Below are 101,018 nucleotides of genomic sequence, written 5' to 3' on the forward strand. Positions count from 1 at the left end.
ATTGAATAAAGCTTTGTTGCAGCAATTCTTCTGTTTTATTGTGCGTTCTTGAAATTGATTTAAGGAGATTTGATTGATCTTAAGCTTTCCAAAAAATTGATTTTGTCAAATAATGAAACAACCACTGGATGTAAAATGAAGGAATACGTTATTAAGAACAGAGTAACATCAGAAAATAAATTTTCTTCCCTGGTACTTGTGAACAATATTTACATACAAATAGACAGGGAGAGAGGGGGAGATGGAGAAAGAATGAAAGACAGAGAGAAGGGAGACAAATAGAGGTGAAGAAAGGGTAGAATTAGAGAGACAGACAGAAAGAGGGGGGGGGGGGACAGAGACAAAAAGGGGACAAGTGGAGACAGACATGTAAATATAAGTTATTATATATGCATAAATCAACATTTTAAGTATATACCAGTCACAAATTTCATGGAATTCAGTTCAAAACTAATGCCCTACTTAAAAGTGGAGAATATATATGCAGAGTAATTAGCCCTTTTTGACAGCTATTCCATGAGATATGGTTGAATCTGCTTTTCCTGCATATAATTCACACATAATGGTGCATGAATTAGCATTTTAATAGAATCTTAGTCAAGCAATTTATGGAATCATTTAAATTTGAAGCCAAAATGACGTTTATACATTATTTCACTGCAGTGAGATAATGAATTTGGTTATCTATGTAAAATTTGTATAAATTAGCTTTAGGGTGCCAGCCATTAATTTCTACGCACCCTATCTAAAAATGATACTCTTGATTCATGTAAGAAAAATTGCGCTATTGTAAATTCAGTCCCCCAAATTTTGTGAAGATGCCTGACTAATCCCAAGTGCTGATGATCAAATGCCCCTATGCATTCTAAAAGAAAAAATATTCTAAAACGGAAGAGGGAGATATTTTGAGTTATCTACATTAAAAAATTGATAAAAAATAGTCTATATATCTACATGCTTTCAAACAAACCTCATTAAATTGATTGTTTTCCCTCATAGTTCAGCTATATATACAACACACATCTTTGGTTAGATACTTAAAAAACTAGTTTAAATGACAACTTATTCCTTCAAAATAAAATTTTAAATAGAATATACGCTTCTTTCTAGGAATGAATGATTCCCAAACATGGCAAGATGGAATAACAATATTTGTTTTCACTCGCAGCGTACATAGACATCCTCCTCATGACCACAATTGTGGTTTCCCAGACCCGAGTGTTGGCAGTCGTAGAGGGCGCTCTCCCCGCCGGCGCAATTGACATTGTTGAACCAGATAGGTACAGAATCTGAGAAGTAGTTGATAGACGACGGTCCGAGGAGAGGATTGTTGTTGATGATGGCCTTGCCGCTGTCGTAACCCAGCTGCTGGCAGACCACGGTGGCGTCGGTGTTGTCCCAGTTATCGTCACAGACAGTACCCCAACGGCCGTTCAGGAATATTCGTACGAACCCTTCTGCGATGCTCCTGCCACCAACGAGACTCACTGTGGGAATAATTGATCATGAATTGAGAAACTACTACAATGAGTCTACTGAGTTTCCTGCATAATGGTCTGAGAGCCAACAGATGTGAACCTATGAAATTCCGCAATAGTTTGTTGCACTACAATTGACGACAAATTCAAAATATTCTTAAATGCCAGATTTGACAGGCAGGTTTGAGGCATTCATGATTATATTCATGACATACACTTTTCACATCTTAGCTCATAGGGATATAGTCTGCAAGCTCAGACTGATATTTGACACTTTAATAACCAATATACCAAGTCGTATAGTAAATACTACATGCCAAACTCTCAGTCTGCAGTAGAGCCAGCCACAGTACATAGTGAATCTAGTCACGCCATTTCAGACTCTGCATTATGCACTATGCAAATTGTATAAAAACCAAGGGTCTACCCCTGCAGACTAATAGGGATATGATTGATAGAAAGGGGTACCTTACCTGCAGCATTACAGACGGCAGCGGCGTCTGAGAAGTGCGAACAGCTTAGGGAGCTTCCACTGCCTTCCGGGCAGTCAGCAAGCGATTGCTCCGTGCCAACACATCTCATGTGATGCCAGTGGATAGGACCGACCCCGGCACCAAAGCTCCGATATAAGGAGGACGGCAACGCATCCAGGAAGCCCAGCTGGCGACAGAGAACATCGGCATCCACAAGATCCCATCCTTCCTTACATACAGTACCCCACTGGTTGTTGGCGAGGACTTCCACGCGTCCTTGACGAGGGTTCGGCCCGCCAGCCAGCCGCACTGAATCTGAAACATTGATTGGAGAAGGAATGTGTTTGAAACAATTGTCTCCAAGGTTAATACAAGTGGAATGCCTCTGGCCGTCTCACCTGCATCACGCGGTTCAATATAGCAGCGGTGCTGACTTTGAATACTACTCTAACTCGCACAAGATGTTCAGTGATACATGGTTACTCTTATGTCCACTTTTTATGAACTAGACCAATAAACTTACAGAGATATGATGGTTATTCAACAAAAAACCCAACATGGCAAAAGTTCATTGACCTTACATGACCTTTGACCTTGATCATGTGACCTGAAACTCGAACAGGATGTTCAGTGATACTTGATTACTCTTATGTACAAGTTTCATGAATCAGATCCATAAACTTTCAAAGTTATGATGGTAATTCAACATATACACCCCTTTTCAGCCAAAGATCATTGACCTTTGACCTTGGTCATGTGACCTGAAACGCGCACAGGATGTTCAGTGATACTTGATTACTCTAATGTCCAAGTTTAATGAACTAGACCAATAAACTTTCAAAGTTATGATGGTAATTCAACAGATACCCCCGATTCGGCCAAAGTTCATTGACCCTAAATGACCTTTGACCTTAATCATGAGACCTGAAACTTGCACAAAATGTTCAGTGATGCTTGATTACTATTATGTCCAAGTTTCATGAATCAGATCCATAAACTTTCAAATTTATGATGGGAATTCAACAGATATCCACAATATATGGCCAAAGTTCATTGACCCTAACTGACCTTTGACCTTGGTCATGTGACGTGAAACTCATTTCAGGATGTTCAGTGATACTTGATTAACCTTATGGCCCAGTTTCAAGAACTAGATCCATATATTTTCTAAGTTATGATGACATTTCAAAAACTTAACCTCAGGTTAAGATTTCGATGTTGATTCCTCCAACATGGTCTAAGTTCATTGACCCTAAATGACCTTTGACCTTGGTCATGTGACATGAAACTCTAATAGGATGTTCAGTAATACTTAATTAACCTTATGGCCAAGTTTTATTAACTAGGTCCATATGCTTTCTAAGTTATGACATCATTTCAAAAACTTAACCTCAGGTTAAGATTTGATGTTGATGCCGCCGCTGCCGCCGCCGTCGGAAAAGCGGCGCCTAAAGTCTCACTCTGCTTTGCAGGTGAGACAAAAACTGTAAAATGTTGTAACACTTTAGTTGCCAGAATTTGGTTATTCTGTGAATACTACACAAACCATATTTTATTTATGGCCCAGATTTACTGGTTGAAAGTTCTAGCCTGTTTTTGTTTTATTTTTAGCGAGATATATTCACATTTAATTGGGCTTCGCTGATGTGGTTTACGGTAGACCATGTGGAGTGTTATAGAAACAGTGGATAGAAGAAAAAGGAATGAATAGGCGAGAAAGTGGAGATTGAGAGTAGAGTATTCTTTCTTGGATGTAGTCCAGAAAAGGACTATAAACCAGAAAAGATTGATGAGTTGAAAACAGCTTGAGTAGTAGTGTGGATGAGGAGATGCTGACTTGAGTCGGCGAGTAGAGATGATGAGTAGAAGCAGTACAGAGACTCAACGTTTCGGGCAGGTTGACTGTCCCGTCTTCAGAATGGGCTTGCATTCTTAACTTCCCCTAAATCTCCTGTAATGGTTGTTGTACAATCAAATTCACCACCTCCACCCATAGTGAGAAACTTGCCGTTTTATAGCCTCATCTCTCCTTTTTGTAGCTATTTTGTAGCCCTTTAGAAAAACAGCTAGAAAACAGCAAATTTTGTCCATTTTCTTTTTTCCATTTTCTTTTTTCCATGGGCTTTGGTACATGAAACAGCTACAACATGGCAACAAAATGATGAATTTGTCAATTTTGCTCATTGTGACCATCATTACCATAATAAGTATCCCGTTGCCACCAACATCACCATCCATTAACTTAGGGGTGGATCCAGGATTATTTTTAAAGGGGAGCATTCTTTCCCAAGGAAAAATTTGACAAGCCCCCCCCAAAAAAAAAGAGGATTTTAATAAAAAATTGAGGGGATTTTGTCCGCGAAAAAATTTGACAAGCAAAAAAAAGGTCTTCACTTTCAAAGGGGGGGGGGGCACACTTCTGTTTTAACTGCATTTTTTAAGCAATTTGACGGCATTACAAATTTTAATTGTGCTTCTAAAGGGGGGGGGGGGGGTACGGGCCTGCTATGCCCCCCCCCGGATCCGCCAGTGCATTAACTTTGAATTCCTGATATATGAAAAACAGAGTTTGATCACTGATAAAAGTATAAATTTGCTGACAATATATGCTTACATGAAGAGCTGCAGACGACTCCAGCGTCTTCATGATGCCCGCAATTATGGAAGCCGATTCCTGCATGCTGGCACATGGTAAGGTCCACTTCATCACCATCACAAGACACCCCATCCATGAAGATAGGTCCTTCACCTCCTCCAAAGAATGCATCCGTAGTCGCCTGACAGACAGACACACACACAGACAATCAGAGCAGGATACATCAAGTGGTTTATCAATGAAAGACATCACTAGTCCAATTGATTTGAAATTAAAAATGATACAAATTGTTCCTCTCATGTCAAATATGGTTTTCTAGTTCATGGTACATTTGTAAATTTTTTATAGAAAATGTCATGTTTTGTTTTTGAACTGTCACTAATAATTGAAGAACAGGACAAGAAAGTTTGGGGGTCATTTACAGGTCAAAACAGCTAATGAATATCTTTGACAACTCAATATTCTGGGTTCTGAGTAATTTCTCAATTTAACATTCAATGGCTTACCCTTGAGGCAGATTGGTAGCCTAAGTGACGACAGACAACGGACGCATCATTGATATCCCAACCATCATCACAGATCGTACCCCAAGTACCAGCCAAGAACACCTCTACTCTTCCTTCATTATGATTGTTTCCTCCAGACAGGCGAACTGAATCACAAAATAAAATAAGATAAAATAGAAAGCTTCATGTGACAAGCAGTCCATGATAAAGGGGTTCCTGATGAATCACTGTTTAAGTGATGGAGTTCAAAATGACAAAGAACATTGTAGCAGCAGACTCTCTATCATTGTGAATTTTTTAAAGAATTATTTGGCCCTGTTGCCATAAGTGTTAAAAGCCAACATCCTCATTGGATCACGGAATATTAACTATTATAAACATCCCACAGGAATGTTCATATTTATACATGTAAATATATAAGATAATTTTAGGAGTTTTGGGGAGTTGAAAACAAATGACCCACTGAGATATTGATACTATCAACCAGGGACTATTAATCATGTTAAAAGCAGTCTGTAGGATGGAACAAACCTAGGAAGTATGACAATAAATGATAATGATAATAAAGTAGATTCTTTGATGTATATGCCTGGTATCACAGATGAATGTTATCGTCATATATTGGCCAAACTAAGATCATCAGGAAAAATACATCTTCATGACAGATGAAGCATTCTGTATGAATTAAATTAACAATTATCCTATAGGTCACCCATATATTAAAACATACAAATTATGATGGGCCCATCTCCCTTGTCAGCCAATGAAATAAAAACTTCAAAATAATTATAAAATTAGGGTGTGTAGGTTAACAGTACACCATGTATTCTTTTGGGGGCATATGTAGGACCCGAGCAGGACCATCGAAAGTTTAGACACATGCCCATAAAAGAATACATGATGTACCAAACCTGTGGGCCGTTTCATAAAGATGTTCATAAGTTAAGATCAACTTTAAGAACGGCTGGTGAGCCTTTCTTATGATAAATGAAGTTCACCATTATGTTCATTGGTGATTATTTAGCACATAAGAAAGGTTCACCAGTCATTCTTAAAGTCGCTCTTTACTTAAGAACAGCTTTATGAAACACCCACCAGTACACTCTTTCTTCTTTGCCATGGAAACCTTCGAAAATTACAAATCATAAGTCATTCAAACCTGGTGATTGGCAGATCACACCTACATCATCGCTGTGTGAGCAGTTACCAAGAGATTCCTGACTAGACATTCTGCAGTCAGTGATGGCGCTCTCATCACCGGTACACTCCAGGTAGCTGGCGTGGATCTCACCCATTCCTTCCCCAAATCCAGCCTAGTTAAAATCAAAATCATGATATTGGTTTTATGGAGATAACATCTCACTGCTGCCACCATAAGTAGATTGATGAAATGGAATGTTGAAAACATACCAAAATGTTGGGGTAAAATATACTACTATGCTAATGATAGTAATAATTGTCATTGTTGTTATTATTATTCAGTAATAGTAGTAAGTGGTGGTGGTGGTGGTGGTGGTAGTAGTAGTATTTATTTACTAATACATGGTCCATCAATGATATTAATATTTCAATTATTTTCTTTTCACTTTCATTTTTATTCATTTATATCTGTCAATTTTCAGGGATAATGATGATGACGTTTAATTAACACACTGAAGTTTCTCTGGTGTGTATTGTAAAACAGACCGGCTTCCTTCAAAAGTTGTAATCATAAAGCAAGGACTGTACCAGTTCTTATAAAAATGAAGGGATGTTCATGCTTGGTGTTTTGTTTTTAGTAATGAAAGTTGTTAAAAGATATTCATAGATATTAATCTCTGCCATGGATATTGCAAATGTTGTGTTTCAATTATATCAATTTGGAGACAGCCTTCAGTTACAATACTGTATCAACTCCTCACAACATAATAGTTGTTTCCATCCTATTGACAACTGTTGATTTATTCATAAGAATTAAGCACAAATTTCTCCTCTGATAATGGTTTCAAATAACGTATCAACCAAATCCTTAAGTCAAAACCCACCATTAATACCAACTTTTGGTAATGGTTGAGTATGAAGCTCTAAATAATTTTGAATTGAATTTATTACCAAATATCACTGTCAGGTACAATTACAAGGAATAGTACATCACATATAAAAAAAAACATTTGGTAATTGGAGCTAACATAATAGCAAGATGCTAATCGAGGTTAGCCTTTGTTAGAGTCCAGCTCCTCGTTGTTGAAAAGGCGAATAGATTCTGCGAAAAAATACCATGCAATTCGTACTAACTTATTCATAATCAAAGGTTTGATGTGATTTCATGATGCAAGTATTTACAAGAATATAATCAAGTTGAGACCCTGAATATTTTGAGGGAGTGTTTTACCTTTGGAACAACTTCAACTGCACCGGGATAACCGACTTGCCTGCATACCACTGAAGCATCGTCGATATCAAATGATTTATCACAGACAGTACCCCACTCGTTATCAATCATGATCTCTACACGACCTTGATAGTGGTGCTGACCGTCTTCTAACCTGACAGCACCTAAACATGAAGGAAACAGCAACTTGTCAATATTCATTTCTACTACTTTTCATTGAAACATATTGAAATGTGACTAACAGACTATATTGAGTTAAATATTTGTAGGTGAGGCTGATCATGCATAAAATCATAATTTGATCGTACTTTTGCACTTTTTTTAACCGAAAAAGCCGGGGCTGAAGCAACCCATCCCAACAGTTTCCGCAGCCCCATTAGAGGATATGTGAGTTCCTCCAATGTTTGAATATTTTCCAACTTATACGTCTTTAGTGTTTATTTATATACCTACTTTATATTATTATTGTGTGTACTGCCAGCGGAGCACAAATTTGTTTTTTTTTTTAATATGGACCAATAAATGAATCTGAATGTAGGTTTTGATCTGAAAAATCCAAACACTAATCTCCATATGCGCCAATAATTTTGTAGTTGTTAATGATACATATAAGATGCATTATTAGACTATATATACATCAGCCAGAATTCTCACCAAGTTAGTTCTAACTTTAGTATTTGTGCCTCCTGTGCACTTCATGTGCAAATTGCGTGATGTCTTTCAAAGTCATGATGTTGCTTTTTCAAGAACACAACCTAGTAAAGTACTTTAAAGTAACTTTTTTCAAAGGTTTTATGATTTATATTTAGAGTCTTTTACGTGCCTACCTTCAACGTGATTACTATCATTTTTCTGTGGATGTTCTAAAGAGACATTTATAAATATTCTACTGATATTGAAGGGTTAAATGAAAAAAAAAACTTGTGAGATGACACTTACTTCCAGCATAGCAGACGATACCAACATCCTCAGAGTGACTGCAGTCATGTCCAGGTCCAGAGTTGCCCCGTGGACACTCCATAAGGTTTTCCTCAGTTCCAGTACATCGCATGTTATCAAGGTGGATAGGACCTGAACCATCCCCGTAATAGGCTGAAGGTACCACTGATAGCGCCATCAGGAAGCCCAACTGACGACAAGCGACGATCGCGTCAAACATGTCAAAGTCATCGTCACAGACGGTACCCCAGCTACCAGCGTGGAAGATCTCAAGTCGACCTTTGTTAGAGTCCAGCTCCTCGTTGTTGACAAGGCGAATAGACTCTGCAAAAACGGAATACCATGCAATCGTACTACTAGTAACTTATTCATATTCAACAAACTTGCTCTCTAATTCACGAGGACCTATATTCCAGGCAGTTATTATCCTGTTTTTCTGTAGCTATATGTTAACATGCTTTTTGTGCAGAGAATTAGCGCCAGGGGTTGTGCCCTGGGTGAATTCATTATTCCTATGAATTCTTTCTTTTCAGAATTATATATGGTCAGCTGTTCTATGTATTTCATAATTAAAAAATAATTACCAAAAATTATTCTTATTGAGCTAAAATAACACTCAGATGGACGAAATACATTGCGTCCCAGAAAAAACGAAACCGAGATTTAGCAATTATTTATCATTACTTAATCATAAATAAAATAGACAAATGACCTACTAATTTAAAGCTTAGAATCTCTTCTTTCATCTGATATTACTTAGATTATTTCTCATTCACGCATGAGTGAGCAAATGCAATTTGAAGAAAGGATATCAAAAACTCATTTGGCGGGGGGTATCTGGGTTTCAAAAAGAAAACCACATTTTTGAAAAGTTCAATATCTGCTCTTTAATTTGATACCTAAATTACAGAAAATGGTCACGAAATAACAAAGTTCTGGTCATTTGAAATAAGGCTTGAATTTCAATAATTTCATAAAATGAAGAGGTTCTCCAGGATGGCTTTCAAACTCTCTCGACACTCTGTTTTGTTGACGATCAGCCATGCATTAAATCTTTTGTTCACCATGCGAAAGCTTCTGTGGGAAACTGGTGAAAACACGTTTATCTCATGAAATTATGGAAATACAAGCCTTATTTCAAATGACCAGAACTTTTTTATTCCTTGACCATTTTTTGTAATTTTGGTACCAAATTAAAGAGCAGATATTGAACTTTCCAGAAATGTGGTTTTCTTTTTGAAACCCAGATAACCCCCGCCAAATGAGGTTTTGGTATCCTTTCTTCAAATTGTTTTTGCTCACTCATGCGTGAATAAGAAATAACCTAAGTAATATCATATGAAAGAGGAGATTCTAAGCTTTAAATTGGTAGGTCATTTGTCTATTCTATTTATGATTAAGTTATGATAAATGATCGCTAAATCTCGGTTTCGTTTATTCTGGGACGCACTGTATATCACATATGAGTATTCAATCAGAACAAATTCTTAAATCTTTAATTCCTTAAAAAATATTGAAGCAGTTTCTTTATCTGAATTATGCATAGTCATTTTTTTCTTGTAAGTTGTGATTTTTTGTTCTTACCTCTCTGTTTATATTCTTAGTTTTAAATATTTTATCTTGTCCTTTCTCCTCTTCATTTGTACAAGGCCTCTTGGGTTTTATTTTTTCTTCTGCTTGTTAAGTTAATACTTTTTTTATATTTTGTATTATGTATATTTTTAAGTGAGAATTAAATAGAAATTGGAGTGAATTGAAAAAAAACATGAAGAAAAGAAATGTATGAATGGTATGTCATACTGACCTGGTCCTCTGCATATAACACCAGCATCTAAACCATGATTACAGTTGTGTACTCCAAATTGATCATGTTCACAATCAATTAGCTTGTCCTCGGATTCTAGGAGAAAAAGCAAAGGAAACAAAGTCATATTGGTTGTTTTCTGAAATAACAAAAATACTGGAAATGTTGAAGCAAGTGAACAATTTCATTGCATTTTCTGAGGTTTTTGATATCAAATAGGGGAAATAAGACGATTGGAAAAGTTATACCTTTGAGTATCATTCTGACGACACATTATGCTATTACTGTGGTGCAAATTGGCTTACAATTATTGTTTTCAGGTATTTAGCAAGATTTTATAGTACGTTATATGGAAGGAAAAAAAGGAATTTTTAACAGTTATTAATAATATCAATAAAAAAATGAATAAAAAAAAGGAATATATAAACAAATCAATTTGTAGATACATACAAAAATGAATTGATATATGAATAATTGATAAATAATTGATCTTTGAAACGAAACAATTTTTTGAATCATGAATGGAACAATGCCAGCTTGTTGAATTGAAGATTCAATTTCTGTGTGGGTGTGTTTAGGGTGTGTGTTGGAGGTGTGGGTGTTTGAAAGAGAGTGCATATATTATACACACATACCTTTTAAGAATAAGTCATTTTTAATCTTTATTATGATAAAAGCTATCTTTAGTAAATCTGAACTCAATCACGCAAAATTATAAAGTTATTTTTGAAACTAATGTATCAGTCAATAAAAAAAAAGAAGAATTGTCAGATAGTATTCATAATTATCAATTGAAATACTACATTTTTTTGGGGTAGGCACGTATTTACTGCTACATTATTGACTTAAATCAATTTCTGTGAAAGATTGTACTGCATCTCACTTCTATAGAGATGAATACAGAACAGCACTTGCTGTCTATCATTTTTATCATTAAAACATGTTATATAGATGGTATTCATGTTATAAAGTATTACCTTCTTACAACGAAATAGATAGAATTTGCAACATTTATTTTTCAACATAACATACTTGACACCAATGATTAATTATCCGCCAATATTTACACCACATTAACAGAAATTAGTAGGCCTACACTAAATTCAACTTTGTAACTTCTAGGTAGTCATGATACACGAAGACTGATCAAAGACATACCATCACACTGAACATTGCTGAGTGTGATAGCGCCAGTTCCTGGTCCAAATCGTGCCCCAGCCGTGGCCTCAACCGCAGGCCCAAAGCCGAGTTCCCGGCATACCACGGTGGCGTCTTTGATATCCCATTCTCTATCGCAGACTGTACCCCAGAAACCATTGGCGAATATTTCCACGCGACCTTCATTTGGCATCGTACCGTCAACAAGGCGAACTGGAGAAGACAAAAGTTGTAAAATTCGCTCAGGGAAATCTTGTCTATCACCATGTATTTATCGCATCCTCTGTCCCATAGGACACATAAGAAAAAAAGTGTGTTCACAATATACCAGGATAAAAGCAATCAAGGGCCCGGTAACACAAAGCTTTGCGATTGATCATGGGTCTGATTTTTATGATTGATCATACACAATAATCAATGTAATCAATTGTAGATATCAGCTCCATGATCAATTGCTAAGCTTTATGATACAGGCCCCTGATGTAAGTTTCTCCATTAAGACAGGGTCATGTATCTTCAACGCTGGACCCAGTAACATATAGCTTTGTAATTGACCATAAGTCTGATATCTATGATTGATCATACACAATTATCAATGCAATCAATCATAGAAATCAGCACTGTGATCAAATGCTAAGCTTTTATTACAGGGCCCAGATCTAGATGGAATTTATGGTGGCAGCGGTGGGATGAAACCTGTACTACTGAATACATGGATTTGGTAAACCTAACACGAAAAATATACCTTGAGCCATTGGTTCAGGTTATGAGTAGATAAACTTCTTAAAGCACCAATGACGTGATACAGATTGCTACAACTGAATTATGAATGCCTTCAAGCTAAGACCGGTAACGTTAAGCCAAGTGAAGGACTGGAAATTACATTTAGTGAACAATTTCGCAGTGCCTGTAGGCTTTATTCATGTAAACCAAACACACTATGATGACACTCTCATCATCATCAGAGCATCTTACATTAAACATGTGATGAAACTGTCCAAAATGTGTATTTTATTGGTGAAAACTCCAGAAGCAATGCAACATTTTTATAAGAACTCGGAAACAGAGATGAATGGTCTCAGGAATGTCTCTCATACATGTGGGTTGGACGTACAAATTTTATGAAATTATCCAAAATATATATTTTATGCGAAAATTCTATAGTTCTACTCACCTGGAACTGAGCAAACTACACCTGCGTCATTGTGATGACCACAAGAATGTTGACCAAGTACGCTATGATAACACTCTGACAATTCACTCTCATCACCAGAGCATCTTACATTAGACATGTGAATAGGACCAAAACCTGCTGAAAAACGATCCTGATAAAGAAAGGAGGGTTTACTCCATAGCCATACAACTTGACATGAGAAGACAGAAAGGCAGTTATACTCCACATCATTCAAATATCAAATATTGACAAGATATAAACAATTGAATAGTAAAATATTAACTTTAAAAGGTCAATCATTACAATTTATTACATGAGAATGTGAAGTATTTACACGAGTTGACTTTAAAGAAACGATATAATGGTGGATAATCTCAATTTTTTAAATGCATCTATTCCTCAGACAAAATCTATCATTTACTTCACAACTTATGTGATATTCAAATCAATTCAATTCATTCATTCAATCATCAAATATGTAAACAAAACAAGATAACAGATTCATGAAATACTAGTATTCACACAAAAAAACCAGAGCAAATAGTAGATAGATGATTAGGAGACACGAGACATGCAATGCTTATAAGAGGGTACCATATGACATAAAAACATTACAAATGGCTTACTCAAAGAGAATAGAAATCACATTATTTATAATAAAATTACAAAATTAACAGAAGTGAAAATCTTACATTAAAGTTTAATCAAACTGAACACTCTTTATGAGTTTGACATTATTCGTTGTATCATTTTCTTATGTTAGTTTATACTGTACATTGAATATTTAAAACTTAAGAATTTCAAATCGTATTGATGTACAACGATGTTGATAACAAGGTTTAATCATCAGTTAACAATGTAATGATAAGTGCTAAATACACTTACTATCATCTGTTAAAGGACATTATTTCCAAACTGTAGAATTGTCCGTCCTCATTATTTTCTCACCTTTGTAAGAGCCTCTCCGACAGCTCCTTCAAAACCAAGTTGTCTGCAGACTACTTCAGCATCGTAGATATCCCAAGCATCGTCACACACTGTACCCCATAGGCCATTCATAAAGACCTCTACTCTTCCTTCATTAGAGTTGGTACCACCACTTAAACGAACTTCAGAAAGACAAAAACATATTCAATGACATTTTTGAAGGGTTCTTCAAGAGCTAGAAAATTAACAGAGACAACACTATAAAGGTACTGTAAACATTTATTTTCAAGCATATAAGTATTTTCTTGAATAGGCGCTATATAAATCAAGCTATTGATCTTATTCTTTTTGTTATTATTGTTATTATCATTATCATCATTATTATTATTATCATTATATTATCATTATTATTATCATTATACCTCAAATGTCATATCTAATGATTGAAATCATTAGATATGATGAGTAGTAATTTTATTCTAAATTATATTATGCCATTTCATAAAGGATGTTGTAAAGTAATCTATTAAGAAAATGGAAATAGTCACAAACCTCTCTTGCCATCTTGTCCTGACTGAGTTAGCTTGATGAGACTTATATGCATCTTCTCAACTCATTTAATATCTCATTACCTCAATATGCTTGAAATCTTCAGTTAGTTCAATGTGATTGCACATTCAGATTGAGGATATATCGAACTCACTTTTTGGCATACACACGACCCCCGCATCTTCTCCATGGCTACAGCTGTTCAGACCAACACCGGAGTTAGGGCAACTGAAAATGGTCGATTCTTGTCCTCCGCACGAAATGTCTGATAGGAAGACAGTACCGATGCCTTGCCCAAACGATGCTTGATGGTTCGCCGAGATGGCCCGCGGGAAGCCGAGTTCACGGCATACGACAGCAGCATCAGTCACATCCCAACCATCATCACAAATAGTTCCCCATTGACCTTGGTACCTTAGCTCCACTCTACCAGTGTTTGGGGTTCGGCCATTCACAAGACGAAGCTCAACTGTCCAACGATAACAATGACAAAAACAAAGCAATAACAAAAACACATACATTTTTCTGTTGTTCGTCGGTAAATATTAAGAAAAGCAACGAAAAGAAATAGTTTTTATGATTCTTTAAAGAGGGATGCCAATATAATCCTATCACAAAAAGAGGAAGCCTGTACTAATGGTATATTCTCTGAGCCAGAAACAATGTTTCCAGTAGATATTTTTTTACTTTCTGTTCTTTACTGATAGTTTGGAAGATGCGCCTACAGCAGAAAATCAAAGGAAGCTCAAGTAGAATATGAAGATAATCGGAGCTGTATTTTCTCAAATGCCATTGATCTCAAGAAGATAAGAACAGGGTAATGAGGGCAAGCGGGCTCACCAATATCTTGACAAACCACTCCAGCATCTTCAAGATGTTGACAGTTATGCTGACCCAGTCCGTTATGCGGGCAATCAACGAGTCGAATCTCCCTCCCGCTGCATCGCACATCATCAAGAAGAATCAAACCAGTGCCTTGCCCGAAACTCGCCCGTGACCTAGCCTCCAGTGCTGTGGCATATCCGAGTTCTCGGCACACCACGGCAGCATCGTGCATGTCCCATAGATCATCACAGACCGTACCCCAAGCACCATTCTGCAGTATTTCAACCCGTCCTTCGTATTTAGAGGAACCACCGACCAAACGGATTGTATCTGTTATCAAAATCAAAATTTATATTTTGATTGAAATGCTGCAAATGTTTTATTGAAAAGTAAAATAGGAACTTGATGGTTTTATTAAGAACAGCATGCAGGCCCCCCTTTTTCTTGCAAATGATAGTTGAATAGGCCTGCAGTAATTGAAATGGCTATGGAAAAAAAAGATTATGAAATATTTGATCAGCTGGAAAATGGTAATTAAAAAAGGGGTGCATGCTATAACCCACCAAAAGGTATATAGAAAGAAGTAGCATAAGAAAAGGATTAATATTGCTTGATATCTTACACTAAAGTAAGAATTTTTATTTTACACTCACGTCTTGACCCCATTCCTACATGGATTTTGAAAGAAAACATCGTTCATTTATTACCATTGCTCACAAATTTAATCAATCAATCTCTTTCCACAGGTATTTTCCCTGATCAAGCACATTCAGCAATCATCAAACCTTTTTTGAAGAAATCAGGGTTGGACGTAAATGATATCAGTAATTATAGACCGGTCTCAAACTTATCATTTCTAGGTAAACTCATCGAGAAGGCGGCATGTACTCAACTAGCTGATCATATTGAATCTAATAATATTCTTGATCCTCTCCAATCTGCCTATAGGCCAGGTCATAGCACCGAGTCTGCTCTGATCAAAGTAAAAAATGATATCATGTTTTCTCTCGACTCTAATAATGTAGTTTTCATGGTGCTGTTAGATTTATCTGCCGCGTTTGATACAATAGATCATAACATTTTCATATCCCGGTTATTCAATAGAATAGGCATTAGGTCCACAGTCTTATCCTGGTTTCAATCATACCTGTCTGGATGGACTTCGCAAGTTGATATTGACGGCACATTGTCAAATCCCATAACTCTAGAATTTGGACTCCCTCAGGGGTCAATAGTCGGACCCATAGGCTACTCAATATATACTCTTCCAGTTGGTGATATCATCCGAAATCACTGTATCAATTATCATTTTTACGCTGATGACATACAATTATATGTTTCTTTTGATCCGAAGACTCCTGGAGCTCTCAATAATGCACTGGTTAAACTCCAGAATTGTATATCAGATATAAGACAGTGGATGATAGTGAATAAACTAAAACTTAATGATAATAAAACTGAATTTTTTGTTGTTGCCTCTACTTATAACTTGCGCAATCTTCCAAATGTTCAACTTGATGTTGATGGTACACTCATTAGACCATCAGAAAAAATACGAAACCTTGGTGTCATATTTGATTCCCGCATGTCAATGTCGTACCATATCTCTCATATCTGTAGCACAGTCACTTTTTATTTAAGGAACATTTCTAGAATCAGAAGGTTTATTGACCAGTCTGCCTGTCACAATGCTGTTCGTTCATTGGTTCTGTCTCGTATTGATTATTGCAATGGGCTCCTTTCTACAATTCCCTCTAATCAATTAGCCCGTGTTCAACGACTACAAAATTGGGCAGCACGATTAATTTTACAGGTTTCCCGGGATCATCCTTCCCAACCACTCTTTAACTCTCTTCACTGGCTTCCTTTCAAACAGAGAATTACGTTCAAATTACTCGTGACTGTCTACAAAACACTGAATAAACAGGCTCCACAGTATTTAAGTAACTGCTTGAATCTGTATACACCAACTAGAGCTCTTAGATCGGCCAGTGATCACCTTCGCCTCACATATTCAATAACTCGTACATTAGCTGGTGACAGAACTTTTACAGTGTCGGCTTCAAAATCCTGGAACAACCTGCCACTAATAATTAGACAGTCTCCATCATTAGCAATCTTCAAAAAGTCATTAAAAACTTATCTGTTTAATACTTTGTAGTTTTTTAAATATTACATTGTAAGCGCTTTGGGCCTAATGGGAAAAGCGCAGTACAAATGATAAGTAATAATAATAATAATAATACACTAAAGTAGTTAGTCTTGTACTTTGTCCTAAAACAAATGAGTAACCTGGATTTATTTTAATTGTTTGTAACTTCCCTTTGTTTTATTTTGAATAAAGGTGATATTAAATATATATATATTGAAAGAAAGGGAAAAAAGAAAAATAACAAGTTAAAGATGTGTTTTCTTGAGAAATTCATTCACTAAATCAACAAATGCTGTTTACATATTTTTCTATCAGGTTTATGTTCTGCGAGCAATACATTAATTGACTCGCTTTTGATTCTTGTTCTTTTACAGTTACACAATCATATGATTCTAATTATTGTTTTTGTTATGTTACAAAATAAATGAAACTCAATTTAAAAAAATAATAAAACAGAAAGAAAATGACCTGGCTGGGAACACACAACGCCGGCATCTTCCGAATGATCACAATCATGAGTACCAAGACCAGAATGAGAACAGTTCAATAGACTTGTCTCTGATCCTATACAGTTAATGTTGTCTAGGTAAATCGGTCCTTGACCATGCCCAAACCTGTAAAACATCAATAGAGAAAATCGACATCATTGATGATTGATAGAAAATGTGTTCAAAGTCTTCTCATAATGGATACAGAATGCAGAAGGCATTAAATATTTAGTACCCAATATGAAAAAGAGTACAGATGTTATCATTATTAGTATTACCAACTTCTTTCACAAGGTGGAAAGACTATACAAAATATATGATGGGTCAGGGCAGGGCTAATAACGATGAACTGATGAGCACTTGAAACATATAAATTTTCATTCTAGTCTTTCTAGGACAGGGGAAAAACAATACTAAATCTGGAAGTGATTTTCAGAATCAACACAGAATTCCTTCCTAAATTTTCTTTTTAGTTCTCCATAGAAAAAAGAATATAAACAGTCTACCTACCTTAGCGGGCGTATTAATTTTATTTCCATGAAAAAGAGCTTGGATAGATTAAATAACATGGCAACATAACAATTCACAGCAAAATGATGGTGGTAGATTACCTTCCTCTTTCGGTCACGGCAACGGCGTCACCGAAACTCAGAGATCGACAGACCACGTGACCATTCTGAATCGTCCAATCATCATCACAGACAGTACCCCACTGACCGTCATAGTAGAGCTCGACTCTTCCCTCTGAAGGGGTGTTACCATCGCTGAGACGAACTACATGAAGAAGACAGAAAGTATCGTTTCATGTAACGTGGTAACCCAGTATAAAGACATCTGAAAATCCAAATATAATTACTTATTTTCTACTGCAGTTTTCTTCCATTACATAGCAGATTCATTTCACGAATGTTCTAATAGGTAACAAACAAACAAAAAGTGTGATTATGGGGCACTTTATTCTATAAACTGAGTCTTAAATTGCATAAATGAAATTGATTACTCTACTGACCGATGATTCTTCTTTTCCTTAATGAAAATCCTAGTTAAAACATACCATTGACGGAGCATATGACTCCAGCATCCTCACTGTGACCGCAATTATGGGTACCAAGTCCAGCGTGCTGACATTCTACCAAAGAAGCTTCATCTCCAGTACAAGCCACATTATCTAGAGCGATTTCACCCGACCCTGGACCGTAGAATGCTTGTGTCACGGCATGGTTAGCTGAAGGGAAGCCGAGTTGTCGGCAGACTACCGTTGCATCATCGATGTCCCAGTCATCGTCGCAGACTGTTGCCCAAGAACCCTCGTAGAGGATCTCGACTCTTCCTTCGTTTGAGCGTGATCCGTTCACGAGGCGAACTGTTGATCAAACAATAAATATGCAAGTATAAGTGAATAGACAGTATCTGAATTCTGACAGAACAGAAATAATACGAGTATTATCACTTCATAAATTCCAACGATATCAATATTATTCACAAGGACTCCTGACCCGAGATATATATATTTGCGATGGTCAGAGTTCTTGTTTAGTGTCAAGCATTTATTATTATTTTAGTGAAACATATTCTTCATCATTGGCACATGCAACAGGGCCCCTGCCCCTCTGTGATCCGCCAATGTTCTCTAAAAATAATCATCAAAGCAGAGGACCACTCTCTAACTTGATCCCTGGGGCCTATACGGAGGACTTGGCAGTTTTGCAAAATGCATAGTTTTTGTATAGGTCAGTCTTTCATGATCTAATCAAAGGAAAAATTTATGTGACAGATGTCTCAAAAATTGTCTGAAAACCTGCAGCCTTTATAAATTCTTGTTCTAATATTCTTACAATTAACATGATTAAGTTCCTGTTTTAAGTACTTTGTTGCTGCTTGGGGGCATCGTGGTCTCGTGGCTAAGACGGTCATCTTTAAATTCGAGGGACGTGGTTTCAATTCCAAGCCATGTCGTGTTTTCCGTCAGCAAGAAATTTACCCACATTGTGCTGTACTCAACCCAGGTGAGGTGAATGGGTAACCGGTAGGAAGAAATTCCTCTAATGCTCGAACACCCGATCAAGGTAGCCGGGGCAATAATAACAATCATGTAACGCAGGCCTAAGGGCCCACTGGGAGAACAGTATCCAGAACCAAAGTGGCTACCCTGAGTAAAATTTGACATTATTATAATTGTTGTTGTTTTTGTTTATAAGTTATATGGATTAGAAAGGGAGTATTCAGTTTTATCCTTTCCGGCATCCTTTAGACTCTCTTTATCCTATTGCTTGTATTCGTTCTGTTTATTGGTGCCAAAAAATAATGAATAATAGCATACCATTGAGACCACAGACCACACCAGCATCTTCATTATGGCCGCAGTTATTGGTTCCTATCCCTGCATGGGAGCAGTCAAGAATATCACCTTCAGATCCTGTACAGCTGACGTCATCGAGAAGAATGTCTCCACGTCCAGCTCCAAAGAAAGCAGACTGTGGAGCTGAGATAGCATCTCCATATCTGAGATGAAGATGGATAAAGACATTTCAAAAGTTTATCAACAGAAGGCGCTAAATTCACTTTTGATACAATTTAACGTCCTGATATTGATATAGTTATCTTGATACTTTATTGCAAAACAAAAATTGGCACATGAATATTCTAAGAAAGAGGGAATATGATATAAATTTCTCACAGATGTGTCTACAAACTCTTAATAAATAACAAATAAATTGGGTCGTTCTATGAAATGAATTCTTCATTTCAATATTTCCTCCATCAAAACATTTTTTGTGGGGTGAATTGGAGTATCTTGGATGTGAAATTGTCAATAGCTCTTTATAGGCAAAGATCAGATAAGAATTTGACCCAGAAATATAGAAAATCTTGAGATAAAGTTCCGCTAAGATCAGAAAGACATTCGGATTGTCAGTGGTATTGGTAAGGATAATAGTTTTAAAGGTAATTTTTCTTTTCACTTGAAGCACTTGATATGTGAGACGTTTAGGTAAATTTCATGCATGCAGTAAAAGTCACACAAAAAGACGTTATTTCTGTTAACATTCTATCTAACAACCCTCACCGACACTCTAAGGTATCTCATCACATTAACATCTCCAAACAGTCTGGTATATCATAATCATATAAGTTTACCCTCACTCACACTCTTAGTGTTAACCCCTCACCCACACTCTAAGGTATCTCATCACATTAACATCTCCAAACAGTCTGGTATATCATAATCATATAAGTTTACCCCTCACCCACACTCTTAGTGTTAACCCTCACCCACACTCTTAGTGTTAACCCCTCACCCACACTCTAAGGTATCTCATCACATTAACATCTCCAAACAGTCTGGTATATCATAATCATATAAGTTTACCCCTCACCCACACTCTTAGTGTTAACCCTCACCCACACTCTTATTGTTAACCCCTCACCCACACTCTTAGTGTTAACCCCTCACCCACACTCTTAGTGTTAACCCCTCACCCACACTCTAAGGTATCACATCACATTAACATCTCCAAACAGTCTGGTATATCATAATCATATAAGTTTACCCCTCACCCACACTCTTAGTGTTAACCCCACACCCACACTCTTAGAGTTAACCCCTCACCCACACTCTTAGTGTTAACCCCTCACCCACACTCTAAGGTATCACATCACATTAACATCTCCAAACAGTCTGGTATATCATATAGGTTTACCCCTCACCCACACTCTAAGGTATCTCATCACATTGTCAGCTCCAAACAGTCAGGTATATCACAACCATCATATCGGTTTACCCCTCACCCACACTCTAAGGTATATCATCACATTATCATCTCCAAACAGTCTGGTATATCATAACCATCATAAAGGTTTACCCCTCACCCACACTCTAGGGTATATCATCACATTATCATCTCCAAACAGTCTGGTATATCACAACCATCATATAGGTTTACCCCTCACCCACACTCTAAGGTATATCATCACACTAACATCTCCGAACAGTCTGGTATATCACAACCATCATATAGGTTTACCCCTCACCCACACTCTAAGGTATATCTCTCATCCACACTCTTCGATTTACCCCTCACCAACACTCCGATGTATCTTATCACATCTTATCTCCAAACAGTTTAGTGTAACCCAAACAAAACTGCATCATCTTCACCCACATCTCATTATTTTGGCATCTTAACATACACTCTTACATCTCTAAAACCCATATTTTCTTAAATCCTCACACACACACACACACACACACACATTGAACACATATCATTTCTTCACAAACAGTCCACAGACTACCCAACAATACTTAAGCATTTTCATGTACATACATATTCCTTGTATAACATAATTCTTGTCAACATACCCAAGTTGTCTGCAGATAACGTTGGCATCTCGTAAATCCCATAAATCATCACAAACGGTTCCCCATCTTCCATTGACGAGGATTTCAACCCTTCCTTCATTTTGTCGAGAGCTTCCAACGAGACGGACCTCACCCGTTGCTTTTGGAGAAACAGAAAACAAAAGTTCAAGAGTCAATCAACTTTAAAATATATACATTACAGAAAGCATTAAAAAGCCTACTCAGCTTTCTGATATCTAAAACACCCCTTAAAATGAAATAAACGTACTCAGTATTTGAATTTTGGTGAAAAGGGGTACCAAAATGCTGATGTGACTTATTTGAGTTACAGGGGACATTGTGCAACATTTGCAAGTTCTTTTAATAGTTAAATTCTCTTTCACACTATGAGATCTACTACTATAAAGCCGATGGTACAAATCATCCCTTTAATGAAGAAAGGACTGATATATGTCTTGATTCTTATTATGAAAAGATTGGTGAAAAGAAATTGACGGCCTAAAACAATTTGTGCTAGATTCATCTTGCTTTGATGTCTACCAACTACTGAACAAGGGAAAGAAAGATAAACTGTGACGAACCTCGAGAGCAAACAACGCCTGCATCCTCCTGATGACCGCAATTATGGACACCTACCCCATTATGAGGACAGTCAGCGATACTGGCTTCATCCCCGTCACATTCAACATTGTCCAACAAAATCCTCCCTGAGCCCTGTCCAAACGATGCTGAAGTAGTGGCTGATAACGCAGGACCGAAGCCGAGTTGACGGCACACCACGTGAGCGTCCTGTATGCCCCAGGAGTCATCGCAAACCGTTCCCCATTCTCCTCCCATGGATATCTCGACCCGACCCTCCATCCCACTGCTGCCACCGGCCAGGCGGACATTGAGAGGGCCATCACCTGTAACAAAAAGAATCAATTAATATCAATTCTGAAGACAGAGAGAATGATCAACAACTTAAATGAGTGTGTGAGAGAGAGAGAGGGGGGGTGTGATTTTGTGTGAGAGAGGGGTGGGGTGGGTAATGAGCATCTTTTGAATAAGGATGAATAAATACATTTCCAGTTCTACTTGGATATCAGTTATAAGAATGTGTATTCGTTGTATTAGGCTTAAAATAGAATAAAGGATATTGTATAGTTAAAAGGAAGTAATATCTTATATCAAGAAATAAGAGCATCTTTCTTGTCTTTCATCATCTTATGTTTTGCCATTAGATTGATAACTTACTTGCACTGCAGACTACTCCTGCATCTTCCGAGTGCCTGCAGTTGTGAACTCCAATTCCTCTATGTCCACAGTCCATCAAGGAATTCTCATTTCCCACACAATTAACGTCATCTAGCCATATTGTCCCTGATCCCTGTCCGAAGTGAGCCGAAGTCGGGGCGGAGATTGCAGACGGGAAGCCAAGCTGGTGGCATACAACTATGGCATCATTGATTCCCCAAGAATCATCACAGACTGTCCCCCACTGGTTGTTGATGTTGATCTCGAGTCGACCTTGATGGGAGTTTAGTCCACCTACAAGCCTCATGTATGTTCCCACGTCAGGACCTTCATTAATTAGAAACAAATTGATCTACAGGTTACCTCTTTGATTCCTTTTTTTACAGAATAATATATTGAGAGATTACTAACTTAGTAACTTAGCTGTATTATATAGTTGTATGCCAAAACAACTCCTGCAGTTCTATTCTCCAAGAACAAATTTGTCTTAGATTTCTCTATATAAATATATCAATATATCGAAAAGAATAGATATATATACCTGCTAATGTTTCACATATAACTCCAGCATCTTCACTATGAGCACAGTTATGAGAACCAACCCCACGGTGTTGACAGTCAAGGAGGCTTGTCTCAGTACCCGAGCAACTGACGTCATCTAACAGAATATCCCCCGACCCTGGACCGAAGGAAGCAGACATGGTTGCGGATGTTGCACCGGAGAAACCTAGCTGTCGACACACCACATTGGCATCATTGATATCCCACAGGTCATCACATACCGTGCCCCAACGGTGACCGACCAATACCTCAACACGTCCTTCAGATCGACTGGCGCCACCAACAATGCGAACATTCATCCCTGGCATTGTCGTCACTGAAATAGAATGAAACAGAAATGTTCGTAGTATATATTTTCAAAGAATTTTTATTTTTATTTGCTATAATCTATGATTAAAAATAAAATTTACAATATGAGGATTAACCTATGTAACATAAAAGGGTAAATTAATTTACTACCCCATCTACTATGCTAGATCCAATTGTTTAAATAATCCATCAGAATAAAAGTTCAACAGATAACCGTCAGCCAGTCTTTTTTTGTATACAATATGCATGAAAGGTATTATCACATTTTGTTCAAAGAAATCAACATTTATAGGACATGGATATCTCCCCTTGGTATTACCATCTCCAGGATTCATACAATGACGACATCATGAAGTTGTATTTATAAATGCAGGTCAAATATTTCACAGACCCAGTATATCAGGATGCAAATTTAATGTGGATTAATTTTTCAAAACCTTTTGCGTTTTTCATCACCTCTAATGGAATATCATTCATGTGCATCAATCTGGGAAGAATTAGGTCCACAACACCTGTATTATCAAAACCAGCAAAGTATTAGCTGGCATACTGAATTCTTACTTCATTCTCCTGAAGATGACAAGAACACACTTGTCGAAACGCTGTGTTTGGGTAGTCCTTTTCAGGACCAACATATGCATGACCACAAAAGAATACATGATGTACCGTGAAACCTCTACAATCATACTTTCTTCGCCACGGAAACTCAGAAGTTACAAAAATCTTATGAAATTTACAGGATCACCAAATAAAAACTAAAACTTAATGAATTCCTAATAACGTACCTCCAGTGCAGACCACGCCTGCATCCTCTTGATGTCCGCAGTTATGTACCCCTACGCCATTATGAGGGCACGATGCCAACGACCTCTCATTTCCTGTGCACTCTACATTGTCAAGGAGAATTCGACCAGAGCCTCGTCCAAAGTGAGCTGAAGATCTTGCACTACCACCTGAATCATATCCAAGCTGGCGGCAGACCACATTAGCATCAGGTGTGCCCCAGGCATCGTCACAAACGGTACCCCATTCGTTATCGAGGAAGATCTCGACTCGACCCTCTCGGCTGTTCCGGCCACCAACCAAACGGATTCGGGAATCTGCACACAATTACACATAAGTTATATTATGTATATTTAGAGATAAGTGAAGTCAAAGTCATCATAAAGAACCTTTTCAGATTACAATGACGTCTAATCTGAACGAAAAAAGTGGTTTGTACTACTCCATCCGCCTCTCCTCTCGAGTGTTGAGTTGTAACCATTCATATGCAAAAGTGGGATCAAATGATATTAGACGCAAAATGGTCATTGGCCCGGCTGGTTATTTGATGAAATTCAATTTAAACTTGGAATTAGATTAAATAATCTAGGGATATCGAATCGCATGTTACCGATCGGTAGTAAACCGCAAAATTCTGCATTAGATCGAATTATGAGAGTTTTCTCAGCTATATCGGAATTGAAGGCGTTATGAAGAGAAATTCATCAGTTTTTAACGTAAATGAGTATTAGAAAAACCCTGTTACTTTCATATCTTCATTAGATCTTGAATAGCATTAAGTAACTTTACAAACCTTGTGTATTTGCTGTACAGCTTACTCCAGCATCTTCAGAGTGGCCGCAATTATGGCTTCCTACTCCGTTGTGAGGACAGTTCAGGAGGGAAGTTTCTGCACCAGTGCATCCTAGGTTGTCAAGTAGAATCCTACCACTTCCTTGGCCGTAGCGGGCGTTGCTGAAAGCAGAAATGGCTGGACCGAACCCTAGCTGTCTACAGGCAACGTTGGCATCATCCATACCCCAGAGATCATCACAGACCGTTCCCCAAGCGTTGTTGACGAAGACTTCGACCCTTCCCTCCGTTTGGCTACTGCCACCAACTAGGCGTATATCTAGACAGGTAATAGAGAGTTAGAAGAACAAAAACTACATGGAATAAAAAGTGATTATATATTTTTGGAACCAGTCACAACTCCGGTCAGAACTAATAAACAAGGTGTCTCATCTATTAATGGACCATCATCAAGGTATCATATCTTGAGAGAAAAAAAAGCCATGGGGCCCATTATGACTAATTATGGATTGCATTTAATGAAATAACATATTCCATTGTCAATTGTTTTGCACTCTTTGACTTATGTATTCAGAAAAACAGAATGTTGAAGCATATATATTCATAATATAGGCCTATTCATCATCATTATTGTCATACACTGGCACATTAGACTTCATAGTCCAATGGCTCAACGTCTAAATGATATAATTCCTACCTCCAGACCTTCCTCCACATTATGTAGCCTACCTCCTGCTCTTCCTATTGCGAGCAAGAACTTGGTAGGTTGAACTCACCTGCTGAAAGGCTGCTACTACAAACGACCCCTGCATCCTCTCCATGGCCACAGTTATGACTTCCAACTCCGTTATGAGAACAGGAGAAGAGAGAACTTTCTCCACCAGTGCAGCCAAGATTATCAAGGAAGATATTCCCGCTTCCTTGGCCGTAGCGGGCATTTCCTGGAGCCGAGGTGGCTCGACCGTATCCGAGCTGTCTACAGGCAACGTTGGCGTCGTTCATGTCCCAGAGATCATCACAAACCGTTCCCCATGCGTTGTTGACTAAGACTTCGACCCTTCCCTCTGTGGGGCTGCTGCCACCAACTAAGCGTATATCTAATCAAGTAAAGATGGAAGTAAATATTATGTTCCTGACGATCAGTAGTTAAATTTAAATAGTTATAATTCAGTTAGGCAGTTGGTGAGTAGGCTATCATTCAATAATATAGTCTCAGGCTGAAAAGGCATGACCTATCCAAGGGTTTTTATATTGTTGGTGAATTGAACAGTGCTGTACCATGACATCATCTTCTATCATGTCCATAGACAGGAATGATCGTCTTTTCTGGGGAAGCATTGTCATTTATGATATTTAAGTACCATGTAGACAATAAGCAAGACATACTTCCGCTGACAGCCGATGGTACAGAAACTGAAGCTTCTGGTCTACGTCTTCTACCACTTGTACCTCAGTTAATTTTATTGAGATTCTCTTGGGAAATACTCGAAGAGTCTCTACGTGGATGATGGTTTATCAACTAGGAGTTTGTGCCCTCAAACCTTCCTGCAAATGATCAACTCACTTATGTTGCCCGACCCAAAGGAATACAAGTTAGACATAAATAACAGCCGTTTCTGGGGATTCATTTCATATTTTTTGACAGTTCACTTCCCTCCCCACACACTGAGTGTAGCCAATGTAGTTCTGTTGAATAACCAATCATGGCCGGTACTACCGAGACTATGGCTTTTGTTTTGGTCTCCACAGAAATTTATTACAACCGACAGAACAAAAAACTGAAACTTTTGGTTTGATTACAATATGATTGATTAGACCAAAAGCTTCAGAGTTCAGTCCCCGTTTCGGCAGTTAATCCCATAACTATGTCATGGTTCGCTACACTTTGTATGAGAGGAAACCAGAAATCCAAGACTCCTCTAAACAGATAACGATTTCAGTTATCTTAGATTATGGGTTACCTGATCCAGTGCGGCCACTACAGATGACACCAGCATCTTCCGAATGGCCACAGTTGTGGGAACCTATGCCTTCGTGGTTGCAGGATAAAATTGATGCCTCACTTCCGGTACATCCGACGTTATCCAGCAAGATGTCGCCTGATCCCTGGCCGAATCGAGCATTGGTGGTAGCAGACACAGCAGATCCGAGGCCGAGCTGACGGCAAGCAACCTGGGCATCATTGATGTCCCACAGGTCATCACAGACTGTCCCCCACTGGTTATTGACGAACAGTTCAACCCTACCCTCGTTGGAAGAACTTCCGCCGACAAGACGAATGTTACCAGTACCTTGATATTTTCAAGAGTCATATGGAAGGTGAATATAGTGAGGAAATAATATGCAAGCACTGATGAGTACTTTAGTTAAAATTGTAATTGACTCTGAGGTGAATTTTTAAAGTTTGATATCCTATTATCGATTTGAACAACTTTCCTAGTTATTAATATGATTGCTTAAATCCAATGATAAAACATAAATGATGAAAACTTAAAATAATCAAGAACCATCAAAAACTGGAAAATTAGAACTCGCAACAAATTCTATGTTTCAGTTATTTTATTGAACATTATTCACCAAGCACATTCGGAAGTTTATGTACTACTTGTCACATTTCATAAAAGATGTATCCAACTTCTAATTAGACAATCAGAAACTTAATCAGATAATAATTCAAGTATATAGATTTCGCAAAATATGTTTATGGGGAAAATGGCTTAATACGGGGGGGGGATACTCCTGAGACCTGTAAAATAAAGTTTATAGCGATTGATTTAGCTGATCTTTAAGATTTATCATGCACAATTATGTCATTTATCGTAAATAAAAAAGGCCTTTAGAGGTGTGTACAGAAATACTCCAATTATTGTATGTAAAGGAGAATTGTCTTATGCAAGTAAAAGCAAGCAAATCAGGATTGTTGATCTGCAACTATGTCTCTTATCTCATGTCTCCGTAATAGAGAATGGGGACTGCAAGTATGTCTATGATATTAGGTCTGAGTAAAAAGCAGTGAAAATCTTAGTCATTTGACGAAATATTTTCAGCAAGATATTAAAGCTTGTGTATAGTTTTGGTAAATCCACCAAAAAGCACCTATCACTATTCCAATTCATTGCTAGCTAATATGAATGGATATGCCCTATAACAGTTATGATGTGGAGGATATGAAATGAAAATATGTTTTACAGGATAAATTTTGCGATTTTACATGGAAATTTAACTTGATCGGGTCACCCGATCAAATTAAAATATCTGTGTGTTTTTGTCTTTCATTTAAATCCTATTCCAAATCATGGAATGGGCTGAAACTTTCAAGATATGTTCTTTGTCTGTAACTTTTGGATATCTAATCACTAAATTTATAAGATAAGTGCTTAAATGCCCATTTTTAAAATTTAAAACAAGCATCGCCGAGAGAGGGCGCTATATATCCAAGATTTGAATATTTGAAATTTTCTCAGAGAAGTGCAGTTGGAAATATATCTAACGGTCTCTACGCTTCAGTAAGACTGTCATATTAGATGATATTCGATTATCAATCACATTATTGACCCTTTACCAAAGCTATACACAGGCTTTAAGAATCAAAACTTTCAGACCAATCATAGAAGATAATGTATAAATTACTAACGACTTCATAGTGGTCTTGAACCCACACAACACACCAGAGTATTGGCCCCTTGCCCTAAAAGTTTAAGTGAATGATGGAAGGATTCACTCTGCGGGATATGGCCAACCATGCAAGCGGTACAAATAATCATCTGTCCATCACAGACGATTGATGTCGAGCTTGGCTTTCCATAGCGGGCAACCATCAGTAGACGGTGACACGACATTCGCCCTTGCGACAATTGCTCCAGGTGGGTGCTTCATAAAGCTGTTCGTAAGTTAAGAGTGACATTGAGAACGACTGGTAATTCTTTCTTGTGGAAAATGGTACATGTATATCCATTGATGGTTAAGTGCATAAGGTTCACCAGTCAATCTTAAAGTCGTTCTTTAAGATGTAGGGTTATAGGTTTGCATTATGGTTTTATGTTGGGTTTCAGGGCCAGGTTTATATTAGGATATAGTGATAATTTATTTGGTTTAAAACCAAATAATTATACTTACTTATATAACGCTTAATACTTAAAGTCTCTAAGTGCTCTACAGTATATGCAGCCTAATTACCTTGACTTTTATAGTTTAGTAGTGGAACTGTTACCAAAGGTTGAAGTTGGTTATTTGAGTGTGGAATTTAGAGCGGAGCTACTGTCGCCGGAGCAAATGTCATGGAACCCAGTAGACGGAAGAAAAGGATCGAGGTTTGGGGAAAATTTTTAAAAGAAATAAAACTTTACCTGATCCTCCGCACACCACTCCTGCGTCTTCGGAATGCGCGCAATTGTGGGACGATGTATAGGAGCAACTAGAAAGCGACCGCTCATCTCCAGAACAACCAACATCATCCATCAGTATAGGCCCCGATCCTTGGCCAAAGTAGGCAGAAGATCTGGCAGCCAGGGCCGATCCAAAGCCGAGTTGGCGACACACTACACCAGCATCGCTTGTTCCCCAGAGATCGTCACAGACGGTACCCCATTGGCCATTGAGGTATACTTCCACACGACCTTCACGTGAGTTGGATCCACCAACGAGTCGAACTGAAAGCGGAAGTGATCAGATGGAAGATTTCATTAGATATCATATAACAATACTGATTGGTATGGAAGCTTAAAAGTGCCACCGAGATGTTGAGATAATTATCTCGGGAAGTCGACATCTTGATAGCAAACGATAAGATGACGAGATCCCCGATCTCATCATGTCGACATCTTTCAGAAGAGATGATGAGATGACAAGATCCCGGATCTCATCATGTTGACATCTTGTAGAAGAGATGATGAGATGACAAGATCCCGGATCTCATCATGTTGACATCTTGTAGATGAGATGATGAGATGACAAGATCCCGGATCTCATCATGTTGACATCTTGTAGAAGAGATGATGAGATGACAAGATCCCGGATCTCATCATGTCAACATCTTTAAGAAGAGATGATGAGATGACAAGATCCTGGATCTCATCATGTTGACATCTTGTAGAAGAGATGATGAGATGACAAGATCCCGGATCTCATCATGTTGACATCTTGTAGAAGAGATGATGAGATGACAAGATCTTGGATCTCGTCATGTCGTCATCTTTTAGTAGAGATGATGAGATGACAAGATATCGGATCTCGTCATGTCGACATCTTTTAGAAGAAATGGTCAGATGACAAGATCTTCGATCCATGATCATGTCATCTAATCATCTCTTCTACAAGATGTCGACATGACGAGATCCGAGATCTTGTCATCTCATCATCTCTATTAAAAGATGACGACATGACGAGATCCCGGGATCTTGTCATCTCAACATCTCTTCTTAAAGATGTAGACATGACGAGATCCAAGATCTTGTCATCTCATCATCTCTTCTAAAAGATGTTGACATGATGAGTTCCGGGATCTTGTCATCTCATCATCTCTTCTTAAAGATGTAGACATGACGAGATCCAAGATCTTGTCATCTCATCATCTCTTCTAAAAGATGTTGACATGACGAGATCCGGGATCTTGTCATCTCATCATCTCTTCTAAAAGATGTTGACATGATGAGATCCGGGATCTTGTCATCTCATCATCTCTTCTAAAAGATGTTGACATGATGAGATCCAGGATCTTGTCATCTCATCATCTCTTCTAAAAGATGTTGACATGACGAGATACGGGATCTTGTCATCTCATCATCTCTTCTAAAAGATGTTGACATGATGAGATCCGGGATCTTGTCATCTCATCATCTCTTCTAAAAGATGTTGACATGATGAGATCCGGGATCTTGTCATCTCATCATCTCTTCTAAAAGATGTCGACATGATGAGATCCAAGATCTCGTCATCTTATCTTTTGCTATCAAGATGTCGACTTCCCGAGATAATTATCTCAACATCTCGGTGGCACTTTTAAGCTTCCATAGCATACAGTTTTGCCAACTTGCATTCGGTTATTAGCGGTGACTCTTGACAATCTCGGTGTCATTCGGTGACTTTCGGCAACTCTCGGCGTCAACGGCAATAAGTCTTCAAGGATACATACGTCCACCCCCAGTACTATCATGGGGGTACCACTCACACTATTAGTACCAGGTTAGTGTGGGGGTGCATGGTACCATCGATGACTTTCAGCATGGAGGGTCTACACAGACTCAGAAAAAGTTTCAATGCTGCTTTCTTACCTCATGCAGTAAAAAACTGGCAACTCAATAAATATGGATAAAGGAGCTGCTCTTCTGGAAAGTGACCGAGAGATAGGCTTCCAAAATGATAATAAAAACATGGCGATTTCTCTTCTCGCCCCCAAACTTGACATGTACAGGATGTGTGCTCACCAAAGTCAAGTCTGAAAATGGTGTGTCAAGATAGAATTAATGGAAAACTACTTTAATAGCACATGTACCCATATAGGCCTTGCCCTGAAACATCCCACGCAGCTGATGGTTAAAAGGATTGGAATCCCCGCCTGGACTAAAAGGGGAACAAAGGGGACCTATTCAAGCAAGGCAGGGTAAAATTACTGCCCGGCCATGTGAAAAAAAAAACTATTAGCAACTATTTCAAATAGCTTGATGCCATGGTCACATTTGCTCTACGGCGGCCGTACGGCGAGTCGAAAACAGCCGTTTTATTCATTTTCATTCAAACCACCCATATTTATCTGGCAGAAAAATGTTAAAACGACTGTTTTTGACTCGCCGTACGGCCGCCGTAGAACAAATGTGACCATGGTATTAGTCATTGATGGTAACCTGGGCCCCGTCTCACAAAGAGTTACGACTGATCCAATCAATCGTAACTCTATGGAAATCCATTAGTGTCATAATTTTTTTTCTGCAGGAATTTACCAAAATGTCCTTGGTGAACAAAGGAGAACACATCAAATTGTCAAGAAATCAATTGATTTATGGATATACATTCATATCTAGACTTTTTTATTTGGAACAAACGTGCATTTTATATGTTGACTTTGCTGGCTTTCCATAGTTGCGATTGATAGGATCAATCGCAAATCTTTGTAAGACTGGCCCCTGAATTAAAGAAGCAATGCTCATTAGATAATAAGATCCTGTATCTCTTCATCCGAGCTAGAAAACAGGATAAAGTTATTTGTTTCCCTAAAAATGGAAAATAAATAGATAAAATGAAATGCATTTTCAGTGTACTCGGAAAAGAATATTTGTACATATATGGCGCTATTTAAATGTCTATCATTATTATTGTTATTATATTTCAGTTTTATTGGTGCCCTTTCGGTAGGGGGCGGAATGAGTAATAAATTTCAAATTCCAACCTACCTGATCCCTGTGTCGTCCTTCGATCTCGTGAGTGGGGTTGGTGAGATAAACCGATAGCCAAGATGGAGCAGTAGCAGAACATAAACGAACAAAGAAATAATATATGAGATATCAGCTCCATGGTGTTGGTCATATATAATTATCAGTTCTGTCCCAGAAATCAAATCTACGATGCTTGAAAAAAAAATGATGGGATAGAGGTGGTTCCAGGATGGTTCCTATTTTGCACTCGGGGAGAAGTCTGATTAAAAATCACTTAATTGATTGGTTAAAAATTTGTACCATGTGTAGAAAGAAAAAAAAAACACTGGAACATCCATGCGAACAAATCAATGGATAGACCCGACTCCTTGCTATGAAATGATTTTAATTCCTGAGTTTGTTCAAACACAACACATGTCCTACAGAAAGATGTCAAAGAAATAGGTCCAAGGAGTGATCATCCCTCGGGTAGCTGTCTACAAACTATCAATTAATGTGCCAAATCTTTTGGTCATGTCGGTATACGATCAGACGGAGAGAGCGACAGGAGAATAGATCATCAGCTACCTTAAACCAAGATTGAAATGATGAATAGATAAGTCCGACTCATGAATTTATAGGCCTACTGAAAACATATTGTTTTAGCCTAAGTAAAGGATCCCCACCCGGGAGGATGCCCCTGAAAAAAATAGATTGCAAGGGACGATAACCCAAAATTCCCCGTTTTTGTTTTTGTGTATTTCGAGATGACTGGAAGGTATCATTCGAAAGGGGAAGGTGGGTTTTATGCACTTTTCGAACTTTGACCCCCAAATATGATCCCGGTATTCACCTTCGCGCTGTCACCATCCTTTCATATAAATTTGACATTCTAAACTTGACAAACTTTCAACTTCGTGCACAGATTCCGGGTATGGATAACATACAAAATAAACTAGGTCATAGGAAAGTAGATTAAGGCCTGTAATGAAAAAACAACCGAGGTATACTTTTTTTCGTGAATATTAAACCTATAGGAGCTTGAGTTTTAAAATGTTGAAAACTCGACTGTCATTCCACCTGTAAATTGTTAATATCTCTGTACTACATTATCTACATACACTTCATTTACTACCAGACAGAGGTTTTATTCCAAATAGCGGTCCTAAAAATCAGTAGTTGAAAACAGCTCATTTGCGTTGTCCGACTTAATAAACTGTACCCCTTATAATTATATAATATTGAAATAATTGATTAAAAATGATATATATCCAACCCCTAGACATCCTAGACCGCTAATATAGGAGGGGATCGGGGGAACCCGCTAGCAGTGGCGTAACTACGGGGGGGGCATGGGGGGGGCACGTGCCCCCCCAATCGGCTGGCCAAAAAAAAAAAAAAAAAAAAAACGGGGAAAAGGAGAAAAAGAGGGGAAAAGGAAGAGAAACGTAGTGGGGGAAATAAGAAATTGTTATTTATCATAGTGTTATATTATGTTATATAACATAAGAAGCATTTTTCACAACTTTATGAAACATTATTGCTTAATTGTGTCTTCATTGTTCCTGGTGCTCGCATAGACTTTTTAACGAGACATATAAAACCGCTGTATAAAGCCTCCCGTTTTCAAATCAATATACAACAAAATAATATATTTCCTCGCAATTAGAGTTATTATTGTTTTTAAGTAGTGATATATTCTTCTTTTTCATGACTACTGAAAGTTATTTCTCTATCTTAAGGTCTTAATATAAAACATTTCCTGTCCGTGCTAACGTTCGCATTAGTGGATTGGTGAGATTTCTGCTCTTCATGAACTAAAATCAGTCCTTAAAATGTCAATTTTTCTGATCTGAATATAAAAAAAATTAGCCCGCGCTTCGCGCTCGCATCATTTGGTTAGTCAAATACAAAGTCCTACAAACAACCCTTAGAATGCCCATCTTCAGGTTTATATTTCCTAAATGTTCAGCTCGCGCTTTTGCGCTTGCAGTATTTGATAAGTAAGATACGTATGATAATCATGATTACATGACTACAAAAATGCTTCATGACTGTGTTTAGATGTAATTCTAACAAAATCAGCAAAGGATGGCACTAGCATTAGATGACTATGGTGAGATATGTATACTCTTAATGGATTCTAAAATATAATCCTTAAAATTTCCTTGTTTAGGGTCAGTATATACAAAAATTTTAGCTCGCGCTTCGCGCTCGCATTGTTTGTTTAGCGAGACAGTTAAGTATCATGATTACAAAACAATTTGCTTATAATGTCAATTTTTAGCCCTCAATATCAAAAATGTTCAGCTCGCGCTTCGCGCTCGCATTATTTAATCAATGAGATACATATTCATTTGATGGCACTGCATGTCCTTAAAATATCTCTATTAGGTCAGTATACCTGACAACTGAGTGCGCTTCGTGCGCTCCCTAAGTGACCCGAAATATTTGCTGGTGCCCCCCCCAATGCCATGACCCACGGTACGCCACTGCCCGCTAGTTTAATCACTATTCGTAAGTGTTGTCATTTTTTTAAGAAGTTGGTGATTGTTGATAATATCGTCGAATAGATTCGCTAAATAGTCATTACATGGAAAAGGAGAATATAATATATGCACTTTTTTCATTCCCTTGGGAGCATTCCATGATAATTCCTTTGGTAAAATAATAAAAAAAAGTTGCATTTACAAAGTATTGTTATACGGTACTTCAAGTCAAGTGTAATAATGATTTCCCATTTTTGTATAAGCTAAGCATGACAGCCGTGCTGAAAAGAACAGTGTCACACTTGTGTGATCACTGTGTGTTCACATAGCGGACTATGTGATAATATTCACACTGTTAAATACTCAAATTCAACAATGTGATGATATTTACACACTGTGGCCACTTTGACAGTGTGACTGTTCCCAGCGTGTTCACATGGTCGACTATGTGAATACGTAACTAACACTGTCGACATGCTCAAATTTAACAGTGTAAATGTGATTTCACACTGTGGACACCTCGACAGTGTGACTGTTCAAAGCATGTTCACATGGTCGACTCTGTGAATACGTGACTAACACCGTTGAAATGCTCAAATTTGACAGTGTGAAGGCGTTTTCACATTGTGTTTCACACTGTGAAAACACTGTGGCACGGCACACTGTGGATCTCTGCGTTCTTTCCAGTAGGGAGTGTTTGGTTGTTATTCTTTTTACGGTTATTTGCTTGTTTAATAATAAAGAGAGGAAAATATCCGAACCTGGTCCAATGAAAATAATAAAGATTGTCATCAGACGGGTGCGATGTTGGGGGCTGATTTTCATCATCTTTTTTTTTTAACCAATCAGTGATATATACCAGGAAAAGCAACCTCCGGAGATGATTGTAATCTTAGATGGTTGTTTTGTAGTGTTCAGTCGTATCGGGTGAGCGGAAAGGGTAAACGAGAGCGCCATTCGATCAACCCCGTGCGTGACACAGAACCAGGATATCCAAGAAAGTTTAGATTCTCAAGGGAGGGGGTGGAGTGGAAAGTGGGTTGAGGAGGGTAGATAATAAATAATGATAATAATAGTGATATCTTGTTGAGCGCACACACACCGTCCAGAGACGCTCATGGCGCTAGCACAACAACTGTTCCTTTGGATACAAAATTTCATACACGTACATTACAAACAGCTACTTAAATATAAAATAGAAATCTTAAATCACTACAAGTACCATCCTGCATCACCACCACTGAAGTTCCCAGCTACATCCTGGTGGAGCCTGGTGCAATTAACGTCCTAGCTGCTCCATATTCCCTCACACACGCGCACACACCCTCATACACACACACACACACATAAAACACCCTCGCACCCGCTCACACACACAAAATTACCAAACAGCAACGGATCTAGTTTTTTTTGCGAAGAGGGGTTAGACCACTTTGTTTGGCCTCGTGATGATGAGCTACCACCCTCCTTCCGTAGATGTGCCACTATCGAGTTTTCACACTCGCAACGGGGACGGATTCTACAACACAGTAAATCTATTGACAATTTCCGTCAAATCACAATGGACAGTTTAGAGGTCTTTGTCGAAAATGGGTGAACCGGGGCAGCTGATCGTCGTAAGATTCTAAGCTGATGAAAACTGCAAATAGGTCGATTGTCCAGAGTCCTGGACGAATAAAAATGCTGTTTTGATTCACCGATTTTCGACAAAGAACTCTTTATCATGAAGAGCTTTAGACAATAGACTTTTTGTTGAAGAATCTGTCCCAGTCGCAATCGAAAACACCCTATTGTTCTGCTGACATGCCCCTCGTTAGAAGGAAAAGGAGGGGGTGTTTGACCCCCTCTCATTTTTTATGGAGCCCAATGGGGGGGGGGTGTTCGGGGGTTAAACCCTGGCCCCTAGATCCGCCACTACAAAATAAATGCACGGATTTTGTTTTCCTATTTACACCTATCAGTAATGATAGTTTTAATCATAGACAGACTTACTGATATTTGTTAATAAGTGTTGATAAATGGATTACTGAAATGCGAGCCTCCAATAATTAGTGAGGATTTGCACCCTTATAAGTCAGGGTGCAGTGCTGTGCCGTTTATACAAGATACCAATTTGTGAAAGCAAAATTTCACGTACACAAAGTGTGTAATCGGGCACTATAGGTGCAAACATGGACCATTTTTTTTTACACGTTTTACTTTACACAAATAGGTTGGTGTCTCCGAACCTTTTGACATCTTCTTTCTTTATCTTTAGTCTCTTAAATTCTCTTGACAAATTGGATACGACTGTGACGTCCAAACATCAACAAACTGGTAAAACATCACTCTCTCGTTAAAGGGATGGTCCAGGCTGGGGAAATTCATATCTCAAGATGAGGTTAACATTTATGATTTTATGTAATAACATAAGTAAAAGAAAACTGGGGGTGTGACATCGTTAACCCACCCAATCAATATTCATGACGATGTGCATATAATTGTTTTCACAAAATATTGATAAATTTTAACACTCAATAACTTTGCTATTTGTTATCTGATTTTGATGAAATTTTCAGCATCTTGTTCTGTGAATTTTACTCTATTTAGATATATTTTCAGCCCGGACTATCCCTTTAACCACCCACCCTCTTAATAGTCTCCAAGCAAAGACTCATTTTTGACAATAACAGGTCTAGAATGAAGACTAGACGCAAAATGTTCTGTATGTTGCAGAGCTAGCCACAGCATATAGTGAATCTAGTCTCACTATTTCAGACTGCATTATGCACTATTCAAATTCCGAAAACCGAGGGTTCGAGCCTGCAGACTACCCTCTTGTCCAAGATCCGCTCTCTCTTCCACTCTTTACACCACTTTATCTCTCTCTCTCTCCCAAACACACACCATCCACCTCTCTGTTATCTTTCTCTCCTCTCCCCCTCTTTTGGTTTGGTTTTATATACTGTATAAAATCCAAACAAAATATACATGTATAAACACTTAAAAACATACGGAAGGATCAATCTATTCAGAGCCATTGATATAATGGCCCTATTCTCATCCCCCTCCTTCTCATAATTGTCTTTCTTCGCTTTATAACTATCATAATAATATGCAACATGTATATAGCACTTACTACAGTGATTTGTAAGTGCTACATATTATTTCCCTGGTTTTATGTCTTTTTAAACTTTCTCACATGATTCCAGGAGCAATGTACCTCCCATTCCACTAACACACCTTCCCTCATACACGCAATGACATTGACAGGATGGACATCAATTCAAACCTACACTTAACATGATTTCTATGTGCATCATTACACATTATAAAGATTTAATGTATTTTATGTCATATAAAAAAATGAACCAAAATTACAAGATGGTACATTATGAGTACCTTAATACACAAAACTGTCTTTATCTGTGGAAGAATAGCTTCAATTTCTTTGATGTCCCACAGAGGAGAGCTTCATAATATTGATTCTCTAGCATAAAAGAGAACACTTTTCATTCAGACTATTTGGGTCTTTTTGCAATATCCAAAATTATGCACACTTACAGAACTGGTTGCCTCACAGGAAGAATAAAGCTGGTGAAGTGTTACATTTGTAGAACATCAAAATTGTAATTTTCATTCTTAATAAATTGGGACAACAGAATGTAAATCATAATCTTTTTGTTATTATGGCACTAAATGTGGCACTGGGGATGATTAATGAATATTCATCAAACTGGGGGGGGGGGGGGGTATTTGATCAAACAGATGGTCCTTGAAATTCACTGACTAGTATTCTAAAACGCTACTGGAAATCCTTGCATCGAATCATTCAGTGAAAATTAGTGACAAAAACCCTTTCACGAAATGCCCCAGCGGTTCTCCAGTTATTTCAACTAAGAACAAGTCATTTCAGATATAAAACCTCTCTGACCTTTGACCCCTCAACCCAAGAAATAAATCAACTCATGGCCCCTCCATATGAACATGGTTTGAGGGGAACCTCTCAGTTATTCACAAGAATAAACTACTTCAAGTATTAAAAGACACTTGCGACACTGATACCTTAATTTAAACTCATGGGCATACTAACACTGCATAGGAGTCAAGTTTGAAGTGTATGAGTTAAATGGTTTGGAAGTAATCAGTAAAAAAAGGAAGGGGGGGGATGGAACACCTGAAACATGCTGCTCCTGTGAGGAAGGTTTCACAGAACACCATGTATCTTTCTTGGGCAAATGTTGGTCCTGAAAACCCAAACTCGATGATTCAACAAGTGTGTTCTTGTCTCCAGGAGAAGATCTGAAGATGACAAGGCAAAAGCAATTTTGTGTCTCACCCACTTATGATAACCAGAAATATTATGATTTGTGAGGGCACGCAAGAGGATTATATCGAAACTTCATTGTGAAATGACTGGGATGAAATAACACTTGTCATAGCCTTGCACGTAAACTTTAACGTTGACCTGAAATGACCTTTGACCTTACCATGTGACCTCCGACTGCAGCATAACATGCAGGTCCCCCAAGTCCATCTACCATCCAAGTTTGGTTGAAAAGCGACTTACGGTTGTGGAGTTATGTGTCATTACAGGTTTGTGACGGACGGACGACATTTGGATCGCTAAGTCTCGCCTTCACCTCTGGTGGGCGAGACAATAACACACTTGTCGAAACGTCGAGTTTGGGTGGTCCTTATCAGGACAAACATTTGCTCAAGAAAGATACATGGTGTTCCGTGAAACCTCTTCTTCAACATGGAAACCTTGAGAAGTTACATGATGCCCCTGGTAAATAAAAGGTGGGCGGGGACATGAAAATGTACTCCAGTTCAAACCAAAAAATCAGGATAACTTCATTAATATAATAAAAGAACTTACTTCAGTAACCAATCAAAATTTGATAACACTGCTCATTGATAATAAAAGAACTCACTTCAGTAACCAATCAAAATTTGATAAAATTGCTCATTGAGGCATTGGGAAAGTCCATCCCACAGATAAAAACAGTCTTGATATCCATTTCTTGATATTTTTGACCAAAAAAATATCCAATATATAAACATACTTTTCAAACATACAAATTTATAAACATACTCTGAGATAAAAAAAAACAACCAAAAATATACAGAAAGATGTCATGATTATATAACAATTCTTGAATGTTGGCTAATATACAAGCACTGTGCTCTGTGTGAAACATATATGATAAGTTTAAATACGCTGATTTGTGACAAAAGATGGCATTTCCACCTTGATAAGAGAGAGAATTGAAAAAGTTGAACAATTATAAATTAATGATAAAGATACATACAGAATGATGTAAATTGGAATAAACATTTGTAGCTCTCCGACTCATAACTTCTCCATATTTGGAGCCATCCCTCTATATTAACAAGGATACATTCAGCTTGTGAATACTCTTGAATACATGGCACAAAAACATCAACATAGGAAATACATGAATTACTCTCAAGCTCATTATTTTCTCCTCTATTTCATAATATATTAATATCATACAAATATTTCTAAAACAAAGGATGTTTTCAGAAATTTGGCCTTTTGACACAGAATTTAGTCTTTTCTTAAACATGCAATCATTTTTAATTTGATTTTCACAAACAAAATGCACCTTTCCTTTTACTTACAATTAAAATTAATAAAACACTGCTAAAAATTGGCTGATACTAATGCACCATTCTTGTATAGTGCATGAAACCTTATTACATTGCAAAGGTTAGAAAATGATCTTATACATTGTATTTTTCATTCCGATTCATTTATAGTTAACAACAAAATGCAATAGTATACAAAAAGGAAACAGTGAAAAATGCAAGATACAATTACTACCCAAAATTGATGCATGTAAGTGGGTAACATGTAGGTCTGTGAAAATGATATGCATACCCCCCCCAAAAAAAAACCCCGCTATTTTATTCATGAGTCCACTCTTCAAACAGTGGACTCATAAATAAAATAGTGTATCTAACCATGGTAACAGGCATCAATTTGGTGCACTGTGACAAAAGCGCACATCAGCATTGGACATGTTTTATACACGCGCCCGATACGCAGTAAATTAAGAGTAATTTATACAGGAAATCTGCATAAACCATAGACTCAACCGTGGGTTTTCAAAACCACCTTTGTGAATTCGGGCCATTGATTTTATTCTTTAGTCATCATTCCCACAGCAAAATCTTCCCTTTATAGAGTTACCAATGTTGGATTTTCTTTTTAATTACAACTACTGGTTATACATGTACGAAACCTGTCACATTTCCCCTACAGCGGCTGTTTAATTCATTTTCATTCAAACCACCTACATGTAGCTGGTACAAAAAAAGTTTAAACAGCCGTTTTTTACTCTCCTTACGGCCGCTGTAGGGCAAACGTGACTGAGGTATAATGCATATTAACAACACAGGGTTTACAATATACATGTAGGATAGACTATGATTGACATTGCCTTATTATGAACATACATGTAGTTTTATATAGGGGAAGGCGCGGTAAGTTGTGACAGTTTTTGCTTTTTGCATGTTAGAATTGATATGATTTATAATCTTGTTGAAATAAGTACCTTGCCTTGAAATTTAATTCTTCTGAAATATTTTCCACCTATATATAACTTTCTATCCCCACACTGAAAGTCATCGTGACCTTTGAAAAAATGATGTCAAATGGCTCAACTTGCCCCATATATGGGGTAAGTTTGAGCCACCTTCTGGGGTAAGTTGAGCCACAAAAACTATATACAAAATGTATGAGGGGAGAACCAGCATGTCAATTTTTTGTTTAAAGTCTTTTCACTTGCTAATTCTCTATAAATACTAACATCCTTTAAAAGGAAAAGAGCAGTCATGTAAATTTGCTCCTTTTAGCCAGCATTTCAATCGATTTTTATGGTTTGTTTGTTTTTTAAGATACATTACCATAGGAATTACCATGGCTCAACTTGCCCCATGCTGTTTGGCTCAACTTACCCCAGTCCGAACTTAGTGCGATAATTTTGTATCCACACATTTATTATGCATCCATCATATAAAAGACTATGACAAGAATGAAGATCCATACCTGGACTAATAATATTGTTATCATGTCTTTATTATATTTAAAGACGTGTGTGTTTATAAAGCACTTATCTATTTCACACTCTTTTTTACTTTTTTGGGTGAAATTCATATTTTTCCCTCTAAAAAACTACTTTTTGTTTCAAAGTTGAAAACAATGTGGTGGGGTTAGGGGTTATGCTATGGGTCATCAATACATGACACCACCACAATGTCCAACTCATTCATTATTGGCCTGGGGCTGGTGGCTCAACTTGCCCCTATGCTCAACTTACCCCGCCTTCCCCTACATGTAAAGTAGACAATGGTTTACAATGTACTACATATGAAGAGGGTTTTAGAGTAACATCACTCAACATGTAAGAAGTCAAATATAAAAATAAGCACCAATCTTTTTTTTTCTTACAAACGTGGAATGAATCAGTATCACTGACAGCTGCAGCTTAAAGCATTGATAATATCATTTCTGCACCATTTCCAGACATGTTTAACCATACAGCTTTATCAAATCAACATTATTTAATCTGCTACGCTCCTCAAATCGGCAACAATGGTTAATTTTTCTATTCATTTTCAATACTTTGAAAACATATGTATACAACATCAAGTTGTATGATAATAGCAGTATTTTAATCAGTTGTCAATTTTTTTAATTCAGTGATTTTATCGTTATCAATATGTTGCCAATTTAGGTGTAAACGAATAGCTTTCAGGAACGACACCACATAATACATCGAAAAATTATGTAAACATTTTCAGTACTTTTCCCCAATCATACATGCTAGCATTCAAGACAATGTCCCTATGGGAAGTAAATCATTAAAAACAGTGATTTTGTATATTTCATTTTGAGGGAAAATTAATTGAATTTGAATACTTTACAATCCAAACAATGAAAGACATTCTAATCAACAAAGTGCAGCATCAAAAATACTAAGATAAATGAAACAAGTATTTCTCGAATTGTGTTAGCTCTGTCGGAAGAGCGGTGGTTTCTCAATCTAATGACCCAGGTTAGATTCCTAAATGGTGCGCTTGTGCCCTTTGACAAGTCAATTATCCTCCTTACCAGGTCCCTCTGAGAGGACCTAAGCCTTAGGTCCTCTGGTTGCTGGCTTACATGCATTCACATATTTTTTAACATGGTAAAAAAAAACATCGTCTCAATACAAATAATGGAATACACATTGTGCAGTACTATTCATCAGTGGTTTGTATACAAAATGTAAATTTGAGACCAACACATACATCACTTAGACAAGACGATGGACTTACTTCTTATTGAAACTGAAATTTAGCCAACTCAAAAGATTTTCTTTTGACTTTGACATTGAATACTTGTTTTCATTCCTGAAATAGCTCGCCAAGAATGCAACAATTTATGAAGTTCCATGAATGATCCAATCTAATCCAAATTAATTTTTATTGTTGTGACACCCTCTCCTTAATTCAAAGATAGGAATCAATATAATTGAAAAGACAGACTCACATGTTACATAATATAGGTGTGAACACAAAATGATATAAATATTTCTATAAAAGATTTGGATGCTCTAATACACATGTGGTATTGTGAGTCTTAGTTTGATCATTTCATTGAGATTGAGTCTCTTTGCCATTTGCTAGCCATTCACATTCCATGCTGGCAAGTGAGTCTTTGAGTTGTTTAAAGAATGGTCTATTAGAAGGGTTGGCATCCCAGCAGTCAGTCATGACCTGGTGAACCTTATGAGGGGTGTTCTCAGGGTTGCTCAACCTGTAGCCTTGACGCGTGTGTAAGAAGACGTCCTCGTGCGACAGGTTCAGGTATGGTTGCTCTGCGTAGGAGAACAACTCCCACAGGAGCACACCGAAAGACCAGACATCGGACGCAAACGTGAACTGATAATCCCATAATGCTTCCGGTGCTGTCCATCTAATCGGGATGTGTTCCTCTTTATGACCTACAAAGCATTCCTTGTGACCGACGTACCTCGCCAGGCCAAAGTCTGATATCTTAACATCCATTCTGCTGTTGATCAAACAGTTCCTAGTGGCAATATCTCTGTGCACAAACATCATCTCATTCAGGTAAGCCATGCCGCACGCAATCTGCTTTGCCATGTTGAGCTTTTCATACGTCTTCAGCCCGCTTCCTGGGCTGTTTGAAGTTCTTGAATTGGAGCGGTGAGGGCTCCTGGAGTGGAGGAAATCCTCCAGGTCTCCTTCCGACATGTACTCCAGGAGGAGACACAGCGGCCTCCCGACAAAGCACACACCCAATAGTTTGATGATGTTCTGGTGGGAAAACCTGGCGATCATCTGCGCCTCCCGATTGAAATACTCTGTCACGCCCTTGTCAGCGGTCGTCTTGAGTACTTTGACCGCGACACCGGTCTCCGCTTCCCCCTTCACCAGCTTCGGTGCCGTAGCCATAAAGACCCTTCCAAAGGCACCCTCACCGATGTCCTTTTCATAGATAACACTGTTCCTATCGTACTCCAGGTACGCCAGCTGGGGATTGAAGCTGGTGTTGAAGTTCTTGCCGTACATTGGATTCTCCGTCATCCCACTCAGATCAATGTTCTTGGGGAGGGTGAACTTTGAGATACCTCGGTAGTGTCTGACGCCAAAGACCAAAGCGCTAACTCCAATCAGAATGACAACAGCACTGGGTATTGTGATGACGAGAATAAGAAATATGAATGGATCCTGTTCCGCAGTATCTCGAGGATCCTCTCCTAAACCACTCGGTGTGCGTCTTACTGACTGAGTGGTAGGTATGATCCTAGTTGTTGGTGATGTAGGAACTCTTGGGGAAGCTGCTGAAAAACAAAAGTAAACAGAGTGGCTCAATAATTCAATACCATACTTAGGAGACAAATGACATCAAAATATACATTAAACAAGTGGAATGCCTCTGGCCGTCTCACCTGCATCACGCGGTTCAATATAGCAGCAGTGCTGACTTTGAATACTACTCTAACTTGCACAAGATGTTCAGTGATACATGGTTACTCTTATGTCCACTTTTTATGAACTAGACCAATAAACTTACAGAGATATGATGGTTAATCAACAAAAAAACCCAACATGGCCAAAGTTCATTGACCTTACATGACCTTTGACCTTGATCATGTGACCTGAAACTCAAACAGGATGTTCAGTGATACTTGATTACTCTTATGTACAAGATTCATGAATCAGATCCATAAACTTTCAAAGTTATGATGGTAATTCAACAGATACACCCAATTCGGCCAAAGTTCATTGACCTTTGACCTTGGTCATGTGACCTGAAACGCGCACAGCATGTTCAGTGATACTTGATTACTCTAATGTCCAAGTTTAATGAACTAGACCAATAAACTTTCAAAGTTATGATGGTAATTCAACAGATACCCCCAATTCGGCCAAAGTTCATTGACCCTAAATGACCTTTGACCTTAATCATGAGACCTGAAACTTGCACAAAATTTTCAGTGATGCTTGATTACTATTATGTCCAAGTTTCATGAATCAGATCCATAAACTTTCAAAGTTATGATGGGAATTCAACAGATATCCCCAATTCGGCCAAAGTTCATTGACCCTCAATGACCTTTGACCTTGGTCATGTGACGTGAAACTCATGCAGGATGTTAAGTGATACTTGATTAACCTTATGTCCAAGTTTCATGAACTAGGTCCATATATTTTCTAAGTTATGATGACATTTCAAAAACTTAACCTCAGGTTAAGATTTCAATGTTGATTCCTCCAACATGGTCTAAGTTCATTGACCCTAAATGACCTTTGACCTTGGTCACGTGACATGAAACTCTAATAGGATGTTCAGTAATACTTGATTAACCTTATGGCCAAGTTTTATTAACTAGGTCCATATACTTTCTAAGTTATGACATTTCAAAAACTTAACCTCAGGTTAAGATTTGATGTTGACGCCGCTGCCGCTGTCGCCGTCGGAAAAGCGGCGCCTATAGTCTCACTTTGCTTCGCAGGTGAGACAAAAACCTTAACTTTTTCACTGAAAAAGTTCACCAGATTAGTGCTATGGCATTAGCACATTCTCTTTCACGAATCAAAAAATTTTAGGGGTTCCGTTTTGCACGACTTTGGATGCCCTTCTTAACATACAATCCCATTCTAACACTTTGTTGTATTGCAGAAGCACCTACACCATCTACAAAGTGAAAGCTTACCCAAAACTGGTAAAATTTCATGAATTGAAAGAATTTGTACACTGTATCTTACTATTTGTTTAATCACCCATCTTGTACATCCAAACCCTATATAAATATATACATATTTTTTTTACTTCACTTGATGATTTCAAATTGTGATTATTTTAGAGTATACCAACTTTTCAAAGGAACTATGAAACAAATGTACATACTTAATAGAAGCAGCCTTGTACAATGTTCATTGGCATATAGTATCAAATTTGTATTATATTTTTCTTTACAACTTCAATATCAATTACATATCACATATCTAAATTAGTAATGAACCTTTTTTTTTTATAAATAAAGAAGTGAAATCAGTAATGTATGAAAATTACCTGTTGTAGGTTGGCTTGTGTCATCTGTGAAAATGAATATATATGAACATGATTTAGAAAACAAAACAAATGAATATATCATATAAAATATATGATTACGTACACTAAAATTTGGGAGACTTTTAATCAAGAATTTTCACCATTATTATAAGGGAATCCAATCCCAGTAGAAATTTTTAACAGAATACAGAGACAGCTGATTGGTGAAAGTTTGAAAAAAATTGGACAACATAATAAGAACATCATGCATTTTTAAGTTATGAAAAGCACTATCACTAACCCAAATGGGTGTATCATATATCCATATTGGTGGAATTATTGTGATGAAGGGTAAGAGATATTCCTCAATAACCCCCCCCCCAAAAAAAAATCAAAAGCTTTACTCAGAATTACATATTTCTTTCATGGAGACACAAGACAATATTCTTTTTATGTTATAATTTCATTATGGCACCAAGGGAAAATGAACTTAGAAGAAAACCACAAATTCCTTACTATCAACTACATGACCATAGCTTAGATTCTTATACATTCATCTATAATGTTTTACCAAATACCTGTTCAATTCAATTTAACAAGAACTGTCTCACAAAAAAAAAATTATCAATAAAACATGCTTGCAAACTCTAATCCTAAACTGTGGTGTTACTCAAAGCATGTGATCAAGCATTGACATCTATGTTAATATGTTTGGAAGTTTAAGACAGACTCCTTGTGCAAACTTTGGTCTTAACAAATGGGCCCTGTTGCATTAAGCACAACGATTGATCCATATGGCTGATTTCTATGATTGATTACATTGACATTTGTGCAAATTCAATGGTAAATATCAGCTCTACAATCAATCACTATGCTTTGTGTTACAGGGTCCTGGTCATACTTACTAAGAGGCCACAGTGACGTGCAATAGTTTTCCGGTAGATTCTCGCATGAGCTCAACCCAAGACTACGAATCTTGTCCGGTAGAGGGTCAAGAAAACGGTTGACCAGCTGAGCCCAGTCTGGACATCTGCTCTGAACGATCTCGCAATCCTCCCTAAATTATCATAAACAAATGAAAAAGAATTTTATGTGAGAAAAAACTAAATGATTAGAAAGTGGATGGGATAAGAATACAAGTGGAATGCCTCTGGCAGCAGTCACGCCTGCATCACACGATTTACTAGAGCAGCAGTGCCGACATTGGTAACAACCAAGATGAATAATTCATTCACAAAAACACCATTCATGCTTTGTAAGTTTCTTGACCCTAAATGACCTTGATCATGTGACTGGACAACTCGTGCAAAAATGATCAGTGATACTTGCTTATGCTTACGTCCAACTTTCATGCAAGAGATCCATTTACTTTCGAAGTTGTTTTCAAATCTGAAATTTGATTTAAGATTTCAATGTTGATACCACAACATAATCAAAGTTCATCGAGTCTAAAAGACCTCAGACCTTACTCCACTTACTTGCAGATTTTCTGTCCTCTAGGTTTCTGGCCGACCAATTCGCACTTTGGATGCGTACCGTGGCACAGGAGCTCTCTGATCCCCGCCTGACAGTCTTCGGGCATGTTCATCATCGTCTTACTAGACAGGATCTCAGAAAGCTTGCTATCCAAGGTAAGGGGTTCGTCACCGTGACCATTCACAAAGATATAGTAAGGACTGGATGGCAGCTGTGAACGGCAGGTTGCTCCGTTGTAAGCAGCACAGTAACTGCAAGAGACAGCAGACATGGATTATCAAAGTAACGGCCCATTGCTGAAGATGAGATTTGGGACTTGACAGTGCGCCACAGTCTTTAAATTTCGATATCTTTAAGGCAAGACCACTTCTCAAAAAGGCATATTTTTATACAACAGCAAAAAGAAAATTGAATTTAAAAGGGCAGCAAAAGAATCTAAGGCCAGACATTAAGGCATGGGGTAATTTCAAGTCTGGTGTTGGCATTGGTGTTGGAAGCACAATACCGATTCCTTCCTCTAGCTATTCTGAGTTTGTAAAACTGATCCAGATCACATTATTGACATCTTAACAACTAGCGAGTGGCTTTTCAAGACCAATCTTCATTTTATGTTTGGTGTTATACTCGTGTAAAAAATGACAACACCAAAAGGTCAACACTGAACTTGAAATCACCAATTGAGTCAATCTCTAGGCCATCAATGGAAGGCCTTGGAATTTATTCAAGTCCTGGGCCCTGTTGCACCAAAGAAAAACATTGACAATTTTTTTTTTGCTTCAGTTTTTCAATGTGTTACGTGTCATGGCATAATTTTGTTTACCAGAATTTTTTTTTTTTGGGGGGGGGCAAAAGTTAAATGAAACCATCCCCTGGTGTCTTCAAAGTCAGTCTTGTCTTACCTGGGACGGACTCCAGTCACAGTAACCACTCCATATCGGGCTGCAAACTTATCCTCGTCCTTGATAACATTCCGGTAGAAGCAAGAGTATGTCGCCGACTCTGTCACGTTTATGACGATCATTTCCTTACCAGTCCATTGCTACCAAAAGAAATAGTAATTGCAGATTTAAATGCAAACTGTTTAAAAATCTTATATAAAATTGTATGAAATGAAATCCATTGGATATAGGTATACCACACAGTAGGGGAAGGCGCGGTAAGTTGTGACACTTTTTGCATTTTGCATGTTAGAATTGATGTGACTAATAATATTGTAGAAATAAGTACCTTGCCTTTAAATTTGATTCCTGGGAAATATTTTTCACCAATATATAACTTTGTACCCCCACACTGAAATTAATTGTGACCTTTGAAAAAAAATGATGTCAAATGGCTCAACTTGCCCCATATGTGGGGTAAGTTGAGCCACAAAAACTATGTACAAAATGTATGTGGGAAGAAGCAGTTTGTCAATTTTTTTATTTGTAGTCTTTTCACTTGCTAATTCTCTATAAATACTAACATCCTCTAAAAGTAAAAGAACTGTCATGTGATTTTACACCTTTCTGCCTGCATATCAATGGTTTTCAATTAAAAATTTTTTTTTCATTCTTATTTCCATAAGAATTACCATGGCTCAACTTGCCCCATGTTGGCTGGCCCAAAGTACCTCAGTCCGAACATAATGCAATATTTTCACATCCACACATTTCTTATGCATCCATCATTTAAAAGACTATGACAAGAATGAAGATCCATACCTGGACTAACAATATTGTTCTTATTTCTTTATTATATTTAAAGATGTGTGTGGGTAAAAAGCACCCCTCTATTTTACACAATTTTTTTTTACTTTTTGGCTGAAATTTGTATTTTGCTGTCTAAAAAGTACTTTTTGTTTCAAAGTCGAAAACAATATGGTTGGGTAAATGGTTATGTAATGGGTCATCAATATATGACACCACCACAATGTCCGACTCATTCATTATTGGCCTGGGGGTGGGGGCTCAACTTGCCCCTATGCTCAACTTACCCCGCCTTCCCATATATGAATTGGGTATTGTCATGAAAAGCAATTTAGACTTTCCATCTTTTTTCAATCATGCTATAGGTGAAGTTTAAAAGTAGACAGTGTCAATCAAAAACAGATTTCATAGAGAGTTTACACTGAAAATTTATTTGATGGAATGATCTACAGTTGCTGAACATTAAAGAGGAACTCTGATTAAACCTTTATAAAAAAAGAAACCGAATGAATAAATTAATGCTAAAGTATTGGCATTAATTTCATTTATCCTGCCAATTCCTTCAAGATGAACAGAGATGAATCTGGAAGGAATGGCTGATCACTTTGGCCCCTATTCTGAACTCGGGTTTCAATCAAACCCTGGTTTTGAGTTGTGGTTTAACTATGGAAAGCCAGTTGGGGCACAGACCCTCACAATACAAACCCACATTATTATCTCATTTGACACTCATATTGTTAGCACTTGTCTAGGAATTGTAACTGAAGCATTTATCTTAACAATGAAAGCAAAAGGAAACAAATAAGTAAATATAAGAAATATGCAATATAAACAGAATTTCTGGCTCCCCATAATTTTGGCAAAGATTTAGACTATGGTCTAAGTTAAACCTGACTTCAGAATACAGGATTTTGTAATCAAAAGGGGACGTTGACCCTGGCGTGAAGCTGGTTTTGATCAAAGAAGAAAAACAACGGAAACAGAGGAGGAAGATGTAAAAGGAAGATTTGACATGTAGAAAGCGTAGCACTTACTGGAAGAGGTTCCGTGTTCTTGAACCAAGCTATCCTGGGAGGTGGGTAGGCTTCTACCGTACAGCTGAGATTCAACAGCTGGCCATAGCCTACGCTGTGGTTACCAGGCCCCTTTATAAATGTGGGTGCCACTGTGGGGGAAAAAAAACACATGGAAACATGTGAATTTGTCAGAAAAATATTAGGTGTGTTGAATTTATTAAAACAGAAATGGCTTGGTTTGTTTATCATGGACTATCATAGTTCTTGTAAATTTACATGTTCTTCCTGTATACATATTTTTTCTTCTCCTCCATTTATTTTTTCACATTGTGTCATGAACACTGCAGATTAAATGTCTGCTGCTACTACTACTACTACTACTACTACTAATACATGTACTGCTACTACTACTGCTGCTGCTGCTACTGCTACTACTGCTGCTCCTACTGCTACTACTACTTCTACTACTACTGCTGCTGCTGCTGCTGCTGCTGCTGCTGCTGCTGCTGCTGCTGCTGCTGCTGCTGCTGCTGCTGCTGCTACTACCACTGCTGCTGCTACCACTAATACTACAACTACTATTCCTAACATCACTATACTACTACTTCTAGTACTACTGCTAAACACTACTGCTTATATTACTGCTGCTACTGATACTTTATTCAAAATACAAATTCTTTCCAACAACTATCATACAAAATCTAATATCAATATGATGGTATAACACAAGAATTAAATCTTATAAGATATATTTGCACTTACTTAGAACCACCACCTGAATGTCAGGAGATACTGTAGTACCAAACTCATTCCTTGCCTTGCATGTGTAGCTACCAGCATGCTCCAAACTAGCTCCTGTCAAAACACAAACACAAATCCATCATTTATTTAATATTCAAACATGCTTTCCCTGGCTCATTTCACACTCTGACATGTACTTGTACTGTATGAACTAATATTGTAGTATACACATCAATCTGTGAGAATGTTGATTAATCTAGTCCTTTGATTGGTCAAAAGTGGGGTCATGTATCTGACTACACCCGCAAAACAACAAACTAAGGTGGCTTTCAAGATATAAAAACATTGCAGAGAGAGGGTGCTAGATCCAAATTTAAATTCTAAAGTTGAGGTGCCGTGGCCAAGTGGAAAGTCCGGGGTTCGATCCTGGCCGCGGCACCTACATGTACATGTATGCCTGTGAGCAAGGCATTTAATCTACAATGCTCTTTTATCCTACTTTCAAATAAATGGAAATGCTATATGCATTATTGGTAACTAGGTGTGCACTTAAAAAAAAGAAAAAAAGATGAATATATTCCAAATTTAAATTCTAATGACTGAAACACATTCCAGGACTAATGTAATAATGCATTAAATGTATTATATAATCATTTATATTGTATCTTGTATAAGTATGTAATTTGCAACTGCTTGAGATTTTGATGAATAGATACCACTATCATTTTATCATTATTATTATTATGAAGTAGTATTACAAATAATAACAAAAAAATATTTCCTACCATTTATTTTGAGTGAGCTAGCCCTGGGCTTGGTCTTTATTGAGAAGAAGTCACTTTGACCGATGGCTATCCCGTTGAACTCCCACCAGATCTCAGAAGGACGGACACTCTGAACATGGCACGTCAGTCGGACATCATCCCCTAATTCAACGGTCTTGTCCTTCAGCCCACTCTTCTCAATCACTGGTCCTGCAAGGCATTCAAGAGGATCAGAAAATTAAAATTGACAATATCATAATTAAAATCAGTGAAATTATTAAAATTGACCTAAGTTCCATCAACTTCGATACATGTAAAACAGAGGTCTTGAAATTGTTAGGCTGTTCAGTGATGTAATCATTGAGGTTGCTATGATTACTGGAGTTTCTTCAGTCAATAAACTCATAGGCCTATATTCTGAAGTCAGGTTTAACTTAGGCCATGGTCTAACTCTGTGCTAAAATTATGGGAAGCCAAAAGTGTCAACATTTTTATTAATTTGTATGTTTCTTATGTTAACTGTGCTCTTTCCTGATTCATCGATAGTGAAGACAATCATCTATTTATAATTCCTAGACAATACATGTAATTAATGATTTGAGAGCCAAATGAGCTGATATGATATCTCTACTGTTAGTGATTTACATGTACGTAAAAATTGGCTATCCATACTTAAACCACAACTTTAAACCCGAGTTTAAGTTAAAACCAACTTCAAAATACAGGCCATACAATGTAGTGTCCATACCAGTCATCAAAATTATGGTATTCAAGTTACATGTAATTTTTCTATTATCTATTTTCTTTTATTCAGGGATGTCATTGTTATATTTTACCATAATTAAGGTCGTGCCTTGTCTTTTTTGAAAATGAACTAATGGAAAAGAATCACAACCCTTCTTCATAATTGGAATGTCTGAAGTTCATTACAACTATCAATTGCTATGTCAGGAAAGCACTGTCAAATATTAACAAGTGGAATGCCTCTGGCCGTCTCACCTGCACCACGCAGTTCAATATAGCAGCAGTGCTGACTTTGAATACTACTCTAACTCGCACAAGATGTTCCGTGATACATGGTTACTCTTATGTCCACTTTTTATGAACTAGACCAATAAACTTACAGAGATATGATGGTTATTCAACAAAAAACCCCAACATGGCCAAAGTTCATTGACCTTACATGACCTGTGAGTCTGTGACCTTGATCATGTGACCTGAAACTCGCACAGGATGTTCAGTGATACTTGATTACTCTTATGTACAAGTTTCATGAATCAGATCCATAAACTTTCAAAGTTATGATAGTAATTCAACAGATACACCCAGTTCGGCCAAAGTTCATTGACCTTTGACCTTGGTCATGTGACCTGAAACGTGCACAGGATGTTCAGAGATACTTGATTACTATAATATCCAAGTTTAATGAACTAGACCAATAAACTTTCAAAGTTATGATGGTAATTCATCAGATACCCCCAATTCGGCCAAAGTTCATTGACCCTAAATGACCTTTGACCTTAATCATGAGACCTGAAACTTGCACAAAATGTTCAGTGATGCTTGATTACTATTATGTCCAAGTTTCATGAATCAGATCCATAAACTTTCAAAGTTATGATGGTAATTCAACAGATATCCGCAATTCGGCCAAAGTTCATTGACCCTAAATGACCTTTGACCTTGGTCATGTGACGTGAAACTCGTGCAGGATGTTCAGTGATACTTGATTAACCTTATGTCCAAGTTTCATGAACTAGGTCCATATATTTTCTAAGTTATGATGACATTTCAAAAACTTAACCTCAGGTTAAGATTTCGATGTTGATCCCGCCAACATGGTCTAAGTTCATTGACCCTAAATGACCTTTGACCTTGGTCATGTGACATGAATCTCTATGTTCAGTAATACTTGATTAACCTTATGGCCAAGTTTTATTAACTAGGTCCATATACTTTCTAAGTTATGACGTCATTTCAAAAACTTAACCTCAGGTTAAGATTTGATGTTGACGCCGCCGCCGCCGTCGCCGCCGCCGTCGGAAAAGCGGCGCCTATAGTCTCACTCTGCTTCGCAGGTGAGACAAAAATGGATGACTCAACAATATAGATCACTTTGTTAGTTTGTTGGTTAAATCTTTGAATAATTCTTATCAACAAAGATGTATCATGCTCCCATTCATATAAGGATTAAAAAGCGTGACTAAAAGTAATTATTAATTACATACATGTATACATTGTGTGCCAATATGCAAAAGATATTCAACATGTACATGTATCTCAATGATCATAGAGTGCATTTCACGAACGTGATCTGATGATCAATGCGGTGATGCAATATATACCCAAACAACATGGAATTCAAGTGAAATGTAAAGTCAGCCTTGATCTCTGTGAAACACCACCAAGGTAGAAATTCAAGCACTACTTCATGGATATATTGAGGACCACAGTATGAAGTCATTAAGTAAAAAATTTTGCTTTTCACCATTTTCATACATTTCTTTATAGATATGACCTCATGAATATTATCGGCCTGGTTCTAAATGTTATGATCCAGTCAAAGTAAATTTACCTTAATGGAGCTAATAATGCATTCAAGGGGTCATATCGTGGCCCCCAATGTACTAATTCCCACTAAATTTGGGTTGTGTGTGTGATTTCATCATGCCCCGCCAATTTATCATAGGAAAAAAAACCCCGCCAAGTTGCTCCCCAACAAATTGTGACGTCATCCCTGGTAAATGTACTCTACACACAACTTTACAACGCTTTTTAAAATTCTAAGCAACCTGTCGAATGCAGCATATATAATTATGTTTGTTCTTACTTGAACCTGTGATGGAATCTAAAGGTGGTCTCGGCAGTTCATCTTGTCCTGTTTCTTCTTCTTCTCCTCCAAAAGGAACACTAATTGTTGTTACATCGGTTAATAAATAATCTTTTTCACTAGTACTTTTCATTCTGTTTCCAACCGCAGGGGTTGGTGGAGTCTGATTGCCAATAGCTTTTGTGGTTATAGTTCTAATAATGCTTTCACTTAATATTGTTCTTGCGGACAGCGTCGAGCGCAATGTCTGTGATGTCGCCGCCGCCGGTGGTGATGGCGGCTTAGTTCTTGTTGCGTCTTTTGCAACTTGTGGCGGGGTTTTGGCAGTAGAGTCTGATTTGGATGCCGTGTCGGTGGCATACGATGTTGTGGATGTGGTAGGTGGCAGGGCATCTGTGTTGTGGTTAGTGTTGCTGCCATCTTGAGTTGTTGTGTGGTTACCCAGGACAGTCTGACCAGCTTTCTGCCTAGGAACAACAGTATCTGCAAGGGTAGAAAAGAAAGTTGTCAAAACAAATCTCAATTCACGAGATAATCCAATAAAAAGAAAATTATACTTGTAATTTTAGGGGGAAAATGACATTATTCATGCTTTGTATAGATTGGATGACATTATATTAAGCTAGTGAACATTCCCCTTGAATATCAGAAGTTCTATAAAAGTTTGCATGGTGGAATTCAGATAGAGGTTTACACTTCACTGGGAGGACATGCTTGTACAGTACAGCCTAAGCCTTCACTCTAAGAATTAATTAAAGAAATATCAATTGAAAATGAATTGGTCACCAACACTGATTATCTGTGTGAAAGATGAATATATATTTAAAAAAATTTCAAATGAGTCGTTTTAAAATGCCATTTTTTTGCCCCGTCTGTACACAAATAAAACAACTTTATTATGTGAAAATGCAACCTGCTATTGGGATTTCGAAAAGCATACTAAACAAGTATACGTGTATACTGACATTTCAAAAACTTAACCTTGGTTAAGATTTCAATATTGATTCCCCCAAGATGGTCTTAGTTCACTGACGCTAAATGACCTTTGACCTTAGTCATGTGACCAGAAACTAAGGCAAAATGCTCATTAATACTTGATTACCCTTTTATTCAAGTTTCATGAACTAGTCCATATACTTTCTAAGTTTATGATGACATTTCAACAACTTAACCTTGGTTAAGATTTCAAGGTAGATGACACGACTGCCGCCGTCATCGCAAAAGCGGTGCCTATAGTCTCGTTCTGCTATGCAGGCAAGACAAAAAGTAGGCGTTATACAATTTACTTCATAACACCAATCAATCGAGGTGAATGTACATGTTAATTTCAATAGCAAATGCTAAATGTTATAAAGGACAATGTACAGTACACTACTGTACATGCATTTACATGTAAGTTGTTCACATACAACTAAATAATCTAGCATTCCTGGTGCTGGCTGGATTCTGGTTTTTATGGTCATGTCCTCTCTCTCAAATATTTGCTTTCCCACAAACATTTCAATAAGATGTAGTGTATTGACACATTCTCATTACACCAAGCATAAAATATGTTAATTGCTCAGCCTCCTACCACAGTGTTGTTTGTTGACATTTCACAAAACTTGGCAGCAAAACATGTAAACAGGATTGTTATTGTAAGTCAGGGCTTTGGAACACAGGGTGAATAGAATCGTTCAAAATGCAATCCTGGTACACTGTCCTAAGTATACATGTTGAAACAATTTCTTTATCAGGATTTCTTTTTTTGTATATATGGTAACTGTTCTGCTATTGTGTGAATTCAAGATGAGGGTTCAAATGCACAATTTACTATTAACATTCAGCAGCAGTCCAGCGGTCACTGGGTGAAAAGCCACGAGGACACGACCTGTGAGAAATGCTAGGTGATTCATTATAACTTTGAATTTTTAGATCTTCATAATCTACATAAGGTGGTTTCAGACTGCCTCGAAGTTCGTCAGTTCCAGGTATTCTCTGATCGGGAAATTTACCCCGTAATGCAAGGCACTACATGCAAATAGCGAAATGCATGTACAAGCAATAAGAAAAACAACCCTTTCAACATTCCTTTCAGTGAGAACACGTACATGTAGTCTTCACCATGTAGTGCTCATTTGGGGGAACTGTGACATTTGAAATGTTTAAATATACATGTACATGGTAAATAAGCGTAATAACATTGTACATGCAATCTGCATAAAACCTGGGTTCAACCAATGGTTTTCAAAACCACCTTTGTGAATTTGGGCCATACATGTAGCAATTGTTATGTCACCTGAAATACATGTATAAGCATTAAAGTCAAACCAGAGTGTATACATGTATGTAATGTACATTATGCAGGCTGAGAGTTTGACCGACTACATGTAGATTTTTAGAGGCTGTATTATTTCAAATGGGTATTGACTATGAATAGAAGTGTGTGTGGGTGGAGATCACTGGATTATGTAACAAAGATCTTAGAAGACTCTGGCAAAAACAACTTGGAAGATACATTAATTCACTCCAACAAAATAACAATACAAGTGTGTAGACTGACGTAATCCCATGTAGTCCAAACAGATAACTATGAATCGATCATACCTTTGATCATGTCAGATCATACCTTTGACTTTGATCATGTCAACATTACATAGAAGTATATAGCAAAACTATGTCTTTATATATAAATTTATATGTATACTGGTAGCCAACATGTTTGGAATTTTGAATGTCTGTTTTTTTTAAAAACACTTGCATTTCATGCTTGCACTTTGAAAACTTTTATAGCAATCGTACAAGTTGTGTGCATCCTACATCTTTGATAACCTTAATTCCCAGGGTTTCCATCAATTGAAAGGCTATCCTAGCCTCCTCAGCCACGGCTATGGATGCCTTGTTGACTGGTCTCAATTATTCTGCTTTGCAAACCCTACACTTGAGTAATAAGGGTCTGAATGTGCAACCTACTCATGTCTTGTGTACTGAAGGCCCTCTCGCAGAATTGAAACAGCAAGTTCTGTATGTGCTACATGTAGTCTTTGCCTGGAGACACACTTGTTGATCGAAGTTTCAATCAGGGTCTGTGCCTGCAGACATTGGCCTTGGAGATGGTTGTTTTTGGTGCCTTTTTATCACTTTTTCCATGGGCCATAAATAGAGAAGTGGCCTTGCCCTAAATATGTATATCAAAACTTAGTCTGTACCCCTTTCATAAACCCAATTAGGCGGCTAATAGCAGCATAATTTGGTCGTAAAATTGGAGGAGGACAAGAGTTATCCGCATTACTCCGATGCTGCTATGATCCGCATAATAGCGGCATCGGGATAAGATTTTGAGTTTATGAACGCATTTCCAAATAATGCGGATAATTGCCATGGTGCGGTCACAAGGTCACCCTTTTCCAACACAACTGCATCGGAGGGGGCGTGTCCTGTTGTCATGGCGATTATCCGCCTTTTTCAGGACGGGCGCTCGTAAAAATAATGCGGCTTATTTTCGGAGTTTATGAACGCAATTTTTATTGAATTATCCGCATTACTCTTAGACGGCTAATTGGAGGATAGGTTTATGAAAAGGGTATTAGAGTGCCGCAGGTGGTTGCATTTTACATGTACCTTTCGGTAGACTGACATCTAATCGAAAGACAGTTAACTCGTTGCAAACTGGAACATGGTAACCCATGTCTGAAACCTATGGGAGGTTGAAAGCATCATCCATTGACACCATGCAGCAAAAGACTATACATGTACAATGTAACAAAATATTCTACTTTGTATGCAAATATCAGGTCGTGGATCTATACCACTCATGAACAAACACTTTAAACTCAACGACTCGGTTGCATTCCACACATTGAAATACTGTATACTGGCCCACAATTAAAGATAAATTCCAGTTTTGGTAACGATCTGAAAATGACTTTTTACAGAATCTAATATAATGACCACCCAAGTCTCTGTTTGTATGAATAAAAAATATGTGCCAAAGGATTCTGGAAGAAATTGTGCAATTGCAGAGAAATCAGCAAAATAAGCGCGGATTCGGTCACTTCCGTCGGGTCTTTATTCCAGCAATAATAATACACTGTCCCACGTGTGCCTATCCGTGTTGGTTATCTTCAGAGTGAACATTATTCAGCGTAGATTTCAAGATTTCACAAAGTTCAGTTTATGTAACTGTACCAGATCTAGATCCTCGATGATATACTGACAATTAAGCCTGGTTTTACAGACTTTCTCATGAAATCAGTGTTTACTGCAACTACTGGAATTTCTCTTTAATACCAGAAATGTACATGTACTGAGTGAAGGTGGTAGACCATCATTGTCTGGTGCAGAGTCATCACAGAAGATGCCTCTTGTTTTCATACATGGTCAGTCAACATGTACACTATCAAAAATAATGGTCAGAAGTTGAAAGGTTGGACATTAGTACAGTTGCTGTACTTATAGATAGACCTATTAATATTATCATTTATGTACCATTGGTACAAGATTTACAATTGTATTTAGAGCAAAAACGGGCAAAAATGTGACACACTTTCAATTATCATGGGACTGACAAAGCATGCCTTGATAGCCACGCTCGCTTGGCGGCATACTAGGATTCTGTCCCATCATGCATTGCAAAGAGGAACCGAAATAGCATACTACTCGGGTGGACTTGACCTCTCTGGGAAAATCTAATTCAAACAACAAGTTGTTCTAGTAGAAAATTGAGAGATATGAAAAGCACAATGATCTAAATTATGTAAGCTTGAACAACTATTAAAAAGGTGCATAATGTTCATGTACATTTTAAAAAGCTCATGAATCGAATTCATGGATATATCACAATATTCATACATGTACCAAAGCACCCAGTACGGTCATTTGTTTTTGGTCACAAACAACTCTACACTACAACAATAGCAGTACTACAGATGAATGGATATGGGCTTTCTTTCTTTCTCTATCTCTCTCTTTCTTTCTCTAAGATCAAAAGACCAATGTAGATCAACAATAAGGGGAATTACAAACAACAAGCCAGCTGCAATTATTAAGGGCAATGACTATGAATTCCTCACTCTGTACATGGACATGTACTTTACACATGTATAGAGCTTCATTGATGGATGGATTGCAAAAGATTATCTGGACTTCTCGACATGCATTTAATGACTATAAAAACTGCTCAAAGGACCAAGATGGAGAGTTGAAGATGAATATTTATCACTAAATACTGTTTTTACACAGGATTTTCTTAACCCCGGACTATCGCTAACCCCGTACTATCCTTAACCCCATACTATTTTTTTCCTTTTCACACATGCCAAATTGTTATTGCTAGCCCCGGATAAGGAATGCTTGCTTTTTACACACGAAACTCGCTAACCCTGGACTTGTGGTTTTTGTCGCTCATTCGTAGTACAAGTACTCGTACACTTTTTACACACGCTAAAATTTCCTTAACCCCGTACTATACATGTAGGTGGGGCTAAATTGCTATTTAGCCCCACCTATAGTACGGGGTTAAGCTTAGCCCACTTTCATTTTACACTAGCGATCTTAACCCCGTACTATCGCTCTTAGCACCGCAATTGCTGGGATAACCCTGCTTTTTTGCAGGGCCAAATAATCCCGTACTATAGGTGGGGTTAGCCCACTTTGCAAAAATGCTGTGTAAAAAGAAAGTGGGCTAAGCTTAACCCCGTACTATAGGTGGGGCTAAATGGCAATTTAGCACCACGTATAGTACGGGGTTAAGGAAATTTTAGCCTGTGTAAAAAGGGTATTATAGTATTACATGTACATGTAAAAACACAAATGCATGTTTTATTAGGAATGCATTAAAAACATGTATATTTTTGGCTGCAGGATTACATGTAGCTACATAGAGTAGAGAGTACATGTACGAGTGTATTTTTATTTTAATTTTTTATTATTGATTGATTTTTCTTTATCCATTTTTATTTTTCATTTATTCATTTATTTTTTGTGTTGGGTGTTTACTTTTAATGTACGAGAACTTACATTCCATTAATATTACATGTAAATGTAGTTACTTTTAAAAAATTTGAAGCAAAAAGGTATTTTCTCAAATTTTTTATATTCGCTGGAGACTGGCAACACTCACGCAGGATGTTCAGGGATACATGTGTACTTAATTACTCTTTATGTCTAAGTTTCATGAACTAGATCCATAAAATTTCAATTATGATGACAATTCCACAAATATCCCAAACATCAAAGTTCATTGACCATAAATGACCTTGGTCATGTGACCTGAAACATGCGCAACATATTCAGTAAATACATGTACATGGTTACTTGGTTAAGATTTCAATGACCTTTGACCTTGGTCATGTGACCTGAAACTCAGGCAGGATAATTGGTAATACTTCATTACCCTTACTGTATGTTCCAAGTTTCATGAACCATAATACTCCATACACTTTCTAAAGTTTACATTTCAAAAACTTAACCTTGGTTAAAATGTCAATGTTGATGCCGCCACCGTCTTTGGAAAAGCGGCGCCTACATGTATAGTCTTGCTCTGCTATGCAGGCAAGACAACAACAAAAAATAAATTCAAATTAATAAGAAATTGTGAAAAAAAGTTTAATAAAGTGAACAAGTGAGAAAGAGATGGAGGTCAAATCCAGGCTCTACATTCTTCTGAGCAGTTTCAGAAAGATGATCAAACAATCTATCTCTTTCTCTCTTATTAACAATAACAAATGAATAATAACCCACACATTACAAGGGCCTTATGAGGTCACACACACCTACAGTAGTATGCTCAGCTTACAAATAAACTTGATCTAATATCGTAAACAAGGATGCATTACACAAAAGCAAATATGCAGAACCATTGTCACAATTGGCGTAAACAACCAGAAGCATTCCATTTCAAGATTATTTGACACATTTTTCTCCTACTAATCCACAACTGGCAAGAATGCAGTTTTAAAGTGTTCCACTGTGTATAAAAAGTCAATGGAAATAAAAGGACTCGGAAATAACAATGTGCACGGAAATACCCGCCTTGTTGGCTATTAGAGCGCAAGAATAAACAATGTTATCATATGTCACTTGCACTTTCCTGAGCAGTATCAGAACATGAAGCAAGGTAAAAAAGGGCACATGATCAAAATCATGAGGCCTTTATTGTGAATAATTAAAGGTACTAGTTTTATGAAAAGGGTCATTTCAAGATCGATTGGCAGTATGAACTGAAATGTGCACATATTTTACAGATAAAAGCATGAAAGTACATGTATGTACAGCAAAACTTGAGACTGGTTTTCTTTATGGTCATAGTCTAACTCTGTGGCATAAACTTGAAAAGTGTTATAAATAGAAAACTGAAAATGTCAAACTAGTATATGTTTACACTGTTCTATACCCATGTTTTAATGGTGAAAAAAACTATTTGTATTTAAATTAATTTTGAAATTTCATCAGACGATTAAAAAATGATTCCAGCGTTAAATGAACCTGATAATGGAACCCACACTATTTAAGATATCTGTCACAAATACAGTAACACCTACATGTAGTAAACCAGGTTCAGAATACAGGTCAATCCTTTAAATGAATGGACTTGAACCATGTTTATGAAGATCACATTTTAGTTCTACAGTGTAACCAATAATTCTCAGTTTTAACATCCCGATCCAAAAGTGTACAGAGCAACTGGAGATAAAATGTCCTGATGAAGGGCACAAAACCCATGGTATTCTATCCAACCCCAGACTTGTACCCCCCTTTCATAAACCCAATTATGCGGCTAATAGCAGCATAATTTGGTCGTAAAATTGAAGGAGGACCAGAGTAATCCGCATTATTTTGATGCTGCTATTATCCGCGTAATAGCAGCATCGGGACAAGATTTTGAGTTTATGAACGCTTTTCCAAATAATGCGGATAATTGCCATGGTGCGGTCACAAGGTCACCCTTTTCCAACACAACCGCATCGGAGGGGGCATGTCCAGTTGTCATGACGATTATCCACCTCGTAAAAATAATGCGGCTTATTTTCGGAGTTTGTGAACGCAATTTTTATTGAATTATCCGCATTACTCTTAGGCGGCTAATTGGAGGATGGGTTTATGAAAAGGGTATTAGACTCCAGTCTTAGACTCCGGTCGGGCAACTACATGTTGACTACTCAGCCCTAGCATTTAGACAAGGCCCAGTGTCTGATATGACATGTACAGTATTTTAGAAACTGAGCGACTAGTAAATGAATAATTCATAGCAAGCAGTAAAAGCCATGTTACGAAAGGCCTCACAACAGCATTCCCCCAGGTTTCGCCAGCTCTCTTCGACAGCTAGTCTTGTTTCAGCCACTATTTGACAAGGATAATAACTAAGTCACAAGGCATTGTCAAAAGGCTAACTCGGCCCTGGCATCCCTATACTTGTTTGTGTACAATGTTTTTTGTAATGACAATGGCCCGTATTCTGAAGTCAGGTTTAACTTAAACACAGGTTCAAAGTTGTGGTTTACATGTAAGTATGGAAAGCCAAAAGTATCAAAATTGTTATTAAGTTGTATGCTTTATGTTTACTGTGCTCTTTCTTGATTCATCGATGGTGAAGACAATCATATATTTATACTTCCTACACAATTATGAATGATTTGAGAGCCGAATGAGCTGACAGTATATCTCTACCGTTAGTGATTATGTAACAATTGGCTGTCCATACTTAAACCACAACTTTAAACCTGAGTTTAAGTTAAACCCGACTTCAGAATACGGGCCATTGTGTCTGCGACTTACCTACAGTATATCACCATGGAGTGAGTGTAAAAAGCAGTGAGGTGGATGTCATGAGACCATGGCCGGGTTTTGGACCCAGAGCCTGGAAATTTTATGTATCTAGTCAGCAACTTAGACAACTTTGGTATCTCCACCATATTACATGTACATGTATTTATGTGTAGTTGAGGTTACCTGTATCAATCAGATTTACATCTGGGACTGACCTTTAACATCACCATCCAAAGACTTGCAAGAGCAATCTAAAATGACTTGCTAAGGGGCATGATACATGTAGCATCACGGCAGTCTTTCAAGCTCTGGATGGAGTTTCACATACATGTAGCAGCACCAGTGAAGATAGTTCATCAGTAGTTAAGTGTTGATAAAAGAGCGCCCCCTCAGGTAAGGTGGGTTTCGACCAGCGGATGTGTAAGCAGTGCAAATCAGCTGGACTTTGGCTGATTATTAAATGGTGGCTTGCATTGTTACTTAGAATAACCCCCGTCTGTTGTGTATCATGGCTTTAAATGTAAATGTAGGTGTAATTTTGGTGGCAGCGGTGGGATGTTTGGTGAACAGAAGCCACCTTTTGGTTTTGCTCCCGTGTATCTCCGCCCCCTCCTCCCCCTTCTGACTTTCAATTTGTCTGCAGTTTTTACGCCTTCATCCTCCATTTATAGACTTTGCTGAATTTATGGCCTCCTTTTTATGCTTGGTCTATTCTGCTTCAGTATTTTTGTCAGGACTTCAGATCTCAACCAAATGAGGTTTCTTTTCTGAGCAAGTTTTTGAGGAAAGCTGGTGGGGCTCCGTACATTGTTATTTGTTTACATGCCTTTTGATTTCATGTACTTAAATTTAAACTCGGAATTTTACGAAGAGAAGTATGATAAGTATAGGAAAGGTTGTTGCCCCAGTGATGATGGTGTACAGTATACAGTCTGAATCATCGGTTTTGGCCAATCATCAAATGGTGACTTTAAAGGTCAAGCCCACCTCAGAAAATGTTGATTTGAATCAATAGAGAAAAATCAGACAAGCACAATGCTGAAAATTTCATCAAAATCGGATGTAAAATAAGAAAGTTATGACATTTCAAATTTCGCTTATTTTCAACAAAATAGTTATATGAACGAGCCAGTTACATCCAAATGAGAGAGTCGATGATGTCACTCACTCACTATTTCTTTTGTTTTTTATTGTTTGAATTATACAATATTTCAATTTTTACGAATTCGATTAGGACCTCCTTGCCTGAAGCACAAAATGTTAAAATAATGGAATTCCACGTGTTCAGGGAGGAATGAAACTTCATTTCACATGACAATGACGAGAAAATAAAAATATTTCATATTTCATATAATAAAATACAAAAGAAATAGTGAGTGAGTGATGTCATCAACTCTCTCATTGGATGTAACTGGCTCGTTCATATAACTATTTTGTTGAAAATAAGCGAAACTTTAAAATGCCATAACTTTCTTATTTTACATCCGATTTTGATGAAATTTTCAGTGTTATGCTTGTTGAATTTTTCTGTTTTTATTCAAATCAAGTTTTTGTTGGGGTGGACTTGTCCTTTAATTATTACACAGAATAAACCTGCTTTTGTTGAATTTCCGTTGTTCAAATGTTTAACAAAAACTCAACATACGACTGGTGACATGTTTTATGTTGGTTGAGATGCTCTGTTATTTTGTCATTTAAAGCAAGTTATAAGAACCAGCAGTATGTAAAGCACCACCTCAAGTCCTAAACTAATTGTATTTTATACCTTTATACCGCATCTACTGGAAAAATACAGTTGTGTCTGCAGTCAAGTTTCCAGGTATATCTTGTACATGTACATTGTCTTCCTACATGTAGCTTGGATAAATTGCTTTACTGCATCTGTGCTATTTGTGCTTTGCTGTGCCAATGCAGTGACTATATCACTATTCCCATGCATGAACATAATGCCACACAGACCAAAACTTGTCTAGTTTTGTTTGGAAGTGATTGACTGTTGATGCTGTAACTACTTCAGCAGGCAGAGAATTCCAGTCACTGACCACTATAACACTAAAGTGTTTTGCCTCACACTCAGTCTACTCCTCAGAAAAAGCTTGCAAGGATGGCCACAAGTTGCTTGAGTGGTAGCTGATGTGAAGAACAATCTCTATTCACATCATCACTGCCATGGATTATCTCAGACTTGAATCATGTCACCTCTTCGCAGTCTGTACTTGATGGAAGGAAATTTCATCGCACGTTGCCTTCTGCCATAGTCTATTTCCTTCAGGGTTGGTACTACACGTAGCTTGGTTTCTCGTCGCTGGACTTTCTCAATAGCCTTCAGGTTAGAAGTAAATTTAAATCTGGCCAGGTTCCAGAAACATTCTGTGCAGTGTAGTTATGTACATGTTAGCGTGGATGTGTCTCTCAACATCTTGCCGACTCAACTATTCAGATTCAGTTGGCCCACTTTAATGATAACAGTAACACACTTATTGTTATGCTACTAGGTACCTAAATGAGTTTTTTTCCTCTCAAAACATTAAAGTTTCTCTAAAAAAATTAAATTAAAGTTAATTCATTCTCTTTATTGTTAATGGTTATAAATCTAAAAAAAAAGAAAGAATTGCTGTAGATCTAATAACACAAACTTGATGATAGACCACATCAGTGGTGTAGTAAGCATAAATTTTGAGAGGGCCAGATATGGCGTATCGGGCAAGAATTAGAAAAAAAGTTCTGAGCAAGCAAGCAAAAATTTTGACAATTTCATTACAAATTTACAGCTAAAATCCAATTTGTGATAGATTTTAACACAATATTCATGCTACATTAATTGAGAACTGTATATACTCAACAGAAGAATATTTCACCCTTCTCTCTTTCCTTTTCTTTTTCTTTTCTTGGTTGTGAAAAAATTTGGGTCAAGCATGCCCGGATCCTTCCCATCTGTACTCTACTGGCATGAAAAATCAAATTGCTAATTCTATTCACTGCTCACTTAAGTTTTGAGTAACTTTGGGGCTTAGCTTCTCTTTTTAAGATGTCAGACATGAATCGATTACAGTCTGTATGAGATGTGACGTACGTGCGTGATGCCTCGTTCTAAAAGGAGTTAGTAGATCTAGAGTAAAGTACCCAAACATCGGATGGTTTCCAAATATCGGACGAAAATTACTTCAACTCCCTCCCCGTAACTACAGGGACCCGTATTGGCAGGGGACTTGCATGCAGAAGATACAATGTACATGAACAGAATTGAACTGCACACATAGAAGATCCAAGTTGCTGCTCAAAAAAAATATTCCAGGGGTTAAATCTATGATTTTGACTTTACAGAGATCTTATGACCCTCGCTAATTATAGACTCCAAAAGATAGATGACCAAAAAAAAAACTTGCAAGGGGGAAGTGACTTCCGCCAGAAATATTGTCGCCGAGGCCGAGATCACACGTTTGATCTATCGCAAAAAAATCTGCAATGGCCACTGCGGGGTTCCCTACGGTGGGAAATTTGACACCCTTCCAAATATGGCACGATCCCAAACATCAGACATATATGTATCGGCCGATTGAATTGGAAATGCGTGCTGTTGACGCGCGAGTGCTCGTTTCCAGAGCCAAGTCGCGCAGCTGAGGGAAGACGTCGATGTTACCTACATGTAGGGATACCTAGGGAAGTTTCTGAATGTAGGCATGTTATGCCTCTGTATTCAGTTCTAGGTTTTTCCTCCTCAAGATGGCTGGCTTACTTCCGGGAACAAGGCTTTCGTAGTCATATTTTATTGGCTCATTTTTCCAGCATCTATCCAGGGCAGCTTCAAAACTGTGCACACTTGGGGCAGTGACAACATCATTACTTAGGCTGTTCCATGTCTTACGTATTCTAACATAAAAAGAATTCCTATATTTTTGGGTCTTTGTCCTTGGTATGAACAATTTTTTTACTGTGACCCCTGGTATGTTCACTATATTTTTCTTCTAGATTAAGTTTTGTACATTGATCATAACTATTAAAGTGTTCCGATATGTTTCAATCATATCACCCCTAACTCTTCGATACGATGTTAAAAGCTGAAAGAGGTCCGATTGTTAAGTAAATCATCATTATTTACCACACAACTCTACGTGGCCGATATATGGAAACTACGTCTGATTTTCGTCAAAAAGCAAGAAGCTCGTTAAGTAGGCCTAGGGCTAGGCTATAGAGTAAGTAATAATGTCCGTTTACATTTACCATAATTTTTTTAATTTAATTTTTTAATGACAATATTCAACATTTGTACTACAGAAATAAACAAGATTTTTATTTGATTCAATGATTGTATGTTTATTTTGGTCAAATTATGCTTAACTATCCAATATTTGGGCACTTGTCTTGACTCTAGCAAATTAAAAACAAGCGAAACTTTCATTTCAAATGCCATAACTTTCTTATTTTACATCCGATTTCGATGAAATATTCAGCATTATGGCTAGTTTGATTTTTTGGTTGATTCAATTCAACATTTTTCTGGAGTGGACTTGACCTTAAGTTACTCCAAATGATACCCCCCTTCTTCCAATTACCCCCCCCCCCCCCGTGCACCAGATGAGGAGCCAAAAATAACAGGTGTGTGTACATAAATGCGTGCATTACGAGTGTATGCGTGTTGTACGGTATGGAAGATGGTGCACGATAAAATAGAATATATATAACAAAACAAAACGTTTTATCTTACCATTTGTGCTACCGTAAGTGATGGAAACCAGATAAAACCACACAAGTGGAATAGCTGCAACATATAATCGCCACATCATACATATTGTCAGTCGAGCTAGCCTGCTAGCAACACTAAAAAGTTCTCCAATTTGGTATAATTTCACACTGCATACCTCAATATGGCGACTTCCATGCACACATACTATACGAATCATACCGTAAACATGTAAGACTAGTCCATTATTTAGTAGGTGTAATGGTTAATGAACATTTTGTAAAGGAAAAATGAATATTGAAATTTCAATACTGATACGTATTTAAACTGAATTCATTATATAAATTATTAATATATCTTTATATTTTGATTAAAAAGTAAGATTACTTTTCATGGTGATTCGATAAATGCACACGTAAGTACAACTCATTTCCTCGTGAGTAAATGGATTACGCCAGCCGAAAAGGCAAGAGGTGTGAAATTCGCCGTCGCTTTGACATGCAAATAATGCGCAGACCGCAGTCCACCAATTTCGTTGTACGCAGTAAACAAGTTTTTTTTTACTTTATCTGATAGGCCCTAAAGATTTTTAGGGTAGATCATGGATAGATTAAGAAACTAATCAGAAAAGACTTTCATTTTTTTGCACGGTAAATAAATTTTTTTTTAATTCGATAGACAAATAAGAATTAATATATATTATATAATTCTTGAAGATTAATAATAAACTTCAGCTGTTTTGTCTTATTCGATTTTTATTTCTTTAATTTAATCGCGAATTACTTCAAATGAATTAAGTCTGCAATAACATATCACATAGGCCTTTGATAAAACAGGCAGATACAATCAATAAAACAAATAAAAACAAAGCAAAAACATTTTCAATCATACAAGTGGCGCAAAGTGAGCCAAGAAAATCGAGAGGGACCAGGGAGGGTGGGGAGTGTCCTCTTACAAATGAATATCTAATTTTGAGACAGATTTTGATGTAGTACATAGGCCTATCATCATTTTCTCTGACCTTTTCCCTTTCCTGTGCTTCCCCCTTCCTTTGGCTTTGTCTTGTTCTGTTATTGTTCTTAATTGTTCTTAAAGGGGAAGTTCACCCTGAAGAAAACTTTGTTGTAAAAATCGCCGAAAAAATAATAAAAAATATTGGTGAAGGTTTGAGGAAAATCCGTTAAAGAGTAAGAAAGTTATTAGAGTTCAAAGTTTTGGATTTGTGACGTCATAAACGAGCAGCTGCCCCATGTGTTATGTAATATAAAATGCATTAATTTTAAATTTTGTATGGTTTCTGATGACTTAATTTTGTTTTCTATTCATGATTGGGTGTGAAATGATTTGTCTATTGATATACAAAAGGTACAGAGAAAACCATTTTCAATTTTCTGAGAAAATGACATTTCATTGACTTTTTACCATTCACTATGTAGGAATGCTGCTCGCATATGACGTCACAAATCAAATAATTGAAATTCTAATAACTTTTTAATTATTCGATGAATTTTTCTCAAACCTTCGGCAATATTTTTTATTATTTTTTCTGCTATTTTTACAATAAACTTTTTGTCAGGGTGAACTTCCCCTTTAAAGGTCAAGTCCACCTCAGAAAAATGTTGATTTGAATCAATAGAGAAAAATCAGACAAGCACAATGCTGAAGATTTCTTCAAAATCGGATGTAAAATAAGAAAGTTATGACATTTCAAAGTTTCGCTTATTTTTAACAAAATAGTTATATGAACGAGCCAGTTACATCCAAACGAGAGAGTCGATGATGTCACTCACTATTTCTTTTGTTTTTTATTGTTTGAATTATACAATATTTCAATTTTTACGAATTTGATGATTAGGACTTCCTTGCCTGAAGCACAAAATGTTAAAATAATGGAATTCCACGTGTTTAGGGAGGAATGAAACTTCATTTCACATGACAATGACGAGAAAATCAAAATATTTCATATATCAAACAATAAAAAACAAAAGAATAGTGAGTGAGTGACATCATCGACTCTCTCATTTGGATGTAACTGGCTCGTTCATATAACTGTTTTGTTAAAAATAAGCGAAACTTTGAAATGTCATAACTTTCTTATTTTACATCCGATTTTGATGAAATTTTATGCTTGTTGAATTTTTCTCTTTTTATTCAAATCAAGTTTTTGTTGGGGTGGACTTGTCCTTTAATTTTTGGCAGCAATAGAGCCTCCCCATCTAACCGTCAGTACAAAATACATTAATTTATCGGAATACAAATGAAGTCCATGTTTTTTTTTAATTATGTGTTTTATTGGTATTCAAAATCACATATAATCACAATATTTACAGGTAATTGAAAATTATTTGAAACAGTTCAAATGAAGTCCATGTTCATCATCATCATCTACTGTAATCTTCAAATGTCTCTGCAGCCTTTCTCGAAGATGAAATGAGACTTGGACGCATGTTGTGTTGATAGAAATACTTTTTTATCAAGACGATCGACCCTGTATGGCCCTATGTTCGAGCCTAAAATTCTTTACAATGAAATTAAAAGAGGATGTGAAGAAGCAATGCCGCTTTTGATACCGATAATTCAGTTCTGATGGATAAGTCTAGAGTCAGATGTATCATGTATCATCTTGCATGAGTAAGTATAAAAGTCTAATATACAATGTTCAAAATAATTCAAACAATACTGTTTACTATGTGAATCGCACAATGGTTGTTTAAACAGTTTAAACAAGTGTTTGAATCTGAAACAACCGTGCTTATAAAGTATTGATGATTAAATATTTGAAACTAAGCTTGGTTGTTTAAGATTTAAACACTTGTTTAGATTGTTTAAAGAGCTACTGTGCGATTCACATAGTAAATGCAGCTTTATGTAAATTATTACAGTGTATCACCTAGACCATCATTATGTTATAAAATACAATACAAAGGTAATAACATAACATACTATAATTGTAATAGATTTGTACTGGTATTTTGGTTATGTGCCATTGTCCCTGTATCCAAATAGAGGGCCTATTTTTCTTTTACATTAAAAAATACAAAAGAAATAGTGATTGAAATTCTCAAGATTATCTCGGCATGCTGAACTGGATGGGCATATAAGTATTTCGTAAAGCATAATTACCATCTTTCTGTTTTTTGTTTTTAAAACATATATCATAAATTCCTTTATACGACCTTTTTTACCACGATTTATGACACTTCAAAACACTTCATGGGCTACTGATAAATCGTAATATTATTGTCCTTCACATAGACCTACTAGATTTTACGAGAGAGTGTAGCGAGTGAGAGGGAAAAAAAGAGTATGGCAATAACTGTGATCTATTATTGCAAAGACGATCAAATTCAACGGGAAATAAGACTTTGATTTTTTTGGTCCAATGGTTGTGAGAGGCGGGTGTGGGCATATGCGTTGTTGTGACCTCACCTCGTTTTTTTTGGGGGGGGGGGTGGTCGTGTCCCCTGTTCCCCTGGATTAAATTATTTTAACATCCATTTAATAGCGAAGTCGTCATTTTACTTAGCACAAGAACAGGGAGACACTTCATTCCTCAAAACACTTCTATCTACTTCTCTTCCGGCTGAGAAAGTTTCATTACTTTCCCCATTTTTTTCATTATCTCCTCCTTTTTTAATTTCCTTCCTTCATTTTCCTTTTCAAGCAATCTTTCCCTTTATTAACCTTTTCCTTTCTTTCTCCCTTAGTCTCACAACCTCTTTCCTACTTTTGGGCTTCTTTCCTTCCCTTCCTTTTCCTTCATTATTTGTCTATCCTCTACTCAGTTTCCCCCGTTCCTTCTCAATTTCCCGACTGAAGGGCAAGGCCCTTGACATCCCACGGACACATTTTCTTGCAAATGTAAACAATCGTAATAATTCCCTTTCTCTCCAATAGTAGTACATGCTCTACAAAACAACAATGCTTCTTGTATTATGTCTGAGGATTAATTTCCAGTCATCCATACCAAGCATGACTTATGCATATTTCCTTAAAGATTAAAAAAGAAAATCCATGATTTTTTTTCAATACAATTTATCGTGGCATGCTATGAGACTCATCTTGCATGATTCGCCCAGTTGGGGTGTCATACAGTCGTTCAGTGAGCAAAAGTATTTGTAGGGGCACTTATATGGGGAAACTTTCTAAAAAGTCGAGAGCGAGAGGAAATATTACTTTATTTGTTTGTTCAATCTTATTTTGTTATCGATTCTATCAAAATCTTGATATCTATTCACCCTTTTCCGTTCCTTTTAATTTTTTTAATTCATTTTTTCTTAATTTTTTCTTCAATTTTTTTATGGAGCTCTTTTTGTGGGGGGTGTACCAGTATATTCGTTTCATGCTCTCCTATTTGTTCTGATGAATTTTGAATACATCTGATTTATGTTTGTATCAACTAAAAAAACAACTGGATTGCATATATTGCGTTTAATGATAATCCCCAAATTTAATAAATTGGACTAAATTGAATATGACATATCGCCTCACCGTACGATAAAGAGTGAAGAAATTTACAAAACAGTAAATAAACCCTATTATAAAAAGAATGGTATTTGTGACGGAAAAGGTGTTTTTAAAGAAAATAATAACAATAATTCCCAGGTTTCTTAATAGCCTTCTTGAAAAGAAAGAATTCGATGAACGTGACCGTCTGGTGATAGCCATTATTCGCTCTTCCCCACCTTCATTCCTCAGGTTGCCAAACAATACCACCACCGTGCTAAATTTTGAACCTTTTCAACAGTAAATAATAATAATTCTCGCATTATTGTTACTGTTTTCATCTAGGAATGAGGAGCATTTGTATTTAATGATAATCCTGCGCCCGCCTACCAATCACCGATATAATTATATTTAGCAAAAGCATGACTTAAAAAAAATTGTGCACTCTTGCGACTTCTGATTTGATTTTCAAAAACATGTTTACTAATCTATTTTGGCGGCGGAGTTCCGATATCGGATTTCGCCCGATTTTGAACTATTCAAGGACCTGTTTATCCCCAAAACTGACGGGTTTCCGCATTTTTTACATTCCTGCCAACCCACCTTTTATCACAATCTTGACGATGACATTCAAATAATCACACTACTATATATAGTGAAAAGATGTTCAACAAAGTTTTAGCATATGAAAAACGCAATATTATTCAAAGTGATTAAATAACTATAAGCAAATTAGAATCCTCGGGATGTGCAAAGTAAATATTTTTGTAAGAATGTAGGCCTATTACACAGTGGTGCAGTGAGCGGAAAATCTACAAATAGTTTTGAACGAGCGAAGCGAGCGAGCAAAAATGTCGACATCTTATTTACAAAAAATGAAATTCTTTGACATCATATTTCACATTTCTCTCTTTCATTTTCTCTCCTGTTTTATTGGTCGTGAAAAATTGGAGGGGGAGGGGGCAAGCGCCCACCAAGGCCACCCCCATCTTTACGCCACTGCTACTAAACAATGATTGAATTAATAATAATAATACTTACTTCATATTATTATTATGATTGAATTCAAGTAAACATTTTAATTTCCTCAAATTTATATTTTCATATGAAGAAGTTATGTGGTACAAAACATAATATAATGAATAATGATAACAATAATGATGGTGATAATGATAAAATAACAATGATTATAATGATGATAACATTGGAAGTCCCTTTTTTTTCTCATTTTGCTTACTTCATATTTAGACATTTTGCCCCTTCCCCCGATATGTTATTCTTCACTGATTTGTATACCCGGATGAAAGGGATGAAACATTTTATGATTTCATGTAATAACATGAGAAAAAAAAGAAAGTGGGGATATGACATCATCAGCCCATCTAATGGATATTCATGACAATGCATATAACGTTTTTTCCACAAAAACTTAACATTCAATAATCTCGTTATTTGTTATCTGATTTTGATGATATTTTCAGCATTTTGCTTTGTGAATTTTACTCTATTTAGATAAAAATATTTTCAGCCCGGACCATCCCTTTAATAAGCCCCAAGCGTTTTGAAAATTGCAAGCCTCATTATTGAACAGTCCCCTATCATCTTTTCCTTTTTAAAATAATGACGCACATCTACCCCTGTCGTATATGGCGAGCATTTGGAGTAATTATTGTTATATTCATTTAAACTTAATCTGCAATTTCATTTTTTTTAAACAAAGAGAAATACGATTCAATATCATGGACACTGAAAAATAATGATTGTAATGCTATACAAGAGTGCTGTCTCGGAAAGATAGAGGAAATTTGTTTATCCAAAATGGTCCCCTTTCCCACTGAGCCTTTTGCATCTTTTATCACAGTCACTGGTCTACAGATGGGGAGGAGGGGGTGGGGTGTCAAGAAAAAAGGGAGAATAAGAAAGAAAAAGGAAAAAATGTTAATACAATCTGCACATTATGTCGAAGTAGACCAGAAAATCAGATTTTCGTTTATTAAAATGGTCAAAAATATTCATCGCTCGCACGCACCACACGCTCGCAGCTTTTTTTTGTCCCTCAGATTTGTTACCTCGTTACGCCACTGATCAAAAACTGCAATGAGAACAAGCGGTTTTAAGTTACAAATTATATTGTTTTGTATACGCATTCCCCATTGCAATCAAGATCAGTGGCCCCATTGCATAACAGTTTCTATTACCAAGGACTTTTTACTTTTACGGTAACTTTGCCATCCATGTGCATGGTAACTACCACTGTAACACATGCTAAAATAAACAACCAATCAAATTCAATTATTGTATGAAAGAGATACTGTTGGATGGCAACAGTATACTATAACAGTAACTTTTATACAACGGGATCCAAATGGTTATTTCGTTTCTTTACGAATAGAATTGTGTATAGGGTTCACAGAAAAAAAATCTACACATATGGACTATTTTATATAAATAAACAGTCTAGGCCCGAGTGAGTAATATCTCAACTTTCTTCCCCATATATTGCTCTTCAGGAAGTAATAATAAATTAAGTTACATAACGTTTTTATACTCCCCAATAATATATCTTTCATGTGACAATATGCACCCACTGACCAAAACAGAACTGAAAAAAAGATAGAATAACAAAGAAGGAAAAAAAGGGAAGGGGAGACCAGGGGAAAGGAGACCAAATAGGAATTTGAAAAAGGAGATAAGAGTAGACGGGTATGGATATGAGGATAACAAAATGAGTTAAGGTCACAAAACGAGCATAATATAATGATTCTACGAATGAATCAGATCTTTACGAATACAGCCCTAAAAAAGGAGGGGGGGGGGGACATGGAATTCGTCGATCGAGCAAAGAAACAAACCATAATGAATTTTGATCACTAGATGGCGGTATACCGAACCAATCGGAGAGTGGATTTATTTTGTTCTTCTTTTACAGTATGGTTGCTATGAGTATCGGCCTTCCAAGGGCGTCAACAGCTTCTGGAAAGTGGTGGGGGGGGGGGTGTACTGAGAGAGGGACGGTGTGGGAGGGTCGTTGGTGGCCTCTTTCAGACGGTGTGGCAGTAGGGACTATTTTTTCCCCTTTCTTGCCATCGGAAATAGTTTTTGATGCACTGTGTATATGCCAAAACACGTCAAGGAGGGCTTTTGAATATTGATATTTCGATCATTAATTTTCTTTTATATTTCTACCATTTTTTTGTATTGCTTATACTGTGATTTGAATTCTTTTACTCCTTTGTTGTTGTATACTTGTACATATGTTTGCATATTTTTAAAGGATGTCAAATAAATGAATTGAAAAAAATTGAATTATCTCGAACTCAGTGGCGCCTATAGGCATGATGACCCAAGGACAAACACTGAACAGGCAGTCTCCTCACAGCTTCTTGCACTGAAGTTGCAACCCCTCCATTTTCATGGCTGTGCTAACGTATCTCCATTACAGGTAAAAGAGAGGGAGCAAAGTGACCAAGCGGGGGAAATCAAATGAAAATTGAATCTGCAAAGTGCAATTTCTTATGCATTTTTACCATGGAAAAAAAAAGAAAGAGAGCCTTGACAAAACAAGCATCATTTCATATTAGCAATGATACCAATGATAAACTGTAAATGCTATTGGGGTCTTGAAATGAAAAATACTTGTGTGAGGGGAGGGGGCAAATTCTTTGATTAAAGGTCAAGTCCACCTCAGAAAAAATGTTGATTTGAATCAATAGAGAAAAATCAGACAAGCACAATGCTAAAAATTTCATCAAAATTGGATGTAAAATAAGAAAGTTATGACATTTCAAAGTTTCGCTTATTTTCAACAAAATAGTTATATGAACGAGCCAGTTACATCCAAATGAGTCGATGATGTCACTCACTCACTATTTCTTTTGTTTTTTATTTTTTGAATTATACAATATTTCAATTTTTACGAATTTGACGATTAGCCTGAGGACCTCCTTGCCTGAAGCATAAAATGTTAAAATAATGGAATTCCACGTGTTCAGGGAGGAATGAAATTTCATTTCACATGACAATAACGAGAAACTAAAAATATTTCATATTTCATATAATAAAATACAAATGAAATAGTGAGTGATGTCATCAACTCTCTCATTTAGATGTAACTGGCTCGTTCATATAACTATTTTTTTTTAAATAAGCGAAACTTTAAAATGCCATAACTTTCTTATTTTACATCCGATTTTGATGAAATTTTCAGTGTTATGCTCGTTGAATTTTTCTCTTTTTATTCAAATGAAATTTTTGTTGGGGTGGACTTGTCCTTTAAATAAATCTCACAAGATGAAAGTTAATTGAAAACTCGTTTCATATTTTATCTCTTCTTTAAAGAACTTTTCTACCTGGAAGCAAAGACATGATTAATGACATAAACAAATCATTCAAAGAGTCACTACATATGAATTCAAATTTTTATTGAAATCAATGATATTTTACTAACAATGTTTCCTCTCTTCTGAAATGGAAAAATTATATTCACAATGGGATGCTTTTCAGTTGCACGAATGGAGCGATATATGATCATTAAAAAGGTTTGTCTTAATGATTCATTATTCTGTTGGGTCAGTATTCCTAAGACGCAAATTGCATATACCTAGATATTTGGTAGAACAAAGCATGGAAACGGCTTTGTCAATCCAACTGTTTTTAAGACACTATTCGAAAGGTTCGTAATTCAAATGGTTCGTTGAGCTAAATGTGACAAAACAATAAGATTGTCTGAATATGAAGTAAGTTTTGTTATTATGAAAAGAATGAACTTTTCGGCTCTTCCAACCTTCAGAATATCAAACCATATTATATTTTTTGGAAAACAACCCTGTCAGATTAACGAACGTTCGGATTGACAAACCTAAGAAGTTTGGACTGATGGACTTTTAAATCATTGAATCCAAGCAGGCGCATACGCAGGATTTTTGAAAGGGCTGATTTTTTTTTTTAATCTCCCGCCCAGTCTCTAAAAAGTGATGAGCGGGGGGGGAGGGAATCCGCCCTCTTTTTGTCCTTACAATTTCTTGCGTCATACATTATTATATTATTATGTAGGGGTACCTTGCGTCTACCAGACCGACCTCTGTGGAGACAAGCAAAAAAAAAAGGGAAAGAAAGGGGGAGGGGTTTGAACCCCCTAAACCCCCCCTTGCGCATGCGCCTGAATCCAAGAAATATTTGAATCTTCAAAATAATGGTCCCTTGGCATGAACTATAGATGGTTCACATTCCGGAAGACAACGCATATTTCATTATTTCACCAACTGAAAGCTGTTCTGATATTCTTTTTTTAACATACTTATGGGTGAAGGGTCAATGTGCAACTGAAAATCTCTGCCGATAATGGTGCTCATTCGTAGTTCTCAACTTGTTTGTCTTTACATCTATTTCATATATAGTAACACCTTAATTACAAGGCTATAGCTACATTATAATATTTACAATAAAGATGATAAAGCCAATCAGCTCCAGGCCTTGTAGACTATATATGCTAGCCCACAACCTCATGTGTTATCTATGTTTTTTTTTGCAAAGAAAGATCTGTTGTGATATCAAGTTTGCTTCAAATGCGATAAGTAAAAAACACGGAGCTGACCATATTATTTGTTTTTCTTTTATGAATAGTCATACTGTCTTCTCTCTACAAATATCCGTTTTTTAAAAATAAGTATCTATACTATGTTACTAAGACAATGCAAACTTGTAGTCTAATACTCACATTCAACAACATATCCCTTGACAACTTATTTTGGTTTAAATAAGAACAACTTCTACAACATATAATCCTGTTACAAATGTACTCTTCAGCATTTGTTCACTTAGAATTTCAGATGAAATACCAAACAAATCTATGGGATGATACCAATTAAGATTCATAGGTAACATACATTATAGGCCCCAATGGTTAATGGATTTGGGGGTAATATCACATTAATAAACATGTAGGTCACTACTAGATTTCCAAAGGGTGGATGTTACATTAACCCATTATCCACATGAATGAGCTGGTTTGGAGTGAAAATTTAATAATTGAAATGCATAGCAAGTTGGAAGTGGACACTTCACATGATTTATTTTATTCTAGCAATCTTGACTGTATATCCCATCCATGGCGTAATTTCCTTCAGCAAGAAATTTATCCACATTGTGCTGCACTCGACCCAGGTGAGGTGAATGGGTACCCGGCAGGATTAATTCCTTGAATGCATGAGCGCTGAGAGGCAGCTCAAGCTAAAGCCGGGGTAATAATAATAACGCGCCTCGGAATAGAATATTTCTAGATAGATGGCGTTATATAAATGCCTATTAGTAGTATACCTACCTCTCTGATAGTACAAAGAACTAGCGAATAATAACTAAACAGGTTGAGGGAATTTATGTAACAATATATAACCGACATCTGACTAGGAAAGTGTAGCAATCATATTTAAGCAGAACAATTGGACAGAGACTGAAGCTTGTGGTCTAGCTAATAACATGCAAGTAATGATGCATGCACTCCCAAATACTCCCAAGAGTATCTAAAATCATCTTTGAAAATACAATATTACAATATTAATAACATGAGAATTAGACAAAAATATAAAATGCAATATGGTTATCTTGATCATATGCATCACCATACGCACCTTGGTGGTATCAAATTTCACCATTTGCTTCCATCTTTTATGTACAGTTAACAATACAAATAACAACATTATATACTCAATTAAAAACTTCAATAATTTACTTTGTCCTGACATTTCATTACTGTCAAAGAAGCACTTGATTTTATATCAAACATCGATTTGCCTGCAATCCCTGCATACATGGTTACAAAACATTACTGTTGCAAGAACGTAGAGTGCTTTAAAGCTTTATAAAGTACACGTACATTCATATATGGTATCAAATTAATGATGATATGTAGGATTGTTAATGATGTATCACAACAATGAAATATTATCCATTATTTTGAGAATTATATCCCGATAGTGAGTTCAATTTTGTAAAATAACCATGGAAACAGACCTGCCAACCTCTGGGAATGAAAAACTGTATTCTGTGATAAAAAAAATGTACTTTTCCCAAAAACTGTATCTCATAGTAAGATGCCTGGAGCAATGAACAACTGTATTATGTGATTTTAAAAAAATGTACTTTTCCCCAAAAAACTGTATTACATAATAAAATGCCTGGCGCACTTGCTCATCATGGCGCTCAAGCTAAAATGCGCACTGCTCTTCCAGATGAAAAAAAAAACACTGAAACATGTGCATATCTCACCCTGGTTTTAACAAAATGATTGAAAAAAATACCTGAAATTACACTGATCTAATAACCATATTGGTGTATGTTTTATGAAATAGAGACATAGAAAGATGATTTTTCTCAATAAATTACGCTTTTGTAATACAGAAATTTCCTTTATATAGTGGAATATAAAGCAAATAATCACAATTTGTTTTCATATTGTAGAGCAATGTCAATAACAACCCTCTATGACAATTGAAAAGCAGCCCTTTTTTTGGTTCAAAACTCAGACCAAAATGAATAATCAAGCACAGTTCTCTGTAATTCTTGAGAGATAAAATCATTTCTCAGCTCACAAAATATTTTTGTTAATTTCAATGTGATAAAATACGCTTATGATTTTATCTGATAGAACAAAAAAAAACCACAAGAATGATTTGAGTAGCATAGTACAGGTATATACAGTACTCCAGTACTGTGCTGTATCATGAGGTGTATATGTGCGTATAGTGCTTCTTGTAGATACATGTATATAAACATGAACACAATACTGGTTTCGGAGATAAATAGTGTCATCACTGAATTCTATGTAAAGTAGTGCATGAAGTTGTGCATAACTTACGTACAGCTCCAATGAAATGGCCCCAAATCATTTTAAACGTCACTGTTCATAGAATCTTATTCTTGATCATAAAATATATTAAAAAATAAATAATTGGAGACCCCTACCAATATCGGAGAGAACTTATTCTAAAGAGGGGCAGAAATTCTAGAGATTTTTTAAAATACAATAAATAACAAAGAGAATGAAACAAGGAGGACTAAAAAAATCCTTAATTGATTATGAATAGATCATGAAAAAGTACTGACAAATATTACCATTTCAATACATTTCTGCATGTAATCTTCGATTTTGTTTCATACACTGGCTTTTTAGTTCATAATGGCACCTCGAAAGATTAATTCATACAAAGATTATTGCACATTCATTGTTACTTCATGTTAACAAATCTCAAGCTTGATCACTTATCATATTTTCTGAATACCAATTCTTAAAGTAAGAAATCCTACCAAATATTTGGTGTAGTATGTTAAAAGAAGTACAGTGTCATTAAGCCTGTAGACGAGACTATCTGCTTACTGGCTTCGGTGCAACATAATACAAGGGGAGGTTTAATCAACCAAACTAACATGATACATCTATATATCCTAGCACCTAATAAAGGTCTTCCAGCAAAATATATTAAAAATTCATCTAATAAAACACATCTTTTCATAAATATTCTAAAAAACAAATGAAACACTCTCATCTTCTTCACAATATATCACATTCATCATCGTTTCACTCACAAGCATCTCTGCCCACAAGTGAGTCATGAAAAAAGCTCAAATTAAAAAACTCGCATACCGGTAATTTTGTAGAGGAAAGTTGAAATGAAGCTGAAAAAGTTGACATCAGATTGAAAATTAAACTCTCTCACCCCTTATTATCCCTGCTTGACTATGCACATCTATCTGGAACTGAAATTAGTACCCTCAATTATAATCTGTATGGATGGATCGAATGTCAACAATGTGTTCACCATTGCTCACAACAGGCAAAAGTAATTCATAAAAACACAAACAAAATAACTGATCAAAACCCTCAATGCTTGCCACATTTACATTTGCAACCATACATTTCTCATTCCTTCATTGTCACAACACATTAACCATTCTTTCTTATCTCTCTCAGAAGAGTTGTTAATATTTCAGACAATAAACCATTTAGGGGCTCATTCAGCATGCAGTATGACAAGGTGCGGTCGGATCTCAGAAGTCTGCATCCAATGTAAAGGTATGCCTATGCAGTTCAGGGGTCATGACGTTCATCTTCTGGTATTCTCCGACTCGTTTCTCAAAGAAGTTTGACTTTCCTTCCAACGAGATGTTCTCCATGAAGTCAAAGGGGTTCTCAACGTTGTAGATCTGGATTAAATGGGTGGAAAGAGAGGCATAATGAACAGTGAATCAATCGCAATGAACTAGGTAATATGATGCATTATATGACATCTAGATAGATTCTTGTCAATTGATTGGTTGTTTGATGTTGATCATTCATCCCTTTTTATAATGACATCAACATCCGTGCAATGTTGGATCCATTCATTGTGCAATTTTGGATTCATGCGATTTTGTCCACTGAACACTTGCCGAGACCACCGGCGCTACACGTAAAAACACAGGGCGCATGTTGTATCTATGCGACAATAAACAGACCGCGGTTGCACTCGATGCACATTTACATTCAAATATATATATGTCAAATGACAAGGATCTATCTTTAGATGTCATATTTAACAAATGATACATGTTCTTTTCATTCCTGCAATGGACAGAATAAATCATTAAATGAGAATGAAACCATTGGAACAAGATAGCTTGTGTGAAAACAGAAAAATCAAAGAAACAGATCAACGAAAGTTTGAATTAGCAATGCGACAAAGATGTGTGATGTCACGTGTGAACAACTCTCCCCATTACTTTAGTATATATTTCACTAGAATTGCCTTTTTTATCACATCTATCCATAAATCATGTGTTCTGTTTACATGAGGGCATGTAATACATATTTTTTTAAGAATACATATGGATAACGAGTTTGTATCATCATAAGAAAAAGCAAAAAGAGACATTTGAGGGTATTTTATAGTCCACCAAAGGGAAAGTTGTTCATCAGTGACATCACACATCCTTGTCGCATTGCCAACGTGAGGATCACCATAGCATTAGTGATTGCAATAATCAAATGCTCATAACTTTCTCACTATTTGTCCGATTTTTCTCAAAATTTCTTTATTCTTAGTCTTTGATTTTTCTGTTCCTATACAAGCCTATTTGTTCCAAAGGTTTCATTCCCCTTTAAGTGAAAGATGAAATGAATGATCCATTCAACTTGGCTACACTTCATTGAATGGATCATTTCATCATTCACCTATTGAAGTAGTCTGTCCATTGGTCTCATAAACATTCATTATTTGTATACTATACCACGAGGGACTTTTCAATTTGTATGTGGCACAAATGGATAATCAATTAAAAAAATATGCTTTTGAACTTAGCATAGTTATTTCAACTTTCTCCCAATACTAGTAGGATTGGACTTTAATTGAATTGTTTAGGAGTTAAATCTTGAGGTTGTTTATTAGGTAAAATAAAGAAGCTTAAGAAGTAAAAAGGGAGGATAGTCATGATAAATTCAGTGTACTGGTAAAGGGCCTTGGAGTCTGAAACCAAATAGGCTAGGCTACGTAACAAGTTATCTCCCAACAGCATGAACACATAGCTGAACTAGCACTGATGAGTCGGTACGATCCAACACACAGGTTCCATTGGACCTGATATGATTATCTCAGCACCAGTGGACAAGAGAAAAATAAATCATAAAGCTATTAAAGTGGTTTAGATAAAATAAAATCACCAAATTAAATTTCAAAACTTAAATAAACAAAATAGAACCTAGGAAAATGATTTGTGGGCAGGATCTATTATCTTGCTTGAATTTATTGGCCTCAATATTATTCGTTGCCACCGAACTTGTCTACGATTTTGGCCTGGGAGGGCACTATTGCTACGGACCATCTTGGGCAAGGTGCAAAGCTAGAAACAAATATAGAGGCCAGCACAGAACGAAATAAGATGTTCTTTGCATTCAGATTAATGAGAGCGTAACTAGAGAAAGGGGAGGAGAGGCAGTGAAGAGAAAACGTTTTTTGCCATACATGAACATACCTTCGGGGAATTCAGTTCCATGAGTAGTCTGTCGGCCACGAACTGAATATACTGGCTCATGAGGCGGGCGTTCATGCCAATCAGGGCCACCGGGAGGGCGTCGGAGAGGTACTCCTCTTCCAATCGGACTGCATCCCTGATGATCTCCTGGATGCGGGAGACGGCTGGAGGATGGTGGAGGTGAGAGAAGAGCAGACAAGCAAAGTCGCAGTGGAGTCCCTCGTCTCGACTGATCAGTTCATTGGAGAACGTCAAGCCCGGTAATAGTCCACTGTGAAATAAGGATAGGAGTTATCAATATATTGATATATACATGTAGGTGGATAAAGAGTGATATGGATTTTAATGCCCAATCTGTGACACAAGAACTTCACATTTCACAAGTGTAAAACCAACTTTAACTATATAAATTGATTTGACTTCCCCAGAGGCAGTATTGGCTTTGCATTAGTTACATTCCATATGGACAAGGCTTTTGTATGCAGTTCTTTCTGTCACAGCCTTGCATTGGAAATCTCAGCAAATTCAAGTTTTTTTTAGAGCTCCTTTACATATGACAAACATGGCTCTGAGGAAGCTATTCTCTCTAGATGATGCCTGTGCACTTGTATTGGCAGAAGAAAGGTATTCACCTAATTTGTCATAGACTTCAATTTGGAGTAGGAAAAAGAGGGCAATAACGAGCAAATGGTATCGCAACACAGTCCCACCCATAATAATTTAGGCGTTATCACATGCAAAACCTCACTTTATTCATATGGAGTATTATGTAAAATGTATCACCATTGGTATTCCATAGATAATGCACAACTTAAACTAAACCTGACTTCAGAAAATGAGCCACAGAATGTAAACCCTTTTAACACCCAACACCAGCTGCAACACCAAACTTGAAATCACCCAGTGTCAGTTTCTCACCGTTTCTTGAACCAGAAAATGGCAGCAAATGAGCCAGAGAAAAATATTCCTTCTACCGCAGCGAACGCCACCAGCCTCTCACCGAAGGTACTCTCCTCTGATGCAATCCACTTCAGAGCCCAATCAGCTTTCTTCTTTACAAATGGCACTGTTAAATGTAAAAGAAAGTAGGTGCAGCAAAGAAATTATTTCATGAGAAAGTCTTTAAAATCAATGATAATTGTCACCTTATTATCATAAATAATATCTAAATCTGGTGAATTAATATAACATTATTTTTGTTAAAATAAAGAAATCTTGGCTCCAAACCAACAAATGTGATGATCACAAACACAGAAAATCATATATGGGACAGTGTACTGATATTGCTTGGAAAACCCCCAGACATTTGATGGAATTCTGTGCTGATTTTTCTCATTTCTCAGCAATTGCACATTTCTTCCAGAATAATTTGGCGCAAATTTTTCATTTGTACATAGAAAAACTTTGGTTATTTCATTGGATTCTGTTTGTCTTTGAACTCATTTTGAGATCGATAACACAACTGGTATTTATCTTTGAATTAGTATTTATTGGAATCTATTCATACACTATCCTCTGATAAAATCCAATTTAGAGCTCAATCAGCTCTCTTCCTCACTGTTAAAAGGGTATTTATTCATGGTCTTGATAATGCAAGACAAATTATATAATATATAGTACAGCAATCGTATGTCGAAAAGATATTTACTATCTACATGTAAATGACAATATTGAATTCATTGTTGAAAATCACATGTAGACCAAAGATGTTACTCTAACTACATGGCATTAAGTTACCACTAAAATACAATATGACTGAATCAGTTTTCAACATAGAGAACAGCAATCGAATGACGCTTGTTAAAATACATGTATGAGGCCTTATTTAGATGTTTGGAGGGAATGAATACCAGTCTGACAACTTAATACTGTACATGTATAATGAATTGGAGCATATTCAGGATTTCAATCATAAATTGCTGTAGTCAATCATCATATATCAAAATTTATATTTTTTTGGATTTAATGATTATTCAATTCTGTTGATTACATATTAGATTAGATTCTTTATGAACAAAGAGTCCTTGGTTGGCATCTTAGGGGAGGACTCTCAAACAGTATATTCAAATGTAAGACCACTGGCAGATCCGGGGTGGGGGGGGGGGGGGGCACAGCACAGCCGATCAGTGCCCCCCCCCCTTTGGAAGCAAAATTAAAATTTGTAATTTAAAAATGCTGTTGAAACAGAAGTGTGCCCCCCCCCTTTTTTGAAGTGAAGACCTTTTTTTTTAGCTCGTCAATTTTTTCCTCTGAAAAATGTGCACCCCCCTTGGAAAATCCGGGATCCGCCCCTGTGTAAAACTTACTGGTTTGTATAGCATTGAAGAGTCTGTGTTTCTCATGTGGGTCCTTGACATACGCATCAATCAGCAGACTGTACATCTCAGAGTGAATGTTCTATAATAAAAAAAAATGATAACAACAACAATGATGATGATGATGATGATGATAATGATAAAGGCATATTTACCCTATGGGGGTTAAACAGATTTCCTGAAGACTAAATGGGCATTCACTGACCCCAAACTTTATGATAAGCATCGATAATGCATGTAAAAGAGACATCTTTGGCAGAAAAAAAACTTGGTGTACCACCAAGAAATTTCTGCCATGCCTACACAGCGCTGGGCAACTGTCCGGCCAGGGTAAAGTGAAATAATCACTTTAGTATCAGGCAATTTCCAGAGGCATTAAGTGGACATAAAGACCAAACTACTTGCCTGCATTGGGCAAGCAAAATTCTTACAGCAGAATGAACAAAATTAGGGTCGATATGATATATTGGCCCTAACTTTGGTCATGGCAGGCAAGATAAAATCACTTTGGAAAAAGAAATGCAATAACAAAGTAGATCAGTTCATGTCAAAAGAGAGAAAAAGGTCAATGGTTTATAAAACCGCAAAACTTTCTTTTGAAGAGGTAAAACTTTTTTTTTCAAAGATTTTTTTTCGGGCAAGTGAAAAGATTTTGGGGCAAGTACATTCCAACTATTTACAAATTTACTTGCCTGACTGGGCTAGTGCTTCTAAAAATTTATGTAGTACCCTGCACTGGTCATAAATCTTGTTCTACTCCGGGGGATATCAAAATGGTGTTGAATTCACCACCATAATCTGCCTCTACCTGAACCTGTCCACTCACCTCCATTGCTATCTGGAAGCCATAGAAGCACTTGGCCTCTGGTATCTGAACTTCTTGACTGAACCTTTCCACAAGGTTCTCATTCACGATACCATCACTTGCTGCGAAGAACGCCAATACGTGGGTGACAAAATGTTTCTCGTTTGGCTAAATAAATATAGAAAATAAAATCATAATGTTAGCATTGATGAAAATTATGTTGTAAAAGAAAAAAAATGTGATAACAATGTCTTAAGCTTGACGTGACTAGTTCAAAGTTGTAATATGAAATTCATTAAAGTAATCAATAAAGGACAATATTGACGGCTGTGTATTCTGAATGCAGATGCACTATAATCATTGTAACACAAATTCAGGATGTATGCAAAAATAAGTACAAGTGTGATACATTTTTTTCAAACAGACTTTAAACAGGAATTATAAGTTTTACAACATGGCTAACTCAATTCGTGCACAAGCATCAAGCAATAAACAAGTGGAATGCCTCTGGCCGTCTCACCTGCATCACGCGGTTCAATATAGCAGCAGTGCTGACTTTGCATACTACTCTAACTCGCACAAGATGTTCAGTGATACATGGTTACTCTTATGTCCTCTTTTTATGAACTAGACCAATAAACTTACAGAGATATGATGGTTATTCAACAAAAAACCCCAACATGGCCAAAGTTCATTGACCTTACATGACCTTTGACCTTGATCATGTGACCTGAAACTGGAACAGGATGTTCAGTGATACTTGATTACTCTTATGTACAAGTTTCATGAATCAGATCCATAAACTTTCAAAGTTATGATGGTAATTCAACAGATACACCCAATTCGGCTAAAGTTCATTGACCTTTGACCTTGGACATGTGACCTGAAACACGCACAGGATGTTCAGTGATACTTGGTTACTCTAATGTCCAAGTTTAACGAACTAGACCAATAAACTTTCAAAGTTATGATGGTAATTCAACAGATACCCCCAATTCGGCCAAAGTTCATTGACCCTAAATGACCTTTGACCTTGATCATGTGACCTGAAACTTGCACAAAATGTTCAGTGATGCTTGATTACTATTATGTCCAAGTTTCATGAATCAGATCCATAAACTTTCAAAGTTATGATGGGAATTCAACAGATATCCCCAATTCGTCCAAAGTTCATTGACCCTAAATGACCTTTGACCTTGGTCATGTGACGTGAAACTCATGCAGGATGTTCATTGATACTTGATTAACCTTATGTCCAAGTTTCATGAACTAGGTCCATATATTTTCTAAGTTATGATGACATTTCAAAAACTTAACCTCAGGTTAAGATTTCGATGTTGATTCCTCCAACATGGTCTAAGTTCATTGACCCTAAATGACCTTTGACCTTGGTCATGTGATATGAAACTCTAATAGGATGTTCAGTAATACTTGATTAACCTTATGGCCAAGTTTTATTAACTAGGTCCATATACTTTCTAAGTTATGATGTCATTTCAAAAACTTAACCTCAGGTTAAGATTTGATGTTGACGCCGCCGCCGTCGGAAAAGCGGCGCCTATAGTCTCACTTTGCTTCGCAGGTGAGACAAAAACAAAGAAGACAAATAAGAAGAGAAGAGTGGAGAATGAGAGGGAGAAAGAGAAGGAAAGAGTAAAGAAGAGGATGAATATTAAAACAAGAACAGGAGAATGAGGAAGATAGTGAAGAAAGGGAAGAATGGGAGAAAAAGAAGAAGACGAGCATGAAGAGGTAAAACAATCAAGTAGCAGCAAAGTGCTTGAGGTGGTAACAGTAGACCATAAGAGCAGCATCAAGAGGACATGTAGAAGGACAGTAACTAACCTTGAGTTTCTCCCAATCTTTCCAGTCTTCTTTGAGATCTACCTCTTCTGTAGTCCAGAATGAAGCTGTATTGGGGAGGTCACAAACAAATTAAGATGTTGATTGAAAACCTTCCAACATACGGATAAGGCTGCAATTTTACTGCCAATTCCAATTTCAGTTAGACCTTGACATAGATTTGTTATATTTTGTTCTTATGAGCTGGTTTGAAGTTAGACATTTCCTGTATGGGAGTAATAAAGTTCAATTCATCCATTCATGTAGATCAGAGACTCGTCAAGATTTCAAACAATGGATGTACCTTACTGAAAATGACACTAGATTTTGTGAAAGCAATGACAATACTGGTTACTTGTAACGCTATGCCAGGGACACAGTTGAATCACAAAACTACATGTCCCAACATAGATATTCTCAAGACGTCATTAGCACCTTAACCCATAGATTTGGAATCATATGCCAATGACCAACCAAGATCATAGTGGGATGCCCAATTTGTTAAAAACACTTGACCAGGAACTAATCAGAATTGTTGTTCTTTCATATTTGCAATCCATTGACAACCTTTGTGTTACCAAGCCAAGACCTCAAAATAAGTTATTGTAACTGGACCACATTTCACTTTACGGATGATCAGCCAAGCCACACATGCTACACACCTGTACAAGTAACTTACCCATTGCTTTCTTGTAAAATTGCCAAACATCATGGTACTTTATTGGGAAGAGAACAAATCGCTGTGGATTAGGAGTCAAAAGAGGTTCATCAATGTCCTTTGCCACCTTCTTAATAACATCTGAAGTCCTTGAACTTTGTTCCTCAGGGCTTTTAGTGGCTTCATGATCTACAAGAACAGTGTCTTGTCCATCTAACCTGGACACATTTGATTCTGTTGAAGCATGAGAGTTGATAGATCTACAACTGTCACCAGGCTGTATGGTCTTCATCGACCTTGTTGATATCCTCTGAAGCGCACTGTCTTCTTCCTCTTCATCACTGCTTACGTTGAGGAGAACTGTCATCGATGAATCAAATGTTTCAAGACTTGGTGTGTCTACCAGCTGGGATGTACTGGACACTTCACCATCCAACCCGGACCTAGTGTCTCCAAGGTCTGTCTCGTCTCCGGTGAGGTCAAGCTGAGAGGCAACAACGGCTTCTTCATCTTCATCAAGATCCCTGTTGGTCTGAGAGTCTGGTGCCATATCTACAGACATCATAGATACCTGAGAGGAGGGCATAACGTCATCTTCTTCATTGCCACGGTGATCAAAACCGTCCACATCTCCTCCTCCTCCTCTACTGATCAGATTTGGCATCTCTGCTTTGCTTCTCTTCTTCTTGGACTCGAGGGTCTCAATCACCATCTATGATAAAAGTATATAAAAATATTCAGTAAAATAGGGCTGTTTTAAAGATAAGAATTCAGTGCATACTATACTAATATTAGTATCTTGGCAGCAGAGTTCCATGGGTTAGGTACCTTGTCAAAAGTCTGTGCTGTGTCTCTTAGCAGGAACCAAACTCTAATGGCTCTATGCATCATTTCATAGCAGCTTTCCTGCATTACCTAAAGTTTTGCCTAGAATTAAGTGTGAGAATTGGTGCCAAGAGGCCACCTGCAGGATTCCCTTGCAAAAGACGCTGAGCTCTGACTTTGACAAGATACCTTAAACTGAAACTCAAGGAGAGGATCTCAGAAAGTTGGGAGTGATATTCACTTATATCCATGACTATAATTTGCCAAGTAATATATTGTGAGTTACTGCAGCATTACTGCAGTATAGTTGCAGTTTTAAGTTAGCAACGAAAATTCATTTGATGAGGAGACTGTACAGCTAGTTGCATGAATTTTGATTGCTAACTTCAGGTCATTTTGTAACTTCTTAAAGTCTGGCTGATACTGTCATCAACAATGTCAAGATAAAAGCCAAAATAAAGCTATTTGTGATGCCTGACATGGGTGAAATTTCAGGTAATTGATTGATTAGAAATTAAAGAGTAAATCTTGAAAGTAATTTAAGCTAAAATACGTTAGCCAAACTGAAGAAAAATCAGATAAAGATAGTTTGCCGAATTTGCATTTTGACCAACTTTGCATTTGGGCTGGCTAAGAAAGCCTGCTAGTGCTGTACAAACTTAAATCCTTGCTTTTTTTTTCTTTTAACATCAACATTTTCATCTGACAAGTTGTCAGATCTCAAGCTTGGTGCACTCTGTGCAATTTGTTGCGATCCAGATTTCCAAAAAAATTGTAATTGTCGATATGAACATTCCAACCAATAAAATCTTAGCGTTCAGGACTACTGAAATTGGAATCTAGTTCGAGCCTCCCTGTAGGAATAAAAGCAAATTCAAATCGTAATGACATCATCATCGACTGCGACTTAAAGCCGATTTGGACTTTACTGTGACCGCAGGGCTTGCCGCAAAGTAAAATGATTTTATAATACTGAACAATATGGCAAACTTCAAATGAAGATATTTTACTTCTTAGACAATTCACATTGAATGCAAAATGCGAGCTATTAGTATTAAGAAATCGGGTTGCATTGGATTGCAGAATGTGCTCTGGGCTTAACTTTTCTTGATTTTGATTGCCAGAGAAGCACAGTTCCTATGGCAACTGTCAGATAAAAGGGGACTTGTCGGATAAAACTTTTGACACATCTGTTTGATTCATGAAACCATCCTCAGTTTGGAAAGAGTTCCATATGACTAGTCGAACTATCATCTGATAATCGCTGAACACCCCTTCCAATAAAAATATCAGCACTTCTCGCTAGCATAGCGCGCTAGAGGGGAGAGGCCTTGCTTGACTGCGTGCAGATACAATGAGGTGTGTTCAAGCCCCAACAAAGATAAGCAACAGTAAAAAAATAATAGAAAAATCTGAAGTGGACGAGCTGTAAGTCTCAACAATCTATTGTTATTTTTGGTAGGGGTGCACTCTTTCCTCACGCGAGCCGTTCGTACATGTACCGACTGTACCGTACTACTACTCTTAATTACGAGGAAAAAAAATGTGGCTGCCGGCTGTCTACTTCCTCTGTTGATATTTGTCGATTTGCGACAAGTTAGTGAATGATTTTTACTCTCCTTGCGTCTACTACAGACTTCCCCTTCCTCTCCATCATTCAGACAACCACGAAAACGTGATAACCTCCATTCACTTTGTGCATAAATCATATCGCACAGACAGGAAATAGCCACCCGAGTTCTAACAACAAACCAAACCTCGTTCGTAGGAATTAGGATGAGTGGTCGTCCTACTCGATACTCCAAACTCGAACTAAAATCGAATTACCTGTGGTCTCTTGTTATTTTTGAAGCTATCCATTAATGAGGCAATAATGATAGTTTCAAATGAGGTTCCATCTCAAAAGAAGCACAAAATAAACGGCAGAAACAGCGCTTGCATTTGTAAAATGAGATCCCCAGTCCCAGACCTTCCACTCTCACGAAGGCTAAACAATTCCGTTATGAAAAGAGTGTTTTTGGGGTTTGCGTAATGCATGATCAGCGAGCTGAATCGATGTTGCTTACGTAGGTTTTACTTGGGCGCTATTACACACTCTGTTTTACTCGTGCTAGAGAAATGGTCTAAAACCCCAAACAACTTATGGGTTTAAAGGGCCGCTTGGAAAATTCTAATTTTATCTTATTTCGTAATGTAATCAATGTGCTTGCAAGCATGTTCTTGCATGTTGTTGTTGACATTTCACGCCCCGGTCCCCGATATATATATGCAATACCGGTATATATTTTCGTTGTGTATGACTTTTTGAGCCTTTTCATAGTTGAAAAATCATATGAAGAGGAATTACCATCTAAAACAGGACAAAACAAAAAAACAACAAAAACAAACGACGCCAGAAGAACATTCAAGCTTAATATATTATTGTACCCGTTCCTGAAGCGTACACTTAGCATAATTATGAGCCAAAAATTTTTGCTCATAATTATGATATGGCAGATATAGAGCAAAAAATCTAAAGAGATATGCGCGTGAGCCAAGCGAGTAAATGAACGTTTGATACACCAAATAGTTTTTTTTGTTTTGTTAACGTTGACATACTATTCAGAAAAAAATATATTTTACGCTTTCCCTTGTATTTTCCTTTTTTTTTTCTCAGTCATGAAACTTTTTTTCTGGGGGGGTACATCAGCCCCTATCTTACCGCTAGTGTCCTATAGGAGTATAGGCCTAAGTATAATTCGTAAAAACTATTTATCCATGATCATTTCGAAATCATCTACTTTTATTACTCTACATTGATTCATTCATTTGTTATTTCATTTTTATTTCCAGTGGCGGATCTACGGTGGCAGGGGCCGCGGTCAGGATTTGAATGCAAAAATGACAATGGTCATAATTACGTTTTTGAACACGGTTTTCGAAAATGAAGTGGTTCCGCGGCCCCAGGAGATTACGGGGTTCACCCCCCCCCTTGGATTGCCAAACTCATGACCTACATTTTAGAACCTTCATTTTATTTTATGCATTAGTTACAAACTCTTCACTCACTGGCACTCATTTAGTCATTCATTCATTATATTTTAGGAAATACAAGAAAGAGACGATCAAATATATAATTTGTTTAATTTAAAAAAGGGGTTGGATCTGTGTGAGAGTATGAAAATTAATAACAAACGGGAAATAAAGACTTTGAATTGAACTGAATTAAATGCAAAAGAAAAACAAATCAAATTAAAAGAAAAATAAAGAACAAAGCTCTTATGATTAAAATTTTGAAAGAGATATTCAGTCCGGGCCGTTTAGCTTGTTTTGACTGTTAGAAAATATGTAACGGGGTAAAAATGACAAATTGATAACACATATGGGACTGATCCAGATTTGCTAATAGGGGGAGGGGCGAAAAATATTTTCATCCACATTTTCCAGATCGGCCGCTGAAAACTGATGTTTGTTGTTTCCGTTGTTGTTATTGTTATTGGAAGACAGTCCTAAAGACTGAAGTTTTAAGGAGCTTTATTTTCAGACAGAAATTAAGATGAGGTATCTCACAAGACCCTGATAAATATGTAAGTATAAGGCGTGAGCTGAAATATTTCGATATTTCTTAGGCCTATTTAGAGCTGAAAGTTGAAACTTTTAAAAGGGAAGTTCACCCTGAAAAAAAGTTTGTTGTAAAAATAGCAGAAAAAAAATCATAAAAAATATTGGTGAAAGTTTGAGGAAAATCCATTACAGATTAAGAAAGTTATTACAAATATAAGTTTAAGATTTGTGACGTCATAAACTAGCAGCTGCCCCATATGTTATGACTTATGTAATATAAAAATATAATGCATAAATTTTTATTCATTAATGGTTCATGATGACTTATTATTGTTTTCTCTTTTTTTAGGGACGGATGTGAAATGATTTGTCTTTTGATAAACTGAAGGGTCAATAAAAAAAAATTCAATTTTCTGAGCAAATTACATTTCATTGGTTTATTATCATACGATATGCAGGAAAGCAGCTCGCATATGACGTCACCAATCAAATGATTAAAATTCAATTCAAGGTTTATTAAAAAAACACGACTAGCAGCCACATGGCTGAATTGGTCATGTGTACAAAGTACAAACAATAATTAATAGACTCATTATATCAGTATTTCCAATATTAAAAAACAGCAAACATTTGTAAATACTGAAAAAAGGAAATATGTATGTAGTTGATAAGGCAAGACTACTTTGTCAATAAATAAACATACATAAGATAATGAGAGTGGTAAAATAAGAACAATAAAAACAAGATAAGCAAAAATGTAAAAGATATGGATACTAAATAATGGTGTTGCTTTCCATCCATTTTAAACAAATTGATATTGCAAATATGGTATTGCTTTGAAGGAGTAGTGGGTTTAGTATGGGGCTATATATTGCAGAATTGATTTGTTTTACATTTGTATTGCTGATATCTAGGAGTATGTCGGAGATTTTGCAGAAGCAATAACATAATCATTCTGTAAATTCATAAAACAGGATTTTTTTTTACAATTTAACAAAGGCTGTTTTATTTAGGGAAATTTGTAAGGTTCCATACACCAAATACCAATTTCATGTAAGATTACACAACATGGTAAGATTACAGGTGTTAGAACTCGAGACTCTGGTGCAGGAACTTCTTTTATTTTAAGGATAAATTTTCGAACAGTGCGAATCATCTTAAGGATTGTTTGCAAGGACTCATTAAAAAGATACAATCTCACTTATCAAATAATTCAAAAGCAAAGAGAAAGCTGAAAATTGTTCAAGGTTTGTGTCTCACTAAACAATTAAGGCGAGCGCGAAGCGCTAGCTAGAATGTTTGACATTTCCGTCGACCTGAAAAATGGACTTTGTATCCACTTTTATCTTATAATTTTTACCACTTGCGACATACTTTGCGAACAAAATCACTCAATAATTAAATCAATTAAGTTTAAATAAACAAAACTAAGGTAATTTTTTTAGGTGATTTGAGTACAACAACCGTCAATATCGACCTATGTAATTCAAGAGACAACTTTAGAATCTAAATAAGTCTATAAAAAACTTACCCGGGTGAATGAAGTCATTTTGAAAATGCGATTGTCCCTAGAGTTTCCGAAAATGATTTATTTCTTTTATTTCCTGATGATTATGCTCACACACATGACACAGGTTGAACTTGAGCTAAAACACAGTCAACTATAGCCAAAGTTTTCAAATCAAAGAGAGTCCCCTTTGTGTAAGACTGGGGTTTTTATATAAACATGTGAGCTCAGGGGCCCGTCTTACAACGAATTGCGATTGATCCGATAAATCGCAACTATGGACAGCCAGCAAAGTCAACATATAAAATGCATGTTTGTTCAAAACAAAATCTAGATATGAATGTATATCAATAAAGTCATTGATTTCTTGACAATATGGTGCGTTCTCCTTTGTTTACAAAGGACATTTTGCTAATCTCCTTCAGAAAAAAATTATGACACTGATGGATTTCCATATAGTTACGATTGATTGGATCAATCTTAACTCTTTGTAAGACGGGGCCCTGGAGCTTACCTAAGCGGTGGAAATTTGATGTGGGTGTATGATACGGATGGAGGTAAACTTGAAGGATAATAGGAGGAGAGTGCAGTTCAACCATACGGCATTGAAGACTTGTTAAAGTAAGTGAGAAGAATCAATAATCAAACAAACTTCGATTGGAACCATGCAGCCATGGGAGGGGCCAAATCTTGATAACAATCAAAAGGGAAGAAGATATTGTTGATATCAGACTCCGAGAGATCCCGAGATTGCAAATCATGTCCATGAGTAAATAAAAAAGACATTGCAAGCTAACAATGTACCCACTTTAAGAATATGTTTCAACCAACCTACCGCGTTGGTAAACATATTAAACTTACCAACTGTTAATTGAAAAGAATCCATTCGTTTTACCCATAATTTCTTTTAACCAATAGTCGATATGTTCATATGTTAACCAATCCATGTTTTCTGAATATGCAGGCCAAATCTATTTCATGCATATTTTTATTGCAATTATGAATCTTTATAAAACTTTCACAAATATCCTGACTTTTCAGATACTGTACATCAAGGTTTCGATTGCCACATGATTGATGTGGGTTATGGAAAGGTCAACTTTCATCTAGTTCAAGCTGCGCGCGCATTATGATATTCCATCAAACTCCTCGCAACAAAAAAGTACTGACTGTGGTAACCTTGGCTTCCATTCTTAGTTAGAATAATATACAAATATCATCCCAGCAAAGGTGTCAGAGAAGACCTGTGTAAATATCTACATCTTCAAGACTACCACAGTTCAAGGTCGGTGTTTGTTCGAAAAGTACGCATCCTCACTGCGTCCTCACTGCCAAGTAGAATGGTTGTCACAGCTAAAGACAGTTCACACCCGACTGTCTATTTCATAGGAATTATTCTGATACTTCCTCGAAAAAATAGTTGATATGAATAAGCCTTTTACGCGTTTAGGGTATTTTTTTCTCAAGCTTTATCCCCGAGGTCATATTTTGGCGAAAACTTGTTTAGGGGCCAAAATGTGTAAATAAAGCCCGCGAAAAAACTTGTTCAGGGGGTTATTTTGCACACAGGGAAAATTCGTTTAGGCGGTGTTTGGAAATTACTTGGTGAAGCGTGTGTACAGCAATATATTTGACCCCCCCGGGCCTGTACACTGCAAAAAAAAAAAAAACGGTGTTAATTTAACACCGGGCCGGTATCGGAAAACACGGCAGAGAAGTGTTGAAACAACAACACCAGTTTAGAATCAAACCGATACTGGTTTAACACCAATTGGCGTTGCTTAAATGCCTATCTGGTGTTAGCTTAACGCCAAACCGGTGTTGTTTCAACACCTCTCTGGTGTTTTCCGATTTAGATTATTAGATACCAGGCTGCATGGTGTTAAATTAACACCAGCATTTTTGCAGTGTATCGGTGCCACAAAATGGGGGGGGGGGGGAGTCACCCCACATGATTTTCTGCAATTAAACGGAGACCCCAAAAGAAATGTGATATTACAAGGAGCAAGAATAAAAACGAGCATCGAAAGAGAATCCGAGTCGTAGATCTTTATATCAGCATATCATCAGAATGAGAAAAATTAATGGCGTTACATTAAGGCCGTATCATCCCCTACCATGATACCTTTGCACCGTTTTCTTTTAGGTGCAATTTTAAGAATTCAGTGTCAGCTAGATGCATCTATATCCAGTTACCATCTCCTGAATAGCCAGTTGTTAGCTTACAGAACTATTGTGCAGTTATTATCTTATGAATATCCAGTTAATTTAATGGACTACTTTGTCAGAATATTGATGGAGTTTACCTTCCATGCAGCTTGACTTGGAGCTACCCCTGTGAAAATGGAGAGAAGAATAATGCTACCAAACCTATTCATTAAATGTATAGTCAGACTAGGACCCCGTCTAAAGACCCTATCTTATACCAACGGAGACGTCGCCGCGAAAGTCTCCAACTTATCAGTCGCTGCAGTCGCGGAGACGTCTCGGAGACAAAAATGGCTTGCGCTCTCACCAAGGTGGTGGCAGCAACAATTTCAAAATAGGATCGATGGAACGTTTGAAAGATCATACACCTGACTTGGAGCAGGAGGAGGGATATCAGCACGCGTTCAGTCACGTGGTTTCTGAAGTGGGTCAAACAGTGTGAAGAAGTGTCGCGGAGACGTCTCCGCAATGTATTATAATTTTTTTTGGTCTCCAGCAGGTCTTCGCGATGTCTCTGAGACATCGCGACGACGTCTCTGCAGTCGCGGATATCATTAGTCTCCGAGACGTCGCAGCAACTGATGGAGACTTCTCGGAGACGTCGCGGAGACTTCGCGGAGACTAGAAACAGTCTCAAAAAAATATTAAACATGTTTAATCTTCTTGCGACTCCTCGGAGACTCAGTCATTTTCATGAGACATCTCAGAGATGTAGCGGAGACGTCTCTGCAACTAGCAAAATTTGTAGTCGCGAACTAGTTTCAAGCCCAGTGAGATACCCCCTTTAGAGTTACGATCGGATTTGTCTGATCAACGTCAACTATACAGAAATCCATAAATGTCATATCTTCTTCTAATGTAAAGTAATCAAAGGGAATCACACTGAATTTTCAAGAAAACAATAAATATGTGAATGTACATCGTAATCTAGAAAAATATTCTGAAAAAAACCCCATGCAGTTTAGATGTGGCCGTTGCTTGCTTTCCATAGTTGTTATTGAAGGGTCTACCATCAATGTTTGTTATAAATCTACCAGTGGCCATTTTCGAAGAACATTTGGGGTATACCCGTTTCCATCGACTATCTAAATGTATAATGTATAAAAAAAAACTTACATAATCATGTCACAGAGATCGTCGGCTGAAGTACAATGCAAGAGATGTCTGCAGGAGTCTGTTGATAACATTTGGCATGCTTAAGATAAGGTGCGGATCGAGGGATCTGAACAAGTTTTTTTTTTTTTTTTTTTTTTGGGGGGGGGGGTTGCTGGTCAATCTTTTTACTGACAAATGCTTTCCAGAATCGTTTTCCCTTTTTGTTTGCATGCTTTCTTGTTAACTTTTTTCTTTTTTTTTCAAAGTGCCCTATCGGTCTATCCAAGATCAAACTCTGCTATGTGTTATATGCATTGGGGAGCTCAATGTATTGATTACTGTACAGTTGTACTCAAGTTAGTGAACACCACCACAATATGCACTCATTCATGACGAGTGTTGAATGTAGACAACACTACAATGTTAGGCAAGCCTAGAGAAACAAACTTCATTGAATGTAAAATATCTTATCACCCGATTCCACGATTAAATACCTAAAACATGACAGAACTTGGACACATAAATTTGTTCATTTTCTGGCGGGGTTCACTAACCTTTTAGCGCTACCATATAGTTTGCAGCATCACCATTATCTTGTATATCAAAGCCTGCAGTGCTAGTTTTGTTGATTCTGACTTATCCAAATCACTGCCACTTTCCACCAAGCCTGCAGTGCCAGGTTTGTTTCTTGAATTATCCATTAGTCTACGGACTCTGAAACAGAAGGTCGTGGGTTTGAATCCCAGCCATGGCGTAATTTCCTTCAGCAAGAAATTGATCCACAATGTGCTGCACTCAACCCAGGTGAGGTAAATGGGTACCTGGCAGGAATTTATTCCTTGAAACGCAGCGCGCCTAACAGCTGCACTGCTAAAGCCAGTAATTATGCTGCATATACTGTCGAGCGCTTAGAGACTTCTGACAAAGTAAGTATTAAGCACTATATAAGCAAGTATAATTATCCACATCACTTCCATTTTCTGCATTGTCATATCATCTTTCATAAAATCACCTCATATAATCATCTTACAATCTAAATGTCATAAGCGGCAGCATCATGCAAACACCATCTCATTCTCAAACAAAACGATTCATGTACACTGTAAATTTGCTGTCTCATTTCTTATTTCATTTTTATACAACGCTGTGTCCACCATATCAACTTTACAGTATTTTTTTTGTCAGTTTAAACATGTTCTTATAATTTAAAGCCATCCTTAATTTATTGAAGATTAAATATTTAAAAGTAACATTGTTTAAGGTTAAAAACTTGTTTAAACTGTTGAACTACTGTTAAGTTTATATGGTAAACAGTATTGCGTAAAAAAATCAATCAGCATTTTTACTCTGTTCAGGCAGCATATTGCATCCAACAACTTGCATGATAGAACTACAAAAGTCAAACATGACACAAAATGATTTTCATATGGAGAATTTTAATATCCCATATCAAAATTCTTGTGTAAAAACTGTACAGTATAATGAAGCCAAGATTACTAGTTTACCTTCAAACTACATGGAGTTTCTCACACAGATATCCACCAAAATCAGTTGGAAGATATTCTTTTGTTTCAGAAAAACACAAATATACTAGCCTTCAACAAAAATTGTGGTGGGTTTCAAAGTAGATCTGAGCTTTCAACTTATATAGCAATCTATCAAACTTACTCCACGAATGCGGAGATGCTTGTATTTTTGCTTGAAGCAAGAATGCAAACCTAATTTATGTAGCTATTTATAAAATGAGAACAAGACTTCTATGCGAGTGAGCTGTAATGCATGCACATACATTGGATCAAATAGACACAAATATAATTCTAATTTGATTAGCTAGATTCCTATCGAAATAGGGAAGATATTTGATCATGCAAATAAATGTTTATTATCAAAATGTATAGTAAGCAGATTTCCATGAAATTATATGAATTCAGGATTGATACAGCTGAA

The 101,018-nt window shown here is 37.0% G+C and overlaps 3 protein-coding genes across 5 annotated transcripts; all 3 read right to left on the reverse strand.

Annotated features, from left to right (window-relative positions):
* Positions 1–265: 265 nt before the first annotated feature.
* LOC121424357 (deleted in malignant brain tumors 1 protein-like) lies at positions 266–32,986 on the reverse strand. 2 transcript variants are annotated; one of them, XM_041620013.1, is made up of 27 exons: positions 32,867–32,986; positions 29,828–30,130; positions 27,443–27,772; positions 26,258–26,578; positions 25,483–25,800; positions 24,692–25,006; positions 23,578–23,913; positions 23,037–23,363; positions 22,382–22,705; positions 21,801–21,939; positions 19,761–19,942; positions 18,495–18,803; positions 18,052–18,214; positions 17,421–17,566; positions 14,816–15,130; positions 14,130–14,444; positions 13,448–13,608; positions 12,500–12,650; positions 11,326–11,538; positions 10,168–10,263; positions 8,364–8,687; positions 7,425–7,588; positions 6,213–6,366; positions 5,054–5,199; positions 4,566–4,728; positions 1,952–2,266; positions 266–1,487 (listed from the first exon to the last, which is right to left on the reverse strand). In XM_041620013.1, the coding sequence occupies exons 1-27, from the start codon at positions 32,946–32,948 to the stop codon at positions 1,159–1,161; spliced, it is 6,441 nt and encodes a 2,146-aa protein (XP_041475947.1). In that variant the 5' UTR covers positions 32,949–32,986; the 3' UTR covers positions 266–1,158. The 2 variants fall into 2 exon arrangements, with proteins under 2 accessions (XP_041475947.1, XP_041475949.1); XM_041620015.1 differs by lacking the exon at positions 32,867–32,986 and adding an exon at positions 31,972–32,010.
* A 9,696-nt stretch (positions 32,987–42,682) lies between these two features.
* On the reverse strand, positions 42,683–69,052 carry LOC121423582 (muscle, skeletal receptor tyrosine-protein kinase-like). Of its 2 annotated transcripts, none has more exons than XM_041618946.1 (10): positions 68,851–69,052; positions 55,401–55,883; positions 52,592–52,780; positions 51,828–51,920; positions 51,084–51,214; positions 49,264–49,403; positions 48,367–48,615; positions 47,794–47,945; positions 46,910–46,933; positions 42,683–45,173 (listed from the first exon to the last, which is right to left on the reverse strand). In XM_041618946.1, the coding sequence occupies exons 1-10, from the start codon at positions 69,044–69,046 to the stop codon at positions 43,963–43,965; spliced, it is 2,868 nt and encodes a 955-aa protein (XP_041474880.1). In that variant the 5' UTR covers positions 69,047–69,052; the 3' UTR covers positions 42,683–43,962. The 2 variants fall into 2 exon arrangements, with proteins under 2 accessions (XP_041474880.1, XP_041474881.1); XM_041618947.1 differs by having other exon boundaries at positions 42,683–45,170; positions 68,851–69,051.
* Positions 69,053–80,576: 11,524 nt separating this feature from the next.
* On the reverse strand, positions 80,577–92,738 carry LOC121423919 (ribonucleoside-diphosphate reductase subunit M2 B-like). Its single transcript, XM_041619467.1, has 8 exons — positions 92,546–92,738; positions 89,915–90,605; positions 89,239–89,303; positions 87,415–87,561; positions 86,580–86,670; positions 85,192–85,339; positions 84,274–84,544; positions 80,577–82,470 (listed from the first exon to the last, which is right to left on the reverse strand). The coding sequence occupies exons 1-8, from the start codon at positions 92,576–92,578 to the stop codon at positions 82,315–82,317; spliced, it is 1,602 nt and encodes a 533-aa protein (XP_041475401.1). The 5' UTR covers positions 92,579–92,738; the 3' UTR covers positions 80,577–82,314.
* Positions 92,739–101,018: the final 8,280 nt, after the last annotated feature.

This window comes from Lytechinus variegatus, chromosome 11 (genome assembly GCF_018143015.1).
Source record: "Lytechinus variegatus isolate NC3 chromosome 11, Lvar_3.0, whole genome shotgun sequence".
Taxonomy (NCBI): domain Eukaryota; kingdom Metazoa; phylum Echinodermata; class Echinoidea; order Temnopleuroida; family Toxopneustidae; genus Lytechinus; species Lytechinus variegatus.

Bases quoted from the DNA above. Each gene is read 5' to 3' on its own strand.
- LOC121423919 (XM_041619467.1), bottom strand. From the start codon at position 92,578: ATGGATAGCTTCAAAAATAACAAGAGACCACAG. The intron at 89,304-89,914 runs GTAAGTTACTTG...TCCCCAATACAG, and splicing joins ATTTTACAAGAAAGCAATGG to CTTCATTCTGGACTACAGAA. The intron at 85,340-86,579 runs GTAAGTTTTACA...TACATTTAACAG, and splicing joins CTTCAATGCTATACAAACCA to TGCCATTTGTAAAGAAGAAA.
- LOC121424357 (XM_041620013.1), bottom strand. From the start codon at position 32,948: ATGTTCTGCTACTGCTCCATCTTGGCTATCGGTTTATCTCACCAACCC. The intron at 23,364-23,577 runs GTATATATATCT...TAATTAATGAAG, and splicing joins TATATGTGAAACATTAGCAG to GTCCTGACGTGGGAACATAC. The intron at 17,567-18,051 runs GTAATCTACCAC...GATGTTTTACAG, and splicing joins GCCGTGACCGAAAGAGGAAG to GTTTGGGCATGGTCAAGGAC.
- LOC121423582 (XM_041618946.1), bottom strand. From the start codon at position 69,046: ATGATTCGTATAGTATGTGTGCATGGAAGTCGCCATATTGAGGTATGC. The intron at 55,884-68,850 runs GTAAGATAAAAC...CTACCCTTGCAG, and splicing joins CACTTACGGTAGCACAAATG to ATACTGTTGTTCCTAGGCAG. The intron at 45,174-46,909 runs GTAATTTTCATA...TTTGTTTTTCAG, and splicing joins CACAAGCCAACCTACAACAG to CAGCTTCCCCAAGAGTTCCT.